Source organism: Rattus rattus, chromosome 2, assembly GCF_011064425.1.
Source record: "Rattus rattus isolate New Zealand chromosome 2, Rrattus_CSIRO_v1, whole genome shotgun sequence".
In the NCBI taxonomy this organism is placed as follows: domain Eukaryota; kingdom Metazoa; phylum Chordata; class Mammalia; order Rodentia; family Muridae; genus Rattus; species Rattus rattus.
The window spans coordinates 174,324,471-174,448,744 of record NC_046155.1 but is presented as its reverse complement, the minus strand read 5'-3'; the positions used below and the strand labels follow the sequence as shown (position 1 = coordinate 174,448,744).

The window sequence follows — 124,274 nt, the reverse complement described above, 5'->3', positions numbered from 1 at the left end:
AAAAGAAAGCTCTTGTTTTAATATTTAACTTCAACACTTTTTTGTATTTAATCTGAAAGCCCACAATATTTTATTAAACTCCAAATCCAAAAGTAGTTTTCTAAAACCACAAACTGTAATTGATGACTTGTCCATTTGTTTGAAAGAATATTGACTGGGTTTGGTCCTCAGTTATCAGTAGTGTTTATACCTGATTTTATTTTAATCACAGTCTGAGATATAAATTTCTAACTATTCTGAAGTTTCTCTTGGAGTGGGACACGTTTAATCTTACAACACTGTTCTTTGGTATGCTTATGGGATACCTTTTTGGTATTGTATAGTTTTAAAAGTAGGAAGTGTTGGCTCATACCAGTAGTCCCAATATTAGGGAAAATGAGATGACAGTATTGCCAAGTTCAAGGCAAGCTTGGATTAGTGAAACCCTATCTCAAAAAATGATGTTGCTCAGTGGTAGGTATTGGTGCCTCGCTGCCTTGAATCAGGCCCAACTTAATCCCCAAAATAGAAGAAAAAGAAAAAAAAAGCTATATGTGTGATACATTCGAATGAAGATGTGATGAAACCCATTACTTTGAATGCTAACCTACATTGTTTAGAATATAACTACAGAGAGAGAGGGGGGGAGAGAGAGAGAGAGAGACTCAAAGACTGACATTTGATAAACACCTATAATCCCAGTACTGTGAAGGCAGATAGGAAGATCACAAACTCAAGGCCAGCATGGGTTATACAGAAAAAGTCTCAGCCTCAAATATATAAAATTATTCAAATATTAAAACTAGCCTAACTGCTCCCAAACCCCTTGGGAGAGAGAACTCACCGCCTAGACAAGTGGGCACTCCTGAGACTGCAGAGCTGGAGAGAACACCAATACTGCCCACCCCTGCCCGCATCCCTGGCCAAGAAGAAACTGTATACAGCCCCTGGGAACCAGAATATAGGTGCACTGGAGCTGCAGGTCCCCCACGCTCCAGACACCGCCCGGATCTGAAGGGACTGGATCAACAGTTCTCTGCACCCAAATCCTGTGGGAGGGAGAGCTAAACCTTCAAAGAGGCAGACTGGCCTGGGAAGCCAGAAGAGACCACACTCTACCTACATTTCTGAATCCAGAGGAAAACACCTGACACCATCTGGGACCCTGGTGCACGGGGGCTTCCTGGAAAAGGCAGTGCAGGCCCTCCAGGTTGCCGCCCTCACAGAGAGCTCAAAAGGAGCCCCCCACAAGCAACTTGAGCCACGGGACCACAGGTAAGACCAATTATTCTGTTCCAAGCAACATGCCTGGTGAACTCAGGACACAGGCACACAGGAGCAGCTGAACACCAGTAGACAGGAAAGACTACAGGCTCGAAAGCATAACACTCTGTTCCCATAACTGGCTGAAAGAAAACAGGAAAACAGGTCTACAGCACTCCTGACACACCGCCTATAGTACGGTCTGGCCACTGTCAGAAATAACAGAACAAAGTAACACCAGAGATAATCTGATGGCGAGAGGCAAGCGCAGGAACCCAAGCAGCAGAAACCAAGACTACATGGCATCATTGGAGCCCAATTCTCCCACCAAAGCAAACAGTGAATATCTAAACACACCAGAAAAGCAAGATCTAGATTTAAAATCATATTTGATCATGATGCTGGAGGACTTCAAGAAAGACATGAAGAACTCCCTTACAGAAACGCAGGAAAACATAAATAAACAAGTAGAAGCCTATAGAGAGGAATCACAAAAATCCCTGAAAGAATTGCAGGAAAACACAATCAAACAGTTGAAGGAATTAAAAATGGAAATAGAAGTAATAAAGAAAGAACACAGGGAAACAACCCTGGATATAGAAAACCAAAAGAAGAGACAAAGAGCTGTAGATACAAGCATCACCAACAGAATACAAGAGATAGAAGAGAAAATCTCAGGAGCAGAAAATTCCATAGAAATCATCGACACAACTGTCAAAGATAATGTAAAACAGAAAAACTACTGGTCCAAAACATACAGGAAATCCAGGACTCAATGAGAAGATCAAACCTAAGGATAATAGGTATAGAAGAGAGTGAAGACTCCCAGCTCAAACGACAAGTAAATATCTTCAACAAAATCATAGAAGAAAACTTCCCTAACCTGAAGAAAGAGAGGCCCATAAACATACAAGAAGCCTACAGAACGCCAAAGAGATTGGACCAGAAAAGAAACTCCTCCCGTCACATAATAGTCAAAACACCAAACGCACAAAATAAAGAAAGAATATTAAAAGCAGTAAGGGAAAAAGGTCAAGTAACATATAAAGGCAGACCTATCAGAATCACACCAGATTTCTCGCCAGAGACTGTGAAAGCCAGAAGATCCTGGACAGATGTCATACAGACCCTAAGAGAACACAAATGCCAGCCCAGGATACTGTGTCCAGCAAAACTCTCAATAAACATAGATGGAGAAACCAAGATATTCCATGACAAAACCAAATTTACACAATATCTTTCTACAAATCCAGCACTACAAAGGATAATAAATGATAAAGCCCAACATAAGGAGGCAAACTACATCCTAGAAAGAGCAAGAAACTAATCATCTTGGCAACAAAGCAAAGAGAAGAAAAGCACACAAACATAACTTCACATCCAAATACGAATATAACAGGAAGCAATAATCACTATTCCTTAATATCTCTCAACATCAATGGTCTCAACTCCCCAATAAGAAGACATAGATTAACAAACTGGATATGCAATGAGGACCCTGCATTCTGCTGCCTACAGGAAACACACCTCAGAGACAAAGACAGATACTACCTGAGAGTGAAAGGCTGAAAAACAACTTTCCAAGCAAATGGTCAGAAGAAGCAAGCTGGAGTAGCCATTCGAATATCGAATAAAATCGATTTTTAACTAAAAGTCATCAAAAAACATAAGGAAGGACACTTCATATTCATCAAAGGAAAAATCCACCAAAATGAACTCTCAATCCTAAATATCTATGCTCCAAATACACGGGCACCTACATACATAAAAGAAACCTTATTAAAGCTCAACATACATATTGCACCTCACACAATAATAGTAGGAGATTTCAACACCCCACTCTCATCAATGGACAGATCATGGAAACAGAAATTAAACAGATACATGGACAGACTAAGAGAAGTCATGAACCAAATGGACTTAACAGATATTTATAGAACATTCTATCCTAAAGCAAAAGGATATACATTCTTCTCAGCACCTCATGGTACTTTCTCCAAAATTGACCATGTAATAGGTCATAAAACAGCCCTCAACAGATACAGAAAAATAGAAATAATCCCATGCGTCCTATCAGAACACCACGGGCTAAAGCTGGTCTTCAATAACAATAAGGGAAGAATGCCCACATATACGTGGAAGTTGAACAATGCTCTACTCAATGATAACCTTATCAAAGAAGAAAGAAAGAAATTGAAGACTTCTTAGAAAAAATGGAAATGAAGGTACAACATACCCAAACTTATGGGACACAATGAAAGCTGTGCTAAAAGGAAAACTCATAGCTCTGAGTGCCTGCAGAAAGAAACAGGAAAGAGCATATGTCACCAGCTTGACAGCACACCTAAAAGCTCTAAAACAAAAAGAAGCAAATACACCCAGGAGGAATAGAAGTCAGGAAATAATCAAACTCAGAGCTGAAATCAACCAAGTAGAAACAAAAATGAACGTACAAAGAATCAAAAGAACCAAAAGTTGGTTGAGAAAATCAACAAGATAGATAAACCCTTAGCCAGACTAACGAGAGGACACAGAGAGTGTCTCCAACATAACAAAATCAGAAATGAAAAGGGAGACATAACTACAGAATCAGAGGAAATTCAAAAAATCATCAGATCCTACTACAAAAGCCTATATTCAACAAAACTTGAAAATCTGCACAAAAAGGACAATTTCCTAGACAGATACCAGGTACCGAAGTTAAATCAGGAACAGATAAACCATTTAAACAACCCCATAACTCCTAATGAAATAGAGCAGTCATTAAAGGTCTCACAACCAAAAAGAGCCCAGGTCCAGATGGGTTCAGTGCAGAATTCTATCATAACTTCATAGAAGACCTCATAACAATACTATCCAAACTACTCCACAAAATTGAAACAGATGGATCACTACCGAATTCCTTCTATGAAGCCACAATTACTCTTATACCTAAACCACACAAAGACCCAACAAAGAAAGAGAACTTCAGACCAATTTCCCTTATGAATATCGATGCAAAAATACTCAATAAAATTCTGGCAAACCGAATCCCAGAGCACATCAAAACAATCATCCACCATGATCAAGTAGGCTTCATCCCAGGGATGCAGGGATGGTTTAATATACGGAAAACCATCAATGTGATCCATTATATAAACAAACTGAAAGAACAAAACCACATGATCATTTCATTAGATGCTGAGAAAGCATTTGACAAAATTCAACACCCCTTCATGATAAAAGTCCTAGAAAGAATAGGAATTCAAGGCCCATACCTGAACATAGTAAAAGCCATATACAGCAAACCAGTCGCTAACATTAAACTAAACGGAGAGAAACTTGAAGCAATCCCACTAATCAGGGACTAGACAAGGCTGCCCATTCTCTTCTCTCCCTACTTATTCAATATAGTTCTTGAAGTTCTAGCCAGAGCCATCAGACAACAAAAGGAAATCAAGGGGATACAGATTGGAAAAGAAGTCAAAATATCACTATTTCCAGATTATATGATATCATATTTAAGTGATCCCAAAAGTTCCACCAGAGAACTACTAAACCTGATAAATAACTACAGCAAAGTGGCTGGGTATAAAATTAACTCAAATAAATCAGTAGCCTTCCTCTACACAAAAGAGAAGAAAAAAGTGGGGAAGCATCTGGAACACATGGGCACTGGAAAAAATTTCCTGAACAAAACACCAATGGCTTACGCTCTAAGATCAAGAATCGACAAATGGGATCTCATAAAACTGCAAAGCTTCTGTAAGGCAAAGGACACTGTGGTTAGGACAAACGGCAACCAACAGATTGGGAAAAGATCTTTACCAATCCTACAACAGATAGAGGGCTTATATCCAAAATATACAAAGAACTCATGAAGTTAGACGACAGGGAGACAAATAATCCTATTAAAAAATGGGGTTCAGTGCTAAGACTGAACCCCCAGTGAACGGGATTCTTGGGGGGAGGGCAGTAATGGGGAGAGGATGGGGAGGGGAACATGCATATAGAAGGGGAGGGGAAGGGGTTAGGGAGATGTTGGCCCAGAAACCTGGAAAGGGAATAACAATCGAAATGTAAATAAGAAATACTCATGTTAATAAAGAAAAAAAAGGGTTGGGGATTTAGCTCAGTGGTAGAGCGCTTGCCTAGTAAGCGCAAGGCCCTGGGTTCAGTCCCCAGCTCTGAAAAAAAGAACCAAAAAAAAAAATGGGGTTCAGTGCTAAACAAAGAATTCACAGCTGAGGAATGCCAAATGGCTGAGAAACGCCTAAAGAAATGTTCAACATCTTTAGTCATAAGGGAAATGCAAATCAAAACAACCCTGAAATTTTACCTCACACCAGTCAGAATGGCTAAGATCAAAAACTCAGGTGACAGCAAATCCTGGTGAGGATGTGGAGAAAGAGGAACACTCCTCCATTGTTGGTGGGAGTGCAGACTGGTACAACCATTCTGGAAATCAGTCTGGTGGTTCCTCAGAAAATTGGACATTGAACTACCTGAGGACGAAGCTATACCTCTCTTGGGCATATACACAAAAGATGCCCCAACATATAACAAAGACACGTGCTCCACTATGTTCATAGCAGCCTTATTTATAATAGCCAGAAGCTGGAAAGAACCCAGATGCCCTTCACCAGAGGAATGGATACAGAAAATGTGGTACATCTACACAATGGAATATTACTCAGCTATCAAAAACAATGACTTTATGAAATTCATAGGCAAATGGATGGAACTGGAAAATATCATCCTGAGTGAGGTAACCCAATCACAGGAAAACACAAATGGTATGAACTCATTGATAAGTGGCTATTAGCCCAAATGCTTGAATTACCCTAGATGCACAGAACACATGAAACTCAACATTTGCAAATATTCTGTTATGTTTTTTTAATTGATATTTTCTTTTTTTTTTCACCTTTATTAACTTGGGTATTTCTTATTATATTTCGATTGTTATTCCCTTTCCCGGTTTCTGGGCCAACATCCCTCTAACCCCTCCCCCTTCCCTTCTATATGGGTGTGCCCCTCCCCACCCTCCCCCCATTACCGCCCTCCCCCCAACAATCACTTCCAATGGGGTTCAGTCTTGGCAGGACTCTTGGACATAAATCTAGTTGAAAGATACATACTACTTGAGAAATCCTAGTAACAAAGACAACTTACAAAAGGACAATGTAGAATGCTGGGAACAACTGATTAACATGGAGGGAAAGTCACTTTGTAAACTTCATAGTACAGACTTGATTTAGACAACTGTAAATGGATGATAAATACAGGGCCGGAATTTTGATTAAAAGTAGGATACTTACCTTATCACAAAGTATCTCCCCATATATTGCCTGAACACTCCAAACATCTGAGCAAATCAGGTATCACAACAGGGGGCACATGGGTATTGCACACCCTCAAGACACAGGAGCAAGTGGGCACACATGCAAAGCACAGGCACATTGGGTAAAATGGTAGTCACAGCAGGTCTGAGTAATAAGTGCACCAATATCCTTTATACTGTTTTGTGCTTTTCCAGGAAGCTCAACTTTTGAATAGGAAGACAGACCTCCCACTGGTTCATTTAGACAAAAGAACCTGGAGGTGGAGTATCAGGATGTAGCACAGAAAATCTATGGCAATGGAGGAAAATAGGGTGATAGGTGACTACTTGTAATAAGTTAGAAAAACACATTTAGACTTGTTTTTACCAGAAGAAAACTTAGATCAGCAGAGAGAAGCACCTAAATATGCAGTTCCAGGATCCTTAGAGGTGATGAGGCCATCTGATCGGTTTTCTAAGGCAGTGGTTCTCAACCTTCCTAATGCTGTGACCCTTTAATACACTTGATGTTGTGGTGACCCCTCCCCATCATAAAATTATGCCATTGTTACTTCATAACCGTAATCTTGCTACTGTTATGAATCAGAATGTAGATATCTGATATGCAGGATACCTTATTTGTGGCCCCCACTGCTCTGAGGCTTTATGATTGGAAGTGATTTGTATCTTCTCCCAGGTAAAGGGGAAGAGGCTTCTCCATGTGTTCCAAAAATCCCATAGAAAGAAAGCTACAGCAGGGATGGTGTCCGGATCCCAGACTCACTCACTGTAATGAGGAAAATGTCCATCACCAGCACTCAAGGAAGCTGCTACACAATCACAAAACAATGAGCTATAATATGAATGAAGAAATAAATACTTTATTATGGTAAGCCTCTGATTTGGGGGTTACACAAATTGCCTGCTCAAACACTGACAGAAAAAGACACTCTTTCTGTATCTGCAGAGCAATTACATTTATGGTCAGGCAATAGAAACAATGTTGTAATCTGGTTAAAAGCAAAACCACAAGATCACCTATGTAGGCCACATTTGGTTCTCTCAGCTCAGATACAGATCGTTTCTTCAACCTGTATGCTTGTACCCATTAACAAATATATTTAATTAATGTGGTAGCCAGCTCTCAGATACTCAGCTGAGAAGTTTCACAAAAAAATACTTGCTTTTACTACATGATGCATTCTGACCTTTCATTCTACTTCATTGTTTTGTAGTATCAGTGGCCATCCACTGACCGGACTTCACAACTCACTAATGGGCTCAAACCCAGTGTGAAATCAGCATATTTTGTGATCTTTGCAAGCCACTCCACATATGTGACTTGAACTAAGAAACAGCATTTGCTCTTAAGGATTCAGAAGTAAACCTGACATCACATACTTACAAAAAGGCCAAAATAGATGGCAAGAATTATATGTGAACAAACAAGGAGCTCGAGAAGCAACTGAGGCAAGAAGGGCTCAAGAAAGCGCCAACAGATCACGTACTTTAAGGCAACTCAACACTTTGTACAATGTCAAATGACCAGAGTATGAATGGTATTAAAGTACTGCAGAAATGGAGTCTTCCAACACATGTGATAGTTTACAGGATATAACATCAGACCAAAGTGTGTTTCTAAGATGATGAGCACGTTAGCATCCAGAAAATAAGCACAGATATGCCTTTAGAAATACAAGAATCCACTACTACATGAGTCTTAGGATCACTCAGGCTACAACTGTCATGTTATGGGACAGTCATAGCAGAGTTGCTTTGCCTTACACCTCAAGTTGTATAAGGAAAACCACCCACACACTAGAAGCTGCCAATCTTCCCATCAGTGAGTTTTGCTTGTGGCAGAGAAGGGCTCTAGGTGTGGCTTTCTTTTGTTGTTTTGTATGTGACTCTTGGGGTGTTTGACCACAACTAAGCTGAACTGTAAGGGTTCCTAGTAGCCCTGGCTCACATAGCATGTCTCACTGCCATGACTCTTGTGATGCTCCATAAGGTTCGAGATCCATGCAAAGGCCTCTCCACATTCACTGCATGTATAGGGCTTCCCTTGAGATGCACTAAATTCATCAGTTGCAGAGCATCCCTCAGCAGAAATTCCTGGGTCCTTCCCAGATGGTTCATCACCATCCACATGAAGCACCTTCCCTGCATCAAATGGCAGCTGATAGCTGCTGGTGCTGGAAAGACACTCAGGGTCCTCTTCCTCCTCATCATCTGGATGGGGCCTCTTTGTCCCAGTGCCTTGATGTGGCCTATCCTTGTCCTGGGCTGACTGCTGGATGACTGATTGCCTCTGGGGACTGGTAGGGCTTGAATCCTCAGCCTCATCCTCAGCATCCAAAGCCTTCTGAGGTTGCTGTCTCTCCTCCAGGGTAGTATCTATCAAAGGGCTAACAGGAACATCCCCTGAAAGACTCTCCATCAGTGTCTCCCCTAAAGAGACTTCTTCACACACATTTCCTCTGCTTTCCTGCTGCCCGGTGCTGTCTGAAACAAAGTGAAAATGTAAGCAGTCCTATTTCCCAGGCTCTAAGACATAAACTGACTTTAGCAGAAATCAAGAAAAATATAGTAAATTGTGAGGACCAAAGGGCTGAGCTCAGGGGAAGGGGCATCAGCTAAGAGCTCTTGGTATGCACAGCCTAACCCTTTACAACTCAGACATCATACCGTAGCCGACTGCAGTATCATGAACCTCACAAGACCCATTATCTGTTCTTCCCTCTCCTAATCTGCATGACCTCCTTTCTTTGACACTCAGAATGTCTGCTGAGCTCAATGCTGACCATCCCAGAGTGTTTTGTAGGTTAAAGTGACCATGTATATTCTGGTCAGAAATTCAGATGGCAAGGAGGTGCCTCCTTCCTGCTGTGGTGGATTAAGATCTGAAACCATCTTTCTGATCGAAGTGACTTGGCAATGGAGGATGCAAAGAACTGTGAGACGGTTCAGGGGACATGTCTGTCACTGGTAAGAACCAAATGAGTCTTGGCAAGCTACCCAGTTTTACCCATGGTGCTCAATGAACCAGTATAGTCTCTGGCTTGGCCTTGCAGCAACAGCATGCACACAAAACATGCAGGGGTGTAGTATGTGCTTTTACCCTCCAGGATTCTCCCCATAAAACCCAGAGGCATCTGTGAGAAAGCCAAAACCAGCCCTTTAGAGAGGCAATCAGAAAAAATGAGGTCCACAGCCTCAACTCCACTGAGAGCCAGTGTCATTGGGCAGTGTGTGGGGAGACCACTGAGACATCTGTGCCCTAGATAGGCCTCTGAATGAATATGGCTTTTTGTGTGGCTCTCGGAACCACCAGAAAGGAGTAGAAAGGCTACAGGGTTGAGCTTAGTCAACTGACAGATGATTTAAGTGTGTGTAGTCTTTTGGGTGACATGCTTTATGCTGTAAGAAATAATGAACTGGCATTTTCCCCCACACAGTACATAGGAAAGTGATTAAAATCAAAGCTAGAATCTTTGCTGAGCTTAATGAAAGTGTGAGGGGCCCCGCCCACCTTAAAGGAGAAGTGTACGCTTTATGCACCCACCAGGCCCATATGACCATGTAACTCAGCCTCACCTGGGAGGCTGCTCCCTGGCAGTTCTTCCGCCACACAAGATTTCTCTGTCTCCAGCATGGAAGATGGACCAGCCTGGGAAAACTGACACCCTGAGATTTAGAGAGAGAGGAAAAAAAGTGAAGGAGGGACAGACAAAACAAAAGCCAAGAGGCTCTGTGTCCTGTTGGGTCTCTGGGACACAGATTGCAACTACCTTCCCTGCAACAGGGCAATTCCTGTCTGAACACAACCATCAAAGCTGTCCTCTAGTCTGAGCCCCTGAAAAGCTGAGGCTTCTAAAGAAGGCAAGAGAGGCGAAGAGGAAGATCTTATGTGAGGCTGGAGGCTACCTATGGAACAGCTAGAAAATAGGGAATGTCCAGAGTGGAGCAAAGTTGAATTCTGAGCCCTAAATGGGCTCAGCAGCAGGGCAATCTCCAGTTGCAATAAAACTAAAATATAGAATTAGAACATGCATAAATAAATAAATAAATAAATAAATAAATAAATAAATAACCAACCAACCAACCAACCTCAGAAGTCTAGATATAAGCATTCCTACAAATAAAGATTCCAGAATAAGAACTTCAGTGAAAGACCATTCCCAAGACCCAGCACTGCACAAACAAGGTGAGAGTGCTAAAGGCTTGCGGTCAGGGAGCCTTTCCAAGTCCAGATTTTGCAGTTCTCATAGGCCAGGGCTGCAAACAGAAAGCCCCAGATGGAACTCAAAAGTGTAGAGCAGGATAGATGGAGAACTTGGCAAACAAATCCTAATTCAAAGACATTTAAAACATATTCAGCTTCAAACACTTAAATCACCCTTGGTGTCCCAACTACAGTTCCTGGGACAGGGTCAGAATCCTCCATGCCAACAGTTCTGGAAGAGGATGCAGGGTGGAACGTGAGCCAGTAGGAGGTGGGTCTCACCCCACAGGAGCAGCTTGCTGTAACTGGTCAGGTTATCCTCTGTGGGATCCAGGTGGTCCCATTCCGACTGCAGAGGCTCCTGTGGAAATGATAATGAACTCTAAAACAGCAGCTCTGACCCACCCCAAACTGCACTAAGGCAATGCCCTTCCTTGCATTCTACCCTTGAATTTCCTCAAGGGCAGCTTTCTCAGCCACAGCACTATAGACGTTGGGCCCATTATCCTTTGCTGTCCCAGAGTATTAATTTTGAGAGGAAAAAAAAATAAAGTCAACAGCCAAAAGGGAAAGACTATGTGAGCTGTGACAAGATCAGCCTCCCAGGTCCAAGAGCTACACCCACCTTCAGCTCAACAGTGGCAGAGTTGGCCTTTTCACTCTTTCCTCCCTCTGTATGCTCTTGATCCAAATGCACAGATTCCAGCGTAGGCCAGGCTGGAAGGAGGGGAGCTGAGGAAACAAGTTATCAGTGGCCTATGTAACTCCAGATTAAGTATATCCCACACCTTCCCACACAGGCCCCAGGACAAATGTAGAAAGAACTCCTCCTGCACACACGGGTTCCAAAGCTCAATGAACACTGCGTTTGTCTGCAATTGACAGAGCAGGGTGAACACAAAAATAAAAAACCATAAAGACATTCAAGCTCCTCAGTGGCCAACAAATGCCAATTCAGATCAGGAAGGAGGGAACTTCCCAACTTCCTTTTTTATCCCAACTAGATTGGTAGAAATGTTAAACAGCAAACAGAGCAAGTGGGCACCCTCCTGTGCTGGCTTGTAATTTATCAGGAAGGCTTTAAATAGTCACAGGAATGTTAAAGTTTATGTGCCCTCAAACCAGTGGTTGTCAGGAAACCATGCCATACAAGCTAGAGTGCCACAGTAAGGCTAGGATACTGTAGCCTGTTTTAAAAAGCAAAATAGAAAGACTGAGTACACAGAATGCTAAGTAGCTGAAGAGCCAAAACTTTGACCATAGCTGCCCTATTTGAATAACAAATGAGAGGGCACAAGTGCACCATGGTCCCACAGACCTTCTGTACACAATGTGATGTACAGAAAGACATGAAAGGACATGATCCATGTAAGGGTTTGAATATGCTTGACACGGTTGGGGATTTAGCTCAGTGGTAGCGTGCTTGCCTAGCAAGCGCAAGGCACTGGGTTCGGTCCCCAGCTCCAGGAAAAAAAAAAAAAAAAAAGAATATGCTTGACCCAGGGAGTGGTACTATTAGGAGGTATGGCCTTGTTGGAAAAAGTGTGTCACTGTGGGTGTGGGCTTTAAGACCCTCATTCTAGCTCCCTAGAAGCCAGTCCTCTAGCAGCCCTCAGATAAAGATATAGAACTCTCAGCCCCTCCTACACCATGTCTATCTGGATGCTGCCATGCTCCCGCCTTCATGATAATGGACTGAACCTCTGAACCTGTAACCCAGTCCCAACTAAATATTGTCCTCATAAGAGTTGCCTTGGCAAATACATAGGCGAATGCCAGCAGCAAACCACTGAACTGAGAACGGGACCCCCGTTGAAGGAATCAGAGAAAGGACTGGAAGAGCTTGAAGGGGCTTGAGATCCTATATGTACAACAATGCCAACCAACCAGAGCTTCCAGGGACTAAACCACTACCCAAAGACTATACATGGACTGACCCTGGGCTCCAACCTCATAGGTAGCAATGAATATCCTAGTAAGAGCACCAGTGGAAGGGGAAGCCCTTGGTCCTGCCAAGACTGAACCCCTAGTGAACGTGATTGTTGGGGGGAGGGCAGTAATGGGGGGAAGGATGGGGAGGGGAAGCCCATACAGAAGAGGAGGGGGAGGGGTTACGGGCATGTTGGCCCAGAAACCGGGAAGAGGAATAATAATCGAAATGTAAATAAGAAATACTCAAGTTAATAAAGATTTAAAAAAAAAAGAAATACCCAATTTAATAAAGATGGAGAAAAAAAAAGAGTTGCCTTGGTCATGGTGTCTGTTCACAGCAGTAAAACCCTAACTAAGGCACTCTAGGATAGGGGTAGGAGAAAAAAAAAATTGGCAGTCAGAGTGAGGTTTTGACTGACAGCCCCATGCTGCTAATGGGCAGCTTCCTATGCTGGCATTGAATTATATCCACAATGAAATTATTTCTTAGATGATAACCATGTAGGACTGACAAATTTTGTAAGGCAAATTGAGAAAAAAATGCGTATCTAACATACACAAGAATCTATAGGAATAAGTCCCAACTGCAGTTCAGACATACATGCCTTGCTATCTGACTTCCCCCTGACTGCCTCCACCACATCGTCCCTTTCCCACCACAGACCCCATGCACCTCCTCAGCGAAGGCCAGTCAAGGCAAGAGGACCACTGCTACTTACAAGTATCACGGCGTACCAGGATGTCCCTAGGTCTTAAGTTTCTGCTGGGACTTAGCAACCCACATGGTAGCAGCAGGGGCTCAGGACACCTCTCATAGTCTCCCTCGCTGAATGACGATGATGACCCACCCGGGGAACACAACATCATTCCTGTGTACAATCAAGGCAATAGTGATTCCAATAGATTGAGACACAGCAAATCCACAATGAGCCAGATATGGACCGACCCAAGGTATGACCCGAGCCCCTAGGCTCCAACAGACCACCACCCCCCATCTCTCAGGCCCCACCCTTAGACATGGAGAAAACCTCCAGCTTCTAATCCACCCAGAATATTTACCTAGTTTTTAAGACTCTGGTACCTGCCTCTGATTGCCCTTCATTTCTCCTCCTTTCTAACATCTGGAAAGCAAATGTGAGGGCAGAAACCCAAGGCAGTGTCCTAGTCCATGAGGCAAGCCTAATAGAGATGCCACTGGGCACAGAGGTGGGGGCTCAGATCCCCGGTGACTGAGGAGCTCCCTTACCAGCTCAGGGATGGTTGTTTCTGTGTCCCTTAACACATGGGGTGACTACACTCTCAGGAAAGCCACGGCTGGGGTCTGAACTCTATGTTGCAGATGCCAATCCTTCCAGGACCTCCTGCCCGTCTCCTCTAAGGCATGCTTTCTTCTGGGGTGGCAGCCTCACCTGGCTCCTCCAGGATGTCAGAGATACCCTCCACCAGGGAGGCAGCTTTCTTGCAATTCTCAGGATACTGGGCTACCACCCAGGGACGGACCCTGTCTGGCAAGATGCCCAGGAACTGCTCCAGAACCAGCAGCTCCAGGATCTGCTCTTTGGAGCAGGCCTCCGGCCTCAGCCACTGACGGCATAGCTCATGAAGGCTGGCCAAAGTCTGGTGAGGCCCAGCTGCCTCCTGGTAGACAAACTCCCGGAAGCGCAGGCGGGAGAACTCAAGGTCAGCAGCAGATCTCTCAGTGATGGTTTCTGTTTCCTTCCGCTGATGAGGCTTTTCCTGTTGGTTGGGTTCCTCCTGCTGGCTAGGTAATTCCTGTTGACTGAGCTCCTCCTGTTGTTTGGGTTGATCCTTCTGGCTAAGCTCTTTCTGTTGGCTGAGCTCCTCCTGTTGGTTGGGTTGAACCTTCTGGCTAAGCTCTTTCCGTTGGCTGAGCTCCTCCTGTTCACTGAACCCTACCTGCTGAATTAACTCCTCCTGCAGAATCAGTTCCTTTTGGATGGGCTCATCCTGATGAATGGGCCCTACTTGATGAATGAGTTCATGTTGGATAGAAGCATCCTGCTGAATGGGCTCGCCCTGCTGAATGAATTCTTCCTTTTGGATGAACTTATTCTGCTGAATGAACTCCTCCTGCTGGACCAGTTCTTGTTGGATGAGTTCCTTCTGGATGAAAGCATTCTGCTCAGTGGTCTCCTCCTGTTGGATGGGCTTTTCCTGCTCACTGGGTCCCTCCTGCTGGATGAGTTCTTCCTGTTGGACGGATTTATTCTGCTCACTGGGTCCTTCCTGCTGGATGAGTTCTTCCTGTTGGATGGGTTTATGCTGCTTAATGGGTCCCTCCTGCTGGATGAGTTCTTCCTGTTGGATTGGCTTATCCTGCTCAATAGATACCTCCTGCTGGATGAGTTCTTCCTGTTGGATGGGTTTATGCTGCTCAATGGATCCCTCCTGCTGGATGAGTTCTTCCTGTTGGATGGGTTTATGCTGCTCACTGGGTCCCTCCTGCTGGATGAGTTCTTCCTGTTGGATGGGCTTATCCTGCTCAATAGGTCCCTCCTGCTGGATGAGTTCTTCCTGTTGGATGGGTTTATGCTGCTTAATGGGTCCCTCCTGCTGGATGAGTTCTTCCTGTTGGATGGGTTTATGCTGCTCAATGGGTCCCTCCTGCTGGATGAGTTCTTCCTGTTGGATTGGCTTATCCTGCTCAATAGATACCTCCTGCTGGATGAGTTCTTCCTGTTGGATGGGTTTATGCTGCTTAATGGGTCCCTCCTGCTGGATGAGTTCTTCCTGTTGGATGGGTTTATGCTGCTCAATGGGTCCCTCCTGCTGGATGAGTTCCTCCTGTTGGATGGGTTTATGCTGCTCAATGGGTCCCTCCTGCTGGATGAGTTCTTCCTGTTGGATGGGCTTATCCTGCTCAATGGGTCCCTCCTGCTGGATGAGTTCTTCCTGTTGGATGGGCTTATCCTGCTCAATGGGTCCCTCCTGCTGGATGAGTTCCTCCTGTTGGATGGGTTTATGCTGCTCAATGGGCTCTGTCTGCTGCATGGGCTCATCTTGCTGCATGGGTTCTTCCCACTGGCTGGGCTCATCCTGCTGCATGGGTTCTTCCTGCTGCATGGGTACATCCTTCTGGTCAGGTTCTTCCCTCTGGCTGGGTTCTTGCAGTTGGACAGACTCTTCCTCTTGATTGGGCTCATCCCACAGACTAGGTTCTTGCTGCTCACTGAGTTCTCCCCCCTGGTTGGGAGGATCATCCTGCTCACTGAATTCTTCCCTCTGGTTGGGCTCATCCCTCTGACTAGGTTCCAGCAGCTGGATGGGTTCCTCTTTCTGAATGAGTTCATCCTGCCTCCTGCATTCCTCCTGCTGGCTAGGTTCTTCCTGCTGGGCTGTATCTTCTGACCACAGAGTAGATGGTTCTGGTTGGGGTGGGGAGCTTCTAGGGGAGGCTAATACCCTCTCCAAAGGCAGCATCTTCCCAGGCTGCCACAGAAATATAACTGTGTCTAGCCAAGAACTCAGCAAAGATGGCAAGTATAACAGGGTAACCAAGAGAAGTCAGCAGTACCAGACCCTGAGGAAAAACAAAGGACATCAACAAAACAGATGCCCACATAGTGAGACCCCAGTCATGGCATACTCTGGGAAAAGAGAATGAATGGGGGTGTCTGAGTATAACCATGAACCCAAAATACCCAGGACTTATGCAGAATTATTGCTAAGCAATCTTCTTGCCATTGTCAGTAGAATTCCACCTTTTTACATGTATAGATAAAAATTAAAAATCGGCAAGAGCAACTTTATGTAAGATATTATTAATAGGATTTCTTTTAAGTCATGGATGAGATAAATATGAAAATTACCAGGAGAGTTTCCATTATAAACCTAGATGAATATACCATACAATATCAGTAAATTCATTCTTACTAAGTATACTGTACATATGATATAGGTCATATCACACCAAATCTGATTTATCCCCAAAATACAACATCATTTTAACATCTAAGTATGTATTATTGGGACTTTAGTTCCTCAAAACAAGAACGATCTCAGTGCAGCATTGTTCTTCTCATTAAAACTACCATATCTCGGGGCTAGAGAGATGGCTCAGCAGTTAGGAGCACTGACTGCTCTTCCAGAAGTCCTGAGTTCAATTCCCAGAAACCACATGGTAGCTCACAACCATCTGTAATGGGATCCGATGTCCTCTTCTGATGTGTCTGAATTCAGCAACAGTGTACTCACTTACATGAAATGAATAAATCTTTTAAAAAAAAATCTACTATATCTTAGAGCTGGAGTTAAGAACACTTGTTGCTCTGGCAGAGTACTCAGATTCAATTTCCAGCACCTACATGGTGGCTCACAATCCTCTCTAACTATAGTTCCAGAGCATCTGATGATCTCTCTGACCTCTGAGGGCATCAGGCATGTATGTATCACATACATGAAGGCAAAACACTACCATACATAAAATAAACCCCCCAAAACCACCCAAACCGAATATAACATTGTCCTTGCAGAACCATTTTGGTTTTTTCCTTCTAAAAATAATTGAAGATTTCAAAATAAAATCTGTCCATGACAATGGCTAACACTATCAAAAATATCATCCACTGTCTCCCTACTTAACCCCAGCTTACCCTATAGGCACCTTTCTAGTTTTTAACAGGGCTGGACTCTAAAGTGGTCCCTCAGGGTCCATATTCTCTGCATGCCCTCACTCACACATGTCTCTCATGCTACTTTATTTCTGCACATTGCTTGTCTCCCACACTGAAACCTTAGCCCTAGGAGAGCAGGGTTATATACAGACAGGTCACTAGGCCCAGCAGTTCTGGCTTCTGTATTTCTTCACTGTACCTTTTATGAAATGTAATTATTTATTAAAGGGCATGCTATGTATGTCTAATAGCCAATATAGAATCTCATACACATCTATCTGGGGTCATTTAGGACCTATTTGAAGAATAAATAAAAGAACAGAATAGCCCAGCTACAGGGATAGCCTCACCCCTATGACCTACAATGGCAGTACCCATTCGTTTTTTGCATCTGCACTGAGGATCCTTAGACCACCCACTTGTGCTTGGCTTTTTTTTTTTTATGATTTCTTTATCTCTGAGGGGGGTAAACTGCCTGTTTTCCTTATAGCTGTCAGGTAAGAGCCCTACCTGGCTCTATCTTGTCATCATTTGTCCCTATCTTTATCATCCTGACATTACTGTTTTAAACCTGTGTTTCAACCGCTTAATGTTCTAATGATTCTTCCTATCAAATTCAACTGTTTTAAAAACAAATTTCCAGTTTCCAAAATCTACTTTACTTTGGGCTTTCTTCACTACCTCAAGTTTAAAAATGCATTCTCTCATTCATGCTACTAGAACAAAGATAGCAATATAAGGCCTCCAATAACAGTTTAAGCCCTTGAGGTTGTTTTGACTACTCTCCTTTGGCCTATAGCAAGGCAGCCAGAGTCCTGACATGTTTCTACACTACTTCCTTTCAGCTAGCCTCCATTCTAGGCTCTTTTCTTTACCCACATTCTACCGCTGATTCTCCTGGAGCATCTTTTGATATGGAGTGGAATGTCAGTCCCAGTGAGATAACACAGCCACCAGGCTCTGGCTATAGAACTCTATGTAACAAATGAATTTGCGTTCTTTACACATCAGGTACATTCATCCTACACAGAACTTCTGTCCACAAAGTTAACTGTGAACTTGCTCAGATGTCCACACACACAGGTTTATCAAACCAGGCCCTCTTGGGGGTTTGTGTCATCTTCAGAGTCTCACGAGCCTCTAAGGGTAGAGAAAGAACAAACCCAAGGAGTAGGTGGGGAGAACATTCACAGACTGGGTGAGTGCTGGGCTTAGGATTCTGCCTACAGACTGACATAGTTGCCCCATCTTTCTTGTTCCAGATTCCTCATGAGGTTCCTCTAAGTGGTCCTCCCCACACCCACTTCACCACTAAGGGTCAGCACATAACCATCACCTCTGCTTCTTTTCAGGTGGCACAGCAGCCCTCAGTCAACTGTTTGGGATCCATCTCCTCCTCTGCTTGCCCTGCTCTGAACACAGAAGAGGTATGGGGCCCAGCAACACAAAGGACTGAGTAGAACCACGGAGAAGCCAACGGCCTAATCAGTGGAGAACCCTGTCACCCCCACGTATAGAGAGGAACCATATGTCCCCATTTCCTTTGTCTGAAAAGAAAACTCCTATAGCAACAGGAGGCAACAGGCTGACCTGAACAGCCAGAGCCGTCTGGGAGTCAGGACCAGGGGACTGAGACCACCTTGAGAATCTCAAAGACCTCTACCCCTGAGCATGCTTTACTTGCTCTACCTGGCCCAAGACCTAATGTTGTGGTTTGCCTTGGAGTTTTCTCTGAATTTGTGGAATAAAGGCAAGAGCACTAGATTTGGGCAGAGGAAGGAGTCAGGAGCAGGAGGGGGATTAGATTCAGAGGTTAGGTTGAGAGAGGACAGTTGTTGACAGTTGGGCGAGTGGAACCTGAGCAGAAGGGGGGGAGGATGAGACAGTTTAAAAGAGTGAGCAGAAGAGAAGGAAGCTAGGAGAAAGAAGGGAACAGTTTAGAGACAAGATGGGGAACTGAGAAGGGTTAGAAGAGACAAGAGATGGAGAGAGAGGAGAAGCTAGGAGTCGTTGTAAGAGAAAGAGAAACTAAAGCATAAAAGAGTTGATATATTTGGGAGAGTGAGTAAAGAAAATAGGTTGAGAAACGATGGGGAACTGAGAAGGGTTAGAAGAGACAAGAGATGGAGAGAGAGGAGAAGCTAGGAGTCCTTGTAAGAGAAGGAGAAACTAAAGCATAAAAGAGTTGATATATTTGGGAGAGTGAGTAAAGAAAAGAGAGAGAGAGAGGAGAAGCAAGGAGTCGTTGTGGGAGAAGGAGAAGCTGGAGACCTGGTAAATAAAAGGTGCAAGGGATAGATGGTACCGGGCTTTGTATGTTTAACTGAGCAATTATATCCTACCAATTGGACCAAAGATTATTGTGTGGTGTGTTCTTTTGTGTAGGAGTCTCAGTATAAGAAAGTGTGTGGCTGGGCAGTGTTTCCGCCAAGATATCCAGCAGATATCTGGGGAACTGAGGTGTAAGAACCCTAGCAGGGTAAAAACACCAGTTGTATGCTCTTTTGTGTAAGAGTTTCAGTATAAGAAAGTGTGTGGCTGGGCAGTGTTTCCGCCAAGATATCCAGCAGATATCTGGGGAACTGAGGTGTAAGAACCCTAGCAGGGTAAAAACACCAGTTGTATGCTCTTTTGTGTAAGAGTCTCAGTATAAGAAAGTGTGTGGCTGGGCTGAGTTTATGCCAAGATATCCAGCAGATATCTGGGGCACTGAGGTGTGGAACCCTAGCAGGGAAAAACACCCTGAGGGAAAACATTCACCGGTTTTTGTTTTTACTTTTTTATTTTTATTTTCTTATTTATTTACAACAACAACCTGGTTACACTGCTACGAGGACTTATTGGGCAGAAGACCTAGTAAGACCAAACAACCTGAATGAAGCCACACTCCCAGTACAAATAAGACAGAGATTGTGGCATACCATGATGGAGAATGACCCCACCACTTCCTGGCTTCCCAAAGGTTCCCTTGGATGGGTTTTCCTGGAGTCCAGCCCACAGACTTCAAGAGACAAAGAAGTATGGGTCAAGCAGGTATTGAGGGCTGTATTCAAGGCCTGAAATGCTGAAGCTGAGAAAACGGTGTATGGGTAGACAGCTGAGCTAGGGGAATCCCAAAGAATCCTCATTGCAGCTCTTAGCAGGAAACAAATCCACCTTCTCAGGCCTTGTAAACCTTTTCTAACCACTAGGATCTGATGATAATGAATACTAATCTCACTGGGACATCAGAAATTCATCACAAGGTCTCCCCTGTACTCACAGAGAATAATATAAATTACAAAAAATCTAAATGTACATTTAAAAGAATGCAAAAACACACACGATGGAACATTATTAAAATAGTTGCTTTCTGTGGTCTCCGTCAAGAATATACTCTATATTTTCATATGGGGTGACACAGAGTCAAACAGATATCTTAAAGAAACTGACCTGGGTTGCCTAAAAGGAAGAAGAAAAAAAAAAAACTCAAAATCACAGATCCAAACATCAAGTGACGCAAAGGTTCACTGCGATATTGGGCCCTGATCTGGCTCCAGAGCAGGAAAAAGAACCTCCACAGGACATTGCCAGAATGTGGAAGGAAGATCTTGTAACATCCACTGTGGCCTCTGGGAGGCTGGCTGAGATACAAACCAACACAAGGGAGTGAAGGACTGAGCATGGAAGCAGTGGAGGAATAAAAAAGAAAAGACAAGGAAAGGGGACAACACTAACAGGTAGACTCTGGACACAAGGTAGGAAGGATTTCTACAACCTTGGAATTGTTCTGTATAAAAGCCAATCCACAGTGGTCCACAACACCCCTCACCTGCCCCTTCATGGGTAGCGCTGAGAAAACTAATGTTCTCTCCCAGCCCTCCAGGTCAGGACAGCACCTAAAACACCATTTTCACCCCTCTTCCGTGAAAAGGGTCCCCTACACAGAGGCTCAAAAGTGTTCTCTACCCCATAACAGAGTAGACCCCTGTACTCTAAAGCCCTTGTTACCCCTCAGTCCAGTGGAATCTCTCCTAGAACCCTCCCCCACTCTCCTATTCTCCCAACCCCATGGACCTACGGATACCCTCAACCCTGCCTCTCCGGGGCACAAAGACAGGGCTCCCCAAACCCTCCCTGACCTTATACACTCATCTTTCCCCCTCTATGGTCTTCTCATCTCTCACAAAACCTGCACCCACCTTCGCCTAATGCCCTCCTCTCTTCCACTGCTGCAGCCTCCCAACCGGTGGACTCTATCCCAATCTGCATCTAAGATGCAGTAGCACTGGGCCTTCACCCATTCAGGATCTCTTAACCTCTCTCCCGGTCTGCTGCACAGATTGAAACCACACCCCAAGACCCTTAGCACATCCCAGATACCCCTTTTCGACACAATACTAGCTAGCGTACTGCGTTACCGAGCCACAATCCCACACGTGGTACTCCCCCACGCCACATGTTAGAGCCACACCCCCGATCCTGCCCCATCCCACGCCACACTCACACGATGCCCGCCCCACGCGCTGCACCTAGCCACAGTCGCCTACAACGCTCCAGGGCCACAGCCCCAGCCAAAAGCCTTAAGCCTCCCTCACTGCTGGACACGTGAGAGCCATCAGTCCTGCAAATTCAAGCGCTGCCCAAGGGCACATCTCCACGCAAGAGCCTTTAGCTCCCCTCCTGGGCACAGCACCTGAGGCCACACTACCACGGTGGGACGCCCGGGGTCTCTGCTCCTGGCCCAGCCCTCACAAGGCAGGCCCATCCCTCTGCCCGACCCTGTGCACCAGCCGAACACCTACGGCCCCGCGTAGAAGGCTGCTGGTCGGCCCGACCCACCTGCTGCGCAGCGTTGCCTTACAGGCTCTCGCAGCCTCGAACACCGAGCGGCGATGGCGGCCCACTGCACTACGCGTGCGCGGCCTGAAGCACGGTAAACTGCGACCCCCGAGCGAGCTGCGGGGCTGTTCGCCAGACCTGGGCGGGGCGAAGCTGCTATGACCGCACCGCCAGTCAATCAGAGAAGACTGGCTCCGCTTCGCCTCCACGTGCACTCGCGTCACTTCCGATGCCATGGCAACGGAGTAAACAAACGATCGTGCGGCCTCTCCCTCTCTCCCTCTCCCACTCTCCCTCTCTCCCTCTCTCCCTCTCCCTCTCTCCCACTCTCCTCTCTCCTCTCCTCCCTCTCTCCCCTCTCCTTCTCTCTCTTCCAAAAAGAGCCTAGGACCACCAGAACCTGAGAGGCGGAGACAAAGACTGGATTATACAGACTTTAGAAACAAGAATTCACAGGCACCTTGAGACCCGAAGACAGAAGATAGTCTAGAAGTCCAGAGATGAGACAGAGAAACTGAGGAGATGGAAACCTACAGACACAAAAAATGGGGACCCAGCATAAATGGAGACTCAAGACCATGAACAGTCAAGAAACAAGTGCGCAGATCCACCGTGGGCAAACAGGGCTAAAAACCCACTGTAGAGAAACACCCTGAGACAAGGCTCCACAGATAGACAGGGATGAAGGCACTGAACAGACTGGCTGAAAACAGTTAAAGGTTTCAGAGAGTAAACTGAAGTCAAACACCTTACCAAATCTTTGGTAGATTTGATTGAGCAACAAGACAAAAAGGAGAAAGAGGAGGACGACCCTGCAGAGATGGGAAGGCGGCTGCTTTCCACAGCAGAGCCTTTGAAAGTCATTTTGATTGTCTAGCTTTGTTTTTAAAATGTGTAGCTGACTTACTTACCATCGAAAACGTTTTTATTCCTTATAATAAAAAACACTTTATTCTGTTCTGATAATTTTAACTGATACCACAATCATAACAGTTTCACTACTCCTTTTTTAACAATCACACCCTACCACCACCTCTGACCCCTGATGTGTGGTCCCTCAGTGCAGATTTGTCCCTATGGATTTCATATAAATATAACCCTATAGTACGGTGCCTTTTGAGATACTCTTTCACTGTACGTAATTCCTTTGGAATCCATTAGTGTGAGTTTGTTCCTTGTTACTGCTTAAAATTCGATAATATACAAGTTTAAGCATTCACCAGTTGGACTTTAGGCCTGCTTCCAAATTTTTGATATTTAATAGATGCTATGAAAATTCATGTTCAAGTTTTTGTGTGAACATTACTCACGACACAATTATGTCATAAAGTAAGTATATGCTTAGTGTTAAAAACTAAACCAATGAAAAAACTCCCATATCCTTTTCTAGAGCTGTGCCATTTTACAGGCCCACCAACCAGTGTATGTATGAAATCATTTTTTTCACAGTCTTGCCAGCATTTTGGTGGTTGTCAGTCTTTTAGGCATTCTAAGTATACTGATTGTATTGTGGTTTAGTTTCCATTTCCCTAATGACCAGTAATGTTGAGCATATTTCCATGGTTATTTGGCATCTGTATATCCTCTTAAGTATCAGTTGATTTGTTTCAACCATTTTCACTTTTTTTTGGTTGTTGTTGTTGTTGTTTTTTGTTTGAGCCAGGGTTTCTCTAACACTGGCTGTCCTGAACTCACTCTGTAGAGCAGGCTGGCTTCAAACTCACAGAGATCTGCCTACCTCTACTTCCTCAGTGCTGAGACTAAAGGCATGTGACACTACCACCCAGCCCATTTTCTAGTTTTAAATGAAGGTTGAGTTTAAAGAGATCTTTATTTATTTTTACCTGTAAGCTGCCAGATACAGTTTGCAAATTCATTCTCTCAGTATACCACTCAGAAGGAGTGCAATTGAACAGGCCAAGGACTTGATCTCATTTTAGACACCAAGTGCAGGATACCACACAGTGTTGGGCTGATGATGCCCACCATTCCATCACCCAATTTCCTAGAACAGGAAATTTCCAATTTCAAAGAACATAGGAACACACTTTGCCTCTGTTTACCAGTTTACTATGAAATATCCTGGAAACAATAAGGAACAGAGCAATAAAAGCAGTACGGTGGGTAATGTTTGAGGGGGAGAGTGGGTAAGTAAGGTGGTGGTTAAGGAGAAGTATGAGTATGGAAGATAAGGGACCACTCTCTCAGCACACGCACACACTTGCCAAGCCAACAAGGTTTTTGGAGGATGTTTTGTTTGTTTTGTTTTAGCTGAAGATGCTTCAGTTTTCATCTGTTAATTCTCTGGTGACAAGGCCCTTTACCGATGGAATCTAGGGATCCTAGCATTTGTCAATATAAAGTGTGGTTGAAAGGAGTTCCTTATGAATAAATAACACCAAAAAATTGTTAGCTCTGTGCCAGCAACCAGGGACAAAACAAAAATGTATTTTATACCACAGATGTAAACTTCTCTAGCATCATTTGTTGAGGTTAGCCTATCTCTGTTAAATAGCCTTCTGCATTTAAAAAAAAAAATCTCTGTTGGGAGTATCTTTGTGGGTCTATTCCTGCCTCTGTTCTGCTCCATCACCACACTTTTCCGATCATTACAGCTGCAGAATAAGAACACTGGGTTCCTGCCTCCATTCTGTTCCATTATGCTTATGCTTTACCACATAACCTTTAGAATAAGTATGTCTAAGTTCACACACACACACATACACACACACACACACACACACACACACAAATGCTTGATGTGTGTATAATTATAAGGCATATTAGTTTGCCGTTCTTTTGTACTATCTTTGTTATTAGTACCCAGGTAGTAATGGCTTCACACTGAATTGAGAGGGCTTTGCTCTATGGATGGGGTTAGTACCTTTATAAAAACAGACTGTGGGAGCTTACTGGCTCCCTTCACACTGCTATGAGGACACAGCAAGAAGGCACTGTTTTTAAGGAATAGGCTGTCAAAGTATTATGGCTGAACCTACTGAACCTTATTCTTCTTCTTCTTGGACTTCCCAGCCTCCAGAATTATAATTTATATTGTTTATAAATTACCCAGACTAAAGCCTTTTGGTTAAAACGGACTGCAGATTAAGAATAGACTTTATCGGGGTTGGGGATTTAGCTCAGTGGTAGAGTGCTTGCCTAGCAAGTGCAAGGCCCTGGGTTCAGTCCCCAGCTCCAAAAAAAAGAAAAAAAAAAAGAATAGACTTTATCCTCAATGTCTGCTTGATCTCTACTGGTACCTCTTTTCATTCCTGATGTTGGCAATTTATATTTTGGTCCCATTATAAGGCCATCAATTTTATATTTCAGTTACATACTGACAATTAAGAACATAAAATTACAAAGGAGTAAAGACCACCCAATGGAAAAAAAGATAGAATTTTCAAAAACTGGTGCTTATTCAACTTGAGGTCAGCATGTAGAAGAATGCAGATCGATCCATTCTTATCATCCTGTACAAAGCTTAAGTCCAAGTGGATCAAGGACTTCCACATCAAACCAGATACAATCAAACTAATAGGAGAAAAAGTGGGGAAAAGTCTCAATCACGTGGGCACTGGGGAAACTTCCTGAACAGAACACCAATGGCTTATGATCTAAGATCAAGAACCCACAAATGGGACCTCATAAAACTACAAAGCTAGAGCAAGTGTGGTTGCACTGACACTGGTACATAGGCGCGGGCCAGCATGTCCTTGGGCTAGAGAGCAGGATGTCTGCCTAAAAGTCTGAGCGTTCGTGGTGTTGACCAGCCTGGACCAAATTTAAAATGGGTGATGTTGAAAAAGGCAAGAAGATTTTTGTTCAGAAGTGTGCCCAGTGCCACACTGTGGGGAATGGAGGCAAGCATGAAACTAGACCAAACCTCCAGGGACTGTTTGGGCAGAAGACTGACCAGGCTGCTGGATTCTCTTACACAGATGCTAACTAGAACAAAGGCATCACCTGGGGAGAGGATACCCTGATGGAGTATTTGGAAAATTCCAAAAAGTACATCCCTGGAACAAAAAAATGACCTTCTCTAGAATTAAGAAGAAAGGAGAAAGGGCAGACATAATAGCTCATCTTAAAATGGCTACTAGTGAGTAATTCCACTGCCTTATTTATTACAAAAAAAGTCTCATGGCTTTTAATGTATACCATAATTTAATTCATACACCAAATTCAGATGATGAATAGCTAACAATTTTTTTTGTTGGACAGCCCTGATTTAAGTAAAATTGACTTGTCATAAAGTGGATGTGATCTTTTTAAAGTAACACTTCCAGTTGTATACATGCTATCACTGCTCTCCCTTTCTCAAGATAAGGTTGGACTTAATTAGTAATGTTTTACTTTCCATAAATATGGGGGTGTTGGCTCAAACCTATTGGATAGTTTTTTACTTAGATTTATATAACTGGGCATATGAATATGTTTAAACACTGGGAAAATTCTATCACTGTCTCAGAAACAAGAAGACTCACCTGTGTTTCAGTTTGTGTTTACTGGCCTCTTACAGGCAATTATAAACACCAGGAAGGAACTATTCTTGACAGTGGTATTTTAATTAGAATTTCCTACATCAATGATGCTGCCTTTCACTACTGAAAGGCATTTACTGTGCTTTATGTACGATATCAAATAAAAAAGTATTTAACACTTAAAAAAACTGCAAAGTCTCTGTAAGGCAAAGGACACTGTCATTAGGAAACAACAGCAACCAACAGATTGGGAAAAGATCTTTACCCATCCTACATCTGATAGAGGGCTAATATCCAAAATATACAAAGAACTCAAGAAGTTAGACTCCAGAGAGCCAAATAACACTATTAAAAATGGGTACAGAGCTAAACAAAGGATTCAGAGCTGAGGAATATTGAATGGCTGAGAAACACCTAAAGAAATGCTCAACACCCTTAAGTCATCAGGAAAATGCAAATCAAAACAACCCTGAGGTTCCAACTCACACCACTCATCATGGCTAAGATAAAAAACTCAAGTGACAGCAAATGCTGGCGAGGATGTGGAGAAAGAGGCACACTCCTCCATTGTTGGTGGGATTGCAGACTGGTACAACCATTCTGGAAATCAGTCTAGAGGTTCCTCAGAAAATTGGACATTCCACTACCTGAGGACCCAGCTATACCTCTCCTAGGCATGTACTCCAAAGATGCTCCAACATACAACAAAGATGCATGCTCCACTATGTTCATAGCAGCCTTATTTATAATAGCCAGAAGCTGGAAAGAACCCAGATGCCCTTCACCAAATGAATGAATACAGAAAATGTGGTACATCTACACAATGGAATATTACTCAGCTATCAAAGACAATGACTTCATAAAATCCATAGGCAAATGGATTGAACTAGAAAATATCATCCTGAGTGAGGTAACCCAATCATAGAAAAACACACATGTATGCACTCATTGATAAGTAGATAATAGCCCAAAAGCTCGAATCACCCAAGATACAATATACAGACCACCTGAAGCTCAAGAAGGATGACCAAGTGAAGGTGCTTCATTCCTTCTTAAAAGGGGAACAAAAATATTCATAGGAGGGGATATAGAGGCAGAGTTTGGAGCAGCAACTGAAGGAACGGCCATTCAGAGCCTGCCCCACATGTACCGTGTGTGTGTGTGTGTGTGTGTGTGTGTGTGTGTGTGTGTGTGTGTGTGTATACATACATACATGCATACAGTCACCAAGACTAGATAAGACTGATGAAGCTAAGAAGGGCGGGGGGTTGGGGATTTGGCTCAGTGGTAGAGCGCTTGCCCTAAGCGCAAGGCCCTAGGTTCAATCCCAGCTCCAAAAAAAAGAATAGAAAAAAAAAAAAAAAAAAAAAAAAGAAGGGCATGCTGACAGGAACTGGATACAGATGAATCCTGAGAGACACAGCCAGAACATGTCAAATACAGAGGTGAATGCTAGCAGAAAACCACTGAACTGAGAATGGGACTCCCAATGGAGGAATTAAAGGATTGAAAGAGCTGAAGGGATTGCAACCCCATAAGAACAACAATGTCAACCAACCAGAGCTCCCAGGGACTAAACCACTACCCAAAGACTATACATAGACTGACCCATGACTCCAACTGCATATGTAGTAGAGGATGGCCTTGTTGGGCACCAACAGAAGGAGAAGCCCTTGGTCCTGACAAGTTTGGACCCCCAGTATAGAGGAATGTTGGGGGCATTGGGCGGGAAGGGGGTGAATGGGGAAGGGAACACCCTTATAGGAGAAGAGGAGTGGGATGGGATAGGGGGCTAATGTCCAGGAAACCGGGAAAGGGAATAACATTTGAAATGTAAATTTAAAAAAATCCAATAAAAAAAGAAAAAATCAAAAATAAATAAATTTTTAAAAAGAACATAAAATTACAAATTAGAATGTAAGAACTATCTTATTTGAAAATTAATGCGACACCTGCGGATCCCGGCCCGCAGCAGCTCTCTGCTCCCAGAACCCGTGGGAGAGATACCTTACCGCCTGGTCAGGTGGGCACTCCTGAGGCTGCAGAGTAGAAGAGACCACCAACACTGCCCACCCCTGCCCACATCCCTGGCCCAAGAGGAAACTGTATAAGGCCTCTGGGCTCCCGTGGGAGAGGGCCCAGGAGCGGCAGGAGCCCTGCCTGAGACACCGCCGGAACCTGAAGGAAACAGACCGGATAAACAGTTCTCTGCACCCAAATCCCGTGGGAGGGAGAGCTAAACCTTCAGAGAGGCAGACACGCCTGCGAAACCAGAAGAGACTGCTCTCTACACACATTACTGATTCCAGAGGAAAACACCGGAGGCCATCTGGAACCCTGGTGCACGGAGGCTCCCGGAAGAGGCGGCACAGATCTTCCTGGTCGCTGCCACCGCGGAGAGCCCGTGGGCAGAACCCCGCGAGCGAACTTGAGCCTCGGGACCACAGGTAAGACTAACTTATCTGCTGCAAGTGACTTGCCGGGTGGAATCGGGACAACAGAGGCAGATTCCCTCTAGGACCAGGCACGTCCTGTGTTTACCGGAAGTCCCACACCCGCGGATCCCGGCCCGCAGCAGCTCTCTGCTCCCAGAACCCGTGGGAGAGATACCTTACCGCCTGGTCAGGTGGGCACTCCTGAGGCTGCAGAGCAGAAGAGACCACCAACACTGCCCACCCCTGCCCACATCCCTGGCCCAAGAGGAAACTGTATAAGGCCTCTGGGCTCCCATGGGAGAGGGCCCAGGTGAGGCAGGAGCCCTGCCTGAGACACCACCGGAACCTGAAGGAAACAGACCGGATAAACAGTTCTCTGCACCCAAATCCCGTGGGAGGGAGAGCTAAACCTTCAGAGAGGCAGACACACCTGCGAAACCAGAAGAGACTGCTCTCTGCACACATTACTGATTCCAGAGGAAAACACCGGAGGCCATCTGGAACCCTGGTGCACGGAGGCTCCCGGAAGAGGCGGCGCAGATCTTCCCGGTTGCTGCCACCGCGGAGAGCCCGTGGGCAGCACCCCGCAAGCGAACTTGAGCCTCGGGACCACAGGTAAGACCAACTTTGCTGCTGCAAGTGACCTGCCTGGTGAACTCAAGAAACAGGCCCACAGGAACAGCTGAAAACTTGTAGAGGGACAAAACTACACACACGAAAGCAGAACACTCTGTCCCCATAACTGGCTGAAAGAAAACAGGAAAACAGATCTACAGCACTCCTGACACACAGGCTTATAGGACAGTCTAGCCACTGTCAGAATTAGCAGAACAAAGTAACACTAGAGATAATCTGATGGCGAGAGGCAAGCGCAGGAACACAAGCAACAGAAACCAAGACTACATGGCATCATCGGAGCCCAATTCTCCCACCAAAACAAGCATGGAATATCCAAACACACCAGAAAAGCAAGATCTAGTTTCAAAATCATATTTGATCATGATGCTGGAGGACTTCAAGAAAGACGTGAAGAACTCCCTTAGAGAAACACAGGAAAACAAATAAACAAGTAGAAGCCTACAGAGAGGAATCGCAAAAATCCCTGAAAGAATTCCAGGAAAACACAATCAAACAGTTGAAGGAATTAAAAATGGAAATAGAAGCAATCAAGAAAGAACACATGGAAATAACCCTGGATATAGAAAACCAAAAGAAGAGACAAGGAGCTGTAGATACAAGCTTCACCAACAGAATACAAGAGATGGAAGAGAGAATCTCAGAGCAGAAGATTCCATAGAAATCATTGACTCAACTGTCAAAGATAATGTAAAGCGGAAAAAGCTACTGGTCCAAAACATACAGGAAATCCAGGACTCAATGAGAAGATCAAACCTAAGGATAATAGGTATAGAAGAGAGTGAAGACTCCCAGCTCAAAGGACCAGTAAATATCTTCAACAAAATCATAGAAGAAAACTTCCCTAACCTAAAAAAGAGATACCCATAGGCATACAAGAAGCCTACAGAACTCCAAATAGATTGGACCAGAAAAGAAACACCTCCGTCACATAATAGTCAAAACACCAAACGCACAAAATAAAGAAAGAATATTAAAAGCAGTAAGGAAAAAGGTCAAGTAACATATAAAGGCAGACCTATCAGAATCACACCAGACTTCTCGCCAGAAACTATGAAGGCCAGAAGATCCTGGACTGATGTCATACAGACCCTAAGAGAACACAAATGCCAGCCCAGGCTACTGTATCCTGCAAAACTCTCAATTAACATAGATGGAGAAACCAAGATATTCCATGACAAAACCAAATTTACACAATATCTTTCTACAAATCCAGCACTACAAAGGATAATAAATGGTAGAGCCCAACATAAGGAGGCAAGCTATACCCAAGAAGAGGCAAGAAACTAATCGTCTTGGCAACAAAACAAAGAGAAGAAAAGCACACAAACACAACCTCACATCCAAATATGAATATAACAGGAAGCAATAATCACTATTCCTTAATATCTCTCAACATCAATGGCCTCAACTCCCCAATAAAAAGACATAGATTAACAAACTGGATACGCAACGAGGACCCTGCATTCTGCTGCCTACAGGAAACACACCTCAGAGACAAAGACAGACACTACCACAGAGTGAAAGGCTGGGAAACAACTTTCCAAGCAAATGGTCTGAAGAAGCAAGCTGGAGTAGCCATTCTAATATCAAATAAAATCAATTTCCAACTAAAAGTCATCAAAAAAGATAAGGAAGGACACTTTATATTCATCAAAGGAAAAATCCACCAAAATGAACTCTCAATTCTAAATATCTATGCCCCAAATACAAGGGCACCTACATACGTAAAAGAAACCTTACTAAAGCTCAAAACACACATTGCACCTCACACAATAATAGTAGGAGATTTCAACACCCCACTCTCATCAATGGACAGATCATGGAAACAGAAATTAAACAGAGACGTAGACAGACTAAGAGAAGTCATGAGCCAAATGGACTTAACGGGTATTTATAGAACGTTCTACCCTAAAGCAAAAGGATATACCTTCTTCTCAGCTCCTCATGGTACTTTCTCCAAAATTGACCATATAATTGGTCAAAAAACAGGCCTCAACAGATACAGAAAGATAGAAATAATCCCATGCGTGCTATCGGACCACCACGGCCTAAAGCTGGTCTTCAATAACAATAAGGGAAGAATGCCCACATATACGTGGAAACTGAACAATGCTCTACTCAATGATAGCCTGGTCAAGGAAGAAATAAAGAAAGAAATTAAAAACTTTTTAGAATTTAATGAAAATGAAGGTACAACATACCCAAACTTATGGGACACAATGAAAGCTGTGCTAAGAGGAAAACTCATAGTGCTGAGTGCCTGCAGAAAGAAACAGGAAAGAGCATATGTCAGCAGCTTGACAGCACACCTAAAATCTCTAGAACAAAAAGAAGCAAATACACCCAGGAGGAGTAGAAGACAGGAAATAATCAAACTCAGAGCTGAAATCAACCAAGTAGAAACAAAAAGGACCATAGAAAGAATCAACAGAACCAAAAGTTGGTTCTTTGAGAAAATCAACAAGATAGATAAACCCCTAGCCAGATTAACGAGAGGACACAGAGAGTGTGTCCAAATTAACAAAATCAGAAATGAAAAGGGAGACATAACTACAGATTCAGAGGAAATTCAAAAATCATCAGATCTTACTATAAAAGCCTATATTCAACAAAACTTGAAAAATCTACAGGAAATGGACAATTTCCTAGACAGATACCAGGTAAATCAAAGTTAAATCAGGAACAGATAAACCAGTTAAACAACCCCATAACTCCTAAGGAAATAGAAGCAGTCATTAAAGGTCTCCCAACCAAAAAGAGCCCAGGTCCAGACGGGTTTAGTGCAGAATTCTATCAGACCTTCATAGAAGACCTCATACCAATATTATCCAAACTATTCCACAAAATTGAAACAGATGGAGCACTACCTAACTCCTTCTATGAAGCCACAATTACTCTTATACCTAAACCACACAAAGACCCAACAAAGAAAGAGAACTTCAGACCAATTTCCCTTATGAACATTGACGCAAAAATACTCAACAAAATTCTGGCAAACCGAATCCAAGAGCACATCAAAACAATCATCCACCATGATCAAGTAGGCTTCATCCCAGGCATGCAGGGATGGTTTAATATACGGAAAACCATCAACGTGATCCATTATATAAACAAACTGAAAGAACAAAACCACATGATCATTTCATTAGATGCTGAGAAAGCATTTGACAAAATTCAACACCCCTTCATGATAAAAGTCCTGGAAAGAATAGGAATTCAAGGCCCATACCTAAACATAGTAAAAGCTATATACAGCAAACCAGTTGCTAACATTAAACTAAATGGAGAGAAACTTGAAGCAATCCCACTAAAATCAGGGACTAGACAAGGCTGCCCACTCTCTCCCTACTTATTCAATATAGTTCTTGAAGTTCTAGCCAGAGCAATCAGACAACAAAAAGGAGATCAAGGATACAGATCGGAAAAGAAGAAGTCAAATATCACTATTTGCAGATGATATGATAGTATATTTAAATGATGCCAAAAAGTTCCACCAGAGAACTACTAAAGCTGATAAACAACTTCAGCAAAGTGGCTGGGTATAAAATTAACTCAAATAAATCAGTAGCCTTCCTCTACACAAAAGAGAAACAAGCCGAGAAAGAAATTAGGGAAACGACACCTTCATAATAGACCCAAATAATATAAAATACCTCGTGTGACTTTAACCAAGCAAGTAAAAGATCTGTACAATAAGAACTTCAAGACACTGAAGAAAGAAATTGAAGAAGACCTCAGAAGGTGGAAAGATCTCCCATGCTCATGGATTGGCAGGATTAATATAGTAAAATGGCCATTTTACCAAAAAGCGATCTACAGATTCAATGCAATCCCCATCAAAATACCAATCCAATTCTTCAAAGAGTTAGACAGAACAATTTGCAAATTCATCTGGAATAACAAAAACCCAGGATAGCTAAAACTATCCTCAACAATAAAAAAGGACTTCAGGGGAATCACTATCCCTGAACTCAAGCAGTATTACAGAGCAATAGTGATAAAAAAACTGCATGGTATTGGTACAGAGACAGACAGATAGACCAATGGAACAGAATTGAAGACCCAGAAATGAATCCACACACCTATGGTCACTTGATTTTTGACAAAGGAGCCAAATCCATCCAATGGAAAAAAAAATAGCATTTTCAGCAAATGGTGCTGGTTCAACTGGAGGTCAACATGTAGAAGAATGCAGATCGATCCATGCTTATCACCCTGTACAAAGCTTAAGTCCAAGTGGATCAAGGACCTCCACATCAAACCAGACACACTCAAACTAATAGAAGAAAAACTAGGGAAGCATCTGAACACATGGGCACTGGAAAAAAATTTCCTGAACAAAACACCAATGGCTTATGCTCTAAGATCAAGAATCGACAAATGGGATCTCATAAAACTGCAAAGCTTCTGTAAGGCAAAGGACACTGTGGTTAGGACAAAACGGCAAACCAACAGATTGGGAAAAGATCTTTACCAATCCTACAACAGATAGAGGCCTTATATCCAAAATATACAAAGAACTCAAAAAGTTAGACCGAGGGAGACAAATAACCCTATTAAAAAAAAATGGGGTTCAGAGCTAAACAAAGAATTCACAGCTGAGGAATGCCGAATGGCTTGAGAAACACCTAAAGAAATGTTCAACATCTTTAGTCATCAGGGAAATGCAAATCAAAACAACCCTGAGATTTCACCTCACACCAGTGAGAATGGCTAAGATCAAAAACTCAGGTGACAGCAAATGCTGGCGAGGATGTGGAGAAAGAGGAACACTCCTCCATTGTTGGTGGGATTGCAGACTGGTACAACCATTCTGGAAATCAGTCTGGAGGTTCCTCAGAAAATTGGACATTAAACTGCCTGAGGATCCAGCTATCCTCTCTTGGGCATATACCCAAAAGATGCCCCAACATATAAAAAAAGACACGTGCTCCACTATGTTCATCGCAGCCTTATTTATAATAGCCAGAAGCTGGAAAGAAACCCAGATGCCCTTCAACAGAGGAATGGATACAGAAAATGTGGTACATCTACACAATGGAATATTACTCAGCTATCAAAAACAACGAGTTTATGAAATTTGTAGGCAAATGGTTGGAACTGGAAAATATGATCCTGAGTGAGCTAACCCAATCACAGAAAGACATACATGGTATGCACTCATTGATAAGTGGCTATTAGCCCAAATGCCTGAATTACCCTAGATGCCTAGAACAAATGAAACTCAAGACGGATGATCAAAATGTGAATGCTTCACTCCTTCTTTAAAAGGGGAACAAGAATACCCTTGGCAGGGAAGAGAGAGGCAAAGATTAAAACAGAGACTGAAGGAACATCCATTCAGAGCCTGCCCCACATGTGGCCCATATATATACAGCCACCCAATTAGACAAGATGGATGAAGCAAAGAAGTGCAGAAGTGTAGATCGCTCCTGAGAGACACAGCCAGAATACAGCAAATACAGAGGCTAATGTCAGCAGCAAACCTCTGAACTGAGAATAGGACCCCCGTTGAAGGAATCAGAGAAAGAACTGGAAGAGCTTGAAGGGGCTCGAGACCCTATATGTACAACAATGCCAAGCCACCAGAGCTTCCAGGGACTAAGCCACTACCTAAAGACTATACATGGACTGACCCTGGACTCTGACCTCATAGGTAGCAATGAACATCCTAGTAAGAGCACCAGTGGAAGGGGAAGCCCTGGGTCCTGCTAATACTGAACCCCCAGTGAACTAGACTGTTGGGGGAGGGCGGCAATGGGGAGGGTGGGAGGGGAACACCCATAAGGAAGGGGAGGGGAGGGGATGTTGCCGGAAACCGAAAGGGAATAACACTCGAAATGTATATAAGAAATATTCAAGTTAATAAAAAAAAAATAAATAAAAGGAAAAAAAAAGAAAAAAGAAAAAAAAAAGAAAATTAATGCAAACTTCCTAATCTTTATATGTATCTATGCATGTATTTGTAAAAAAGTAATGATAGCAGCAATTCTATAATATTTACATTAGCATTTATATAGCAGGGCCAGGCTTTGCTGTCAGGATATGCCATATATATCATTTAATTTTTACAGCATCCTTATGAAGTATGTAACTGTAAAACAGAATTCATGGAAAGTCCTTAGGATTCTTTTTACTTTAGTAAGGGCGTCAGAATGACAAAAAAGAGTTTTCTTTATAGATTTTTGTAGAGTTAGCAACAAATTTTGTGTGATGTGTTATGGCAAAGTTTTGTAAATACTATTCTTTATTATAATTAAAGTATATCTAACAGTGAGACAGGACAATAGAATAGTCTAGGATAAAATATTCATCAGAATGCAGTTTAGAATAAACACAGAATTATAGTCCTAGAGAAAAGAATAATTATTCAATAAACTGGTTTTTTTTGAAAAGTATGTTAAAGAAAGAGGAAAAATTCAGCATCTCAAAACGAATATAAAAATATTAAAACTCCAGAATGGTCCAAGATTTGAGTATATAAAATGAAACTTAGAGTAAAAGAGGTGGGGGCTGGAGAGATAGCTCAGTGGTTAAGAGCGCTGACTGCTCTTCCAGAGGTCCCAAGTTCAAATCCCAGCAACCACATGGTGGCTCACAACCATCTGTAATGGAATCTGATGGCCTTTTCTGGTGTGTCTGAAGAGAGCTACAGTGTACTCATATACATAAGATAAATAAATTAGGGCTGGAGAGATGGCTCAGCCATTAAAGGCTAGGCTCACAACCAAAAATATAAGAGAAAAGAGAAATTTTAAATATTAATATGGGTTTTGCTTAATTTTCATTTGAGAGATATCATAATCTGCCACACCAGCCCCAGTAGATTCTGTGTGACAAGTTCCACAGACTGAGGAGAAGACTTCAAAAGGAGGGCTCCTGGAACCAGTTGTGGAACTTTTGGCCAGAGAAAAATATTGAACCGTGGCTCTCATGGCAATTTGTCTGTTCTATCTTTTTCTATTTCTCTTTCTTATTCATGAGATGTTTCTGATAGGGTAGACTGAGACTTTATGACATTATTTCCAGGGAAGTAGGTGTTTTACTTCACAAATCATTTACAAAATCACATAATAGTGGTAAGACAGAAAAAACTTTTCCAACAATAAATGATTTTGTATGGCTATGCATCTGTAGTTGGAGGTGGGCTTTGGCATATTGATTTAAAAAAAGCATTATTTTAAGAGAAGAATTACAAATAGTTTTAAATTATACTTTGAAGATTCATAAAAGGTGGGAACTAGATGTTAGATAATGATTGCCCATAAAAATTTATTAACTTGTTTAGGAATTAGACATTACTAATTGAGTGCCCATAAAGATCTTATGAACCTGCTCTTGAAAGTATGCCATCCACATCAAATGATTTTTGTGCTTTATTGTGTCAAGTGATAATGATGTTACCTGTTTCATCTGAGATTGCTTCATTGAACACACTTTTTAGAAGTTGTAATACTTGAATGGTTTTGTATTTTCTTGTGCCAAATGAATATGATCATTGTTTTATTGGACTGCTTCACTGAACACATCTTTTCAGAGCCGTAATACCTGTTTCTTTAAGCATAAAAAACCCTTATTTGAGAGCTGTAGAATACACTGAGATGCAAACTGCCTCTGTGTTTGTTTCAGTTTGTCACCACCAAATCCTTACCCACTTAGTCTTCGAGGACCCTTGCCCCAGGGACCCCCACACCCAGCTGGAATGGTCTGTGGCAATAATCCAAAATGACATTTTTAAGGGATCCTTCTTAGAAAAGATACTTAAGGGTTGGCCGAGCTAAGCGTGCCAAGAATCTGGTCTAGGGCTCTCACTTAGTGTTCCAGAAACAAAGTCAGAGAGGCAAAGAAAGGAGTGGTTCCGGGTTCCGGGTTCCGGGTTCTGGGTTCTGGGTTCCGGGTTCCAGATTCCAGCTCCACACTGAGTGAGGATAAGGATCTTCGTTTCCATGTTGGCAGAACCTGCCCAGAGCACTGTAAGTGCCAAGCCTGCTCAGATGACATCTGTCTTCTTTTACAGACCCAAATAAAAAAAATCAAAAATTAAAATCAAAATGAAAATTAATCAACAGATACATTTGGAAGCAAATGTTTGCTTTTGCAGAGTGCTGGGTATGTGCATTCTAGCTACTTGTGAAACAGAGGCAGGAAGAAGGCTCTGAAGGCTGAGTCCAGTCTAGCAACACCACAAGGCTTTGCCTTAAAATAAAATCCATCTGAATTTTAAAAACTAATTTTCTTAGCACAGACAAAATAAAGATAAACTGAAACAAAAATACAAATTAGTGTAAAATATTAATTCTTTCCCTAATAGACAAGGCAAAAATAAGGCAAAGTGCCACATTCCATATGTCAGATTGAGAAACTATAATAGTATTCACAATGGACAAGTTGAAGTTTCAGTCCCCAGACAGTGGTGACTATTGAGAGGTGGCTCTTAGGACATGTACCTGTTCACCTACTTAAGAACTTGACAAAATAGTTTTGCTTTCAATGCATGGTCTGTCTTCTTTATGTGTTCATATGTACACAGGTACAGTTGCTCACCAGTTATTTAGTGCCAGTGGTTTGAGACCAGTGCTGGTTTAAAGAGCTTTGTTTCCCAGCTCCCTGATACAAGGTAACATAGCAACAAAGTTCCCTGACTGGAGTTTACTCAAGTACTTCCATGGAAAGGTTAGCACAGGGCCACAGGAGCCCCAGGAAAGCCAGCTGTATTGGGTACAAGAGGCACAGAAAGTTCCACTGTTTCTGCCACCCACCGCTGTGCCTTCCTGAGACCCACAGGTCCTTACAGTTGACTGGCTCTGGCTAAGCCAAGCTGCAACCCTAAAGAAAAAGCAGGCGCCAGTATCTTGGATGACTTGGACCTGACTCACTGTGTGTATTTTCAGCAGTCTTGCTCCAGTGGCATTCAAGGGGGGTGGCAGTGTGCTACCATGCAATTCTGGTTGGGCCAAGTTGGCAGTGCTTTCTGTGAGTTCTAGAGGAAAGGAAAGGTAGTCCCTACTTTTTTGGTTTGCTTTGGTTTTGGTTTGTGGTTTGTGGTTGTTGATTTGGTGGTGGTGGTGGTGGTGGTGGTGGTGTTGTTGTTGTTGTTGTTGTTGTGTTTTGTTTTTTTCTGTTTCTTGTCTTAAATATTTCCCAAAGCAGCAAACTCAGGCATTACCTTGTAAAGATAATTTCCTGTATTAAGCACATTTCTCCAGCATTGAGCTACCATGCAGCTCTCAGATCAGCCAAGTTCATCCTTTCAGCTCGGTATCTGTTTCTTTTAATATTTTCTTCCAGTTTAGATAACTTGTTTATTTTCGTTTTGTGTGCATTTGGTGTTTTTGCCTGTATGTTTGTCCATGTGAAGATGTTGGGTGTTGATGTTAGAGAGAGTTGTGAGCTCTGGAAGAGCTGCCAGTTCTCTCTCAGCCATCCCTCCAGCCCCTCTACACCTGTTTCTATAACAACTTTGCTGACTGTCCCTCTGGTACAGCCCTTCTCTGCTGCACTGCAGTGTTGACACACTCAGTCATCCTTCGTCCTACTGCACTTTCTTCCTCTGTTCTGGTAAGACTCATCTCTGGGTATCTCCTAGCCTGTTTCTCCTTCTCCTAAGAAGTTAGGTTTTGGATTTCAATTTGAAAACTTGGAGAATTTAGAAGTGCTGCCTGCCTCTGATCCTCCTTCTTGGCCATCCTTTCTCCACAGCTTCTGCTGATCCTGAAATCTCACTCACACAAATTAGTCCACATGTGTTCATCACTATAGTCTGGATATAAAATGTTGACTCATGTGTTGAAGGTTCCCAGACAATGGTGCTACCGAGAGGAGCTGGATCGAGAGTACGGACATCACTAATGGGTAACTAACTCCCTGAGTGGGTCACTGGGGGTTGGGAGGGAGTGTCTTTATGTACCCTGACTGCAACCTCTCTGCCTTCTGCTCATGAGTGAGGGTTCTCCTTTGCTACAAGTTCCCAAGCTGTAATATTCCATTTCACCTCAGGCCCAAGGGAATGAAGCCAGCAGATCTTGGGCTGAAACCTGTAAAACTTTCAGACAATGTAAACTTTTCTGATTTGAGTTGATTCCCTCATGTATTTCGTAGGAGGAATGGAAAGTTGTGGTATCTAAGTATATATTCAGGTTCACCTGCATGTGTATAAAATCTCAAATACTCCAGCACTTACAGGACCAAATAATATTACTGTATGTAGTATTACCCTATATTCCTGCTCAGAAGAAAGAACTACTATGAAACCATTAAAATGAACTAGATACAAGGGGCAGAGAGCCTGCTGGAGCAGAACACAGAATGTAATAACCTGAGTCCAAAATCAGAACTGCTGTCCAGTAAAAGTCTCACAACAGAGTATCAAAATTTGCCTTTCTCACTTGTCCTTAATAAGTCTAATTTGGCTCTTGTCACTTCTGGTTCAAGTTTCCTTATTCTACTTGAAGATGGGCAATTGTCTCACAAGCCACTGGCTCAAGGCAGCTTTGCTGACCATTGGATCATCCATCATGCTGGCTCCCCTAAACTCACCAAGAGCCAAGAAAGATTCTGTCCCTCTCCAAGGACTCACATCACTTGGAGGTTTCACCAGAGACATGACCAGAGGGGTACAGGATGAAGATATTTGGCTCCAGAGGAATCAGAAACTCATGCATGGTAAACAGAGGCTTTCCCTTGTGAATAGAAAATGCACACATAGGGGTCAGAATCTGACCTCAGGAGTTCAGCCCATTATCTGCACTCTCCTGAAGCTTAAAGGTAGGTAACAACTCTGCCTCTAAGGAGACAGTCATTGAGGGACCTCAAACGCCTCAGTCATCAAGTTCCACACCCAGAATGCTGGGTGACCTCCATCTTCTTTGCAACTGACAAAGCATGTTACCTCTCAATGGCCCACTTCCAAGAAGGTATCTCAGAGGCATGGTCATGTGAGTTTGGAACACTGGCTTCATCCTGGAGAACCTGATATTGAATCAAACTGGGGTTTCTGGACCCACAGACATCGGCTCACAGACTTCACCATAGGTCCCATACAACCTCTGCATCAATACTTACCTCAAGAAAGAGTAAGTGTTGGCATCCTCTACCTGGGGACATTGACTGTGGTTGAATTAGCCTGTGGATGTCCCACTGTATCTGATAAACCCCTGGACCCTTCTTGTGGTGGGTTTCTGCCTTATTCCATAGTCTATAGAAAGTGGGATAACGGTTGGGGATTTAGCTCAGGGGTAGAGCGCTTGCCTAGCAAGCGCAAGGCCCTGGGTTCGGTCCCCAGCTCCGAAAAAAAAAAGAAAAAAAAAAAAAGAAAGTGGGATAACAGCTTCCTAGGTAACTTTCCTCACATTGCAGCAACGGGTGTAAGATTGACATGATTCAGGGGTTGGGGATTTGGCTCAGTGGTAGAGCGCTTGCCTAGGAAGCACAAGGTCCTGGGTTCGGTCCCCAGCCCCGGAAAAAAAAAAAAAAAAAAAGATTGACACGATTCAAGGCCTCTGGCTCAACATCTCAACTGGCCCTCAGCTCAGTCAGCTCCTCCCTTTCACAGGCCTGCTGTTATGCTATCACTCCACTGCCCACCACACAATCAAGCTTACAGCCACTTTCTCTCTTCTGGATTTGGGAAAATTAAACATGATGGCTTTACAATAGAAAATGGATGAAAATAGCTCCTAATTTCTATCGTGGGCCTCTATATCCATCTTCCCAAACACTAGCCTTCTCTGTTGTCCACAGGCAGCAGAAAGTAGATTAACTGTTTCTGCTAGGGATTCCTCTCTGGAAGAAAGAATTAAGACAGGAGATAAAACTCCCCTCAGAAACTAAGGGCCTTCAAGGCATCCTAGGAGGATGGGAGAACTGTGAAATCAGGTAGAGGTCCTTATTGGCTAATCCCAGGCTTTGACTGCTGTGGATACCATGATGGATAAGAATTGGGCCTTGTCGCGCCCACCTCGGCCAGCAAGGAAGACGCAACACAGTCGGATTCTTCTCAACAGCCTTTATTGCAGGACCACCTCATTGCTGATACAGGGACCTCGAGCAGCAAAGGCGCTCGCCTTATATACACAACAGGCTGTGGTCGTGCTACTTGTCCTCCAGGGATTGGCGTAGCCCGAATCACCCCACTAGCATGGTACCGCCCCGGCCAGATTGAGGCCAAGGGCAAACCCGCGCATGCGCAGTACTGTTGTTTACCACAGGAGGGCGCAGGATGTCAGCGCCGTCTTTGCTCCCTACAGGGCCTCATGCTCCTTGTCGTCCCAACCTCCCTGAAGGATATACACCCAATGGTCAATCAACCACTTGCTTTGTTCATCCACACAAATCTGTTATCATCATCCACCTGCTGATGAACCACCTGGAGTTTCTAATACTTTTCCCCTCTAATCTTAAAGCTCTGCCCACCTAGGACGCCTCCAGCCTGTGAGCATCAGCTTTTTCCCAATCCTGACCATGTACACCACACTGTAGGAAGAAAAGCTTTGTCTTTGAACTACCAGTAATAATTCTAGAATCAGTAGGTGAGTGGGAGGGCCACCTGCTTCCCTTTGCTTTCAGTCACAGGAGAGTAACAGGAGCTACTCGCTCCAATATCATCCCTAATAAAAACCATCAACATCAATACTAAAACTATCACCACTAGTAACAGTAAGCTCAGAAATCGCAGGGCAAGGCATGTGAGAACCATAGATTCAGGCTGGACACTACATGGTCCTGGAACAACACATACTTCACCATGGTTCTGTTAAGGCAGGACTTAGCTACACTTTGTAAGGAACTGAAGCCCAGAGGGTAAATCCACTTCAGTTCACTACTACATGAGCAATCCCATGAATAAAATCAAATCTAACTGAAGTCAAAAGATGTGCCTTCATTCATCTTACCAAAACTTATATAGACACAGTTCAACGTTTCCATATAACTTTAACAATTTCTTTGAGTTGAGATTGCAGTTCTTGCACAAGCCCTCTAAAAATAGGCATTTCCTGTTTAAATGAGCATCTATTTACCATTTTTCATACATAAAAAGTTCTAAAAGTGGATGAAAAGTGTATGTGTGTGCATGCACAACACTGATCACAGTAGAAATTCCATTAGGTCACAGATATTTTCTTCTGTCTAAGCAGCTTGTTAAACTAGGTATGATGGTCTGTAATCTTAGCACTCATAGGCTGAGACAGGAGGATCAAGATTCAAGGCCTGCCATCAAAAAGGAAACAATTTTCTTAATTGGCTGTTAAGAACCTATGCATTTGGGGGCTGGAATGATGGCTCAGTGGTTAAGAGCACTAACTGTTGTTCTCAAAGTCCTGAGTTCAATTCCCAGCAACCACATGGTGGCTCACAACCATCTGTAATGGGATCCGATGCCCTTTTCTAATGTGTCTGAAGATAGTTACAGTGTACTCACATATGAAATAAACAAATCTTTTTTTAAAAAATTATTAGAACCTATGCACTCCTCTATGCAGTGTCCCTCTAATAAATGAACATTTTTGCTTTCCAACACAATCTTAGGATTGCATCTGCATGCCATTCCTAAAAAACTGACAAGTAGTCACCGTAAGAGTAGGATGGACTCTACCACATAGGGGCAAACAGACTTACCATCTTTTGTTCCAATAGATCCACCATTGTTGTTACCATTTCAGCAACAACCCTCTTATTCAATTCTTCCTCGAGAGCCTACCATTTCATCAGGTGACTGATAGGGAGATGTGTGCTGTATGTGCTATTAAGAGAAAAGACTTCTGCCTTAAACGGTGATGTTACTGGAAGGTCAAAATGTGAAAGGACGCACCAAAAAGTATATGAAATGTAGTTCAACCCTCAGAGGACTAACTGCCAGATGCAGGTGCCCCATTATACCTTATAATGGCATTACACCCCAAGAGACCTAATGCTCCAGTTGAAAATATAAATAAAAACTATATTTTAGGTAGGAATGGTGGTTCATTCTTAAACTGGGGACAGTCTGAGAAAGATGACTACTGTGAATTTGAGACCAGCAAGGCAACATACTGAGTTCCAGGTTAGCTAAGACAACAGTCTATTTCAATAAATCCAAATAAAGGCTGATAAGCTGGATCAGCATAGATAAAGCAATCTGCTACCAAGACAGACAAACAGAGACTCCAGAACCCACATGGCAGAAGGAAAGAACTAATTCTTACAAGTTGTCATCTGACATCCTGATGGGTACAACAGCTTGTGCACACACAAACCAAATACATGTCACAAGAAAATGAGTAAAGTGGGTAAATAAACAATGCCCTTAAGGAGTTGAGCATGCGCAGTAAGAGCAGAGCATGTGCCTAGCATCCCACAAGCACCTACACAACAATGCATTTAAAACATATGCTAAAACCATTATAGCTTAGCCCAGCCTATCTGACACATGCCTAGAATGTTTATGTGAGCCTCCAGATGGGCAAAACCATCAAACACAAACCTGGCAATAATAAGTGTTCAACCACTTACGGTAATACATGTAAATACGTATGTAAATACGTAAAACACAGACTGTCTGAAATGCTTTCACACCTTAGTACCACCGAAGCATTGTACATCAAACCATGGTAAACCAGGTTACCAATCCTGAGTGTTGACTTTTACTGGGACAAATGTAATAGAAAAGAGTTCTGTACAATTCCTTCCCTGATGTACTACATTTGTGATGTTTAATGTAGTAGCCACTTCAGTGAAATAACACCGAATCTGAAATACAGCAAGTACCCCAGCGTGAATACCACTGCTTAAGGAGCATAAAGGTAAAATAAATGTTACTGATAATGTCACTCATTTCTCATTTAGTGCATTTGTCTATATGGGCACTATAGTACACATGTGAGTACCAACTTCCCAGACTTGATCCTCTCTTTCCACCTTATGTGTCCCAAGAATCAAACTCAGGTCATCAAACCTAGGGACAGGCACCTTACCTGCTGAGCCAAATCACTGCCCTCCATATCCTCTTTCTCCTTTCCTTTCTTTCCCTCATGTAAGTATTAGAGAACTTACATATGTGTTACATATGTGGTTAATGCTTTCTTTCCATCAAATAAAGCAATGATGGAAGAACAGCTCTCTGGGGGCTTTCCACACCGTATAGGGTGTTTTCTGTTTCTAGTGTGAGAGTTTTTAATATTTACTTTTACTTACTTCAAATGCATGTGTGCACAGTGTGTGTGTGTGTGTGTGTGTGTGTGTGTGTGTGTGTACTTGAGTGTTGACAGATGTTGGAAGAGAGTTGGATCCCCTGGAGATGGAGCCAAAAGTGATTGTGAATGTGGGTGCTGGGAACCAAACTCAGAGCCTCTGGAAAAGAAGCAAGCACTCTTAACCACTGTGTCATCACCCCAACCCACGGAGTTTTCTTCAAACACAAAGAATGCATCTTAAGAGGGTTTCCACATTATCACAGTGTAGATTAATTCTAAGTGCATCCTTTGAACAGAAGCTTCCCAGCAGATATTACTGACCCTGACATTGATTGGATTAACTGGGTTCACTAGTGGAGTAAAAAGAGCCAGAGTTCCAATACAAGGGCCCTCATGCTCATTCAACTTCTCAGTGGTGCTGAGGATTGAATTGAGAGCTTCACAAATGCTAGGAAAGCCCTCCCTGCCACTGCACTACAAGTGCATCCTTAAAATAGCTTACGAATAAACATTTACATATAAGAAATGTAGTAAGAAATAAAGTCGTCCTCTTCTCTCAATCCTGTCACCAGCATTCAAAGTTGTCCTGGTCTTAGATGTAGTGAAGAGTATAGGGTAAGTTGCTACATTTTCAAACAACTATGCCTGAGTATAAATTCTAACAGTAACTAAAGAGTTTCTGATAATCACTGCCACCCATGTTCACTGAGTCCCCTAGAAATTGCTCCAGTGTGATAGCTTTGTGTCTAACCAGAGAAAATGGTGCACTAGAAATGTCTCCTGTTGGACACCTTAGCAAAAGATTTCATGCATATGTGACTCCTGCTGCTTGGTCAGGGAGGGGCTGTTCCTGAAGGCTTTGCCACAGTGGTTAAAATTCCACAAGGCTTCTCAAAAGGAGCAGTATGAATCCTCTGGTCCCTAGCAGAGGTACTCTTTGTACATGTGGGGCTTCTTTCTGTTAAGGATTTTGGTTGCTTTTGTCTTTCTTTTTCTTAACATGCAATGAAGTGACCACTACAGTTGAAGGATTTTTCCAACTCCATACACTTCCCAGTCTCTCTCCAGTGTGAATTCTATGTTTTTCTTAAAGCTTTATTTATTTATTTCACCTATGTGAGTACATTGTCACTGTCTTCAGACACAGCAGAAGAGGGCATCAGATCCCATTACAGATGGTTGTGAGCCACCATGTGGTTGCTGGGATTTGAACTCAGGACCTCTGGAAGAGCAATCAGTGCTCTTAACACTGAGCCATCTCTCCACCCCAAATTCTATGTTTAATAAGATATGAGCCACCAATGAAAGCCTTTCCACACTCCATGCGTACATACAGCTTTTGTCCTGTGTGAATTCTCAGATGCACAATAAGGCAGGAGACTCCAGAGGAAGATTTTCACACATTACATCTGCACGGCTGTTCTCCAGTATGAGTCCTATGGTGAAAAGTAAAGAGACAATGAAGGCTGATGGACTTCCCAGAATGGACGCATTCATAGGAAGCATCTCCCATATGGATCCTTTCATGCTTCACGAAAGCACAGATAGCACTGAAGGAATTCCATATTTCATGTAATTTAAAGGTTTTCACATTTACCATGACTTAAATGACTCTTCTCCCACATGAATTCTTTGATGTACAATCAGGTTATAATTGTTGAAGAAGAATTCCCCACCAATAGGCTTCTTTTTCCTGAGACTCCTCTGGTGCCCAGTGAAATGAGATTGCTGACTGAAGGAGGGTCCGTGTTCACTGCAAGCGTAGCATTCATTTCCACGGTCATTTCTGTTTTCCAGGGTTTATGCTCTCCAATCAGAGTCCACCTCACCTCTTTCTCTGCATCATTGCCTTTGTGACAACTGCACCCTATAGACAGAGATACACAGAATCATTGCAGGAGGTACGGGTTTATTTCTGTCCATCTTTAGAGCCTTTCTGTCCATGTCTGAAACATCTGTATAACTGAAACATCTGTGTAAGGCTTGCTGATGACACACTTTTCTTAAAGGAACCCTCCAACATGAACTGAGGGCTGAGCAGACTTACACAGCCCCAGGTCTGTAAAAACTACTTCCATTCACATGACCTCTGAGTCTTCTTTGATGGATGACCTCCTACTCAAATGCCATTCTGGGTGTAGATGGTACATTTCTACCTGGCCCTAATATTCCTGGATTTCTATTAATGCAGATAAAAAGGAATTAACCAACCCTGATGAATCTTCCTGTTAAGTAGTTCTTGAAAAACATCTTTGAGTTGATGCTTCCTTCCATTGGACTTTTCTTTCCCAAGCTTGGGACGAAGGGAATAATATTTGAATCCTTCCAGGTGGGAGGGGAAAAAAAGAGGGGAAAAAGCTAGATTTTAAAATGGTGCCATATAAATACTTAAACATGTCAGGCAAATATCTACTAACCTGACTCTGTTCATTCTATACCCAATTCCCATGTAGGCTCACACCTAAGAGAAATGTATATCCCAAATCACAGCAACACTGCTCCCAACATGTCCAAACGGTCCCGAACTGGATGAATTGTGAATAAATTCTTGATTTACATACATTAACAAAAACAAATAACTGGTTCGGTGTGGTGGCATATGCCTCCAATCCTAGCCCTGAGAATGTTGAGGTCTTTAGTCATTAAAGGCCAGCCTAGTCTATCTGTAAGTTAAAATGACTAACTACAGGTTATATTAGCAAACCCCTCAAACCCATTTTTTGAAAAAGGGAGACCCAAAAATACACAGTATGTTTACTTTGTAAAAAAATTTCTGAAAATTCGAGGGCGAAGTCTAAGCGCCTCGCCCCTTGCTGATCGGGCATTGCAGTGGGGGTTGGGGGGTGTCGACCAGGCTAGCGGACCCAGGCCTCAGGGCTGCTGTTGGCTAATTGCACCAGACCACAGGCCGCTACAGGGACTGTCCTGTGCAGCCCGAATTCCAGCCTCACTGAGCCAGGCACACCAAGAGCCTTCCACCAAAGAAGCCCCTCCAAGCACTGACCATGTGGAGTAACCGGGGTGGTCATGGTCATTGTCATCCTCATCGCCATAGCTGCCCTGGGGGCCTTAATCCTGAGCTGCTGGTGCTACCTGTGTCTGCAGCGCATCAGCCAGTCAGAGGATGAGAAGAGCATCGTGGGTGATGGCGAGACAAAGGAGCCCTTTCTACTGGTGCAGTACTCTGCCAAGGGGCCATGTGTGGAAAGAAAGTCCAAGTTGATGACCGCCAACAGCCCAGAAGTTCATGGCTGCGCTGGGCTGCGAAGGCCATGGTTCTGTTTGCAGCCAACCCAGAAGCACTGAGAGGGCAGAAGCAGACATGTTGCTATGTGAGAGGGGTTGACACTTGCTGGCATGGTCTCCTCGGACTGTCATCGCGTGCACTGACTCCAGGTCCCAGTTCTTCTGGCCTTCCCCCTCAGCCTCCTGTCCATTGAATGTTTTAGCTGAGCCTATTCTTGATGGAGTTACTACTGTAACACTGAACTAACCAAACTGTGAACTCTAAATCGGCCCAGAAGCACCTGTTTCAGCCTTTTTGCCATTTTTTTGAAATATCAGATGGAGTCCGTGGACTGGTTTGATAATGACTGTACTCAATCAAGTAAGCTGAGGTATGACCGTTAGGCCCCAGTTGCCCTTGGCAGAGTGCACTGAAGTCTTAGAAATGCATATGGAAAGGAGGTGAAAGGTGAAACTGGGGTGCTGGGGTAATTTCAACTTGCTTAGCAATGGAGGAAAACCACACCCCTCCCTTTCTTTGGCCTCAGCGTTGTCACACAGCAGTGTGTGTAGACTGCAAGGAAGCTGTTGTACTTGCTTGGAAGCCTATGAGCTCACCTTGTGAGTCCTTAGGGTTGCCAGGCAGCTTAGCAGAGCAGTCTCTTGCCCTTTGGTTTTGAGCATGCCCAGTACACGCCTTCAACAGGCTTTGCAGAAAACTGCGCTTGTCCTCTGGAAACACCAGAGCCTGTGGTGGCTGCTTGAAGTCTGAAACCCAGTTGGCCCAAGAAGGCAAAGTTTCGTTTTTGTATTTAATATTATCTGCTCTAGAATGGGGGTTAGGTGTAGGGGTGACTTTCTCCCCTCCACATACACCTTTTCACAAGTGGACTTCCTTTCTTTTCTAATGGGTATTGGGATTCACTTTGATCCTTGGGGCTTTGTAGACAGAATTCCCTGACCCAGCTTTAAGGCACTATGTGTCATAGGAGGTCATTTCTAGTGTGCACATGAGCATTTACAACAGAGTCACCAGGAGTTCAAGTTCAGGGCCCAGTTCTCACAGGTAAGGGAGCCAGCAGCATGCCTCCAGGATAGTTCTGGTGTCTATAACCTTGCTCAAATGTTTATGCCATCACCATAAGCATTCTAAACTATTATGAGTAAACCTGACTATGCCCTTGGTGATGAATAGCCAGTTAGCCCTGGCAGCAGAGAGCTTCAGGCTAGTCTGGAGACAGCTTTAAAAAACATGTAAAACTAATCCATTTTCTGGAACCCCAAGGGAAAAGCTGTAGAGAATACTTCTTTTTAGCAGTGTATACCAATATGGAGACAGGGGAGGCAGATGTTAAGAAACAGTCTAAGGTGAGGAGGGACAGCTAATAAGGCCATTTGTGAAGGTAGGAATGAGACAGCTCAAGAGGGTTGTTCTGGTAGAAACAGCTGAAGAAAGACTCTTGGACACCGGTGAGACAGCTAAGTCACACAAGTGGTAGCCAAGGATGGACTGGTAGAGGCTGCGAAGACTGGCTTGACTGTGTTAGACCTGGGAGCAATGACTCCGTGGGTCTAGAAGGGGAAGAGAAGGTGTCAAAAGACCTGCTCTGGAGTTGACTGAGGCTGAGGGGGTCTGACTCATTCCATCATACACCTTCTACCTCTACTTCTTCTGACCAGAAGCCTAAACACTGCTGACCCTTTTCTCCACCATCCACTGACCAAGGCCATCTTGGATCTGCGCCAAAGTTAGAGCCTATTCATCACTGGATGATGCAGGCCGCAGTTTGTACTATGCCAATGAAGTCTGTTTTTCAGACAGACACCACATTCTTATCATTTACACATTGGGGGAGCTTCCTATCACCTCCCTGTGCCCCCATTGCCAGGGAGTCTTTCAAGTTTGAGTCGGTCCATCCAGAGGGGGATGAGTAAGTTCAGGTACTGTGGGACACTGGTGAGGCCACAGGGAGGAGAATGAACACCTATAGAACTATTAAACAACCACTCAAGTCTTCCCTGTCCTTGGTTATCACTGGCTACAGCTTTTTAAGTGTGCACCAGAGCCATGCACTCCAATGGTTAATAAGTTCTGACTTCTCTTCAGATTCTTTCCCAGTAGTGTAACTGTTGTTCAGGTCTTCTGATGAGTAAGAAACTAGCCTTTCATCCTGGGGAGCAGGCAGGAACTCACAGGCTACTATGCCACTGAAGCAAAGACTGATAAATGTTCAAACAGACCATGCTACTGATGTGTCTCAAAGCTACCAGCTTGTGCAATAAGTGGAAGGATGACATTCCTGATCAATAAATGCTGAATGGCACTCAAGTTCACTTTGTAGACCACTGAGAAAATCTTTATTTATAATAAATTTCAATAAAGTTTGCATAATTATAAGATATTCTGAAAATTCACTATGTACATTATATAGGAAACCTCTGGGGAAAATTGTGTGAGTACATACACACACACACACACACACACACACACACACACACACACACACACTCACTCACACACCAGCAAAATAATCATCCACAGATTTTGTTTTGTTTTCAGATATGGACCTGTAGGATAGGGAAACATGAAAGATAGGAAAGATAGAGCCATTTGTAGGGAATAAAAATGGCTCTAGGGATTTTTAATTAAAGTAAACAATAAATAATATTCACCAAAGAAGTCTGACCTCCTAGAAGTGGAACAGACAAGACTTTTAAGGAGTCTCCTGCCCCCAAGCACCAAGTTAACAGAATCCTTGGTCCACTGCACATCTGGAACATAGAGACTACTATTCTAGTCGTCCCTGTAGCCACATGATCACCTCCCATGCATCCTACCCCTAGCAAACAACAGCTAATAACATCTCACAATTGTTTCTGGGAAAGCTCTATCAGCTGGGAAACAGTTCCCCGGTGACATTATATTGCTGGAGACTTTGGGGGTCCAGCTTGGGGTTTAATAATAAAGACATGGAGACTTCCTTATAGTATAAACCTGTTTGCCTTTTCTGCCTGGGGGAAGTCCCTCAGCTAGTCATCTATTCAACCAACTCCAAGTCCCCAGCCACAGGTCTCCCCCTCCTGGCTCTCTCTGTTTTGCCTCCCTGATCTGCTAAGGCTCTCCCCAGCACCAGCCTCCAGGTCTTTATTCATCCAAAGCCTCTCCCTTCTGATAAAAAAAAAAGATTTATTAGGGAGAGATTCCACAGCTTACTCACTCTGAACTAATCAGCAGCAGAAATACCACTATTGCTGCCTTTTGGTCAGATTGAGGACTGCATGATCTCCCCTGGGCAGCTTGGTTTTTTTATCAGGACAATCTTAAAGAATCATTTTTGGGGTCAGGTGAGAAAGTGACAAACGTGTATATAGAAAGGAGGTCTTATAGACTATAGTAATGGCAATACCATATATCCTGCCAGCATTGGTTCCACCCAGCAAAGCAATTAACAATTGAGAAAACAGGGGCACATCTTGATAACCAGTTGATACAATATGTGTTGGGGTAGGTTACTCCAACCTCATCACAATCATAACTGGACCCTGGCTCCACCTGTACTGAAAGGAACCCTGCAGTACACTAAAGATCTCCCGTGATCAACCACAGCTGTTAGAGGACTCTCAAGCAAGTACAGAGACTCATGGTTCCTGGGGACCATCTCTTGTTTGGCCTCAATTCTCTTGGTTCCACACATGCAGCACAACAATATCCTTGGCCCTCAGACTCTCGTGGCCACCTCCTCTGGGAAGCACATCTGTCCACACCTGCCCACAAGTGCATGACATCTTCTCCCATCACATCTACGTTCCTAGACTTGGAGTCAATCTCATTTTGACTGCGCTTGTTGCTGAAGTATCTATCTTCCCCTGAGGCCAAGGGTGCCCAAATAATATATTCAAACTATGCATTCCTTAGGGTCTGAAAGTGGAATGTCCCTAGCTGATTCTTGTGTTGAAAGTTTGCTCCCCAGCTGGTGGTGCTAGCTTCAGTGTTGGTAGAAAGTTTGGGAGCTAGGAGGGGAGGACTGGGAATGGATGACTGAAGTGCTTTTGAAGGCTGTCTTGTCCCTAGTCCTTTATCTCTACTCCTCCCTCCTTTTCCTCTCCTACATCCTCTCTTCTCTTCTCTTCTCTTCTCTTCTCCTCTCCTCTACCCTCTCCTCCTCTTCTTCTTCTTCTTCTTTTTCTTCTTCTTCTTCTTCTTCTTCTTCTTCTTCTTTCTTCTTTCTCTCTCTCTCTCTCTCTCTCTCTCTCTCTCTCTCTCTCTCTCTCCCACTTCCTTCTTCCCCCTCTCTCTTCTTGGATGCCAAAAGATGAACACTTACACCATGATGTTCTGCTCCAGACTCAGAACCTTATGACACCAGCCAATAAGGAACTATAACTTCTGCAAATGTAAGCCAAAATACATCTTTCCTCCCTTACATTTATTTTCTCGGCTATTTCTCAAGGAACAGAAGTCTAACACAGCAAATAATACGCCAGCCAGAGTATTGGGTTGTAAGGGTCTGAAAATTGCTGAAGGAAGACCGCAGACCCAGGTAGCATGCAAAGACATTTATTCTACAGAAACAACTGACATTCAGGGGCAGGGTGGGTATCAACCATTCCTTGAAATGCTAACCCCAGACAAAAGTGTGCAGGCCTTCTTATCGGGAACTGGGAGAACTTTCTAGAAGGGTTAGATAATCTAAAATTTCATTGGTGGGTGCTAAGGGGCCTTGGGTGATCAATGGTCTGAATTCCTATGTCGTGAACATTTAACCTAGTCCTGTAGAGTGAAAATGACTTTTGATGAAAGCCACTCATAGGAAGTGTGCCATCTTGCCTCTAGTATTTGTATTCTTCCCCTGGCTCCTTTTAGGGTTTTCAGCCCAAACTCATTGTCACTTTTTTTTCGTATAGTCTATGTCAATCAGTCCAGAGGTTCAAGAGAAGTACCAAATGTCCCTTTGCCCTGTGCTGATTTCATTATTCTTAGTTTTAAAAAAACCAAGTCTGCTCTTCCATGTAAACCAGCATTGGCAGAGCAGTGTTAAACGGTTGGTGGACTTGGAAGCAGCACCCTCAAGATTAACTGCCACACTCCTTTCATCAAGGGAACAACTGCCTTCCCTAACACCTTGATTTTACTTTTGCATAACTAGGCATCATTCAGGAAAACAAAAATCTAGAAATGTCTTTTGACCTTTAGCTTATCCAATTCAGCAATGAGATGGCAATAATGCAAATACCCTAGAGTGACTGTCTACTTCTCAAAGTACTTTCTGAATGCCTCCATCTCCCTAGGGGAAAGTAGTCCCCAGCATCACAAAGCAATACCACTGTACATCTCTGCAGTATTCTCTCTATTTGGTGCTGACACTGCTGGAGCCTAGAGTAAAGTGAATTCAGCCATATTTTCTCACTATCATTGGTGGTTTCTGATGTCCTCCTAGAAGTTCTGTTACATCCCATACAACTGAAATGGTCTTCTAGAAAGGATGGTCTCAGAATCTCCTTGGAACAAGTGAAAGAAATATGTCTTCTCACATGCAGCTCAGCAATATAGGATTCTATGCATATAGTATCTAGACAATGTCCAACTGAACTAAGAAGGGAGTCAGGATCTCCCTAAGAAGGGAGTTATGAATCTTGACACAAAAATACTGAATAACATACAAGTAAACTGAAAAGATTCTATACCACAGCCAAATAGGACTCATTCTTGCAATTCAAAGACTCAAACATAAATAATTCATGAAATGGTATGAAAGTGGTAGGGTTAGGGTACTTAGTACTGTTAGTGTTGGAAGGATAAAATTGTATTTTAGGTTTGGGTGGTGGGAGATTATTTTTGAGTTATTGTTGGTTGGAAACATAGTGAGAGATATAGAGTAGATTAGTCGTGCATAGAAGAATATCAATGTAACAAACCACATTGACAGAACAAAAGAAGAAAAAATACAGCTATCCTGATGATGTAGACAAAGTAATGGACTAAATCAATGCCCTTTCATGATATAAACATATCAAAGAAAATTTTAATTCAGTATATAAAAACACTAATCATAGTCAAGGAATGGAAGAAATTAGCTCAACATAAAGGCCATATTAAAATATAGCCATAGTTAATGGTAAAGGACAGAAAGTTTTTCCTCTAAGGCCAGAAACAAGGATGTCCACCCTTACCACTTCTCTTAAGATCTATCCAGAAGGACTATGCAAGGATAAAAGGCATCCATATTGGAAAAAAAAAGAAATTACATTAGATAGCCCCAGACTTACATCAACATATAATTCTTCAATTTTACAATGCTGCAAAAGCAGTAACATATTCAAGAGAAATTATTCTGAATTTGTCCCTAGGCTAGGGACAAATACTCTTCTGTTGTGCTCAAGTAGAATGGGGTACCAAGGCCCCGGAGTCAGTGGCAGATGAGTAGAAAACACTGATGCTAGTGCATGGAATTTATATATAGAAAAGTAAATGATGTTTCTGAAAAGAATTAAGAAAGATACAAATACATGGGAAGCCACTTCATGTTCAAGAACTGCAAGACTGTATGTGTATGTGTGTGTGTATGTGTGTGTGTATATGTGTGTGTGTATTCACTTGTGTATATATTAACATGTTTTGGATATATTTGTTTATATATTATTAATTCATCTGTATATATCATTTGGAAATAAGGTTTTTTAAATAGCTATATATATATATATATATATATATATATATATATATATATAAGCTATCTTCAGACACACCAGAAATGGGCATTGAATTCCATTACAGATGGTTGTGAGCCACCATGTGGTTGCTGGGAACTGAATTCAGGACCTCTGGTAGAGCAGCCAGTGCTCTTAACCCCTAGGACATCTATGTGTCCTACCATCTTATGTCATCTTAATGCCATTAAGATGTAAGTACTACCCAATGTATTCTACATGTTCACTGTAACCTCTACCAAAATCCCAGAAATATTCCTTAAGAAAATAGAAACACTTATCTTAAAATTCAAATGGCATCTCAGGGAATTCTGAATCACCAAAACAATCTTGAAAAAATAATTTGGAGGTTTTAGATTTGTTGACTGCAAAGCTTCAAGAAAGACAGACCTTAGATCAATAGACCAGAATACAGAGCTTGTATATAAACTCTGCATGTATGTTAAATGACTCAAAAGACCAGTCCATGGGAAAGAACTGCCCTTTTCAGATGATGGTGAGAAAAAGTCGAATATTCAAATGCAAAGGAATGAAGTTGAACTCTTGTAAGGATCTACTCAAAATGGGTCACAGTCTTAAATATAAAACCCAGCATTATAAATGTTCTATAAAAAGCTGAGCATGGTACACTGTTAAGTACATATCCTAGGAAAATTAAAATTTAAGAGACAAAAACCTGTTCTACACATTAAGGGCCCTCCATTTTTACTAGTTTAAAAACCCAGCAACTAGAAAGTGGAGGGCATTTTAAGCTACATAGAGAGATAGCTGTCTCAAAAAATTTTTCTTGTGAATCTATAATTATTTCAAAACTGTTGAAACACAATGATGTGTAAAAACCTCCTGACTAAAGAAACATAAATATCCTATGTTTGGTTATTTGGGAACCCGCAAAACCAAAACAGAGATGGGTACCAAACAATAGTTAGAAATTACTGCTCATTTGCTTAGGTGTATAAATAGTGAGGATTTGTGCAGAACAATGTTCTTTCCCTTAAAGTACAAGTAACGAAATATTTAGAGATAAAGCATCCTACTTAAAAGCTTATTTCCAAATGGTATATACAAATAAATTAATTATATATATGACTAAACATAGATGTAAATGCAGTCATTTTCATATATATATATATATGAACATACATAGTCTTATAAATATGTACATAATACACACAAAAAGAACATATAAACCCATTACATATACAGGCCAAACTCACAAATACAGGTATAAAAACATGCACATAACACATATTATCAGCACATAATATATAACTGTTACATATTACATGTATTAACTGCTAAATTTACACAATGGACAATAGGTATTCACTATTCTTTTTTAATTTTGTTATATTTCAGAAATTTGCCTAAATACAAAGTAGATGGGAAAGGTGTAAGTGCTTCTGGGAGCCTTCTCAGAAGGTATCTAGTACAATGAGCTCATGGAAGAAATATAACTCCAACTGGAGCCTTAAGAAATCCACCAGTTTACCTAACCTAGAAAAACGATTAACTTGAAAAATCTTACAGACATGTTTTGAAGCAGCAGAGAATGGGAACACCAAGAATTTCAGCCTCTAAGAAGTGAGACTAGGGTACAGCAGAGTGTTCAAACCACAGGCTATGCTGGCCAAATATGGAATATGTTGGGCTTCCAGCTGCTACCAACAGGCTGACAAGTAATCCATGGTCAAGGCTATTTGATCTCTTTACTACATAAGCCAAATATGCTACCAGAAGTTCCAAGCAAACTTTTAAAAAAAGAGCATTTACTCAATACTTTACTTTTAAAACTTATTACAGACATTAAGGACTATTGTTAAACTTGAGATTCACGAGGAGAAAAGACCAAGTGTAAAACTCACCAATTAAAGCAAGCTATATTTAGGGGTGCACCCCAGACTGGTCAGCACCCCCAGACTAATCAGCAGGCTATCTCATCCTAAATTGGGATTTGGGAGAGCAGCCCTTGCTGGCCTCTTGAAGTCCCTCTTATAGGAGAGATAAGGTGTTTTCAGCAATGAGAGGGTTGGCTGTTACACATTGTTTGGCTGTTACACATTGTTAAAGGATACACGGAAAATGGAAGGGGCAAAGGCAAGGATATAGATCAAGTGAATGGGGTTATAAGCAGTTTACATCAGACCTAGGAAACAGGATCTTACTCGGAATCACAAAAAGAAACCATTTAGCAAGAATGTAACACAGAGCAAACAGGGAGTTTTATTCCTTAACTAGGATATAGATTAACAGAAACTTCTTAATTATAAATAGAAACCTTATTTTGCAAGGATGTAACACATGACAAACAGAAACTTCCTAATTACAATTAGAAACCTTTATTTGTCAGGAAGTGACATAGGACAAACATGAAATTCTGTTTAAATGTCTTAACTGTTAATACCTCTGAATTCTTAGCCTGCTAGGTATCTCTTTCCTGTTTTGACCTCCCACTAACTTGCCAGATACATTGTTGTTGTTTGGATCTCACAGTATATCAATGGTAAAAGCACTTGCTTAACAAATGTGAGGCCCAGTGTTCAATTCCCAATCCTGCAAAAATACAATAATAAAAACAAAACACCGCCTCACTGTAAAATGATGTAATATGTACTCATTGCAGGAAATGTGGAAAATATATGAAATGTTAAAAACCACAAAAATCATGCATAATGTCAGTATCAAGTCATAAGTACATTAAATTCTGATCCCCTCCGTAGAGGGTTATTAACAGTTTGGAGTCAAGCTGCTTATTCAACTTAGATGAACATGATTAACATCATAGTACAAGTTGCTACATCACTCACATCTTTTGCTTAGCATAAAAAAATGGAGAATTCTCTTTAGAAACTGACTCAGATGATTCAAAAGTACTATGGTGAAATAAAATTAAATGAAGGTTATGTGATGGGTGAACAGCCTTTATTTTGCAATGGCACAAAATGAAATTCAAAAGTACCATCAAAGGAGTTCATCTCTAGTAAATACAATTTCATCACACATTAACTCAAATTACACATCTATACAGCTTGCTATGTAATTGTGCTCGCTTCAAATACATATATATATATATAAAACATGCAGATGCAAAAAGATTTCATACTCAAACATATACATGTATGAACATACATATAAATATGTACGTGATTCATGATACACAAAATTCCATATAAACCCACAAATAAAATATGTATGTCATACACACACATACAGACTTAAGCATGCACACAACAACATAATACATAACTGTTACATATTACATGTAGCAAATTTAGATGGACAAGGGTTCAAACAAGTTGGAAAGTCATCAGGCAATAAAAATCCTGTTTCACAAGGACAATGGTCAAGTGTCTTCTTAAAGTCTTTTTTTTTTTTTTCCTTCGGAGCTGGCGACCAAACCCAGGGCCTTGAGCTTGCTAGGCAAGCGCTCTACCACTGAGCTAAATCCCCAACCCCTCAAGTGTCTTCTAAAGTACCGCTACGAATGGGAAAGAAAATTATTAAAAACATGTGTGTCATAATGGTGTAAATTATAGTCCTGGTACTCAGAAGGCTGAGGAAGGAGAACTATGAGCTCAAGGCCAGCCTAAGCTACACAGACAGTTGCAGGCTAGCCTGTGCTATACAACAAGCCCATTTCAGAGCAAACAGAACCTGAAAACTTGCATGTTCACAACAGGGAAAGAAGCAAAGGAACAAGACAACTCAACATCTCCATAAGGTGACTGGTTTCAGACCCTGGACCAGAGACTAAGGTGCATATTTTACCTATCAAAGCAGACCTGGCCTCCAGGTTCTCCAAGCATCTTAGTCCCTACCTGGCATACCCTGCCACCAACCTTGAACTTTCCAGCCCAGGGGCTGGACTGTCCCTCTTCCAGAGGCTCCTCCCTGTATAATCTAGACATTTTGCATTTGGTCCCTCCTCCTCCTCCTCGTCCTCCTTGTCCTCCTCCTCCCAGTTCTCTTCATCCTCCTCCCAGTCCTCCTTGTCCTCCTCTTCTTCCTCTTCCTCCTCCTCCCCTTCTCTCTCTGTGCCCTTTCTCTTTCTCTTCCCCTTCCCCCCTCTCTCCCCATGGTGACTTCCCCTGGCCTCAATACTTGGGACCAGAGAACTCGCCCAAGAGCAGCGTCCCAATAAACTTGACTTTAATTTAATATGGCTTGAATTGGCTCATTTCACCAGAAACAGAGATGACTACCACCCGTCAGGGAAAACAGTAGTGCTGAAAGTTCTGAGTACCACACAATTAGTGAGAAAAGCAAGTGACAAAGTTCAAACTACATCAAGCATATCAACTCCACACACTCACACACCACACTCCATACTGCTTGAGGCAACATGTATTTTATAAGAGAAAGCTCTACAATGGCAAGGGGACGCTGGGGAAAAAATGCATCGCACACCCACTCTGTGATCTTGTAGTTACAGCCTTTTGTCATTCACTCGGCAAAAGTTTACTGAACATTTACTATGTGCCAGACTCTCTTCTAAACAGGGAATCTAATTTTGCACTGTAATGGAAGAGAAAGTGAAGAGCAAAATATACCACTGTTACCATCAAACACTCGCTCTACAAACTTAGGGTCAGATCTGTATTTTTTTTTTTTCTGGGTTAGGGATGCCTACCTGTTCCATTCTCTTACCGCTGCTCATAAAACCAAGCAAAACTCAAGAGAATGCACTGCCCAGAGTGGCAAACTTTCGCTCTGACTTCCGTTCTGATGTAGATTCCTGGGCCAGCAGCCCAGGCCTAAGCATATGAGGACTGTAGTCCAGCAGATGCTGAGCTGATGGAGTCATGGTTTAAAATGATGGAAGGTCGTGATTTTGATAAGTTCCCCCCTGGTGAGAACACAAGCGAAGAGGTGGTTGGACTCTGGAATTTTCTTGGAGGTAAAGGCAATGGATTTTGAAGACACAATGGGGGGTGTGGCTAATAGAAAAAAATGAGGTGAGCGCTGAGAATGGAGAATAAGAAGTCATTTACAGAGACTACACTAGATGCTAAATTGAGAACTCACTCAAGTGTGGGATGTCTGACCTCAGAAAGGAGTGGACATCAGGGGACTATGGATAAAGGCAAACCAGTCCACGCCTGTATAGGCGAGTAAGGGGGAAAGGCAACATCCAGCAGGGAAAGAAGGAAGACGGGCTGGGAGACTTCACAGCCCTTAGGAAGAGAAACCAAACACACACATGTGCAGGGAGGGGACGCTGTCTCTATGTTGAGGAATAGGGTGGAGGAAAGGCAGAAGGACTGGTGGGCAGAAAGGCACAGAGGAGAAAGCTTGGGAGTGGGTACAGAAAACAGCAGGCATTCCAGTCCCTAACCCTGAGATGGAGTGGAAGAAGAGCTGCATCTGCATGTGGACTTGGAGGGAAAGCAGCGAGGTCCACGCTGGCGGAGGAGTGCGAACCTCATGGAGTCCGACCCATCCGCGTCCTGCAGGGTGAGAACACACGTGACATTACGCGGGACAAAAAGCCACCAGCCCAGCCTCAGCTTCAGATCCCAAGATGCGCAGACACGCAGGTCCAGGACTCTGTTCCGCCTCTGCGGAAGTCGCGAGGAGGGGCGGGTGGACTACAAAGGACGAAGACCCAACCCAAGAACCAGGGAGACACCCACTCACCTCCAAGGGCACAACCCCCACGTGGGACGCTAAAGGTCTGCGCGTGTTCGCCCTAAGCACCGAGATGAGGTGTTCTTAAGATACCTGACATCTCTAAAAGCTGAATGTGGATACCGTGGAGAATCCTTGGATATCCAGATCCAAGCCCCAAAAGAGCGGACGCTTCCTTTTTTGCGGTCTTGAGCTCTGAGGCTTTTAGTCCCCGCAGACTGCTGAAGTTTAATGAAACGAAAAACTCTACCCACCTGTCCCAGACTGCGCGAACCACCTATGTGAGGTCATCCTTCTGCAATAGTACCTACCTACCCGTGTCGTCTCCCCACCCACCCTCCGCGGGATATGACCCAGGGAGACCAGCCAGTCCAGCTCCTTTCCATTTGTTACCCCTAGGGATTGCCTTTTTCCAGCCACGGATCCCTTCCTCAGCAATTAAATAACTGAAAAACAGGAAAAATCTCTAAGGTGACAGCCGCAAGGAAAGTGAACCACAAGAGCAGACAGAAGCAGTCCATCAAGAATGGCTTTTATTAGGAAGTGAGGAAGAACACATAAAAAAAATAAATTAAAAAAAACAAAAACAAAAACAAAAACCTCTGCAAAGCAACCCAGCTTCTCCTCAACGTAGTTTTTTCATCTTTTGAACGGTCTTCTTCCCCCAATTTTGGAGAGTTCGGTTTGAAGAAAAACAGGTCAGCTGACTGACCCACATCTGTTGAACTTGTTGAGCCAGTCCATCAGCGGGGATCCTACTGGCAGAGGAAAAGGCCCGCAAGGTCTTTGTTTAAGCTGCCAGGCTTTTGTCTCAGGTAAGGAAAGTGAGGGAAAAGCAAGTCACATTATAACTTTACTATTTGTATTCCCTAGCCACGGCCCCTCACCCTAGCTGCCTATCAGGAAGTGACTTCTAGTTCCTGACACTCATCTGCAGTACTTTTGAAACAATGTCTCCTCCTGGTCTGCCCCTCAAACGCCGAATTACCAATGCCCAGAGTATCCGAAAGCACTGCATAAGGCGATCTGTTTATGGCTGTTTCCTCTTGAGGGTCGCCAGCTTCACTTTTATGTACTGGTATAATTTTCCATAGTGCATAAAAGGTTAGTACTGTTTCCAGAATTGTTAGAGGAAATGGCTGTGTAAGGCTTAATGGCTCACACTTGAAATATCTGCACTCTCAAACACCCTTCTTGGGAGACCCAGGAAGGAAGAACTCTTGAGTGAGTTCTCTGCCAGCCTGGCAAACTGAGTTCCAGTCCCGCCTGAGATATAGTGTTAGCATTCGAAGTTCCACCCCCACAATTACCTAGTATAAGCTCCACCCCCATGGTTACCTGGCAACAGCCAGATATGCTCCGCCCCAGTTACCTGGCAACAGCCAAGTATACCTGACACTATAAAAGGGGCTGCTTCCTCCCTCCTCACGCTCTTGCTCTCTCTTGTTCCCCTCTTGCTCTTACCCTCTTCCCCCTCTGTCTCTTCTCTTCCCATTCCCTTCCCCCCTTCTTTCCACGTGCCCATGGCCGGCCTCTACTCTACCTCTCTCTACTTTCTGCCCTTACTACCCTCTTAACTCCCCTCCCCATGCCCTGAATAAACTCTATTCTATACTAAAGGTCGTGTGGCTGATCCCTCACTGGGAAGGGATGTCTCAGCAGGTACCCCCTGAAGTGCCCCCTTTCCCATATCTCACCACACCTCCATAGAACATAATCCCCCCTCTTTATCTTTTTATAAACACAGCATTGGTATCGAAACCCAGGACATACCCTCTTTATCTTTTATAAACACATCAGTAAAATCCCACCCCACCCAGCCTCTTTGTAACTAGAAACGGCTGTGACTACCCACGGTTTCTTGTCCAGGTAGTGACTAGAACTGTTAACTGTTTCTGAGAATATATAGTCATATGAAAGACTTCCTCCTGAGTCAAAAGCAAAATGCATATGCTTGTCAACAAGTTCCCTGTCAACATTCATCCAGATACAGTATCCTGGGATTTCTATAACGAATGAAATTCGTTATGAAATTCGTAATGAAATTGGGCAGCGCCATGAATGTATTGGCTATTTGGATTCCTCATTCAAAATGGCACAGATCCAAAGTGTTTGACCACATTTTCAATGAGTTTTATCTTTGCAATGCTGGATCCTTAACATATTTAAGTAACATTTCTGTCTGCTCTATGAGCTACAATGGTTTTTTTTTTTCTATTGCTTGCCATTTCGTTTACATAGTATGGATTTTCTTATGCACATGAATTCTTAAATTTACTATAACCTTTTCTCCGATATTCATTTCACTTTAAAAATGTTTGCCTATGCCAAGATAACAAAAAAAAAAAAAAAAAAAAAAACTCAACTAGCAGCTTCAAGCTACCTTTCCACTTAAATAGTTTTGTCTGCAACAAGTTTGTCTATCAAACTATAGTCCCTGTGTAAATGCTACTCCAAATCTTATGGTTTTGGACAAAGAATACTTTATTTTAGCTTTGCTTTTTGGTTTTTTGAGACTGAGTCTCACTATGTAGTCATGCTGACCTGGGACTTGTGGCAATCATCCTATTACTGCTTCTAAGTGCTGAAATTTACAAGTGAGCACCACCAGGCCTGGCTTACTTTGCTAAATGAAACTTGAATTTTCTGTAGGTTTCACTGTGTAATACAATTTTAAAAAATCAGAGTCCGTATATAAAGTTTTATTGGACACATTCACACACATTTGCTTACAAATCACCTATAGCTACTTCCACATTACAGTCCTGTGGCTGAGTAACTGCAGCAGAAATGACATGGTGCACAGTTCAAAATATTATCTTCCCCTTGCAGAAAAAAAAAATGCTGATCCATGGGATAAGGGATAAGGTATAGATTTTCAACTTTATAAATTATTTTCCCCAGACCACAAGATAACACTTCACACCACTAGCACAAAAAAATAAATAAATGTTGGTAAGGTCATGAAGAAGTCAAAGTAGTCATATATTAGTCAAACGTAAAATGGACATCAGTTCCTCAAAAAGCAAACAAAGATCCAGCGATTCCATTCCTAAGTATCTACCCAAGAGTACTGAAAATTTATTGGCACATGAGTTTGCATGTGTTCACTAGCATTATTCTTAGTATTATTATTATTAGCCAAAAAAGTAGAAGCTGAAATATCCATCAACCAATAAGCAAAATACGGTTTTAATCATATGGCAAAATATTTTTCAGCCACAAAAAGGACCTTGAACTTACAGCATGAACCTTGAAAACATTATACTAAATGAAGTTACAAAGGGCCACGTGTCTTATTTTTCCATTGATGTAGAATGCAAAGAATTGGCAAATACACAGTGAAAAGAGATTAGTGATTGCCAGGGTCAGAGAAATGGAGGATACTAATAGATACAAAGGGCTTTTCTATGAATAATGAAAAATGTCCTTAAATTACAGAATAGAAGTGAATGAACAACCTGGTGAGACTATCAAGAACCACTAAATAGTCCACTTAATATTTAAAACTTGAACACTAGTCTATTTTATCAGAAATGACCACTAATGCTTTTGATACCTTTGGTTATCAAGCCTAGATATAAGCTTATACTTACGTACTTGTTCTTTTCTTCAGCTAGGACTTCATTACTTATATTCTAAAACCACTTATCTTTTCAGAATCATAGATGTTTTCCTGTAAATGGACTTTCCCTTTCACAAAGTTTTGTTCTCCACACCTGCCTCTGCAATGAAGCCATTTCTTTCACTGCTGCTCATGAAGAAGTTCCATCTATGATTTAATTGCTCTTCCCTGTAACTCATATGGTGGAAGGTTTCTCCTCCCTAAATCTTAACCTCTTGTCGCAGGACATCACACTCCTCGAATGTCACACATGTAATTGCCTTTCATTCAGAAAGGAAATGAGTGATCAAGCTTTTTAAAACTGTAATCAAGTCTACCCAATATAGACACCCCCATCCCTCTTCTCGTCTTTATATTTCTCCCAGGCATCAACCACCATCTGATACATGCTGTGCATTTATTTTTTTCTCCCCTGCTGAATTGTAAACAGCTGGTTCTGCTTTCTGCTACAGTACCAACTCTTACTGCATGTACTCTATACAGTTGCTGAAGTAAGAAAGACATGAAGTTGGACCAGCCTAGTGAACAATCTGCAGGCAGGCATACTTGAGCACCGATAATCTGAAAAATCAAAAGGATTTGGGTTAATAGTAACTAGTTAAGATATTGACCTTAATTATAAATGTTTCCAATCTCCATTTTGGACATGAAACCCTGCTCTGGCACTGCCACATTCTTGTGCTGTGGGCATGCTTTATGGTGCTGAAATATGCCTTCTTGGCCAACCAAGTAGAAGGGGATGGGATTAAAGTTACAGGAAAGTTATTCCATCATTTCTGAGATTTCTTTTCACAAATGGCTACTCACTCACAGAACTTATTTTATTATTATTTCTTATTGTCAGGGTCTCACTACATAGCCCCTAGCTGTACTGGAATTCACTCTGTAGACTAGGCTGACCTCAAACTTAAGAGAGCCATCTGCTTCTGCCTCCTCAGTTCTGGCATTAAAGGTGTACACCAGCACGCCCATGAACATTCATAATATTTAAATCTCTAAACTATTATTAGAATTCAGGGCTGTTAAAATGGTGAATGCACAGAGGTCAACAGAGCCAAGAGGAATCTATTTTTCCTTAAAAATAAATTTTATAGGTATGGAGTAGAAAGGGTTGGTTTACTTAACTTGCTCGGTAAAAGGACACACTTCAGTAAGGAGTCTAAAAGGAACTATTGAGGGAAGTATATCACCTACAGATAATATAACAAATTACCACAAAAAACATGGCTTAAAACCACACATCAGTTATTGCAGTTTAGGACTTGAATCCACTCAATCTCAATAGACTAATAAGAACAGGGATAGTTCCTTTTGGGGAGACTTTGGGGAGAATTCATTTTCTTGCTTCTCTGGCTTTTAGAAGCCATTCATATTGTGGATTCTCCAGCCTTAAAATCAGAACAGTAAGTTAGGTGCTCCTTAAAGTCAGGAAAAGTAAAATAAATGTTTATTCTTTAAATATTCTACCTTCACTTCTCCATCTGATTCTAGCCCAAGTTCTCTACCTATTTAAGGGCTGTGTGATTAAATGGTACTCATCCTGATATTCCAGTATACTCTCTTGTCTTTTTCCCTAACCATTCTGGCCTACCACCAAAAATTGTCCAGGCTGTACTGGAAGTCATCTGGAACTCTCCCAGTTCAAATCTCACCTTTCCCTCTTTAGTCAAAAGTGTCCATCTTCTACACAGTAGTTATTTTCATGACGGCAGTTTTTCCTGATCTGAGAAAACTAATTTTAGAAAAGAACAAGGGGAAAGAATTCACACTCACACAAACCCCATGTGGACTCACTACAACTTCAGAGTGGATGCCTCTTCCTTGAGGTGCTTCCCTCAGGCCACAGCAGGCTTAGTGAAGATTTCCTGTTCCAGAATCTGAGATGTAGGATCAAGAAGCAGGGACACTACTAACACTAATGGTACATGCATGTTTTACTTGAGAGTAACAGACACCAAAGTGCTTGGCCTTAAGTGATACAGACAGTCCACTAGGTGTTTGCTAATGCCTTATTCAGACACATAACATTATAGAGACAATCTGCAAGTTACAAATGATTGTGTGCTCTGTCTGTGCATGTGTGTGCATCCCAATCACAGTATTCTTAATATTCTGAAATAACTGTTCCAAGGGCTACTTTTGTAGGATGTCTAACAGTATCTTTGGCCTCTACCCACTAGGCACCAGTACCTTCCCATCATACAAGTGCTTAGAACCGAACCCAGGTCTTCTGGAAGAATAACAAGCACTCTCTACCACTATCTCTCCATCCCCATCATCTGATAACCATCCTGCTGTCAAGGGCATGCATACAGAAGACTAAGTTGTCTAAACTTCCTTACAAACCTACTCAACAGCCTTAATCATCTCAAAATAGACTTATGATTCTCTCTCCACAGGAATCAAAAGATAGAAGACAGGATCAAGTCAAAATTTCCAGGAGGAATCAGAGGCCTTTGAAGCTTTCAACAAAACTGTCTAGCTTTCAGTCAGCTAACACTACCCTAAGCAAGGACATGCTAGGATTATTCTAGATTTTTCTGTAACTTTCTCTTCCCTATCCTTAGACTCTTATACCTCTCCCTCCACAATGCCATAATCTTTATATCCAAAATTCTAAAAGAAATTATTCTAGGCTTTGGGATGCTCTGATTCCAAAGAAGTGTCTGTCAATATACACCTGGAGCTGCTTATGGCTTCCTGTAGCCATAATCTAGCCTTTATAGGATGTCTGACAGTATCTTTGGCCTCTATTCACTGGCGAAGATCCAAGAAAACTCCAAATTTGTTTCCTTTAGCTTCACTTTTATATACATTACCAAATTATTATGTAAAAAAAAGCATAAATAAAAGGGAAAAAGAACACAATTGTAGTCTCCTAAGAAACCACTTAACACCATCATCCACTGCTAACCTACAGCCAAATATGAACATGTTTACATGATTGTAATAATAAATCTACTTTTATGCCTTCTTTTGCAATGATCTAAGTATTTTTAGGATGGCAATGAAACCTTTGGATTTTGCTTCAAAGGACCTGAATTCTACACAAATTAGTATCCAAAATGATCAACAACGGTGAAGGCAGGTGATAACTGAAATACAATTCAGTATTTTCTTGTTCAACACCTATAGCAATGGATCCTATTTCTTAGAAGCAGCCCTTTCCATCATGAAGAATATTTTAGTCTGAAGAGGGACAACTTCATCTCAATCACAAGCAACTCCTATATCCAGTTTCACCTCATTAAATGAGTCATCTGTGTTTTGGCAGCACCATAAAACAGAAGTGCATTCAAACAGCAAACCCTGCTACATCCTGTGGTGGTTTGTAGGGCATTGTGTGAGACATCCCACCACTATGCCTTTGTGGACAGTAAAAACTCCTGACAAAAGTGTTGCTTCCAAATAACACTTACAAACTTTGACTCTAATAAGCATTTGCTTGTATACAATAAGATGATACTATTAAAAATGTCTCCTACTGGTTACCTACTGAATGAATTCACAGGTTCTTTCCAATTTCAGTATCCTGTTGTAAAGATAGAGGGGTATCTCTAAGAAAATGCCTTCCTCACTTATTTCAGTGTATGAATTACATGTTTGGTATAGGCTGAATCATCCCTGAAGCCTTTACTATATTGATTACCATTCGATCCTCTCTTCAGGAGTTCCCTAATAACAGTATAATGCAATTATAGAATATGTCATATTCAATATTTTTATAAAGAATTCTTTTCTGTTAGCAAGGGAAGTCACATCTGAAGACAAATCCTTTGTTCACTCAAGAAGAGTATGGCACATGTCCACTATGTTTCCGTGGGCTGCTCTTCAAGGTGTGTTCTCTGATGTCGGGCAAGACACCAGCTCCTTCTAAATATTTTTCCACAGTGAGGACACTGGCTGGGACCCTCTCTGTTATGAAGTCTCTGATGTACTACCAGGTGAGTGTTCTGCCTGAAGGACTTTCCACACTTCAGACACTGGTACGGAGTCTCCTTAGTGTGAATCCTCTGGTGTTTGGTCAGACAGGAGCTATCCCTAAAAGCTTTACCACACTGATTACACTCATAAGGCCTTTCACCAGTATGAATTCTCTGGTGCCGGATAAGTCCAGCGATGTTCCTGAAGAGTTTACGACACTGGTTACAACCATAAGGCTTCTCACCAGTGTGAATCCTCTGATGCCTGATGAGATATGCACTCTCAATGAAAGTTTTCCCACACTCTTTACACTCGTAGGGTTTCTCCCCAGAATGAATTTTCTGATGCACAATGAGGTGAGAGTTGCGATTGAAGGATTTTCCACACTCTACACATTCAAAAGGCTTCTCTCCAGTGTGTGTCCTCTCATGCTGAGTGAGGTATGAGCCATCTCGGAAAGCCTTTCCACACCTGCTACACTCATAAGGCTTCTCACCAGTGTGGATTCTGAGATGCACAGTAAGGTGAGAGATGTCAGTGAAGGGTTTCCCACATTCATTACATCTGTACGGTTTTTCCCCTGTATGAGTTCTTTGATGCAAAATCAGGGATGAATTTCTGTTGAAAGTTTTTCCACAATCTAGACATGCATAAGGCTTCTCACCTGTGTGAATCCTCTGGTGTTGTGTCAGAGCTGATCCATCACTGAAAGCTTTCCCACACTTACTGCATTTATAGGGTTTCTCTCCTGTATGAATCCTTCGATGTACAATCAAGTTGTAGTTCTTGGAGAATGATTTTCCACAATCATTACAGGTATAAGGTTTCTCACCAGTGTGAGTTCGATGGTGTAAAACAAGAGAAGAGTTCCGTTTGAAGCATTTGTCACATTCAGCACATTTATAGGGTTTCTCAGTAGAATGACTTCTTTTTTCATTAAGAGATGAGCTCAAGGCCAAGATGTCCCCAAAGTCTTTACCTTTGTAAAATTTCTTGCTTCTTTTTTTAATTTTTTTATCACAAAGGGCAGTGGTAAAGTGGTTTATAGATTTAATACTTTCTGCGTATTTATAGGGTTTATCTCTCGTTTGGTTTCTTACAAGTTGAGTGACTTCCATGGAAGGATGGATGGCTTTTTCACAAGCATCATCATCACCAGTTCCCTTAAATGTATAATTCTGGGGGCAACTATGTAAGGTTTGGTCACAATCAAAAGTTTTAATATCTGAGTTAGGAACATGGAAGCTGTTTGTTGTAGGAACTCTCTGAGATGCTAGAAGGGCTGAGTTTGTACTCAAATGTTCCCCCAAATTATGATGGTCACAATTTGCTTCCTGAGCCTCTGTTTTCTCATCAATTAAAGGAGACTGCCTTGAATTTCTTTCCTGGTTCTCACAGTCCCAATTGTCACCTAAAATGGGGAAGCAGGGACCCTCTCTTGTAAATCCTTCCATTTCTACCTCAAAGGAAACACTTTCTTCTTCAGGAACATTCTGAGCTATTATTTTCAGTCTCATGTTCCATACTGAAAAGAAAGAAAAAGACACATTAAGTAAACACAGATATATGTGGAAGAAAATGAAAAATGATAATGGGGTGAGTATATTTCACTTGTTTTCTTTTTCAAATTGTTATCTGTAAAATACAGAGTTCAAATAAGGGTCAAGGACTAAAGCCAAGAACAGATTCAAAAGAAGTGGCATTACATTGTAATAGTCTCAGAGAACAGGTCAAAGAAATACTCTGTAAGGTACAGGTGAGACAGAGGAGCCAGAAATCTCTGCTCACGCTGAAATACCATCTTGACCACTGCCTTCTTGTCCCCATCACCAATGCCCCTCATCAACTTCACAGTGTATTTACAAAAATATAGAATGAGGAGTTCTTGCCCCAAATCTATGACCAGAGTTCTGCTTTCATGGATGAGAAGACAGCACAGGTTAACAAATCTGAAAGATTTGTATCTATGTTCTAAATCCATTAGAGACTATCCTGCAAAGTTGTTGTGAAAATTCAATCATGTCTAAGGCAAGGTCAAGGATAAAGAATGAAAAGTATTTGAAAAATGGCTCCAGAGCTCTTCACCACTGTTAATTTTTTTCTTACTACATTTCCTACTCTTTATATGTCATAATATTAAGACAATGGGGTCCAATGAGATGGCTCAATGGGTAAAGGCACTTGCCAAACTGAGAACCTGAGTTCAATCCCCAGTGAAAGGAAAGAACTAGCCCACAATGTTGTTCTCTGATTTCCACATGTGCCAAGGCACGTATGCCCAGGCTCTCAATCGACCCAATCAATGTGAGAAAAAATTAAAAGAAAGACAACTGACTCCCTTTAAAGTAAAATTAGACACTTAACTCAGAACATGTATTTTAAGATGATAAAGTCTTTCACATAAAACCAACGATTAAAGTACAAAAGATGCTTTCATAGATAGGACTGACCTTAAGCAACAGAGCTTAAGAAGCAAAAGCCATATAGACAGACTAACAAATTCATCATCAACACTAAAATTTTCAATAAAACAAAATATAATAATAATATACAAGTGGAAGGTAGAGCCAAAAACTAAATAATGATAAAGATTATCACCCAATATCAACAAAGAACGCATACAGAAATGCACAAAATGACAAAAAATGCATTTTATCCTAATGAGAAAATAGAAACCCTGAAAACAACAATCTTCTCATTCTGTCAGTCATTTGATTACATCTTCTTGTTGTTTTGTGTTTTGTTTTCATTTGACTTGGTTTGGGTTTTGTTCTGCTTTAGTTGTTAAGACAGTCTCACTAGGTTGCTCAGGCTCATCTCAAACTTCCTGGGATCAAGTGGTCTTTCTGCCCCAGCTTCTTCATCATATGACTCATAAACTATAACTCTAAAATCAAAATGGGGGAGTGGCCTTTGCTTATACTCCCAGCACTTGGAAAGCTGAATCTAGATGACCAGGAAATAGTTAGGGGACCACCCTGTGTCACATAGTAAGTTTGAGGCAGCCTAGGCTACATGAGACCCTGTCACAAACAACCAAATATGCAGGCAAACAAACAAAAAACCCAACACCAGATGTGTATGTGTGATACGAGTAAAATGAAAAAAGAAATCCGGAATTGTAAATCAGTGCTGTATATGCAGCACTTGGGAGGCAGAAGCAGGAGGATCACAAGTATGAGGCTAGTCTACTCTACATAGCAAGTCCTGGATTACCAAAGGTTACACAGTAAAGCCCTGTCTATAAATAAACTAATTAAATGAATAAATACAAGTATGATAACATACTTAAAGCTCAACTAGCACACATGTTAGTTAAAACCTGCATTTATTCAATCCATATGGCTGGATAATTTGGTAGCAGCTGTTAAAACATAAAACTTTACTTTCCCTTCCATCATGAAAATAGAATCATGGTTATTACCTCAGAAACATAAGTCTTAATCAGGACAAGCGAATAATCAATACATACCTATGAAATAACCTTTTTTCTAATTTATTATCTTATTTTATGTGTATAAGTGTTTTTCCTGCATGTATGTCTGTGTACTACATGCATGTCTAGTGCCTGCAGAGGCCAGAACATGTGGATCCCTAGAACTGGAGGTACAAATGATTGTGAGCCACCATGTAAGGACTGGGAATTGAACCCAGGTCCTCTGGAAGAGCAGCCATTGCTCTTAACCACTGAGCCATCATCTCTCCAACCCCTTACTGAAAGATCTTAAAATAAAATTAAAAAGAAAAAAAGAGGAAGGAAAAACAGACCAGTAATAGCGAAGATGAAATTTAATACAACTGGTCATCATTACTCAATACCAAAGTAGAAAAACCAAGAAAGGAAAATTTCTTTCAAAGTACTGAAGACAAAATCTACAGGTTCACCAAGATTTGGAAATGAGAGTAAAATAAAAACAAATTCAGAAAAAGTAAAAACAGTTCTTCAAAGGATGGGGGACTAAAGAAAGGAGGAAAGGGAAAGAAAAAGAAATGATAAGTGGACACATCCATTCCAATGCTGAAACAAGAAAAACAAGAGTGCTGACCAGATGGGGTCACAGTGTAATACAATAGTAGTAATGTGCGTCAAAACAATTGGAAGAAGAAATCAATATATACAAACAGAATGAAAGGCTTAGTTCCTTTTAAAAATGGAAATTCAGAAAAACTGCTAGACAGAGACACGCAGCAAAAATGTTCAGGAGCCAGCCTTATAAGCCAGATGAAAAGCCATGTATGTTGAAAGCCAAATGTTTTCTAAGCATATGTGAAACATTCCCTTAACATGACCATAAACCAGACCAAAGAGCACACTGAACAAAGGCCAGACAACAGCAGAAGAGACCAGTCTACTGGATACAATGCGGTCAAGCTAACAACCAATCAACAGAAAAATGCCAAAGACAAAGCAAATAAAAATGAAAACAAAAGCAGTAGGTAAAACAAGCTTTTACTTCTTTGGAAAAGGGAAAAAGTACTAACCTATTTCTCAGTAACATAATGAAAACCTTGATAAAAATTAGAAAATACCTGAAAGTAAGCAAGAATGAAAATGCTGTATCACAAAACATGAGACAACTCAGGCTGAAGTAAACTTAGTTCTTGGACAGAAAGTATTAGTCTTTAACACTTACAGTGAAAAAGGAAGACCACAGAGTTAAGAATGTTATCTTGGAAGAGTGCTTGCCTAGTATGTTTCACACCCTGTGTTCCAGCCCCCGCATCAAAAATAGTAACAATGATGAATGCCTGGGTGTACTAAAGTATAAGCTGCAGCAGGCTAACAATCATGAGGGCATCCATGACCTCTATGGATTTTTCTCCAAGGTGTCACATTATATAAACTATTAATGTGAATAGCGAAACTACATCTGCAGCTGTGTGTAAAGCATGTTGTTTCCAGAATGCCTCTGCTGGCTACAACAACACAATCATCCACTACTTCTAAATTCATTTGGATGAACCATAAATTCCCATTGAGTGGTGCTCCGAAACAATTTAATATGCACATTGTTCTTCCACTAAAAAGAAAACTCAAGCTTGGGCACTACCTTTGTCACCTTAAAAGACAAAGGGAGGAAAAAACTGCTTGAACATGTAAAACTTAAGGCTTTTTATGTAATTGTGCTTTTACCACCTACTCTTAACTTGACTAAAAATAGAACAAGACAGAACACTAGTAAGTTCACTTCTTACACTATAGTACATTTATACATCGTCCCATGTGTGAACTAAATGGAAAACATATTTTTACATATCAAATACATTTAATAAAGTAGGAATTTCATTGCAATATCAAGGATTCAAAGCAGAAATACTAACATTCCATATAATGTACATATAATGTACTACTACATATAGTGAGATTATTTTTCAAGCTAAATTGAAAATGCACATTATATAAAGTTTAGCAACAAACAACCATGGAAACATGGAGACATGCTGCACCATCCATCAGTTAAAAAACTCAAAATACAAAGCAGGCGTGGTCATTCCTGTCACTGAGGGGCAATTTCATTTCCTATCCTAAAACAAACCATCTCGACTAGTAGATTTCTGCAGATTAATGAGGAATAAAACACACATTTCTTTGCTGGCTAAGCCCCTCAAGGATGATGGATAAGCAACCACAAAAGCAGGCACTGAATGGCCAGAATTGTTTGAAATGGGGTTCTTATTCCTGGGGTTGGCATTTCAGCAGGACATGACAAATGTAACAAACAAACAAAATGTACCATCTCCTAGTTGCAACAGGGAACTCTGAAGTGACTAAGTGTCCTGGTGTGCCTATGCAACCCTTTCCACTTCCTCTCTTACCTGGGAAAAAAGAAACTGGAAATGCAAATTCTAAGAGAGGGTTTAAAGCCTTAAGCAGTGCCAAGGTCAGGCAATGCTGACCCAGCTCGCCCAATCGCTATGTTCATAGGGTTTCCTTTCCCTCCATGCCATCAGGGCAAGCAGTGAATGTTAAGCCCCGGGACAGAATGAATGTAAAAACTATGTCTGGCACATACACATTCAGCAGACACAGGTGGGTTATGTAGAAAATCTGAGATGTTACTTGCAGAGTGACAACCTCAAAGTCTGTAAAGTCACACTGCTAGCCAGATGTTTCAGTTAACAATGCAAGCTCCTAGGCATCCTCTTTTCCTGTGAATTTAAGTCACCCATCTTCAATAACTGCTTACTGGGGCAGGGGCAAGGTTGGTTTGTTTTTCACCTGCATCTCATTCCTACAAAAACAGCAATAAACCTTGTCCCTTGTAGAGAAAAGATAAGGTACAAAAAAAAAAAAAGTTTGACTAGAAACTAGAACTGTATTTAAATAGGAAAACCGTAATGCTAGGGGGGAAAGGAGACACAAAGATCACACACAGATTGACTTAAACTGTATAACACTAGTGACAAACTACACAGATGCATGGTTATCTCAACCAAGAGACTGCTGAGTGCACAGCTTAACATAATGATTAAAGAAAAGACAACAACACACACCACGTTCTTGGCAGGCTGTACTGACTACCTGCCCCGCCCTGGAAACCCTTACTCCCCATGATGAAGAAACTCCAAGTTTGTTGACAGCTCCTCTCAGTGTTTCACCTGGTTCAGAGCTTCCTTGCCCAGGCTCCATGAAACCCCCCATCTCCATCCTGCAACCTCCCTGACACCATTTCTATACACCACCAATCCTAGAATTACCACTCAAATATAATTTTCAATTCAGGTGGACATCTGTAGCTTAGGGCTAACCTTCATCCCACAAATTCTTCATGGGCAAGACTGTCCCCATCCCTAGTACCTTCAACTTGACACAAATCTATAGAGGAGTTGCATACTAGGATAATTTCAAGGCTTGAAGGGCCCCAAGAACATACATGTTGTTACAAAGAAACCTCGGAAGTCTTGGTGATTGAAGAAGCTTTGCTTTCTTTTTTATATTCGTCACTGATTAAGAAGCCTCTCTGTGAGCTTCTTGTCACCAGTAATTCTACAAAACCCTTCTTGTAATAGGGGGCATATTAAGCAATATGGTATAAACATATTGCTTTGGTATAAACACATCTGTTACATGCTTAAGAAAAGCAAGCAAAGTTTACCAGTAACGACAACAATGCACAGAAAGGACTATCACATGGAAAAGAAAAAGAGGAATCCCATCCTCAGTGAGTGCACAAATCTTCAAATACGCATATTTAGCACTGGCTGTGCTGCTCTCACCTGCTTCCTAAACTCTCACAGAAGCCAGGTAGCAAGGCACAGTGAGAGAACCACATGGGGGGATGTTTCTGTGAGAACTGAGCTAAAGATCCAAAATGGACTGGGACAGAGGTGGCAGGAAAGAGGAAAGCTGCAGCCTTGATTCACTGTCGGTAGGGAGACTGAGAACAACGCATTTATACACAACACAGCTCCTAAACCTGTTCTGGTAAATCCCAGCGAACAGTTTGGGGTCCACTGAGGCTTGCTTGCTCATCCTAAGGCAGGCTCACGGTAAACTATTAACCACTATATTATCATTATAAGGCACTATATTATCATTATAAGGCACTATATTATCATATAAGGGAAGAGAGGAGAGGAGGAAGGAAAAGACACACTCTAAACAACTCCTCACCACACCCACCTGTGCAAAACAATCCCAAGGGTCCCCTCTCTCTGCCGCAATGCCCTGCTCACTCAGCACTACAGTAATATGCTCTAATAGGATTGCAGTTAGATCACACACATTCCAACAAGTATCAGTTCATTTTGCTTTAAATACAATGGAGACAGAATCCATCTCCAGGGTAACACTGGAGGATCAGATACACACGAATACACAAGTCAAGTAAAACACATATTTGTAAAAGGGAAAGAAAATCCCAAGAAATATTAGAGAATAGATAAAGTATGACAACAACCTATGTTTTTTTAAGGAACAAAGCAAAGATCTTGTCTAACTTTAAATTGCTTTCTAAATTCAAATATATAATAGTCTCAAGACTCAATTACAGAAATTTATACCTCACAGTCCTGGAGTCTGGGAAGTCCAAAAGGACGGTCAGGTTTGGGTAAGGGCTCACTTACTAGCTTACCAAAAAAAAAAAAGATGCTCAATATTACTAGCCATGAGAAAAATGTGAATTAAAGTCATATCCATTAAGATTCAATAATCATTTCCTCATCTATGTAGCTATTCTACATGATAGGAAAATTGTGACATCTAACACTAAAATACACTGAAGAAAAAAAGTATTACAAAGTATTAAAAAGAAATAGAGTATTACAAAACTATAAAATACATATACATTCTAGAACATGGATGAGTCTTGAAGATGTTTTCTAAGCCAAAGAAACCAGACACAAAGGACTACAGATTTTACAAATAGATATATGGAATGTTCAAAACAGACCAAAAAAGACTACATCAAAGAGAAAATGGAGAAGATAAAAGTGATAGTTAAGGAATTTGAGTTTTCTTTGGGGGGGGGAACTGATTGAAAAAAAATGTTTTAAAATTGACAGGCATGGTGGCGCTGGCCTTATATCCCAGCACCTAGGAGGCAGAGGTGGGTAGACCTGTGAGTTCAAGCCAGCCTGGTCCACACTGAAAGTTCCAGCCAAGCCAAGGTTGCATGGTGCGACCCTGTCTTAAGAAAGAAAAAGTTTAAAAAGCTGAACTATACACCTTCAGTGGATGAACTACGTGGTGCACCCACATAGCCAGGTTTTTGTTATTGTTGTTTTAAGTGTGTTGACCCACCAGGATCAGACCTATTTGCCTACTCACCAGCTGACACTTTGATAGTACATTAAAAGTTCAGGAGAGAAATTAACCGTTACAAGGCTGTACTGAGCTTGTGGAGAAAGCGTTCATCTCCCAAGTGCTGGAATGGTAGGCACTCATCACCATGACTAAGAAGAATGCATATTTCTTTTACTGCTTTTTCAGATGAGAAAAATATTCTTATTCCTAATTCACATACATTCTCACACACTTATAAAATGATACAGAAAAGACTTATGGGGCAGGGATCTCCATAAACCTTAGGATGGCTAAAATAATGTAGCTCAATGACAGTGACTGCATATACAAGGTGCTTAGTTCAAAACCAATCACACACACACACACACACACACACACACACACACACACACACACACGGTGGCAGGGGAGAGTGAGAGAGAGAGGTCTTAAGGTAAAATACTAAGAAAAGATATAAAGCAAATACAGAGCTAAGGAGCTACCCAAGTTACCAGGGTAAAGAATTTACCTAAAAGACAGAAGGTATAAAGCACACCAAAATAGAAAGAAAAAAAAATCTAACATCTAACTATACAAAAACGAGGAAAAAACAGGAAGATTGGGCATTTGAAAATCAAAAAAGTAACAAAGAATTTAAAGTAGCATCCCCAAGAATGATTTACCAATGACAGCAAGCACTTTAACCACATGATCAAAGATTGACCACTACCAACTTTATGTGTTTTACTTATGTAATTATCTGCAAGGCAAGAAAAGGATTGTTGATGTCAGTATGAACTAAACAAAGGCACACCTCACAAGATAACACCTTATGTCTTTTAAGACATAAGACATTAGAAGACATCCATCAAAACATTACAAAACTATTGAAGAGAAATAGCATTAACAGTGGAAGGTGACTGAAAAGACAAACTTAATGACACACATGATCCTGGAATGAACCTTCAAAGAAGCCAGTTTTAAAAAAAAAAAAAATTTAAAAAACATAGTTATGGGGTTGGGATTTAGCTCAGTGGTAGAGCGCTTGCCTAAAGCGCAAGGCCCTGGGTTTCCCCAGCTCGAAAAAAGAACCAAAAAAAAAAAAAAAAAAAAAACATAGTTATGTAGAAGTTGTACAATGATTGGCCCCAACAACATTCTATCACAGATCAGAGTCGGGTATGAATTCCAGGCCTCCTCAAGGACTAAACAGGCAGTTAAGGTTGTTGGTAGAGACATTTTTTTTTTGTAAGTTTTATTTTTATTATGTGTATATGCGTGTCCATGAGTGAATGCCACCTATGTTTCGACACTCTCTAAAGCCAGAATAGTGCATTGAATACCTGGGTGAGTCCTTTGGGGCTAGAATTACAGGTGCTATACACCCAAAACTTGGGCGCTGAAAACCAAACTCAAGTCCTCTGAAGAGCAGCAAGTGTTCTTAATCACCAAGTCTCTCCAACCCCACAAGATTAGCATTATTTTCAGTAATGGGAGGTTGGTAGGATACCCACTCTCCTTTGCTCATGGAAAGGGGGGAAAAAAGGCTAGGTTCCTATTTTAAAGAGAATCTTCACTAAAGGATTTCAAAGTGTAGTGTCAGAATATTCACAGTATTACTTCTAGTAATCCAGCCTACACACACACTCGCCTGCCTGTGCTACATTCGTGTATGTAAAATATAGTGTCATGTGTTTAAGAGAAAGGAAAGGCTAATGTAGCAAAATGTTAATACATGATAATCTGAATGGTTTCGTCATTATCTACTAAATTATGCCTGCAATTTAGCTGTGGGTGTGAAATCTTTCAAATTAGAAGACTAGGAGAAGAAGGCAGGGGGAGAATGGAGAAAAAGTTGTTGGAGGAGTATGGACAAAAAGCGTGTTTCTCCAGGAAAATAAAACCATAGAAAACCAAGGGAAAAAATAGCAAACCGACCACAAAGCAGGGGAAGGACACATGAACTTCCCTGGGGAGGTAAGGAGGGGCAGTTAGATAGAGGATGGATGGATGGATGGATGGATGGATGGATGGATGGATGGATGGATGATGGATGGATGATGGATGGATGATGGATGGATGGATGGATGGATGGATGGATGGATGGATGGATGGATGGATGATTTTGCAAGTATCGGTAGAGTGAAGGGAAATCACCTAGAAGATTCCACGGAAAACAGCCCCGCCGCTCATTGGAGCCCGGCAGCCAACTCGGCCCGAAACCGGCAAATCTGAAGGGCCCAGGCGCCCAAAGGATTTCGGCAAAACCTCCGAGAACGGCCGGGCTCAAGACAAGGACGCCATAAGTAACCCGCCGGAAAGAGCGGGACAGCCTCACCCGAGAGGAGCGTCTACACCAGCCAGACAGGAACCCCTCCGACCCGGGGGCGTGCACACCCGTGAGGACAGCGGTGTTGTCGCTCACACCCTCTGGGTGAGCCCGAAACTCCCACAGTCCGCGTGAAACCCGACGCTCTGCACGCCACCCCTCCAACACGCCATCGACTCCCTCCCGCTAGACACTCAGAGGGGTAACTAAGAAACAGAAAGGTGCCGAGGTGCGGAAGGACTCACTACAGGTTGCCGGTGGTAGCCATATTTGCAGCAACTGCGCGTGCGCAGACGCCGATCCTGTGACGCGCACGCGTCCTGGAGATTAAGCAGCCTTGACCGCTATGCACTCTGATCCGAGCGTATTGCACTGGTCCCTGCAGCTGCGGAGAGGCAGGCGCAAGGCATTGCGATCGGGAAGAAAGGTCTCCTCACCTTTATTTACGAAGTTATAACTAAGTTATTGATATGAATAACTCGCGGATATTCATTTTCTACCACGATTCTGTCTTTTGAGAGGGTTGGCTCTGCGTATGAGGCTCTCCTACCTCAGCAACTCCAGGACTCTCCCAATGTTATAATTTTGGTCTAGAGCCTTATTTTTATTTACTGCATAATTTAACAAAAACACGATTATAGCTGAAAATACTAACATTCAGCCAAATACACCTCTTTTCTTAACAATCATTAGTGGAAATCTGCTATTATTTTCCTTATGTGCATGAGTGTTTGGCCTGCATGTGTCAGCGTCACATGCCTGCGATGCCCTCAAAACCAGAAAAAGGTGTCAGATCCTTAAGGGCTGCAGTTACAGAGAATTGTAAGCTATTGCGTGGGTGCTGTGAATTGAACTCCAATCTTCTGAAAGAGCAATAAGTGCTTTCAACCACTTTCCCATCTCTCCAGGACCATGCCAAAGGTATACTTCACCAATATCCTAGATGTTTCTGAACACAGACAATTTGATAATGAAGATTAACCAACAAAAAAAAAGTTATAACTGGATTTCGCCATTTTGAACACAAGAAAGAAACTGTCTTGTGGTTTGGTTTGTTTTAGTTTTGGTTTGCTTTTAAGAAAACAGTACTGAATAGATGGGCCAGCAGATAAGAGCACCCTGGTTGCACTTCCAGAGAACCAAGGTTTGATTACTAACACCCACATGACAGTTCACAACAGTCTGTAACTTCAGTTCCAGGGGATCTGTTGACCTCTTCTGAAGTCTGCAGGCACTGCATGTAAGTGGGGCACAGACAAACATACAGAAAAAGCATCCACACACATAAAATAGAAATAAGTCTCTACAAAAACAATAATACCAACAAAAGCAGATCCGAGTTGTAAGTGGGAAAGCGATCTGCTACGAGGGACTGTTTAGGGTGATAGAAGATTTCTGCATTGATTGTGCTCGTGGTTATAGAGCTGGATTTGAAACACACTGAACTGTTAGGCATGGTGGCACATCCCTTTAGTCCCAACACTTGGGAGGCAGAGGCAGGTGAATCTCTGAGTTGGAGGCCAGCCTGGTCAGCATAGCAAGGTTCAGATGAGCCAAAGCTACAGGGTGAGACAGTGTTCAAAAACAAAACTTGATCGTTCCTCAGGTAAAAGTGCTTTATGCAAACTTGATGGTGAGTTCCATTCCCAAAGCCATATTTAAATAAGGGGACGGGAAGCCCAGTACACTGGTGCACATCTTTGTATGACTTCAGTACTACCACGGTTAGATGGGAAAGAGGATAGAAGAAGCACCAAAGGCACAAAGGTCAGAAAGCCTGGGTTTTCTGAGAAGACAGCTTCTCAAATAAGAAAGATGCAATGGCCTATCACTCAGTCTTCTATCCATCTAGACATGTATACAGATGAAGCCAGGCAAGCACTGCCCCCTCCTCCCTGTTTCATAGGCTAGGTGAGAGAAAAGGACATTTCAAGACTCTCACAGAATTAGATGTGTGTTTTCCTATGGGAGAGGTTTCCTTTCTGTGACATCTTAAATAGACTTGACTGAACTGCTCACCCTCCAAAGAGGTGGACCAGAACAAAACAGGAGAAATGAACTGTTGCTTCCATTGATAAGGAAGGTGCTTGCAGCTGCCACATTCACTAGCCTGACACTTACCATGACCCAGCCAATAAGGATATGCAATGTTGTAGACAAGAAAAAACAAGGCTCCAGCAAACAGCTAAGAGATGAGCAAGCCATCACAGGCTACTAACAAGGAAGACCAACAGACTGCTGTAGAAGATGAAGGCCCTTTGCCCAATACAAATGAGCAAACACAGGAACGGCAGTTAGAATGGCAAACTTAAAAGCTTGAGTCTTAAATTTACAAACATACCACTCAAATTTTTCTGAAGGCTGGATGGTTAAGTGAACAAAAAAATATTAAATCAGGAAACAAAGCTTTGTATATTCTTATTGGCAAGGGTGAAAGATTTCAGATGAAATATTAAACGGGGCATGGTAGTACATACCCCCCCCCCAGCACAGGTGGAGGCAGAAGAATCAGGAGCTCAAGGTACGTCATGAGTCAAGGCCAGCCTGCAATATATAAGACCTTAACTTCAAAAAACCGAAACAGCTTAATTCATAAGGCACTACAACATTTGTAAAGAAAACAAACAAAAACCTGGGCATTCATGTCTGTAATCTCGTCACTCAGGCTGTGGAGGCAGAACAATCAGGAGTTTAAAGCCAGCTTCAGCTACAGGAAACCCTGTCTACAAACAAACAGAAATATAAGAGAAAAAAAAACAGTACAAAACAAAATAGCTCACAGAATATAATGTTGGGGCCACCAAGGTCCTTGCACTCCCAGAGAAGCACTAAGAGAACCAGTCATGTTAATCATGCAGAGTGTCTCCTCAACAAGATGAGATAAAATCAAATACCTACCTACATCCTATACAGAAAGCTGAGGGTGAATTATGTTAATGACCTAGTGACCTTTTTGCTATCTGTGGAAGCAGACCTCACTGACCTTTTGCTATAGAGGCAGACCTCACCCAAATTCCCCAGAATGCTTATTCCAGACTCTTCCCTCCCTAGACCATTACCCAACACCCAGATCAATGGCAACTAGCCCTCTTAAACCTAGAGACACATGAGCTTGTCAGTTCTACAAGCACAGGACAATCTGTGCCTAGGAACCTAGTTGCCAGGGTCTGTTGGTGCCAAAGGAAGGGGGCAGGGAACAGCCAAATTCCTGTCACTATCTGGATGAGAAAATCCAGGTTTAGGAGCATGCTTTGGCCCCTTCTCAGCTCCAGGCCAAGTCTGCATCTCTTCAGAATGTATACTTTGACAGCAGAGAAGTCATACTATACTGGATGGAGTTCATATAAATGTAAAATGGTCTTTACACAAGGCACATCCCTTTGGACCTCAAGACTCTCAGGAGATAGACTAAGTGTGCTAAGTTTAGAAAAGTTTTTTCTAGGAAAGATTCCTCTCATGCATTTCAAAAGTCATATAGAAGGAAAATGACAGAAGTAGGTTCTTTGATATGTTGTTCTTTTCTTCACATCCTAAACTATACGCTGGCAGGGGCAGTGAGGGAAAAGACTTTCTACAACACTCAGCCTTCCAGAGACAACATCAGAGAACTCATACTGAGAGAACTGTACTGTGTACCCAATGTACAAAAGTCTCTAGGCATGCTTGCTTCTTACTCTGGGTATTCAATGTAAGAGGATTCATACTGGAGAGCTCTCTGTGAGGAAAGTTAATTTTGTAATCTTTAAACAATAGCTTTATGGTTTTTTTTTTAAAACAAGTTCTCATGCATCCCAAGCTGGCTTCAAACTCGTATGTAGCAGGGGATAACTTTAAAGTGCTTACTCTCCTTCCTCTGCCTCCTGAGTACTGGAATTGAAGATAATAACTTTAAATACACAGCTTTTTATTTTAAACCAGGAAATTCAAATATGTTAGAGAAATATCATCACACATGGAAATAGAGTTGAAATTCATTTTTATTTGCCATTAGTGATAAACTATAAAGGGGGGAGTTGAAGTGATTTTTTGGACCATAATCAAATAAATTACCTAAATGCATGAAGACTGTCAACATGGTTTCTTCAGTCACAGACAAGCATTTCCTTACTACAAACCCCTTTGTTTTGCCTCAAAAAACACCAACTAATGCAACTCAGGGTCTGATGATTGTCTGATGATCAATGTCTGATAAAAATTATTGCAGTGGCTAATCAGTTTGCAAGCAAATGCTACCAACAACAGCATATATTTCTTCATCATAGATAATCAAAAAACCACCAACAGAGATCATACATCCCTTAGCATATTCCTCAGGATCAATGTGTATATGATTGTAAAATATTCAAAGAAAGCTGAAGATGATATCATCAATTTCTGCAGCATATTCTGTTTTCACTGCAAACAAATCAGAGTATAATAACTTCTCAATGTGTTTGCTGTCAGAAGCATTACACTATTTACTTAGGGGTGCAACTTCTTAGTTGTAATAGCAAACCAACATCTAGGCAGAATTAAAGACATCCCATTGCCTTGTAGTGTTCAGATGTCAAGAATAATGATAAGCTCAACCAAAAGCCCCTAAAGAAAAATGGAGAGTAGACATAGCATTGGTTTCTGCCCAGAAATCCTAAGTACTAGAAGACAAGAAAAGATTCCTTCCAGTAACAAAAGGACAGCAGTTTTAGAATATTATCCTCCCTGAAGATAACATTCATACATGAGAGTAAAAATGTTCAAACTGGCAGAGACTCAAAAACTATCTCTTTCAAGAAGAAATTCCCCAAGAGGACATAACAGTAATAATTTATAATGATATGTGAGCCTTGTCCCAAAAGACATGTAACAGGACTGCTATCTATAGACATTTTAATCCTAAGGGGAAAAAAACTACAAGCACTTCAGCAGCCCTTCAATACTAAGGGACAAAATGTGGTAGAGGTACACAGTAAACTACTGATACAGTAACTAGCATAAACTTAAAAACATTGTTGAGTGAAAAAGCAAGGTGCAAGAAAATGAAAAACTATTTAATAGGGGATAATCAAGATAGTGGTTACCTTTATTCTGTACAGGGATTTTGAAACTTGTACAGTTGTGATCTATGTGATGGACACATACATATTTCTATATATTAAATTCATTGAGGGAATTTGGAAGGATGATTCAGCAAATAATAGCACTTACTACTCTTGAAGATGACCTGTGTTAATTTTCAACATCCATGCTTGGTGGTTCATGACTCCCTACAACTCCAGTTGCAGGAGACCTGATAACTTCTTCTGGCTTCCATGGGTAACCATTTGTTCATAGTGTACACAAACTCATACGGGCGCACGCACACACACACACACACACACACACGCACACACACACACACGTTTTTTTTTTTAAATCCACTGAAGCTGGATATTATGATAGAGGTTTCTAATCTCAGCAGAAGGGAAATCAGGAGTCATGAAGTCATGGTCATCTGAGCCTCACAGTAATTTGAAGTCAACCTAGGCTATATGAAATTTTGTCTCAAAAAAAACCAATGTCATTGAGTTGCAAAGATGAGAACTTTATATTTTTACTATATATGTCTTATGTATGCGTGTATATATCATATATCCAAAAAAGCCATGTGTATGTTTTGCCTGCATGTATGCCTGTGTACCACATGCATGCCTGTAGATCTCTCCTGAGAGACAGTCAGAATACAGCAAATACATAGGCGAATGCCAGCAGCAAACCACTGAACTGAGAACGGGACCCCCGTTGAAGGAATCAGAGAAAGAACTGGAAGAGCTTGAAGGGGCTCGAGACCCCATATGAACAACAATGCCAAGCAACCAGAGCTTCCAGGGACTAAGCCACTACCCAAAGACTATACATGGACTGACCCTGGACTCTAACCTCATAGGTAGCAATGAATATCCTAGTAAGAGCACCAGTGGAAAGGGAAGCCCTTGGTCCTGCTAAGGCTGAACCCCCAGTGAACGTGATTGTTGGGGGGAGGGCAGTAATGGAGGGAGGATGGGGAGGTGACACCCATATAGAAGGGGAGAGGGAGGGGCTAGGGGGATGTTGGCCCGGAAACTGGGAAAGGGAATAACATTCGAAATGTAAATAAGAAATACTCAAGTTAATGAAAAAAAAAATACTCGAGTTAATAAAAAAAATAAACATTTTCAGAGAAAAAAAAGAAAACATTTTTGGTTTGCTTTGCTTTGCTTTTTGGGGTCAGAGTTCACTATATATCACAGGCTAACCTAAAACACCATATGAAGCTCAGACCGATGTTGAATTTGCCACTCTTCTACCTCAGGATCCACATGCTGGCATTACAAGAGTTGGCTGCCATGCCAAGCCATTTTAAAACTAGATGCCAGGGCTGAAGAGTTGTCTGAACAATTAAGAGCATTTACTGCTCTATCAGAGAGCTGAAGTGCAGATTCCACCACCCACTTTGGGTTGTTCACAAATTCCTGTTCCAGGGGATCTAACATCTGCTTCTGCATGTACACGTGCACATATACACACAAACAAATACACATAAAAATAAATCTTTGGGAGCTGGATAGATGACTCAGTGGTTACCAGTGCATACTGTTCTTGCAAAGGACCCAAGTACACTTTCCAGCACCCATAACAGGAAACATTACAATTACCTGTGTCTCCACTTCCAGGGGATATGCTGTCTCTGGCCTCTGCAGGCACCTGCACTTATATGTGCATTCACACTTGCACATACACATGATTTTAAAATAACAAAACATCTAAAACTAAATATCCATTGATGAGACACAGAGATTCATGCTTCAATTTTAAACAAACCCAAACAAAAAGCAAACACAAAAATGAATCTTGTTTTATAAGTGAGACTCTGTAACTATTAATAGCTAGCCCACGTCGGACTAACACTATCAGAGAATTTGTCATTCATATGCCTGGAGAGTTAGATCAAAAATACAACTATAACATCAGTATGATCTAGCAGTTCAGCAATCACTCCAAACACTAATTTCCATCTTTCCCTTAGGCTGTCATCATATTGGTTATCCTTTTTTGTTAGTGTGTATGGGTGTTTTATCCACTTTCCCACCTGACTCCCCAAGAAGACCAAAAGAGGTTGTCAGATCACCCTGGACCTAGAGTTACAAACAAGTATGAGCCACGATGTAGGTGCTAGTAACTGAACCCAGGTCCAGTGGAAGAGCAGCAAGTGTTCTTAACCACCAATACATCTCTCTAGCCCCATATATTATTTCTTGTTCTCATATAGCACTTAATTATATCATAGCTGCAGCATAGGCAGAATGTACTTCTTTTGCATTCCTATGGTTACTTTAACTCCATTACTACAAACTTGATATCTTAAAGCAAGAGATAAACCTTAATAAAGTTTTTTTCTTGCATTCTGGAAACCATAAGTATAAAATCAGTAACACTGTCTAGAATTAAGGAGTTGACAGGGTTAAGCTCCACAGGGAAGCTTCAGGAGAAAATTAATTCCATGCCTCTACCAGGTCCTGGTGGTTGCTCTCATTCCTTGATTTATGGATACATAACTACAACCTTTGCCTCTGTGGTGACAACACCTTCTTTAGTGTATGTATATGCTCTGCTTGCCTCTTACAAAGTCACATGGCTGCATGGGTAATCCAGGATAATCTTCCCAACACAAACACATTTAATATATATGCAAGGTCTGGTCCTTTGTGAGAATAATAGTCATAGGTTCCAGGGATCAGAGCCTGACAATTTTAGAAGCCATTTTCTAACCCAATATATTTTCTAAATCTTTAATCAAAACTATAGACTTCCCTGTTTGTGCTCAATCATTTAACCCAATTGCCATCAAGATACCTTTCAGTGAGTGGTTCAGATCAGAGAAGCATATAGATCTGTGGATTAATCACAGAGACAAGGGAAACAGAATGAAGCCATATGGCTACACTGAGGACTAACCCCTGCTGCTGGACTGCCAGGCATCCTCATTGTGGCTTCCTAATAGGGCACCTGGACAAGGGATGAGTGAGGTGCTCTCACACAGGAACCCTAAAGATGTTCCTCTCACTCACTAAGAATCCTTTGAAAGGCGGCTTCCTCCCTAATTAGAGGAAATACTCACCCTTTCTTTCCCCTTACCTACCATGAAAAGTCATCTTTCCTTTCAAGCACTCTCCAATTAAGCTTTCTGCCAAGATTTCCATCTCCTGACTGTTCCTTGGACACTGAGACTTCACTCAATTAAAGATCTCAGCTATCAGTAAGTCCAGAAACTTACACCATAAAGTGCCCTCAGATCCAAAAACTCAACTTAGAGTGTTCCCCTAGAACAGATGGGTTTCACTCAAGCTGACCTCCATATTGACTGTGACTATCTTCATCCTTGTTTGGTACAACAGAACCTGGTGCCCTGATTAGATGTCAAAATGCTGGCTATTCTTTCCTAAATGCTCACAGCTAAGAAGAAGATGTGTCATCTGTGGCCAGGAGGATCTAAGTTTGTGTATAAAGGACACCTTTCTGATGGTAAGCAGAATGATGCCTCTTTTTTCCCACTGAAGAACATCCTAACCCAAAGATCAGCAATTATGAACATCACCTAACATGGCAAAAGGGAATTCACAGATGGAACTGTGTTAAATATCTTGAGACAGAGAGATTATCTTGAATTACTTGTGGGAGTCTAATGTCGTTGTAACAACTATTCTTGGTTGTCAACTTGGCTAAATCTGGAATTAACTAAAATCCTAGAAGCTGGATACATCTGTGAGAGATTTTTTTCCTTAATCAAATCATTTGAAGTAGGAAGACGCATTTTTGTTACTTTGTTTTGTTTTTAAGATATAGGGGTTTGGTTTTTTTGTTTTGTTTTGTTTTGTTTTTGGCATTGTCGTTGTTTGTTTTGTTTGGGTTTTTGTTTTGTTTTGTTTTGTTTTTGTGGAACATCTTTGGCTGTCCTGGAACTCAATCTATACAACATACACTCAGCCTACACATCAGGCTGGCCTTGAACTCATAGACATCTGACAGAGAACTAATATCCAAAATATATAAAGACCTCAAGATGTTAGGCAATAACAAACCAAATAACCCAAATAAAAATGGGGTACAGAGCTAAACAGAGAATTCTCAACAGAATTCATGACCAAGAAACACTTAAAGAAATGTTCAATATCCTTACTCATCAGGGAAATAAGGGTCAAAACAACTCTGAGATTCCACTCCACACCCAACAGAGTGGCTAAGATCACAAAGGCAAGTGATAGCACCTACTGGCAAGGATGTGGAGCAAGGGAGAGAGAGTGCAAACTTGTACAACCACTCTGTAAATCAATTTGGCAGTTTCTCAGAAATTTGGGAATAATTCTACCTCGAGACACAGTTTTACCAACTATTTCTGGGGATATGCCCAAAAGATGCTCCACCATCCCACAAGGACACATGCTCAACTATGTTCATAGAAGTTTTATTCATAATAGCCAGAAACTGTAATCAATCTAGCTGTCCCTCAACTTAAGTATGAATAAAGAACATGTGGTTCATTTACACAATGGAATACTACTCAGCCATTAACAATAAAGACATCATAAGGCACTGGAGCGGCAGGTCCCCCGCAGTCCAGACACCGCCCGGACCTGAAGGGACCAATCAACAGTTCTCGGCACCCAAATCCCGAGGGAGGGAGAGCTAAACCTTCAGAGAGGCAGACACACCTGGGAAGCCAGAAGAGACTACACTCTGCCCACATTTCTGACTCTGGAGGAAAACACCTAATGCCATCTGGGACCCCAGTGCACAGGGACTCCAGAAAAGGCAGGACAGGCCCTCCTGGTTGCCGCCCTCACAGAGACCTCTAAAGCAGCCCCCACCTCCACAAGCAACTTGAGCCCCGGGACCACAGGTAAGACCAACTTTTCGGCTCCAAGCGACCTGACTGGGGGACTCAGGACACACAGAGGCAAATTTTCTCTGGGACCAGACACTTCCTGTTTTTAGCTGGAGCCCGAACCTCGCTGATCCTGGCCCACAGCTCCGTGCTCCCAAACCCTGTGGGAGAGAGAGCTCACCGCCCGGACAGGTGGGCACTCCTGAGACTGCGGGAGAGACCACCAATACTGCCCACCCCTGCCCACATCCCTGGCCCAAGAGGAAACTATATAGAGCCTCTGGGAATAGGAAGAAAGGAGCACTGGAGCAGCAGGTCCCCCATGGTCCAGACACAGCCCAGACCTGAAGGGACTGATCAACAGTCCTCGGCACTCAAATCCCCTGGGAGGGAGAGCCAAACCTTCAGACGGGCAGACAGGCCTGGGAGGCCAGAAGAGACTACACTCCGCCCACATTTCTGACTCCAGAGGAAAACACCTAATACCATCTGGGACCCCGGTGCCTGGGGCTCCGGGAAAAGGCTGCGAAGGCCCTCCTGGTTGCTGCCCTCATGGAGAGCTCAAAAGCAGCCCCCCATGAGCAACTTGAGCCATGGGACCACAGGTAAGACCAACTTTTCTGCTCCAAGCAACCTGCCTGGTGGACTCAGGAAACAGGCCCACAGGAACAGCTGAAGACCAGTAGGCAGGAAAGACTACAGGGCCGAAAGCAGAACACTCTGTTCCCATAACTGGCTGAAAGAAAACAGGAAAACAGGTCTACAACACTCCTGACACACAGGCACATAGGGCGGTCTAGCCACTCTCAGAAATGGCATAACAAGGTAACACCAGAGAAAACCTGATGGCGAGAGGCAAGCACAGGAACCCAAGCAACAGAAACCAAGACTACACGGCATCATCAGAGCCCAATTCTCCCACCAAAATAAACACTGAATATCCAAACACACCAGAAAAGCAAGGTCTAGATTTAAAATCACATTTCCTCATGATGATGGAGGACTACAAAAAAGACATGAAGAACTCCCTTAGAGAAACAGAGGAAAACATAAATAAACAAGTAGAAGTCTATAGTGAGGAATCACAAAAATCCCTGAAAGAATTTCAGGAAAACATAATCAAACTTAAAAATGGAAATAGAGGGGTTGGGGATTTAGTTCAGTGGTAGAAGCTTGCTTGCCCTGGAAGCGCAAGGCCCTGGGTTCGGTCCCCAGCTCGAAAAAAAAGAACCAAAAAAAATGGAAATAAAAGCAATAAAGAAAGGACACAGGGAAACAGCCCTCGATATAGAAAATCAAAGGAAGAGACAAGGAGCCATAGATACAAGCATCACCAAGAGAATATAAAAGATAAAAGAAATAATCTCAGGAACAGAAGATTCCATAGAAATCATCGACACAATGGTCAAAGAAAATGGAAAATGGAAAAAGCTACTGGTACAAAACATACAGGAAATCCAGGACTCAATGAGAAGATCAAACCTAAGGATAATAGGTATAGAAGAGAGTGAAGACTCCCTCCCAGCTCAAAGGACCAGTAAATATCTCCAACAAAATCATAGAAGAAAACTTCCCTAACCTAAAGAAAGAGAAGCCCATAAACATACTAGAAGCCTACAGAACTCCAAATAGATTGGACCAGAAAAGAAACTCCTCCCATCACATAATAGTCAAAACACCAAATACACAAAATAAAGAAAGAATATTAAAAGCAGTAAGGGAAAAAGGTCAAGTAACATATAAAGGCAGACCTATCAGAATCGCACGAGACTTCTCACTAGAGACTATGAAAGCCAGAAGATCCTGGACAGATGTCATACAGACCCTAAGAGAACACAAATGCCAGCCCAGATTACTGTATCTGCAAAACTCTCAATTAACATAGATGGAGAAACCAAGATATTCCATGACAAAACCAAATTTACACAATATCTTTCTACAAATCCAGCGCTACAAAGGATAATAAATGGTAAAGCCCAACATAAGGAGGCAAACTACACCCTGGAAAAGGCAAGAAACTAATTGTCTTGGCAACAAAACAAAGAGAAGAAAAGCACACAAACATAATCTCACATCCAAATATGAATATAACAGGAAGCAATAATCACCATTCCTTAATACCTCTCAACATCAATGGCCTCAACTCCCCAATAAAAAGACATAGATTAACAAACTGGATATGCAATGAGGACCCTGCATTCTGCTGCCTACAGGAAACACACCGCAGAGACAAAGACAGACACTACCTCAGAGTGAAAGGCTGGAAAACAACTTTCCAAGCAAATAGTCTGAAGAAGCAAGCTGGAGTAGCCATTCTAATATAAAATAAAATCGATTTTCAACTAAAAGTCATCAAAAAAGATAAGGAAGGACACTTCATATTCATCAAAGAAAAATCCACCAAGATGAACTCTCAATCCTAAATCTCTATGCTCCAAATACAAGGGCACCTACATACATAAAAGAAACCTTACTAAAGCTCAAAGCACACATTGCACCTCACACAATAATAGTAGGAGATTTCAACACCCCACTCTCATCAAGGGACAGATCATGGAAACAGAAATTAAACAGACACATAGACAGATTAAGAGTAGTCATGAACCAAATGGACTTAACAGATATTTATAGAACATTCTATCTAAAACAAAAGGATATACCTTCTTCTCACCACCTCATGGTACTTTCTCCAAAATTGACCATATAATTGGTCATAAAACAGGCCTCAACAGATACAGAGAGATAGAAATAATCCCATGCGTCCTATCAGACCACCATGGGCTAAAGCCGGTCTTCAATAACAATAAGGGATGAACGCCCACATATACATGGAAGTTGAACAATGCCCTACTCACTGATAACCTGGTCAAGGAAGAAATAAAGAAAGAAATTTAAGACTTCTTAGAATTTAATGAGAATGAAGGTACAACATACCCAAACTTATGGGACACAATGAAAGCTGTGCTAAGAAGAAAACTCATAGCTCTGAGTGCCTGCAGAAAGAAACAGGAGAGAGCATATATCAGCAGCTTGATAGCACACCTAAAAGCTCTAGAACAAAAAGGAGCAAATACACACAGGAGGAGTAGAAGGCTGGAAATAATCAAACTCAGAGCTGAAATCAACCAAGTAGAAACAAAAAGGACCATAGAAAGAATCAACAGAACCAAAAGTTTGTTCTTTGAGAAAATCAACAAGATAGATAAACCCTTAGCCAGACTAATGAGAGGACACAGAGAGTGTGTCCAAATTAACAAAATCAGAAATGAAAAGGGAGACATAAATACAGATTCAGAGGAAATTAAAAAAATCATCAGATCCTACTACAAAAGCCTATATTCAACAAAACTTGAAAATCTGCAGGAAATGGACAATTTCCTAGATAGATACCAGGTACCAAAGTTAAATCAGGAACAGATAAACCATTTAAACAACCCCATAACTCCTAAAGAAATAGAAGCAGTCATTAAAGGTCTCCCAACCAAAAAGAGCCCAGGTCCACACAGGTTTAGTGCAGAATTCTATCAGACCTTCATAGAAGACCTCATACCAATACTATCCAAACTATTCCAGAAAATTGAAACAGATGGAACACTACTGAATTCCTTCATAAGAGTCCAAAATAAAATAAAATACCTCGGTGTGACTTTAACCAAGCAAATAAAAGATCTGTATGATAAGAACTTCAAGTCTCTGAAGAAAGAAATTGAAGAAGACCTCAGAAGATGGAAAGATCTCCCATACTCATGGATTGGCAGAATTAATATAGGAAAGATGGCCATTTTACCAAAAGCGATCTACAGATTCAATGTAATCCCCATCAAAATACCAATCCAATTCTTCAAAGAGTTAGACAGAACAATTTGCAAATTCATCTGGAATAACAAAAAACCCAGGATAGCTAAAACTATCCTCAACAATAAAAGGACTTCTGGGGAAATCACTATCCCTGAACTCAAGCAGTATTGCAGAGCAATAGTGATAAAAACTGTATGGTATTAGTACAGAGACAGGCAGATAGACAATTGGAATAGAATTGAAGACCCAGAAATGAACCCACACACCTATGGTAACTTGATTTTTGACAAAGGAGCCAAAACCATCAAATGGAAAAAACATAGCATTTTCAGCAAATGGTGCTAGTTCTACTGGAAGTCAGCATGTAGAAGAATGCAGATCGATCCATGCTTCTCACCCTGTACAAAGCTTAAGTCCAAGTGGATCAAGGACCTCCACATCAAACCAGATACACTCAAACTAATAGAAGAAAAGGTGGGGAAGCATCTCGAACACATGGGCACTGGAGAAAATTTCCTGAACAAAACACCAATATCCTATGCTCTAAGATCAAGAATTGACAAATGGGATCTCATAAAACTGCAAAGTTTCTGTAAGGCAAAGGACACTATTGTTAGGACAAAATGACAACCAACAGATTCGGAAAAGATCTTTTTACCAATCCTACAACTGATAGAGGGATTATATCCAAAATATACAAAGAACTCAAGAAGTTAGACCGCAGGGAGACAAATAACCCTATTAAAAAATGGGGTTCAGGGCTTGGGGATTTAGCTCAGTGGTTAGAGCGCTTGCCTAGGAAGCACAAGGCCCTGGGTTCGGTCCCCAGCTCCGAAAAAAAGAACCAAAAAAAAAATGGGGTTCAGAGCTAAACAAAGAATTCACAGCTGAGGAATGCAGTATGGCTGAGAAACACCTAAAGAAATGTTCAACATCTTTAGCCATAAGGGAAATGCAAATCAAAACAACCCTGAGATTTCACCTCACACCAGTGAGAATGGCTAAGATCAAAAACTCAGGTTACAGCAAATGCTGGTGAGGATGTGGAGAAAGGGGAACACTCCTTCATTGCTGGTGGGACTGCAAACTGTTACAACCACTCTGGAAATCAATCTCGAGGTTCCTCAGAAAATTTGACATTGCACTACCTGAGGACCCATCTATACCTCTCTTGGGCATGTATTCAGAAGATGTCCCAACATATAACAAAGACACATGCTCCACTATGTTCACAGCAGCCTTATTTATAATAGCCAGAATCTGGAAAGAACCCAGATGCCCTTCAACAGAGCAATGGATACAGAAAATGTGGTACATCTACACAATGGAATATTACTCAGCTATCAAAAACAATGACTTTATGAAATTCATAGGCAAATGGAGGGAACTGGAAAATATCATCCTGAGTGAGGTAAGCCAATCACAGAAAAACACCCATGGTATGCAATCATTGATAAGTGGCTACTAGCCCAAATGCTTGAATTACCCTAGATGTACAGAACACATGAAACTCAAGAAGGATGACCAAAATGTGAATGCTTCACTCCTTCTTTAAAAGGGAAACAAGAAAACCCTTGGCAGGGAATAGGGAGGCAAAGTTTAGAACAGAGGCAGAAGGAACACCCATTCAGAGCCTGCCCCACATGTGGTCCATACATATACAACAACCCAATTAGGTAAGATCGATGAAGCAAAGAAATGCAGGCTGACAGAAACCCGATGTAGATCTCTCCTGAGAGACACACCCAGAATACAGCAAATATATAGGCTAATGCCAACAGCAATCCACTGAACTGAGATCGGGACCTCCGTTGAAGGAATCAGAGAAAGGTCTGGAAGAGCTTGAAGGAGCTCAAGACCCCATATGAACAATAATACCAACCAACCAGAGCTTCCAGGGACTAAGCCCCTACCCAAAGACTATACATGGACTGACCCTGGGCTCCAACCTCATAGGTAGCAATGAATAGCCTAGTAAGAGCATCAGTGGAAGGGGAAGCCCTTGGTCCTGCCAAGACTGAACCCCCAGTGAACGTGACTGCTGGGGAGAGGGTGGTAATGGGGGTAGGATGGGGAGGGGAAGCCTATATAGAAGGGGAGGGGGAGGGGTTAGGGGGATGTTGGCCCGGAAACCAGGAAGGGGAATAATAATCGAAATAATAAGAAATACTCAAGTTAATAAAGATTTAAAAAAAAAAATAAGAACCAACTGAGAAGAGCACTTGCCTCCTTAAAATAATAAAGCTCTCTATTGAACCATTGGATGGGCCACATAAATGCACACTGACATCTAAAATAAAACCATCAGTCAATGGCTATTTTACACAACTCTGTCACACAATAATAGTCTGCAGAATAGCCAGGGTTATTTAATTTGAAATATTAAAAAAAAGGGACTAATTGGGCTGGAGAGATGGCTCAGAGGTTAAGAGCTCTGTCTGCTCTTCCAGAGGTCCTGTGTTCAATTCCCAGCAACCACATGGTGGCTCACAACTATCCATAATCAGGTCTGATGCTCTCTTCTAGCCTGCAGGCATACATGCAGGCAGAAAGTTGTATGATATATACATAATAAATTTTTTTTAAAAAAGAATCTTTTATTAAAAGGGGGGGGACTAATTACTTATTCAACGGGTATGGTCCTTCTGAAAGCTAAGAAATTCCAAGGAGGACTAACAATTTAGCTCAATCATCAGTGTTTGCCTGATATGCCACAAAGCTCTGAGTTCCAACACCAGCACCACAGAAAGATGGGCACTGTGGCCAATATCTGTAATTCTTGCACGAACAACAACGATATTTAACACCACCACCCAGAATTCCAAATATAACACAATCACAGAAACAATGTGCCGCAGACAGAACCACGATTCTGCTAGAGCACAAGGCAAATTATGGTCAGCTGCTGCAGATAGTCCGAAGCAGCCCCACATCCCTACACCTGGAATCAAAACAAAAGTACCCTCTTATTTGTTTTGTTTTTGTTTGTTTTTTTAAGAAGCCAAAATTCCAGAATTCTCACTACATCCCTTCCTCTGTTGGGGAAAACTGGAGAAGACATTTAGTGTAGCCTACCATATACTTAAAGTCCACTAGGTCTCCACACTTCCCACCCAAACTTTGGAAGACCACACAACCCTGCCCACTCTACAAATCTGGACGCAAACGCCTGTCCTCTCATAGAAACTTTTATTCCAAGGCCTATTGACTTCCTGTTTCTACAGTTTAGTCGTTTCTTCCTCTCCCTTTAAGAGCACCGGTGAAAATTCAGCACGATAGCATCCTTTTCTCCTTCCCCTCAGGAAACTCGCCTCGGACCCACAGTCAACCACCATCCAGATCCCTCCCCTCTACATTAGGTATGCTGTACGTTCCGTCTGTCCCCTCGGTCAGCCCTCCTTATCTTGCTACGCGGCAAGCATCCCCCAGCAGACCTAACACCAGCACTTCCGCCCCACCTCCTTGTCTATCCCTTGTTTCCGGTTTGTCCAAGTTCATTTGCTCCTGTTCGAGGGTTCGACTCTTTCCCAGCCTGGGTCTCTATCCACACAAGGGCAGGTGCTCAGCATCTTAGTATCCTCCTTCAAAGGCTTCATCCTAATTCTTTAGCAGCCAATAGCACACTCCTACGGACTACGGCTTCGCCCAACAACAGAACGGACGCTGCCTGATTGCTGCCGCTAGACCTCCGCGGGGGCGTCTGGGAGTTGTAGTTCGGACCAGTGAGCTGACGCAGTTCGGGACAAGACGGACGGGCGAGCGCCATTGTGTCTTTCGCAGTCACTTGTAACGCTTCGTGAGAGTCCGTCGGGGACAGCACCCATCTTATGTTTTATTCGCAACTTCTGGAGCCTAGTGTCGGCTTCGTTAGTGACTCCACTTCTACGGACCCGGGAGAAGGTCTGTAGTCCTGGGTCAGGATCCTGAAGAAGACATCGTGTTCTAGATGAAGAACACAATTTAAGAAAACCAACCGCATTTTGGATTAGAGGACATCAGCTGTCCCCTGTCGGTTAGAGGGGAACCTGTCTTGTAGGCTTATGGGAGTCGGGGAGAGGACTCACTTTTCATTTTGCCGTGTTGGGGTGGACTGGCCATGTCCTGCTGGGGGACGGGATATAGGCAGAGGTGGGGTAGCCAACTGGGCACATTTCTTAGTGCCCCCCCCTCTTCCACCTTCAGTTTCGTCAGCATTCTGCCTACTCGCGCGAGAGAACATTGAGGACAGTATGGCTTCCACGCTTCCAACAACCTGGCCCCATGTGAGTAAAGGTTTCTTTCCAGCTTTTCTTTTGAGTTGGCTCAGGGGCCGGCTAGTGGTGAGACGTTTGTTCTCAAATACACTAGAGTTCCGGGAGGAGTTGAAAGACTGCCCAAAAGGGTGATTAGAGTAAAAGAAGAAACAAACCGATTTCTGAACCGGGAACTGGCAAGCCAAATTGAGGCATTTCAATTAAAAAAGCAAAAAACAAAAAAAGTCTATTATGTTTATTTGTGTGTGGGTATGCACGTGTGTGCCACTGCCTGGTTGTAGAGGACAGAGGACACCTTTCTGGATCGCTATCTTTCCAACTTATGAGTCCCGGAGATTAATCAAACACAGGCTTGATAGCAAACACCTTTACCCTCTAAGCCATCTCACCAGTCCTTTTCAACTTTTTTTGTTTTTAAGCTGGGGATCTAGTGAAGAAACTGACAAGTGTAAGAAGATAACAGGCTCGTGTTTAGTTTTCAGCAGCTACTTTAAGGAAGTGACAATTCAAGAACAAGAAAAGAGGTGTAGGTGGGAGCCAACAATCCTATCCCCTGGTTAGTGAGAAATGAACAGGTTTTCATAGGTCACAGGTCTCATTTGACCCCTGATTAGTGTCAGACCGATTTGCTCAAGGATTCAGACAAAGGAACTCCAGATAAGTAAAATGTAACTGGGTCATTCTGCTCAGCCTTCCTATTTTTCTGTCACTGTGGAAGAGGAAAACAAGATGGCTGAACTACATCTTGTGGCTTTTAGGAATCTGTGAAGTTTGAAGATGTATCACTGACATTTACCAAGGAAGAGTGGGCACAGCTGGACCTCCAACAGAAGTGCCTATACAGGGAAATCATGATGGAGAACTACAATAACATGATTTCAGTGGGTAAGGCAACCTCCACTTAATAGAGATCTGTTTGGGCCTTGGGTGGGTGGAATACTTCAGAGGTGGAGGAGGATTGGAAGTTCAGTGCCAGTCTTGACTCTACCAACCCCCACCCCAACTCCAAATATCTGGCACCTCTGAACTGTTTGTGCTTGGACTTAGGCTAGAGGGACCAGAGGAGAAGTGATAAGGGAGTATAGAGCTTGGCAGAGAGGAAAAGGGCAGCTTTTCAGTATGACTTCAGATGTTTCATCCAAGCAATGTACACGAGAGTCCCTGAATACTGAGCAGAGCCTATAAGGGATGTTTGTAACTGCAGTGACAGTTATCTATACTTTTTATGGCATGTCAAACATGAGATGTCCGTGTCCAGCAGCTCAGGGGTATCATTAAAGACTGATTTCTTTGTGGTTCTTAGGAAGTCTTCTGTTCTTTCTAGTTATTTCATAGCTCAAAGCTTTGTGTCTATGTTTAAGCAGAAAGAAGTTGATAGTCCTGACCAGTTCTTTCTAAACTGTCAAATTTCGCAGGGAAGCAAAAGCTTTCCCAGAATGCCCCTCAGTTGAATAAACTCACTTTTTACTTTATGGTACCTTCGCTGTCAAGGAAACCCAAGAAATCCAATAAAAGGAATGGATATGTAGTTATCACTGCCCTAAAGTCATCGTGTCGCAGCATGGGGGAAAGAGGGGATAGAACATTGCAGCAGGACAGCATTTTCTCTAAGTAGACTTCCCCCAAGCCCTGTCTCTTTTCAATTGAGCAGAGCATCACTTTTCCAAGCCAAATGTCATATCTCAGTTAGAAGAAGCAGAAGACTGCTGGCCAATGGAGAGAGAAATTCATCAAGATATTCTTCCAGGTAAGAGCCAGGCATGTGGGTGTTTCCCAAAGGGATAGACCTTCTGGTTATTCTGAGACTGTCTTCTAAGCAGTATGAGAACCCAGGTAGCATGTTATAATAAGTTATTTTCCAATCTGCAGTCATTTTGTCATGATGCTAGTGAAAGCCCAGGGCCTTTCACATGATAAGCAGAGCGGACATGCTACCACATGAGCTAACATCTCCAGCTTCAGTCTTTATTTAGGGGTGGGAGTTGTGGTATTTGGGGTTTGTATGTAGTGGTGCGATGTTTGTGTTGGGGGTTTTATTGTTTTGGATTTTTGTTTTATTTTGAGATAAAGTCTTATGTACTTCAGGCTGGCCTCCAATCTATCAGTTGACTAAGGATATGAATTCCTGATGATTCCTCTGTCTTAGAAGTTCTAGAATTACAAATGTGTGCTACCACACTGGCTCCTTTAAGCATGTAGGCGTATTGTGTGAATACTTTTGTGAAGTCAAGAATTTTTAACCTTTTTTGCTGCTGTCCTGTTTATCTGGTTTCACTTTATATATGGTGGGCATAAATTCTTTGAGCCCCATATAAATTCAGATTCACTCTTCTGTTTGTTGGAAACAGCATCTTTCTGTAGACTAAATTACTCTTGTCATAGTACAGAAGCCTTGTCTGTGTTCTTGGGCTTTGTTGATTTTTTTTCCCCTTTCTGGGTGCATGCCATAATGCTAAACATTTTATTGTACATTAATGACCTTTAATAAATTTCCATACCCCTGTAGTTAAGAAAAAAAATCTTAGCCAGGCAGTGGTAGCACACACTTTAATCCCAACATTCGGGAAGCAGAAACAGTTGAATCTCTGTAAGTTTAATGCCAGTTGATGTACAAAGCAAGTTCCAGGAGAGCCAGGACTGCTCGGGACTACCAGGCAGGCATGGTGCTGACGCAGTAGCTAAGAGCTTACTTCCTAATTCACAAGCTGGAAGCAGCTAGAGAGCTGGGGTTAACTGGGAATGGCATGGACTTTTGAAACCTCAAAATGCAACCCCAACAACACAGTTCCACCAACAAGACAACACCTAATCATTTCTAAACAGTTCCACCAACTGGGAACCAAACATTCAAATATATTATTAGCCTGGAGGGCCGTTCTCATTTAAATCACCACGATCTACTTCCTGGCCCCATAGGCCCATGGCAGTATCATAAAACAGAATGCATTCAGTCCAACTTAAAAATCCCTATAACCGGGCTGGAGAGATGGCTCAATGGTTTAGAGCTCTGGCTGCTCTTCCAAAGGTCATGAGTTCAATTCCCAGCAACCACATGGTGGCTCACAACCATCTGTAATGAGATCCGATGTCCTTGTCTTGTGTGTCAAGGACAGCAACATACTCATATACATGAAATAAATAAATCTTTAAAAAAAAATCCCTATAACCTTTCACAGTCTCAACACTGTTTAAAAGTTCCCAGCCTTTGGGCTGGGGAGATTGCTCAGTGGTTAGAGCATTGGCTATGCTTGCAAAGGGTGGGGTTTGGTCCCTAGCAGTCACGTGGCAGCTCAGAACCATCTGTAACTAAAATCTCAGGAGTTACATCATGCCCTGTTCTATCCTCTGAGGGCACTGCACTCACACAAGTTCAAAGTCTCTTCTGAGACTCAAAGCAAGCTCTTTAATTGTAACCCCATTAAACTGCAAAAAGCAAGTTATATTCTTCCAACATACAATGGCACAGAATATATATTTCCATTCTAGAAGAGGGAAAGTAAGGAAATACTGGACCTAAGCAAGTTCTGTCCTAAGCAAGGCAAACTCCAAATCCCGTAGGTCCATGTAATTGGGGGCTTACTTACAGTTTCAGAGGGTTAGTCCATAACCGTCATAGTGGGTAGCATGGTACTGTAGTACTGAGAGTATACGTCTGATTCACAAGCAGAGGGAGAGAGCTAACTGGGGCTGGCATGAACTTTGGAAACACCCCCAGTGGATACACCTCATCCAGCAAGGCCACAATTTCTAATTCTACCAGTTTCACCAATAGGGCATCAAATATTCAAACATATGAGCCTATGGGTGTTATTAAGTTCACCCCCCTTTAGAGAATTACATAGTTCTATCATCATATCCAAAACATGATTCTGAATTTAAAGACAGGATATCTGGCGTGGCGTAATAGGAAAATGTATAGGTTTTGATGAGCATGATGGGAGATTCTGCTTTGTTTCACATCAGCATTCGTCTGAATGAATAAATATTCATCTAGTGCTTTCTAATGAGTGGAAAATCATTCCTATATGATAAATAAGAAAATACCTATTTCCATTGCAGAATCTTCCAAGGTGGTTATAGTGATTTTTTTCCCCTTTGAACAGTTAAAGTGGTAACATAAATATAAGAAATACCTTGCTGTAAGGTTGTATTTTTGTGTTAATATTCATAAAAGACATAGTAGTTTTCCCTGGTTTTGGTATCTTCAATTTTTTTTATTTATATTTTGGCTGTACAGTATAGCACACCATGTGCCACTGGATGCTTCTCTCTGTGTCTTTGTGCACTGGTAGAAGTAGCATCAGAACACCCTTTCTGTCCCTGTTCACCTGTGAGATCACCTGCTGCCATCTTTGGTGATGATGCTTAGTTTCACATCAACATTCATCTGAATGAATAAATATTCATCTAGTGCTTTCTAATGAGTGAAAAATCACAGATGGAGAAAGGAAGTAGGCATTAGTAGTCTCCAGGGTTGAAATGATGGTACCTGCCATGAGAAAATTGTAGCAGCTTGGGGAAAATTAAGGAATGTGTTTGACTCAGAAGTAGACTCAGTGGATCTAAGTAAGTAATTAGCTAAACTGGACCAAAAAGCTGCTGAGCATTTCTATGGGTGAAGGAAGACTTGAAAGGATTTCCTGTGGCTGTTGTTCATAATCTGTATGTTTACTACAAGCTTCTTTGTGGTACTAAAGACATCCCACAGCCTTGTATGTGCTGTGTAAGCACTCTACCACCAGGCTACATACATCCCCGGCCATGCATTGCAAGGAAAACTTAGCCTAAATTTTGAAATTAACTTGTTTTAAAGGTGTTAAAGGCATAAACTGTTTTAAGGAGTGGAATTGTGGTTTTCTTTTTCTCTCCATAATTACATAATGTTAGGTAAAACTTTACACTAATCATATGAAGAGCTACTTAATAGTGTTTACTTTGAAAATTGGATTGATTTAAACTGTGCCAAGTCTCTACTTATCCTGTCAAAGGATCATAGATGAAAAGGGACCAGAGACACATCCAAGGAGCTTTGCTCGGCCAGTTGTTTGTTTGTACTTCAAGAGGTCCAGGTAGCAAATAGATTTTTAGAATGTCATGTATTACTATTAAATGAGATAACACATCTTCACTAGTGTCCCAATAATAGTGTGTAGTGCCTCTTATTAATACACAAAAGTGCGATTGAATCCAAAGTTCAAATTCTGTCTCACAACTAAACTTACAAGCCTCTCCAGCAAGAATGACAGCATGGAATGTGGCTGGTGATGTAATAATGAAAAAATGATTAAATTCTGAGACAAATGTCATTCATCCTCAAGAAAGCTTTGAGTTGAATAAGCTCCTGTGAAAGCCATCTGGGAAATAAATTAGATTGTGCTCATGTATTCAGTTGTCATTCTGTGGCTATTCAAAAAAGCACAGCCACATGTATATCCCTCAAGTGGAACACTTGAGAGTTAACTGGACTTAAGGATTAGAAGCAATTCATAAAAGACACTAGTGGCATATTCCTTAAATCAAAGCACTTGAGAGGCAGAGGAATGCGAGAATACCAAGGTAGTATAGTGAGACCCTGTCAAGAAATAAAGGAGAAAGAGATTAACTAGTAGATGAATAAGTCATAATCACAGGAGAACCTACAAAAATGCTTACTTTTTTCCTTTGTGTATATATGGTTTTACCTCTGTGTTTTTCTGTGCACTGTGTGCATGCAGCTCCCACTAAGGCCAAAGAAGGGCATCTAATTCCCTTGGACTGGAGGTACACATGGTTTTGAGTCATCATATTTGTAGTAGGAGTGGAACCCAGCATCTCTGGAAAAAAGACAGTACTATTAACTGTGGAGCCATCTCTCCCTCCCCAAACTGTTTCTCTTTTGTTTGAGAAAGAGAGGCAGATACTCTTTGTATAGCTTGAGGATGTCCATATGCTGGAACAAACATGTAGAGAATGAAAGAAATATTTACTCATATGAAATATTAGAATACATATATGTGGAAATGAAGGAATTTCACTACAGGAATTTCTGAGGGCTCAGGGCCTTATCAGTTTGTTGAGTGTCTAGAACCTAGAGTGATCATGTATTTTGGATAGAGCCTAGTCCAGTACTGTTGATTTTTGCTCAAGAACACATTTTCTCTCGTCTTTTATAAATGTGCTCTCTGAGATCTTTGGGGGGTGGGAAGGTGATATCAAAAAAGTGTGCAGTAAATATGTTTAGTGTGAGAAAACCCAGTTTCAGCTCAGCTTAGACCACCTTAACTGTTAGATAGCTAAAACAGGATATTAATCTGTAAAAGACATGAATGGGACATTTTGTGAAATTTTCAATATCTGAGAACTCCTCTAAGGGGAAAAATCTCAAAGTATGATTCAAGCACGAACAACTTCTGACCTAAGTTAGTTTTACCTTGAGAGAACTTGCACTCCCGACCCCCAAAATACAATTTTCTTACACTAAATAATAGCATCTGAGAACTCTAAAGCCATGAGAATGTGCATAGTATAGAAGCACTTTCATGTGTAGCTCTCTCATTTGGTATCACAGTTGTACCATAGATAGCCTTAAGAATGTAATTACTATTAGAAAGCCACTGAGTGTTGAAGAAAACCGACAGGGATTCCTGTGAGTACAACAATGTGGAAGGCTTCAGTAGGAGTCCTCATTGGATTCTGTATCAGAGGACTCATATGGGCAAGGACCCTTTGGATGTATTCTCTGAGGAAATCATCAGCTTTAACTGTTATATTGTCTGAGAATGAAAAAAATACACAATTAGAAAGGATTGTAGTGAATAATAAAAGTGAAATGTCGGGGGCTTTAAAAAGAGCAAATTATTCTATAAATTCCAATTTATCAGCAATGTGACTGAATTACTTGGCCTTAGCAAGAAGGTAACACAGAGTGAATGAATATCTCAGGAAACAAGAGTGTATCTTCAAAGGGAATTTCAGTATGAGTCCAAACTTTGAGAGAATAAGGGAAATCTTGAGGCAGATAGTGTTATAGAGACATCTGAGGGCTCAGATTTATAGATCTGTTTAAGAGTCCAGAATCTATAGAGTGACCATGTATTTTGGCTAGACCAGTGGTTTTCAACCTTCCTAATATTGTGATCCTCGTTTTGTGGTCACCCTCAACAATAAACTATTTCTGTTGCTACTTCATAACTGTAATTTTGTTATTGTTATAAACCCCTATGAAAGGGTCATTCAACCACCAAAGGGGTCGTGACCCACAGGCTGACAACTGCTGTGCTAGTCCAATAGTGCATTTTCGTGGCTTGTTGATTTTTGTTCAAGAATACATTTTCTCTTTCATATGTTTGTTCTCTGGGACCTTTGTGTACCATCTGTCTGTCTCAAATATGTATATCGTGATTCTCTTAAATAGATACCATTCTCTAGCATCCATACTTAAAATCTAGAGTAACTGGAACGCCTGCAATACATTGCTAAAACCAGTGAACAGAGCTTTGAAGCAAACATTGTGGGTTCTGAAGGGGAAGGGAGACATTCCTCTGAACGAGTTGAAAAGAAAGAAACAAACAAACAAACAAATAGGCCTGGTGTTATAGGCCAATAATCCCAGCTACTTGGAAAGCTAAGGCAGATTCAAGGCCAGTGTGGGCAATTTAGTGAGTACTTGTCCTCAAATACAAAGCCAAAAGAGAGGCTGGAGTATGGTCATGGGCTCCTGTGATCCCTGTGCTCAGGAGGTAAGAGGAGCATCAGAAGTTTAAAGTACTCTGCTACACAGAGCTCAAGGCCACCCAGGGTTGGCTGCCCTATCTCAAAAGAGTATTGGTCCTGGGGTTGGGGATTTAGCTCAGTGGTAGAGCGCTTGCCTAGCAACCGCAAGGCCCTGGGTTCCGTCCCCAGCTCCGAAAAAGAGTATTGGTCCTAGTTGATACACCTCAGTGATTGAGCAATCCCTTAGGGCTAGGCCCTAGGCAAAGAAAGAAAAGCCAAAAGGGAAAGGGGGAAAAAATTCTGCATGAATTTTATTTTTATTTTTTTAGACAAAGTACAAACAACTAATGAAGTGCAAAATAAAAGGCAAGTTAAAAAAATCAATATAAGAGAAGGGGGGAAAGGGAGAAAAACCATACAGATTCTCTGCAGTGCATGTAACTTGATGATATTACTTTTTAATATAAGAATGAGCTAGTCCCTTAAAACTAAACAGTATTTGTGTTTCTTAAAGCATGTGAATGAAACTGGGTCTCACATATCTTAGGCTGGTCTTCACCTTATTATGTAGCCAGGCTTCACCTTGAACATCTGACCCTCTCGCCTCTATCTCCTATGTTCTGGGGTTACAGGCATTCATCACAGTGACTGCTTTTAATGAATTTCTGAGGATATACTATGTAAATTCTCTACCAACTGAGCTACATATGCAGCCCGTTTTTATGGTTTTTTGTTTGTTTGTTTGTTTTGTTTTGTTTTGTTTTAAGATGAGTCTGTCTTTGTGACTCTAGTTGCCTATAACTCAATATGTAGATCTGGCTAGATTCTTAGAGTGATCCCCTCCTGCCCGTGCCTCCCAAGGACAGTGATTATAGAAATGTGCCACATTGCCTGGCTTTTACTCTGGTTTTGACCTTTAGAATGTTCTGGGCCTTCTCTGGACCCTGGAATGAATTCCTTTCCTGCTGAGAGTCCCCTGATGAAGATCAAGGTTGTTGAGGTCCTTACATTGAACAAGGATGTGGCTGGTCCCCGGAATGCCCTGATTCAATCCCTATATCCAGAAAGTAGGGGAAACTTGAACCCAGGTAACCTCAAGCCAGCTAAGCCAAGCAAGCGTTTGACTGACACTGAAGCTTTGCGCCAGAAGTTCCGACATTTCCAGTATGAAGAGTCAGCTGGTCCCCAGAAGGCTGTGTCCCGGCTTCGTAAGCTGTGTCACCAGTGGCTGCAGCCCAATACACGTTCAAAGAAGCAGATCCTAGAGTTGCTGGTGCTTGAACAGTTCCTGAGTGCACTGCCTGAGAAGTTTCGGGTGTGGTTAGAGTCACAGCACCCAGAGGACTGCAGAGCAGCGGTGGCTTTGTTGGAGAATATGACCTCAGTGACTAAGGATGATGGTGAGTGTCCTGGAAGGCTCAGGTGACAAACACCTCTGTGAAAGCTTTGTAAAGGAATGAGGAGTGCTGGGGTGACTAAGCATGTTCCCATTACCAGGTTAGAATTAATGGAAACCAGTGTTTGTTATCCAGCCCTGTTCTCTCAAACAAAAACCTTCATGGGCTTCAGTGGAAGCTTACAGATGCAATGCTTTTTTTCCTTTATCCTGTTAGGATTCCTGACACATAGCCAGCCTTCTAATTCTTTGAAGGGGGTATGAATGAAGTCCTAACTGACGGAGGGCTCAAGAGCTTCCTGAACCTGTGGGCCTACAGAAAAGATGGGATGTGACAAGTGAATACACATGAGATAGTACTAAAGTGGTAAAGCAGTCAGGATAGCAGGTGGAGTTTATGGAGGCTGTTTCTGTCACTGAAACCTGCTGTGACTAGAACAGTGAAGAAAAGCAGGATGGATGTCCCAATGAAACACTGGCCAAGAATCTTGTATAGCCTGTAGAAATTGGAAAAAGATTGAGTTCTTCCCTATATCCAAAAAGAACATAGTCCTGTTAACCCCTTGATTTTAAGCCAGTGAGGCTTATGCCAGAGCTCTGGCCTCTGAATCCTTAATTTTACCAGATCTGATGATGTAGGCTTATAATCTAAGATACTCAAGAGGCCAAGTCAAGTCACCAGTTCAAGGCCTGCCTAAGCTACAAATGAGTTCAAGGTCAATGTAAAAAATTTATCATGATCCTGGGGCTGTCACCCAGGAGTGGCACAGCATTCTCACTTTAATACCCAGATTTGGGGAGTGAGGCAGTTTATGACAGTTAACTGGAGTTCAACTCCCCCTAGAAACTACATTAAAAAAAAAAAAATCTGAGCATGGCCATGCATGCCTAACCACACTATTATAGTGAGTGGAGGCAGGGAGGTCACTCAGGTTTCCTGGCCTCCAGCCTGGCTACAAGTTCAGTGAGAGACACTGTCTCAAATGGACATAGTAAAGAGCAATGGATTAGGACACCAGACATCCTCATCTAGCCTCTGCATGCACCCAAAGACACATGCACATACACTGTACTTACAAACACCAGAAAAGCTGTAAAGTGGCTCCAGGGAGGAGGAAATCTGACTGGAAGAATTCCAGGATACTCTCTGGTCTTTTGTCCCCACCCCAGCTGGAGCAGAATCAGCATGGTAAGAGCCCATAGAGCATGTGGAGACACGTGAGGAAGGCTAGAGCTGAAAGAATCCTTGGAAGGGCTGTTAGTACTGGCCAGGGATGTTTAATATGACCAGAAGCATAAAATGTTCTATGACCAAGGGAAGTTCCTTCTCTTCTCCAGGGCAGTAAAAGGAGAGCCACACAAGCATGATAAGGGCTTTGAGATTAGAAACAGACTTTACCACTAAGGAAAAGGTCATTGCTTCAGAAGCCAGAGCCTTAGACAGATGCTGGAATGTGGAGACAATAAAAGGTTTCTATAGTAGACACACCAGTCTCTGAGTGGTCTATGCAGAGTAACACACTGGGCCCATTTCATTTATGGGAACTGGTTACCGTTGTGAAGAGGTCAGCATAGACCATCGGAGCATAGATATGCATAGGTCATTGATGGTTCTGTCTGCCTGAGGACTACCACCTCATTAACTCTTTATGTGGCATTTCCTCCAGCTCAGCTTGTCTGCTCTAGTGAAGCCACTGATCAACTAAAGGAGAAAAGGAAGGATGTGGCTACCTTACCAGTTACTGTACCACCTGAGGTAAGCAAGAACCTTTTGTTCATTGGTCACAGCTTCCTTTAAGGGATCACCCTAAGATGTCTCTTCTACATTGGTCCTTGCCAAGGCCTCACAGAATATAGCTCATTTTAACTTTCTGAGTTCTTGGGCTTAAATGGAATTCTGAAAAACCCAAGTGTGAAGAGTAACCCTCCTGACACTGTGACCTGGGTATAGAGAAAGCAAACAGTAGGAGTCGGAGAACCAAGACTGAGGGACATAAGAACCAGAGGAGTCACAGGTAGTTTATAAGGACTACATTGTACTCTATTAGAGTGAGTGAGCCCTTGTCCTTTGGAGACACCTAATTGGGGAATTAGGAATGAAACAGCATAGTCTCAGATCAGTGTCAGAACTAGGTGATGGGCGTGCAACAGGATTAGCCCTATCAGCCAGGATAAAGGTGTATATATGGCATTAGTGTGTATTATGTATACGTTATTAGTGATATTAGTGTGTATATGGCTCTTTTCCCTACAAGTGGTTTATATTGGATCAGGTCTGTGATTGGGCAATGTAGGCTAGGCTTCAGGCAAGGTTACTACCTGAGAATGGGAAGTCAGTGATCCCAGACTCATTGCTCTGTGTTCTTTTCCTTCTAAGGTAGGCTCTGATTCATCTGGGCAAAATACCACCCAGATCCAGGCAAAGTGGTGAAATGGAAGAGTCTTCCTTTCAGAATCCTTAGCTGCTCATAAGAAACACATAGGTCAGACCTGTCCATTAACAGCAAAGATTTGTCTCCATCGTAGCTTTTACACTACAGGACAAGGCTGTTTCCAGAAGGAGAAGGTCCTTTGGAGTTGCCCTCACAATGCAGGCTTAATACAGACGCTAGTATGATCCGTGCAGCATGCTTATTGCACTTGCTCTTTGTCAATCAGGAGCTCTGCCTACCAGCTTGGGACCCAGACTTCAATTTGCAGAAATACCCTGTGACTCTCTTTTGGGATCAAAAAAGTTATTGTCACCAAGTAAACCACCAAAGCAGAGAAGTCCCTGTGTGTGGTAGAATGTCCCAGTGGCCTTTCTTCTACCCACTTTTAAAACATTACAGGAGCCGGTGACTTTCCAGGATGTGGCTGTGGGCTTCAGTCAGGAGGAGTGGCGGCTACTAGGTCCAGTGCAGAGGACGGAGTATCATGATGTGATGCTAGAGACCTTGGGCAACTTGGTCTCTGTGGGTAAGGCCATTCCTACATTTAGAAAGCTGCAAGGTCCCCCAGATCTCTCAGTTTTCTTCTGCCCAGTGTCAGAACTGGCTGTGCTCTCAGGAGTCTCTTGCTCTGCCCAGGATCTTTATCTGAAACTGTGACCCTGCATTGGTAGGGAGCCTTGAGCGCACAGAGGCAGCCTCAGGTTTGGGTTGTCTGGGGAATGAGAAAGCTCTGGGTTTTGCTGCTTCACAACTTGTTACTCCCTAGACTAAGTGACTGTTTGAGAATATATAACCTTATTTTTTAATACTGTCACTCTGGAACTTATAACTGCAATATGTATATCTTGGTTTCTTTCAGGGTGGGAGCCTACATTGGAAAACAGAGCAATAAGTCCAGACTCTCCCATTCCTGTGGTAAAACCAATTCATGACCCAAACCCAAAAGATCTCTCAAGGAATGGTATCCAATCCACTGTCTTTGAAATTATCTCACAAGATAGGGTCCAAGAAATACACACCATAGAATCAAATCAAGCGGGTCTTCTACAGGAAAAAAGCCATCCTCAGAAGAAGCTCTCTGAAAGCTCCAAGTCTCAGGAGGGAACTAATCTTCACAAAAGCCAGGGCTCACTTGATGAAGTTCCTCCTAGAAAGCATGTAAAAGTTAAGCAGAAGGGGACTAGAAAGGGGAAAGACAGGAAGAACACCATTTCCATGACACGAGGTTTACGCATAAGAAATCAGCAAAAGGACTCTGTGGAGTGGCAAGGCAGGAGTGACAGCAATCCCATGACACATGGCTACTCTATAAAAAACCAACACGGTTCTGAGCAGGGAACAGCTGGGGCCAGAAGAGGTCCCATTACACTTACTGTGTCTGCACAATTTTACCAGAAAGCCACTGGCTCTGAAGAGGGTAGATTCAGGGACAATAGCAATGCCATGGTACCTGATACACCTACAAAGATTCACCAGAAAAGCCCTGAATGGCATAAAGTGGGGAAAAGTAACAATTCCATGTCACAAGGTTCATCTGTACAAAATGACCAGATGGGGTCTGGGGCAGGAAGAGGCAGGGACAATACTATCTTGACACATGCACTACCTGTAAAAATTCACCAGAAAGGCTATGAAGAAGGTAAAGTTCAAGGAAACAGGAATTCCTTGAGACATGTAAAAGCTCACCAGAAGGGCTCTAAAGGAGAAAGAGTCAGGGAACTTAGCACTTCTGAAAAACATGTTCCCTATATAAAAAATCACCTAAAGACCTCTGAAAGAGAAAAAGGCAGGGAAAACAATGATTCCATAAAATACGGTCCCTATATAAAAACTTGCTATAGGGGTTCTGAAGTGAGAAAGCTCAAGAGAGCCAATAATTGTACGAAGGCCATCAGCCGGCATGCTCAGCAGATATTCTTTATAAAAATTCACAAGGGGAGCCAAGTTTGCCGATGCAGTGAATGTGGTAAAATGTTCCGAAATTCTAGGTATTTCTCTGTCCATAAGAAGATCCACACAGGAGAACGGCCTTACATGTGTATGGCCTGTGGGAAAGCCTTTGTTCAGAGCTCTTCCCTCACACAGCATCTTAGAATTCATAGTGGAGAGAGACCATTTGAATGTTCAGAGTGTGGGAGGACTTTCAATGACCGCTCAGCCATCTCTCAGCACCTGAGGACTCACACTGGAGCTAAGCCCTACCACTGTCAGCACTGTGGGAAAGCTTTCCGTCAGAGTTCCCACCTTACCAGGCATGAGAGGACTCATACTGGGGAGCGACCATATGTGTGCAGCAACTGTGGGAAGGCATTCACACAGAGCTCACACCTTATTGGGCATCAGAAAACACACAGGATAAAATTCAAGAAGCAACCCAAATTGTAGCCTTTGTGCCTTTCAAAGCACTAATTTTTCAGCCTTGAGATGTACTATGCAGACACCGAGTGTGATAAATAGGCTTTGAATAAGGAAAGCCCCACACCTTAAGGGCAGCTCAGGACACCACCCAGCAGGCAGTGAGTGAAACCATCAGGGAGTTTTTTAATTGCTTCACTTATCCTCAGAAGGAAATAAAAGATCTGAAAATACTCCTAAGTTTAAAGAAGCCAAGTACCAAAAATTGCACCAATATTTCTATACAGGGTAAAGTGTGTGAGTGACAAAAATTAAAAGTATGTAGAAAAATAAACTTATATTTATGTGGAACTTTCTGTTTTCTGTTGTGATAGCTGTTTTTCATTATCAACGTGACTACATTTAGAATTAACTGAAACGCTAGCAGCTGAGTATACCTTTTAAAGTTTATTTATGTGTATGAGTACACCATAACTGTCTTCAGACACACCAGAAGACGGCATCAGATCTCATTACAGATGGTTGTGAGCCACCATGTGTTTGCTGGGATTTGAACTCAGGGCCTCTGGAAGAGTAGCCAGTGCTCTTAACCTCTGAACCATCTCTCCAGCCCCAGACAGTCTTTTATGTTAGGGATCTCAAACAGGTCTAGCAGATCACTGTACAGATCAGAGAAAATCTTCAGGAATCGTTGCAGGCCCAGAGGTCTAGAAGTCCGTAGTGAATCCAGGGACACATGAGAATATCCTCTGGCTTTACATTACCATCTTTCCTAAAGAACTAGTTCCGGGAGAAGTTCATCACTGTTAAGCAACAAAAACACTGGCAACACCAGGGCATGTGTTTGATGCTTACTTTCAAATTCCGTTAGATAGATAGATAGATAGATAGATAGATAGATAGATAGATAGATAGATAGATAGATAGATAGATAGATAGGCAGACAGGCAGACAGATACATGTCAACAAAGAAAAGCAAAGGACTAGCAATATGGATCAGCTGGTAAAGGGCCTGCCACCAAACTTGATGACCTGGTTTTAATCCCTAGGACAAACATATTGGGAAGAGAGCTGATGCTTGCAAGTTGTCCACTAACATCCACATATGTGCCATGGTATGCAGTCACACAAAATAAAACTAGAATTCTTCAGGGTTGAAGAGATGGCTCCATGGTTAAGAATTCTTGCTGCTCTTGCAGAGGACCCAGTTTAATTCATGGCATCCACAATTGAAGGTTCAAAAACCACTGGTAACTCCAGTTTCACAGGCTCTAGCACCTTCTTCTGGACTCTTGATACCTGCACTCATATATACTCACAGGCACACATAATTTTTTTCATCTCCAGATCATACACACCCCACATCATCCCTTTCTCCAGAGTTCCACATTGTTCTTCTTTGTTCTTTATAACATTTGAAAACATATTCTAGAGCTGGGGTGTGGCCCAGTGCTTGAGGATGTATTTTGCTTATATGAAGTCCTGGGTTCAACTCCAGCACACATACCAGATCCATTGGGATTTATCCTATAGAGAGGTGTAATTATGCTCTCTTGGGTGAATGCCTCACCTTTCTCTGAAACAAATAGGACCCGGAAACAGGAACAGAGAGTATATTGCATGTAGTAAGGTCAAGAGTGTAGAATAAAAGGGCCACCAGAGGTATATTTCAGACATAGTGCTGTTTTTAATTAATCATCTCAACAACCTGATAAAAGTTTGTTAGCATTTTTGAAATGGGGGCTTAAGTTTGCCCAAAGCTGTGTTCGCTGGTAAATTGCTCCACATTATTGCCTATCAGGTATGAAACAAGTGGTTGAACTTGAAACCAAAACCCAAGAGTCTTATTTTTCTGGATCCCTAACAGTAAGATAAGCTAAGAACAATTGTGCAATGGAGGACTATAGGAGAACTTTGGGCCAGAAGGTGCAACCTGCATCTTCGATAATGTTTTGCCTATACTATATAATAAGCAATTCCAAATTACTGGCAGAAAACAGCCATTTTGTTATTTGGTGGTCTGTGGTTCCTAACCACTGGTTTCTGAAATCCACAAGGAAGACAAAGAGTTGTAAGTAGAACCCTTAGGGTCATTTTAATATAGGTTGGATGTATATGGACTCTCAACTTTGTGTGTGTTGACTGCCTTTCAATCTGTCAGATGGAAAGTAGGGTCAAGTAGAAATCACTCATTGAGCCTGTCCACCATACAGTCTCTCTTTGCCTTCCTCTTCCTGCCTTAGCCTTCAAATTGTGGAGGTAAAGACTAGCATAACTGTGGACCTTCCTACCCAGAGAAAGCCTTCCATGACCTGGCTGGTCTCCCTTCAAAAGCTGGAATGAGTCTGATTCCTCTCTCACTAAGTCTGTGAGTGATGCTTAGAAAATGACAGATGGTAGTTTCTATCCCTTCCAAGATAGGACTCACTGTGTTGCTAAGCTGGCGATTCTTCAAGTTCTGTTGAAACTCTGGACCTCTAGATGGTCACTCTGTAATTCAGTCTTGGAACCACTATAGGCCAGCCAGCCATTAAAGGGTGGTGGCTTGGGTGACCAATGGCCAATCAGTGCCTTTAACAAAGACCCTGTGCCTGTGATCATAAACAGATGGGGTCCAGTTGACCTGGGGTTTTCCCAAACTTAGACCTTGGGAGGTGAGATAACAGATATCTAGGGTTTTAAAGAGGCTCTACATTTGCACATAAGGGACACCCCGTAGAGCATTTGCATATACTCCAGTGTGAAGACCTGGTGTGCTCATCTGTCAGTGACCAAGAATCAAATATGGCTGATTCTAGCTCACAAGTTTCTTAAATGATGACCCTTCACAGAACTGAATCACAGTGAACAAACAATTATCAGAAGGAAATACTGTAATTTATTTACTGCTTTGGATCTGGATTTTGAAAGTTTTATGAACACTTAAATAATCTACCTTAAGAATCAAAAATTAGAAAATGTAACAAAGTCATTAACTATATTTTCCTTTGTAAAAAAAAAAAAAAAAAAAGAGGCTCTAAGGGCTCCCAGAAAGAGGAAAGGGTGAATTCCAGTTGGATCCACCTTCTCAATCATTAGGCCCAGCTGGCAAAGAAGAGTTCTGAGGCAGAGTTGGGAATTCTATAAGGGCCTTAGTTTGCCTCCTATTGCTGGGATAAAACAATACCAAAAGCAAATGGGAGAGGAAAAGGTTTGTTTCAGCTTACACATCCATCTTGAGTACAGTCCATCACTGAGAGAAAGTCAAGGCAGAAAATCAAGTGAAGAGTGCTGCATACTGGCTTGCTCCTTGTGACTTGCTCAGTTACTTTCTTATAGAATTTAGGACCACTTGCTTAGGGGTGCAGCTGTCCCCAGTGCTCTCCTGCATCAACCATAAACCATGAAAGTGTCCCCAACGAGATTGCCTTTAATTTAATCTGATGAAGGCATTTTCTCAACTGAGAATCCCTCTTTCAAAATGACACTAACTTGTATCAAAAAAAAAAAAAAACCCAAGTAGTACACAGAGAAAGACTGTGTGTGGTTTGAATAGGTATGGCCCCCATAGACTCATGTGTTTGAATACTTGGTCATTAAGGAGTGGCACAATTAGTAGGTGTGGCCTTGTTGGAGGAAGCATGTCACTATGGGAACAGGCTTTGAGATCCTATATATGCTCAAGCTATTCACAGTTTCCTGCTGCCTTCAAGTCCAGATGTAGAACTCTCAGCTCCTCCAGTACCATGTCTGCCTGCATACTGCCATGTTTTCAGCCATGATGATAATGAACTAATCCTCTGAAACTATAAGTCAATCCCAATTAAATATGTTCTTTTATAACAGTTGTTGTGATTATACTGTCTACATCCTCAAACCTGCAATTTAGCAAGAACCAATGAAAATTAAACCTCATATATTCTTACTCACACTTGGAATCCCACTTCTAAAACTCTAACAATAGAAATGAAGGCACTTTTTATGGATGTGTGAGATTTACCACATAATTGCTCATCATGTTTAGAGATGGAAGAGTGGAAGATAAATCTTGGGCTTTTACATTACAAAAAAGGGAAAGGTTTGAAAAACTACCAAAAATAGCTGATTAGAAATACGAATATAAAATTTATATTTGGAAAAAATTAAAACCTGGTCATTCTTATGTAGCCCTGGCTATCCTCAAACTAGCTATATTGACCAGGCTGGCTTTGAGTTCACGAATATCCACCTGACTCTGCTTCCCAAGTTCTGGGATTAAAGGCATGAGCCACTGTGCCCAGCCATTTGGGGGCACATATTTATTCATTTCCTCTTTAAAAACCTCTTCTGTCTTCATACAGGAAGGTTTAAGATCTTTTTCTTGTGCTTCGGCTATGTTAAAATATTCAGGGCCTGCTTTTATGAGATGGCTGGGCTCTCTAGTGAAAATATATTTCCCTGGTTGTTGTTGATTATGTTTTTATACTGGCTTCTAGGCATCAGGGATTGAGATGATTATAGGTTTAGGTGCTGATTTTCACTTGTCTATATTGGGTGGATATTTTGTTCCTTGGTTTCTGTTTTCTCTCTGGATTTTGAAGAGTGTGATGACTGTGTGTTGCCTGGTAGGAAATACCCTTTAGATCTGATAGTTGTGTTTACTGACTGTCCTAAGTACAATGTATTTCTGGGTTTGGGTAGCTGACACTCCGGAATAGAAATAGGCTAGGAGTTCACAATAGTAGTGAAACCAGTGTTTAACCAAGACCTGCTTATTTCATCCCCTTAGAATTGGGAGAGATAGTGAAGAAAGGACACCCCAAAAGGTCTACTATAGTGTTGGAGATGAGAGAGGAGCAGAAAGAGAGGGAAGGATCTACAGACAGCCTACATGCTCCCCTGGTAGGAGTGGTCTGTGTGTTAGCATGGGGTAACAAACTGTTGGGGACTGGGATAAAGCAACAAGTCAGGGAAGGGGCTAGAAAGAGATGGTCTGTGAAATCCACTGGAGATTTGGATGGGGTGGGAGATAAGAAGGCTGCAGCTGGTGTTCTGTTATAGACCTAGGGATGAGACTGGGGGGATGGATTTAGAGGGGAGGAGGGAGTGATGAAAGTCTTCATTTGGCTTACATGTTTCCCTGGCCTCCTTGGAAGATGTGTTCCTAGTGATTTCCTACTGGTGTTTGAGGTTAAGATAATGGGATGAGTTGGGGAAAGGAAGGTTGGGGAGAAGACCTCCGTGATCCACTGGGGATGGGGTTAGAGAGGAAAGGGAGACTGCAGCAGGTTTTCTGCTACAAAGCTGGGGATGAGACTGGGGGATTGAATCTAGGGGATTAGAAAGAGAGGTGTGGATCTGTCAGCCTACTTGTTGCCCTCGTAGGAATGGCCCCTGAGTTAGCAGAGGCTGCCTGCTGGGGTTTGGGGCTGGGTAAAGCCATGAGTGGGGAGGACAGAAGTTGGAAGAAGAAGATCTCTGGGAGTCACAGGAGATGAGAATGGGGGCGGGCAGGGAAGGCTGCCACAGTTATTCTGCTGCAGAACTAGGAATGAGATCATTATTTTTATCTCTTAGAAGCCTGTTCTTTTCTAATGAGAGACAGAATGCAGAGGTTGGGATAGGACAGGAGGAGGAGTCAAGAAAGGAGAAACAGTAGTGCGGATATATTATGTGATAAAATAATCTATCTTCAAAAGTACGGGGACAAAAAACTAGAAGTTTGAGACTCATGAGTGCCATTGCTATGAGAAATCTTTCTGTCAAACCTCTGACCTTATTTGACAATAGAGAACTCATCCCAAAGTGAAGCCTGATAAGTGGGATCGAAGTGGGGATGCTTCAGTTGGAGTTCTCACTTTGTTGCTCAACAGAGAATTCATATGGAAGAGAAATGCCATGACTGCCTTGAGTGAGAAAAGTCACTGGAACATTTATTAGGCACCAGAGAAATTATTCAAGAAAGAATTACTATGAGTGCCACCACATGGGATACACTACATCCAGAATTCTCATATCATAGAGCATCAAAATATTCATATTCTAATATTGCAGAAAAGCTCAAGTTCATAAAGGTGAGAAATCCTTCAAATGGAGGTCTTACTTCCTTGTTATATACGTATGAAATCCAGTCAGTATAACACCACATGAATTAATAGGAAAAAGTCTCCAGCAGATCATCTAACCTTTTAAGTCACCAGAAAATTTCTCACTAGACAAAAATTCTTTTTTTTTAAAGATTTATTTTATTTATTATATATAAGTACACTGTAGCTGTCTTCAGATATACCAGAAGAGGGCATCGGATCTCTTTACAGATGGTTGTGAGCCACCATGTGGTTGCTGGGAATTGAATTCAGGACCTCTAGAAGAGTAGTCGGGTGCTCTTAACCGCTGAGCCATCTCTCCAGCCCTAGACAAAAATTCTATGCATGTAATCAATGAACAGTACTTTTTGGAAGCAGTATACTCACACTGAGCACTAGCAAACCCACTGCAGAAAAAACTGGGTATTATTTTTCAATGTCATGGCATAACATCAATATGTGATCTCATCAAACAGTCCAATGAAAAGTGATCAATTCAAAGAGTGTTCTTTATGCCACATAGTTCTAAAATGGAAGAAAGGGATATTACAAGGAGATGAGGATGAATAGTTTATACCTGAATGTGAGAAAGTTGCCCATCAGAATACCATATCATTGATAGAAACACTGAAAGGGTACAGATAAATATACCATCAGCCTCTTGATGTATTCTTACTGAGATATACATCTACTTGGACCAACTTTTCTAGTTGCCAATCTGTTTTATGAAAATTCCATGTGACATAATAGTGTTTCAAAAGCATGGCATACAAAATTAAAGTAAATTTGCCCAGGGTAGAATGAAAGTAGAATGAGTAAATGACTTTTCATAAATATGTAACATCCACATGATTACTCAACAATGCATTCGTTTGGTTGGTTTGATTTTGTAATAGGGGCAATGTAGCCCTAGACGTCCTGGAACTCTTTATACAGACCAGGCTACCGTTCAACTCAGAGAGATGGACCTGTCTCCTGAGTGCTGAGTCAAAGGCATGACCCACCACAGCCAGGCCCTACAATACATTTTTTAAAGCAACAAGAGATTCTTTTTTTTTTTTTTTTTTTTTTTGGTTCTTTTTTTTTGAGCTGGGGACCGAACCCAGGGCCTTGCGCTTCCCTAGGCAAGCGCCTACCACTGAGCTAAATCCCCCAACCCGCAACAAGAGATTCTTGATCCAGTGACCAGAAATGGGCTTTTCCCAGGATGTAGCTCATTCACTGCCATTTCTCCAGCTGCAGGGAACCCAATTGCATAATCTGTAGTAGTGGAGGACTGCTTCTGTGTTCTCTTTTTTAGAAAATAAATAAGAGGCTGGAGAGGTACCTCGGTATTTAAATTCACCGTCTGCTTTTCCAGAGGACCTGAATTCAGCTCCCAACACTGACATAGCAGCTCACAACCATATGTAACGCCAGTTGCAGGGAATCCAGTGCCCTCTTCTGAGCGAGCTCAGAGTTTGAGATCTGCAGAAGTCGAGCCACTCCCTACCCAGTTCTGTGCCTGGGTCCTGAAAACAGATAGTACACAGACACACATGCAGGAAAAACATCCATACGCACAAAATAATAATTTAAAGAATTAAAAATGAAATCTAAAAAGGAACGGAGTGTAGCTTGGTCTTAGAGCCTATAATTTGAATAGTTCTGAGCTCATTCCACACTATCTCAAAAAATAAAGGAAACAGATTTTAAGATACCTTGTTTACCAGTGGACTTACAATGAAGGACAAAGAACTGAAAACTGAACGCTGCTAAGCTTCTAGGAGCACTAGCAGATCGTAGGGCAAGTGGGCCATGCCACCAGTAGAAAACAAGTAAGGTTGAGTGAGCTCGGAGTTTGAGGTCAGCATTAGTTGAGCCACTCCCTGCCCAGTTCTCTACACCTGCTCTGGAACACTAACCAAGACACCCCACAGAGAAGACCATGGGTAGTCAGTCACTTAATGCCAACGCCTGTGCAAATAGAGCATCCTTAATATCTCAAACTGAGCCAACAGGAAACACCTACCCCTAAGTCCCACCCAACTCCTAAATGTGTTTTTTTAAATAGTCCCAGTCCCCAGGAAATAAAGTGCACAAGTTATTCCATTGAGGAGTATCTGAGAGTGGCTATCTTTACTGAGTTATAATGCTTGAGGAAGGGTTCTCTTTCCTGAAGCATTCATCTCTTGACCTTGGACCCGCTTAGCTGGCGAGGCTCAAGCCACTGACCTCACATCACCTGCTGTTGCTGCTACTGTACCTCAGCTACCTGCCCCTTGCAGATCACCCAAACCTCCTCACTTCTCTTCTTAGATCTGTAACAGTCTTAGCATTCCTGGCCAGACCAGAGCCCTGTGGAACCTATTCATCCTAGCTTGATTCTCCCACTGGGCAGTCAGCAGACAACAGTAGATTCTGTTACTTATGGGTTCTCTAGAGACTTTACCTGTGAGATCCATTAAATATGGGGACAGGACTTGTAAAAAACACTGGAAAATTGTCAGGGTGGTACAAAGTGTATGTGTATTGTACACGCCCGAGTACTATTTACCCAGAACGTTTTACATGATCATCATTTCATATGGATGAAGTGACTATAAATACAGGAAACCTCAAATAGAAGCTTTATTCATGCTTCATTTAACAAGAGTGCCTAGCAGGAAACAAAAGCAAGATCTTTTCCCTTTTCCTCTGACACTTCCTTGAACTTGGAGGTAGGTTATTTTTCTGGTCTCCTAAATCACAGGCTTTTAAGATTCACATTCTATCAAAAACAAATGACCCTATGTCCTCCATACTGGCCAGATGTCCTTCTTTGATGCCTTGAGGTTGACCCCTTTTTTTGAGTATCATGCTATATTTCCTAGGAAGATTATTCAAAGCTTAATCACAATATAACATCAAGAAAGATAGAAGAAACACTGTTTTAGGTGCTCAATAGCTGGTGCAAAACTACTGGCAGCTATCTCCCTTTCTCTGCATTTTCATCTCCAAGCTACAGTTTTCCTTAACCAAAAGGCTGCTTAGACTGCTCCAAAGTCACCTCTGTGGGATCCTCTAAAGAGAAGTAGAGTAGGGGTTGGGGATTTAGCTAAGTGGTAGAGCGCTTGCCTAGCAACCACAAGGCCCTGGGTTCGGTCCCCAGCTCCGAAAAAAAAAAAAAAAAAAAAAGAGAGAGAGAGAGAGAAGTAGAGTAGAAGTCTTTCAATGAGTTTGACATTAGATTAAACAAGAACAACCAAACTCCAAGCAAGGATAGGATTGGGCCCCATGAAATACCTGTAGCAAGGAGACAGTTACTTACATAGCAGTCTATTATACTGACCTCATATAACTTTATCAACTTTCCTTTACCTAAAATACCAGAATGAGGGTAGTGGACAGGGTGAGTTAAAGTTAGTATTGTAATGCTGACGTGAAAGTTAAAAGTGACTAGGAGAGTGTCTTAGTTGTTATTCTATTGCTATAAAGAGGCACTGTGACCAAGGCAACCCTTATTTAAGAAAGAATTTAATTGATGTCTTGCTTACATTGAACTTTTGGTTAGTCCATGATTATCATATCTGGAAGCACAGGCATGATGCTGGAGTGGTAGCTGAGAGCTTTACATCCTGATCCAAAGGCAGCAGCTACAGAGTGAGACACTGGGCCTAGTGTGGGTTTTAGAAACCTCAAAGCCCACCTCCACCCCACCCCCCCAGTGACAAACCTAGAAAAACAGCTCCAACTGCAAGGTTCAGGTCCTGAGACAGGGAAAGGCCAATGGTGCAAAGTGAAGACAGTGACCACCTGTTGACTTTCAAGCAAGTGACCCCAAATAGCTCAAGATGTCTTTATATAAACACAAGCCTAAGCACTGACATCATTGGTTATTTTATTAAGTCATAACATCAGCATTATAAAAGTTCCATCATTGCAAAAAGCCCCCAATAGTTTTCCTTCCTCCTGTCCCACTCCCACTGGGTCATCACCCCGTAACCTCATTGTGCACTACAAAGCACAAATTCAGCAAGCTAAAAATAAATTTCCAGCCAGAAATGTCCTGTAGAGCACATACCCAGCTGGTAGCAAACACAGTTACACAAGGTGAGAGATTAAACATTTGTGGGTATAAATCCAGTCATCAAACTGCACCCCTCTGTCATGATACTTTTTTAATTGCAGAGACGTGTTCATTGTACCAAGCAACCTTTCCTGATATACACCTATCAATTTCTGATACCATCTTTCCAAGAGCCATTTTTAAGTCTCTACTGATCAGACACAGCTTCGATATTTTCTAAGTCTCTGTTGATCAGATATAACTTCCCTATTTTATGCCTGTTAATCAGACATAGCTTCCCCCATTTTAAGTGTCTGTTGATCAGACAGAGCTTCTTCAGAACAGGTATGCAAACAGGACCTACCACTCTCCACAACTACTAACTCGGTGTAACTGTAGCTGTTTCTCTAGGGAAATGATTACATGTCCCAAAATATCCAGGATTAATGGTCACATCGGGAGGGTAGATAGAATCAAGAAGAGGGAGGAGGGCCTTACCCATCAAAAGACTATTGAGAAAATCATAGCATTGACCACAGGGCTTTCCGCCTAGGTGATTCCAGCCTTGCCCATCACTGACAACGTGAAACTAAGTATCCCTGGGAGTCTTGGCATAGCGAAAGCAAGGAGAGCTTGTAGCATATGCAATCTAGGTAATAAGCATAAAGGCCACGTAAATTCACCACAGGTCATCACCAACTGGGAAAGGGTTTCCATGGGCCTTGCCATAGTAGAATCCAAGGGGTCTACATGAGTCTTGCCATGTGGAATCTCAAATCTCATCAGTGCTAAGCACTCATACACTGTTCCCTGCCGATGTTACATGGCCACTGCCACTTTCCAAACTACCTGGGACAAAGCATTCAAATATATGAGCCAATGGGGAACATTCTCATTCATACCACCAAAGTGGAGCAGGGAAAATGGCTCGGTAGGAGCCAGGCCTGGTTGCCTTAATTCACATCTGGCTCACAACCACCTATAACTGCACCTCATGGGGATTCAACGTCCTCTCTTGGCCCCCTTAGGTATCAAGTGTGCACATGATATACAACTATACATACACAGAACAATATTTTTAAGAGCGTATTCTTGGGTCAGGAAAGATGGCTCAACACTTCAGAACACTGCCTGCCCTTCCAGAGTACTAGAGTTTGATTCGCAACACCTGCATATGTCAGCTTACAACTGTCCGTAACCCAACTCCCAGTAGATCCAAGGGTACCATACACCTATATTGTGCACAGAGGCACATGCAGGACAAAACAGCTGAACACATAAAATAAAATTTAAAAACAAGAAAAGAATATGTTCTTGTTATCTGAGGCAAATGCTGTCGATTGAGGGAGTCTACCTGGGGCTTCCTTTGCCATTGTGTCTGGCTCTGTACTTGTCCTGTGAGCTGCCATGTGAGTGCTGGGGATTGAACCTGGGTCCTGTGAAAAAGCAAGTGCTCTTATATACTGGGCCATGTCCCCATTCTGAAGAACACACTATCATAAGCTCAACTCACAAGCTTAAAAACTCCAAACAGATTTTGGTTTTCAGTAACCATCGCAACGTCTGGACAGTTCTGAAGCCCTGTGAAAAAGTACCAATGTGCGAGAACCAAGTGCCTTAGCATTTGAATAAACTTGCAAATGCTAAGAATTTTAAATTTTTCTAAATATACTAAATACATCAGTAGTGACATTTTGTTTTATTTTTCACAACAGGATTTCTCTGTGTAGCACTGGCTGTCCTGGAACTTACTCTGTAGACCAGGCTGGCCTTGAACTCACAGAGATCCACTTGCTTCGGCCTCTAAAGTACTGGGATTAAAGACATGTACCACCACTGCCCAGCCCAGTAGTGACTTTTTAAAAAAGATCTGCACCTCAGTCTTGGTCTCCGGAGTCTTTTCCCATGATAGCGACTCTACCTTCCTCACCCCTTCCTGGATCCACGTTCCCACAGGATGAAAAATATTTTCATACAGAGCACAGAACATTCAAACTTACAAATCCCCTGCATGGGGAAATTGATGCTGAGTGATGAAATTACACAGCTAGCTATTTTAAATATAACCCACTAATTTAATCAAAAATTGAGGAGCTGATAGATGATTCAGCCAGCAAAGTGCTTGCCTGGTTTTTATCCTCAGAACTGGTGCTTTAAACAACAAAAACCCGCTAGATGGAGTGGTGCATGCTGGTAACATAAGTGCTGGAGAGGCAGAAAGAGACGGATTCCTGAGGATTACTGTCCAACCAGCCTGGCCATTCAGTAAGTTTCAGGCCAATGACAGATTCTGTCTCAGAAAGGAGGTGGGGAAGGGTTGGGGCATGAGAAGGTCTGGGGAGGTGACTCAGTGGGGTGAGTGAACACTTGCTGCACTAGTGTGAGGACCAGACTTTAGGCACCCAGAACTCACATAAGTGTATGGTGGGTATGGTGGTCTTGCTATAATTCCAGCCTAGAAAAGTAAAGACAAGTAATCCTCAAAGGATTACTTTAATCAATAAAACTATCTATTCTGGCCAGTTCTGGCTTTGACTGAGAGACCCTGCCTTACTGAATAAAGTAGAAATGAGAGCAAGGATAATTCTTGTCATAAACCTTGGGCCTCCATGCACATGAATCCGTACCCAAGTGTGCCCCCCACATGCCTATATCTATGCATACCCATGCACACTTCACACATCACACACACACACACACACACACACACACACACACACACACACACACGGAGAGAGAGAGAGAGAGAGAGAGAGAGAGAGGAAGAGAGAGAGAGAGAGAGGAAAAAAAGGAAGGACAAAACTCTACAGTACCTTATAAATGACACTTAAGGTCATTCTCTGGCCTCCACATGACATAACCTCAGTTGGGATACAAATAGTTAACATTCCTGAAGAAGGGGCTGGAGAGATGGCTCAGCGGTTAAGAGCACTGACTGCTCTTCCAGAGGTCCTCAGTTCAAATCCCAGCAACCACATGCTGGCTCATAACCATCTGTAATGGGATCTGATGCCCTCTGCTGGGTGTCCACAGACAGTGACAGTGTCACATACATAAATAATTAATTAATTAATTAATTAATTAATTAAAAACTTTCCTGAGGAAATAAGCAAATGTTGGATGGAGTAAGGAAGAAATGACTGCTTTCCATATAACAATAAAGCATTTTGTTCCCTGGTGTGTACACTTAATATTTAGCTGATGCTAACAAATTATTTCAAATGCTGGCATGTCCCCAGTGACTTCTCTTTCTCTTTCTACCTAAATCCTAAAGATTCCACCACCGCCCAGTAGCACGCACCACTGTCTGGCAACCAAGCATTTTGCAAATGGCCTTTAGGAGACATTTGCTATG

General features: G+C 42.1%; 3 protein-coding genes and 1 pseudogene across 6 annotated transcripts; 2 read left to right on the top strand and 2 right to left on the bottom strand.

Annotated features, from left to right (window-relative positions):
• Positions 1-7,405: 7,405 nt before the first annotated feature.
• Positions 7,406-22,273, bottom strand: Zscan18 (zinc finger and SCAN domain containing 18). Its single transcript, XM_032894456.1, has 9 exons — positions 22,157-22,273; positions 15,148-16,242; positions 14,872-14,883; positions 14,111-14,607; positions 13,421-13,570; positions 11,395-11,501; positions 11,052-11,130; positions 10,142-10,231; positions 7,406-9,049 (listed from the first exon to the last, which is right to left on the bottom strand). Exons 2-9 carry the CDS (start codon positions 16,140-16,142, stop codon positions 8,496-8,498), a joined length of 2,484 nt encoding a protein of 827 aa, XP_032750347.1. The 5' UTR covers positions 16,143-16,242; positions 22,157-22,273; the 3' UTR covers positions 7,406-8,495.
• A 3,673-nt stretch (positions 22,274-25,946) lies between these two features.
• LOC116892633 lies at positions 25,947-26,266 on the top strand (annotated as a pseudogene).
• Positions 26,267-65,510: 39,244 nt separating this feature from the next.
• Znf329 (zinc finger protein 329) lies at positions 65,511-79,323 on the bottom strand. Of its 2 annotated transcripts, none has more exons than XM_032894433.1 (2): positions 79,291-79,323; positions 65,511-69,516 (listed from the first exon to the last, which is right to left on the bottom strand). In XM_032894433.1, exon 2 carries the CDS (start codon positions 69,506-69,508, stop codon positions 67,877-67,879), a length of 1,632 nt encoding a protein of 543 aa, XP_032750324.1. In that variant the 5' UTR covers positions 69,509-69,516; positions 79,291-79,323; the 3' UTR covers positions 65,511-67,876. The 2 variants fall into 2 exon arrangements, with proteins under 2 accessions (XP_032750324.1, XP_032750325.1); XM_032894434.1 differs by lacking the exon at positions 79,291-79,323 and adding an exon at positions 78,874-79,010.
• Positions 79,324-96,251: 16,928 nt separating this feature from the next.
• Znf274 (zinc finger protein 274) lies at positions 96,252-111,199 on the top strand. 3 transcript variants are annotated; one of them, XM_032894422.1, is made up of 8 exons: positions 96,252-96,620; positions 96,903-96,982; positions 97,732-97,858; positions 98,625-98,720; positions 105,586-106,065; positions 107,729-107,817; positions 108,893-109,019; positions 109,353-111,199. In XM_032894422.1, the coding sequence occupies exons 1-8, from the start codon at positions 96,548-96,550 to the stop codon at positions 110,876-110,878; spliced, it is 2,598 nt and encodes an 865-aa protein (XP_032750313.1). In that variant the 5' UTR covers positions 96,252-96,547; the 3' UTR covers positions 110,879-111,199. The 3 variants fall into 3 exon arrangements, with proteins under 3 accessions (XP_032750313.1, XP_032750314.1, XP_032750312.1); XM_032894423.1 differs by having other exon boundaries at positions 96,252-96,732; XM_032894421.1 differs by having other exon boundaries at positions 96,252-96,982.
• The last annotated feature ends 13,075 nt before the right edge of the window (positions 111,200-124,274 follow it).

What these genes read in the sequence shown, in the direction of transcription:
- Zscan18 (XM_032894456.1), bottom strand. Translation starts at nt 16,142, where the DNA reads ATGCTGCCTTTGGAGAGGGTATTAGCCTCCCCTAGAAGCTCCCCACCC. An exon ending in TGACATCCTGGAGGAGCCAG is followed by an intron (nt 13,571 to 14,110) that starts GTGAGGCTGCCA and finishes GATTGTACACAG; the next exon opens with GAATGATGTTGTGTTCCCCG. An exon ending in CCTGGTACGCCGTGATACTT is followed by an intron (nt 11,502 to 13,420) that starts GTAAGTAGCAGT and finishes TTGTTTCCTCAG; the next exon opens with CTCCCCTCCTTCCAGCCTGG.
- Znf329 (XM_032894433.1), bottom strand. Translation starts at nt 69,508, where the DNA reads ATGAGACTGAAAATAATAGCTCAGAATGTTCCTGAAGAAGAAAGTGTT.
- Znf274 (XM_032894421.1), top strand. Translation starts at nt 96,761, where the DNA reads ATGGGAGTCGGGGAGAGGACTCACTTTTCATTTTGCCGTGTTGGGGTG. An exon ending in TCATCAAGATATTCTTCCAG is followed by an intron (nt 98,721 to 105,585) that starts GTAAGAGCCAGG and finishes TTTGACCTTTAG; the next exon opens with AATGTTCTGGGCCTTCTCTG. An exon ending in CAGTTACTGTACCACCTGAG is followed by an intron (nt 107,818 to 108,892) that starts GTAAGCAAGAAC and finishes AAAACATTACAG; the next exon opens with GAGCCGGTGACTTTCCAGGA.